A 143,442-nucleotide genomic window follows, 5' to 3' on the forward strand; every position below is an offset into this window, starting at 1 on the left:
TATTTTGGAAGCAGAATTAGAAAAGACCTGAATTTCAAAGAACATCGAAATTTGCTGTTTTGCTGAATTTCCTGTGGCATTTCAGCCCCATATGATGAAGGCCCCCTCTGCACCAAACATGATGCTTTTTAAGCAGCCATGGCTTCACCCCAAAATATCCTGGGAGTTGTAGTTTGTTAAGGGTGCTGAGAGTCGTTGGGCGACCCCTGGTCTTCTCCCGGAGCGCCAATTCCCAGATTTGGTTTAACAATCTATCCCTTTTCCGAGGGAACTCTGGGAATTGTAGTTCTCGGAGGGGAGCAGGGCTTGCCCAACAATTCTCAGCACCCTTAACAAACTCGAGTTCCCAGGATTTTCTGGGAGAAGCCGTGACTGCTTAAAGTGGGATAATACTGCTTTAAAAGAATAGTGCAGATGGGGCCTAAGATTAGATACAGGTCAGTGAAAATGGGCTGAGACGACTATGAGACAGGATCTCTCTCTCCCTTTTGCAGCGAAGGAAGGAAGATCCCTTCTGAACCCCAGAAGCTTTTATTTTTATTTTTATTTTTTTAAATAATTTTTATTAACTGGCCAATCACATCAAATTAAATCACATCACATAAATTCCAAATTACAAAGCCAAATTTTTAAATTTTGTTGGGGGAACCCATACTTCAAGATCCAAAGGGGGATTCAGATCATCTTCTTATTACTGCGTTAATGTCCAAATCAGTCCCAATCAGTCCAAACAAAATTCATAATTCTATCCAGTCTTATCTTGGTGTTTCCACATCATATCTTGTTCATATAATTTCTATTTTTCCTTTACGATCTCTTCTGTTAGTCTCCTTAAGCCGATAAGCAAAATAATAATCCTGTGTGGATTTCCCGTTCCTCCACTAAGTCCAGATGGTTTCCATATATCTCCTTCATAGATAACATTGCTCTTTCCATCATAAATTTGGCATTTGTCGCTCTTAAGTCCCACCGAGAAGTTGATCCACGATATGTAAACAACTCTATTTCTCTCTTTCTCCTCCCAGACCCAAGAGCTCCAACAATGCCTCCCAAAATGGCAACGGCATTTTTAACTGCGTCATTCCAAAACTCTTAGCTTTCCAGCTTCATCTTGAAACATTGCTTTGGTTCGAAAGTTTATCTCCACACAGCCTTAAATCCACAGCTTAAGTCCTTAGTTTCTGACTCATTAGGGGAGGGGATTCTTGTTAAATCACATAAGAAAAAGGAAGGCAGGTTTTTTTTCCCCTCCCCCCTCAGTCATACCGTATCTTGACGTATCTTCTCATATTTTATTCTTGTCTTGTTATCAGAGATCTCTTCTGTCAGCAGTCTTTACTCCCCTTTTTCCTTGAAGCATGTGCAATTTATCTTGTCCAAATTGTTTCTTTTGAAGATGCTTGCAACTAGCGGCGCGAATCAGGGACGGCGTCCAGGAGTGCCGGAATCCCACAGGAGGGCTTTGTGCCTAGTGCCCCCACCCCCACAAATTCAGGGGTGGTATAGGGCACAGCAGGCAAGGGCCGTCCCCCCCACAATCCTGGGGGGGTTAAGGAGGCTAATTACCCCCATCATAGCCTCCAAATTACCTCGTGTGGGTCGGAGAGATGTTATTGTCAGCCATCTTCCGATGCGCCACCTAGTGCCATCTTCCGATGCGCCCCCAGAAGCTTTTAACACATTGCTCTGCAGTTTACATGGCTTGACTCAAAGTACCTTAAAGTGAGCAGCACAAAAGTGCTCTGAAATGCGTTAGGTCTCTTTCTTTCTTTCTTTCTTTCTTTCTTTCTTTCTTTCTTTCTTTCCCTGCCAGATATTCTGTTAGCTCTTCCACAAGGAATTGTGGAACGAAAGGAATGGCAAGAGCGTCTAAGATTTGATGGCTTCAAGATCCCAGTGTAACTTTGGCTGGTGGGAACTAACGGCACAGTGCTGGTGCTTTTAACAGCTGCCAAGCCAAACCCTCAGTTTCTGAAGAAGTGTGCATGCCCACGAAAGCTTATACCCAGAACAAACTTAGTTGGTCTCTAAGGTGCTACTGGACAATGTTTTTATTTTATTTTTTTATTTCGACTGTGTCAGACCAACACGGCTACCTACCTGAAGCTCAGTTTCTCAGTTTCAGTCTTTGCAGGATTAAAGTCCTGGAAAGTTCTGCTTCTATTCCGACAGCCTTTTGTAGAAATCGCTCCTGCTACGCCAAAGGACTATCTCATCGGACTCTCAGTTCATCTGCCCCAGTATTGCCCAGTCTGGCTGTCCTTCCCATCAGCTGGTATCCTTTTTCTAACTGGAGATTGAATCAGAGAACTGAGCCAGGGACCCTCTGCACCCAAATTCAGGTGCTCTTGCCACTAGGCTAAAGACCCTGACCTCTTCGACCACGAAGGCTATATAGAATGATGACTTCTTCATTTTTGTAAAATGTTAACTCTAAGGCTTAGTTTTCATAGTGGTGGGAAGCGGGTCAGGGCTGTGCTGCTTCCAGTGATGGAATGTTCTTCCATATCCCTGCACATAGAAACAAAATCTGTCAAGGAGAAAGCCAGGCACAGCACTTTTCCTCCTGAGAAACTCGTTTTCTATGTACAGACGGCTTTTTCAAATGGTCCCGTCACCTGAGTCCATGCAATCCAAAAGGGCATATCATTTAATCTTCTGCCTATTAGAAGCAAGTTTAGCATTTTAGGACACTGTGGGAACCAATAGGCAATGTATTTATGACTGCATTCTGCAACTGACGCGGAACAGATTCTTAGCCCTTTGGCACCTTTTCCTGTGGTCATTCGTCACATTCAGGAGTCATCAAGGCAAACACTCCTGTTTCCATCGAAAGATGTGGAAACGGCTCAGCTGAAGATGTCATTTCAAAGTCTGCAACATCCAGACAAAAGTTGGCGATTCAGATTTCTGTGGCCTCCAAAAAACTAGCCTAAGCATTTGACTGTCTGGCCCTTGATTGTCCCTGCTGTGACATCACAGCAGCTAAGCCAATTGCAGCCAGAAAGGGAGGGGCAGATTTTTGTGTGTTTGTAGGAAATGAGAATGCAACTAGTCAATTACGATGGACCCTTTGCAGACTGGTATTCATGTAAATCTCCTGTCAGCTTCCTATTCGGTTTCCTTGCTACCAGTTTGTGTCAACGAACACTTAGGACCACAAGGGCAGACACTTCCAAGTGCCTCCAGAGAACTGTTTATCTCCCTCCCCCCTTGCCTTTTCAAGAATATCCATTAATTGTTCGCTTCATTACAAAACCCTTGCCTAAAAACACTGATTTATAAAAATAAGAATAGAAAGAAACAACCCTTGGGGCTTGGGCAAGTTTGGCCAAGGAAATAATACTCAAGACCACCATTTCCCATCAGGAGAAGGAGGAATCAGCACAGGGTCCACGTCTCCCAAGGGCGAACCGAAGGACGAGAGTCTGTTGGAAGGCTCCCCAAAATCCCTGGCGCCTCCAAATCCTCCTCCTTAAGGCACCTGTCTACCTGGAGGTTTCTGCCTCGACATCGCCCGGCTGATAGAGGTACCTCCAGATGGCGTAATAGTGGGTGCCAGCTCCCAGCGCCACGAAGAGGTGCCAGATGGCATGGGCGAAGGGGATGCGCCCGTCGCTCTTGAAGAAGACAGTGCCCAAGCAGTAGAAAAAGCCACCAGTCACCAGCTCTGAAAGGCCGTCCGTGTTGGGCTGCAACAGGCAAGTGTAAAGAAAGGCCAGCGGTCAGTGATCAGGTGGCAGAATCAGGGAGCACAGCCACGAGCCCCTCCTAAATAATTATTATTATTTAGGGAAGTTTTTAATGTCTGATGCTGTATTGTTTTTAATATTCAGTTGGAAGCCGCCCAGAGTGACTGGGGAAACCCAGCCAGAGGGGCAGGGTATAAATAATAAATTATTATTATTATTAAGCGTCCCTATTTTCCAGGGACTGTGCCAGATTCACAGAAACCGTCCCGGTTTCTGATTTGATCCCAGAATGTCCCACTTTTCCTTAGGACGTCCCTATTTTCATCGGAGGGTATGGAGTTATGTGACCCCCCCCCCCAAGCTGAGAAAATAAGTCACGGCCTTTAGAAGACATCTGAAGGCAGCTCTGTATAGGGAAGGTTTTTAAATGCTTCATGATTTATTATGTTTTTATATACAGTCGTACCTTGGTTTTCGAACTGCTTAGTTCTCAAAGGTTTTGGCTCCCGGACGCCGCAAACCCGGAAGTGACTGTTCCAGTTCGCGAACTGTTTTCGGAAGCTGAACATCCGATGGGGCTTCCGCGGCTTCTGATTGGCTGCAGGAGGTTCCTGCAGCCAATCAGAAGCCGCACTCTGCTTTCTGAATGTTTTGGAAGTCGAACGGACTTCTGGAACGGATTCCGTTCGACTTCCAAGGTACGACTGTATATTGGCAGCCTCCCAGACTCACTGGAACAACCCAGTCAGATGGGCGGGGTATAAATATTATTATTATTATTATTATTATTATTATTATTATTATGGAATAGGACGTCCCTATTTTCATCAGATAAATGTTGGAGGGTATGAAGAAATGAGAAGTGGCGGCTGCTTCCGGGTTCAGGCAAGATCCCGCGAGAACCCCATGAAATTTTGGGGAACTCTTATGAGATCTTGTCATGGGCTGGCACTTTCCCATTTTGCCTCAGGTGGCAAAACAGAACAGGCCACCCCTGGGCACGAGCTCCTCTGAGCACCTTCGCTGGGTGCTAGATGTTACGAGGAAAAACGCAGGACTCTCAGCCTCACGTAACGTGAATCTTATTCATTTAATGTGTTTATATCCCGCCATTCTCCCTACGTTTCCAAGCACAATTCAAAGTGTTGGTGCTGACCTTGAAAGCCCTAAGCGCCTCAGCCCAGTATATCTGAAGGAGCGTCTCCACCCCCATCGTTCAGCCCGAACACTGAGGTCCAGCTCCGAGGGCCTTCTGGCGGTTCCCTCCCTGTGAGAAGCCAAGTTACAGGAAAACAGGCAGAGGGCCTTCTCGGTGGTGGCGCCCTCCCTGTGGAACACCCTCCCACCAGATATCAAGGAGATAAACAACTATCTGATGTTTAGAAGACACCTGAAGTCAGCCCTGCTTAGAGAAGTTTTTTGTAATCTATTCTTAACTGCAATTGCTATCTCAGGCGTCCATTTTTTTCTGCACAATGCTGAATCATTTGCTTTATCTATTTCCTGTCTATGTAAGAGCGCTGAATTGAATTTTGGCCAGTAGTGGAGACAGTAGTGGAGAAAGAAATAAACAACTATCTGATGTTTAGAAGACACCTGAAAGCAGCCCTGTTTAGGGAAGTTTTTAATGACTGGTGTTTTAATGTATTTTTAATCTTTTGTTAGAAGCCGCCCAGAGTGGCTGGGGAAACCCAGCCAGGTGGGCGTGGTATAAATATAATTTTATTATTATTCTTATATTGTTATCCCCCCGCCCCAGCTTGAAATGCAAGGACAGGACCATAAGTGCTAAATCAGTGCACTGCACTCTATCCCAGGTAACGTACCATGGAGAGAATGACCACCGCAGGAAGGAACCCCATGATGACGTAGCACACCAGCTCCACCAACTTGTATCTGGAAAAAAGGAAAGCAACTTCTTTTGCGTTGCAAATGAAGTACCGGGCAGGCTGGATTCTTTTACGAGAAACCCGGGTTCAATTTTCCATCATTTTCCCCACAATTAAAAACAGGAGGCATACATAAGGGACAAAAATCTGGGCTTGTATTTCGTTCCACGAGGGGGTGCTGTAAGCCAACTTTGCGCCAGCTGTAGATCAACACATCGATTTACCCAGAGCTAAACTCTGCTTTTCAGCTAGTAATGTGAAAAGGTATTCCAAAACACGTTTGCTGTTTCACAATTTATTATTATTATTTACTTATATAATAACAGGCCCACCAAGTGTCCCTATTTTCCAGGGACGGTCCCAGATTTACAGAAGCCGTCCTGGTTTCTGATTTGATTCTGGAATGTCCCTATTTTCACCAGAGAAATGTTGGAGGGTATGCAACAGTTGCAGGAATTTATGTACAGGTTGGGGGGGGGGGCGGTTTGCCCCTCCATCAGATATCATGCACATGCAGCCCACTGCCAACATCAGCACAGTCACTTTTGTGACTTTTGTGATTTGTCCCCACAAAACATTTCATCACAGTTTCTTCCTGTCTAATCAAAGGGCCTTTGCTGCACGATACCAAATGTAAGAATTCACTGATAAATGTATCTATGTACTGGTTCACTGGGAAAACTTCAGAAATTCATATAGACATGTGAGCTCAGCTCCTCAGCAGCCCCTCTGCCTGAGGGATAATCCCTGGCATCCTGATACCTGAGTGCCAGACAGGTAGCCATTCCAGAAATCACAAACCCAGATGAAGACAAAAGGGTGGGATTAACTTGGCTGGGAAACAGGGAAATGCGAATATCTCTTTTGTTCCACTTGATGGGTGTTTGGTGGAGGGCAAGGGGAACCATGGGGCAGGGTCCAGGATGCTGAGATTCCTGCCAGCAGACCTCCCCTTGCATGATGTAACCGTGATGTATGAGTGATGTAGTTTGGGGGGGGGTGTAACATGGGGATTAGCAGCTAATAAAAGTTTGGGTTCTCTTTTGTTGGGGGCTTCCATCTTGTTCCACCTCGTGGCAGGTGGGAGTCCTGTCGCCACAGTCTTCAATCAAGACCAAGCCTCCTGGCTGCTGTTTTGCTCTGGTACTCCTGGCTGGCGTCCTTGTTTTTTTGTCCAAGGGAGCCCTCAGATTTCTCCGTTAACACTCCCGAGTAGGAGCGCCTGAGGCCGAGTTGGCCCTACTCCTTCAAGTAGCCAAGGGACCAGGGGCATAGAGCATGGAGAACTGTAGTCTAACAACATCTGGAGGTTTTCCTTTTCCTTTTTTGTAATATTTTTTATTAGGTTTCCATTTTACATAGTTAAAGCACAACCTTATTTTAACTCATGGGTCTTTGCTCCTATGAGCTAATCGACTTCCCTCCCTCCTGCCTCCTGGTTACCATAATTCCATTCTGTGTCATAGCATTTATACTTTTTCCTCTTTGCATTTCATTCATCTCCATTGTCACAATATTAAATGAATATATAAAAAGGTATCTGGTCTTATTTTGCTTTCAATCTGATTTTAAGCTGTATTTTATTCGATCATTGAATTTTATGTCTTAATATATTATATATTTTGATGTTAGCCACTCTGAGCTCGGTTCTGGCTGGGGAGGGTGAGATATAAATAAAAATTATTTATTATTATTATTATTATTATTATTATTATTATTATTATTATTTATTATTCAGAAGCATTGCTGCCTTGTTGGTAGCCATCAATAGCCTAATCCATGAATCTTCTTTTAAAGCCATCTAAAATGGTGGCCATCCTTGCCTCAAGTGGGAAGAGGTTCCGCAGACTAACTCTGTGCCGCGCTAAGAAACCTGGGACCTTCTGTGTGCAAAGGACTTCTGCCCTGTCCCTGTGCCTCCACCCTTCTTGTCGGCACTCAGCGCCCTCAGGGGCATATCGAGGTTTCGACTCACCGTTCATGGAAAAAGAAGACGTAGATGGTCCCGACAGAGGCCATGATCCAAATGATCCAGCGCATGTGGGAAGCCCAGGGTCCCAACTCCCGCAGATTCAGCCTGGGAGAAGAACAGAGACCATTGAGTGCTTGAGAGAAACAGGAGCCTGGAAAGGGGAAGAGAAAGAGACAAACACAGACGAGGAAACACACAATTCCAGAACAGCAAAGGAGGAGGGAGGTGGGACTGCAATGCTTACCTATGGACATTGTTGTTGTTGTTGTTATTATTATTATTATTATTATTATTATTATTATTATTATTAATATACTGCCCTATTCCCAGAGGTCTCAGGGCAGTTCACAGAATAAAATCAATATATAAAACCAAAAAATAGATAATCAAAATCAAAACAACAACTCAATAACACACACACACACCATTTTAAAAGGGCATAGGATGTCATACAGGTCAGCCAAGGGCCTGGTTGAAAAGGGACATTTTTGCCTGGCACCTAAAGGTGTATAACAAAGGCACCAGGCGAACTTCCCTGGGGAGAGCATTCCACAGACGGGGAGCCATTGCAGAGAAGGCCCCGTTCTTGTGTTGTCACGCTCCGGACCTCTCAAGGAGGAGGCACACGAAGGAGGGGCTCAGAAGATGATCTCAGGGTCTGGGGAGGTTCATATGGGAAGAGGCCGTCCTTGAGGTATTGCGGTCCTGAGCCGTTTAAGGCTTTAGAGGTCAAAAACTGCACTTTGAATTGAGCCCGAAAACTGATTGGTAGCCAGTGCAGTCGGACCACGATCGGTGTAAGATGCTCAAACCGTCTTGCTCTGGTGAGCAAATGGCTCTGAATTCTGCACTAGCTGAAGTTTCCGAACAATTTCCAGAGGCTTCAGATGGAGATCATGTGGGTGGCTTCATGAAATAATAACAAATATTATATCCTCCCCCTGAAGGAATCCCTCTATACTGCTTCACAATTTCTTCGGAGGCTAAGCGAAGGGCCTTTACTTGTGCCCGTCTCAACTGTTTTTCTACAGCAGTTCTGTCGGGTCGTTATTCCAGAGTCCCCATCGCAAACAGAACATGCACCTGTAATGACACGGCTCTGGAGACTATGGAACACGTAATGCTCTTCTGTCCTAACTGGTCAGATGAAAGATCTCGGTTTTTAACTCCTCTCATGAACAAGCTTCATCTCCCAATCCAGCCCTGGATAGTGTCCCTTTTTTTGCAGGATTCTGATTGTTGGATTACCGAGATGGCAGCTAACTTCCTGCTCAGTGTGATGAAGAGGAAAGCGGCACTAACTTCTTTTTTAACACCACAGCTGCAGTCGATACGCTGCACAATCGAACGAAGTTCCAAGTAGCTTTATTGCACAAGGACAATGGAGCTAGGACAAATCTGAGGAGCTGAAGGACCCCTTTAATGATCCTCCTCCAGCCTCAGCAGTTTTTTGTCTTTTTGTTTCTGTACTATTCGGTCACTCGATGTTTTAAATCCTCTGTTGCTTCTGTTATCTCTTTTTTTTTTCCTTTTTCCTTTTTTTCTCCCTTTAAGTATTTGCCCAGGACGATATCTACCTTTACCTCCCCATCCCCATTTATGTTGTTATTTCTATGTATATCATGCTATGGCCACACGGCTAATGCAATAAAATCTATTATTATATTATATCTATTATTATTACACATGTATAGGCCATTTATCCCCCAAGGAACTCAAGGTGGTGCTACATGGTTCTCCTCCCTCTCCATTTAACCCCCACAACAATCCTGTGAAGTAGGTTAGGCTGTGAAGGCAGTGACTCAACAAGCTTCAGGGTTTGAACCTTGGTCTCCTGGTCCAGTACTCTAACCATTACACCACACTGCCCCTCTTCAGGTTTCTGAAAGGCTGGGTACACAGCTTGCGAAAACTCACCAAGGGGCGTAGGAGGCAGCTATGAAGAAGTAGATGACCATTCTGTCAAACATGTGCAAGCAATGCTCCACAGTCCTGCAGAAGAGAGAGAGAGAGAAAGAACACTTTCATAAAGGTGTGGTGGGGTCAGTCTGGATGATACCTAGGGGTCCCTTCCAAACTTCTGATCCTGTGTAGGTGAGGCTATATTAAGAAGAAACCTGCCAGACAAGTTCCGTAGCCAGCCAGTCAAGTGCCACCATTTCCATGTCCAAATGAGTTGCCATGGAGACAAATGGGCTGGCCTTTCCCCACCTCACCTGTGTGGGATGTGATACATAAGTAACAGTCAAGTACAGCATTCCTTGTTTTCCTAGAGTGGACATGTGGGGCAATGTTTGGTCCAGCCAGTCGAAAACTTCCTGTTTCCTCCTGGCCTGGAGCATCCTTCCTCTTGCATGTGACCAGAGGTGGGCATGACCTTACCCGTCCAGGTAACAAAAGGACAAGGCACACAGCACACCCTCTCTCTTTGACTTCCTCCATTGTTGGAGCAGCCTCCAGCCAACAGAGGACACTGGGATTGTCGCCATATGGAACAGATCCACGTGTATATACTTTGTAACTAAGTCTGTCTTCAGGGATCCAGCTGTGAACTGATGATGTGAGTAAACTTATTTTATATACTTTGCACAAGATTGTGGCGTGTTCATTCTTTTAAAAGGGATATAAGGGGACTTTAAAAGGTAAAGTGACCCCTGACCATTAGGTCCAGTCGTGACCGACTCAGGTTGCGGCGCTCATCTCGCTTTATTGGCCGAGGGAGCTGGCATACAGCTTCCAGGTCATGTGGCCAGCATGACTAAGCCGCTTCTGGCGAACCAGAGCAGTGCATGGAAACACCATTTACCTTCCCGCCGGAGCAGTACCTATTTATCTACTTGCACTTTGACGTGCTTTCGAACTGCTAGGTTGGCAGGAGCAGGGACCGAGCAATGGGAGCTCACCCAGTCGCGGGGATTTGAACCGCCGACCTTCTGATCGGCAAGTCCTAGGCTCTGTGGTTTAACCCACAGCGCCACCCGCGTCCCATAAGAGGAACCTAATATTGAGAGGCTTACACAAGTCTGCAACCTGCTATCTGCTGTGTGTTTAAAAGGGGAATGTGAAACTCTACTAAGTAAAGGAACTTGCTAGCGCAAGTTAGGAAGGATGTTAATAAACAATATACCGTGGTACCTCGGGTTAAGTACTTAATTCGTTCCAGAGGTCCGTACTTAACCTGAAACTGTTCTTAAACTGAAGCACCACTTTAGCTAATGGGGCCTCCTGCTGCTGCCACGCCACCAGAGCACAATTTCTGTTCTCATCCTGAAGCAAAGTTCTTAACCTGAAGCACTATTTCTGGGTTAGCAGAGTCTGTAACCTGAAGTGTATGTAACCTGAAGCGTATGTAACCCGAGGTACCACTGTATCCTTTCCTGTCTCCCTGAACATTCCCACAACCTGGCCGGCTGCTACGCCATCCTAGGATGGAGACCAAGAGGTCAAGGTGGTCTCTCTGCTTGCTGCTGGAAGCTGGAGAGACAAGAGGCCTGCCTTGCTCAAAGAGCAAGCGAGCTCCATCGCCGCCATTGCGTAGCAGACGTCAGAGTTACCGCAAGTGGCTTTTCTTCCAGGAGATGGTGTGGAAGATGGTGGAGACGATGAACAAGCCAGACAGCCCAAAGCCGTAGATCCAGGCGGAGATGGTCTCCCAGGGGTTGTCCGAAAGGACGTGGAGGATGGAGCTGCCCAGGATGCTGGGAATGATCCAGAACTGAGAGGGAAGGAAAGGGAAGGAAAGGTCTTTATGTCCCCCTTGATCTGACCACAACTAGCAGATTTCTCTCTCCCTTTTTAAAAAATATTTTTATTAAACAATTTCAACATAACAATTTATCAATCCAAATATTCAATTACAGTATTTTTTTTGTTGGTATTTTGTTGTCTTTCCATTTTGGGGCTAGTAATATTCTAGCCACTGTTGTCACACACATGAATAACTTCTTTTGCTCTTTTGGCAAGTCTTGGCCTGTAATGCCTAGCAAGAAAGCTTCTGGCCTTTTAATAAATGTTATATTCAACATTTTTTTCATTTCATTATAAATCATTTCCCAAAAACTTTTGATTATTTTACAATTCCACCACATGTGAAAAATCGTGCCTTCTTTTTCTTTACACTTATTGTTAAGTTGTGGGTGAACATATCAGACGACACAGCGATTCTTCAAACAGCTCTTGTTTATTCAGAGGCCAGAACAGAACTGAACTGAGGGGCTCAGTCAGCCTGCTTATATAGAGCTCCAGTACAACGTTACTGCAGCAACTTTCTAAAACTATCCAATCACTGAACGTCACTTTCGATCCTTCATTTGCATAACTATCTACAGTATCCCCCTGCTGGCCCAGGGTGAGAACTTCAGTACATAACACTTATATTGTAATTTTATGCTTTGAACCGCCCTGAGATCTATGGATGAAGAGCGGTAAACAAATTTAATAATAATAATAATAATAGTAATAATAATAATAATAATAATAATAATAATAATAATAATAAAACTCACAGCATGTGTGGCGCAATTGGCTGCATGTTCATATTCTGTGGGCTGGTATCTCCGGTTGGGCGGCACTCTGTGGTTCATAAACCTTGAAGGAGGAGAGATGGAGAAGAGAGGCAGAAGTTCAGTGAACAGGTTGGTCTGCAAGTCACAGCCTGAATCTCACTAGAATGATGGATACAAAAACTATGCAGAAATGGCAAAACCTACAAGAAGAATAAGAAATCAAGATAAACTTTTTTAATAAAAGAGTGTAAATGGTTTATTGAATATGTACAAACAAATTGTAAACAGATAAAAAATGCTGGCAGGATTATTGTAATAACTTGCAGTTACATAAGAGTATATATTTAAAGGAGGTAAATAAATGAGTAAGTTAACTGAATTTGGATATGCAGAAGATATTAAAAATAAATTTAAGGAACCACAGAAAGAGGGGAAAGGAAGTCAAGTTTTGAAATGTCAAAATGAGTGTAAAGTCAGTGAAATGAATATATCTGAAAAGTATAAATGATTTTTTTTACAACCCCTCCCCACTAGAATGGATTCTTTGCCCACCCTCATGAGAAACGATCACTAATAATATTAATAGTAATAAAATACCAATTATATTTAAGTTAGTTCGTATAATTAATATTTATTTATTGCTAAATTCGCTGGTTGTAATTTAAGTATGTGTTGTTGTTTTTTGAAAGCTTCTCTAAATTTTTATTTTCTATATAAATATTACATACCGTATTTTTCGCTCTAAAGGACGCACTTTTTCCCCTCCAAAAATGAAGGGGAAATGTGTGTGCGTCCTATGGGGCGGATGCAGGCTTACGCTGAAGCCTGGAGAGTGAAAGAGGTCGGTGCGCACCGACCCCTCTCGCTCTCCAGGCTTCAAGAATCTCTCAGCAAGCCTTGGGAGCCTGCGGGAGTTCCCATCGGGTTCCCTAGGCTTGCGGATAGCAGCCTGCATCTCGAAGCCTGGGGTGCGCTGCACAGCGTGCCCCGGGCTTCAGTCCCCCGACCTGGTTTGGAGGCTGGTGGCGGGGAGAAGCACGCTTCTCCCCACCGCCAGCCCCACAAGCTTGGGGGACAGCGGGGAGGTGCAGCGCCGCCATCCCTCTGTCCCCTGACCTGGTTTGGGATTCAGGCAGATATCCGCAAGCCGTGGGAGCCCGGCGGGAAGTCGCGACGGTCTCCCAAGGCTTCCGAAGAGCTGCCTGTTCTGGGGGCTGGGGTCGGGGGAAGCTCGGGCTTCCCCCGCCCCAGCCCCGCGCCTGGGGGGGAAATAATTTTTTTTCTTTATTTCCCCCCCCCCCAAAAAAAAACTAGGTGCGTCCTATGGGCCGGTGCGCCCTATGGGGCGAAAAATACGGTACATGCCAAAAAAAGAGTACAGTTATACAAATACCGAATACCAAAAAGCTACTAATAAGAAAAAAATACAAAAAATAAGAAAGTGATACATATTGAAAAGAAAAAGAAATAAAGAAAGAAGAGATTTTTTTAAAAAAAAAGTCAAAAGGAAAATAGAAGTTGTTGACTTCCTTCGACCACTATACAGTTTATATGATATTATATCTTTAGTTGTCTGTAATCATTTTGCATTAATTAACTTACAATATTTTAAGCAAAGAAACCAAACACATGCATAAAAATTTATAATGTTTATTTATGTATGTGTTTGGTTTCTTTGCTTAAAATATTGTGAGTTGCTTTGCATTGCTGTGGTGAGGAGAGAGCAACTGATAGATTTAATAAATATAGACAAAGGACACTGGGTATACTGTAATAGACAATTTTCATCTTGGGAAAAGTTATGGAGGGAAGACTTAAAGTTTACACCGTGCTGTACGTTGAAAGAAAACTATAAGAAAATTATTTGCCGATCACTCATAGCCGAGTAAGATTGTCTTCCATAAACACGGTTTTAACAATGAGTCGATGTACCATTGGCACTTAACACCTACAAGGTTAGCAAAAATGTATCGAACTGGTACCAGTATATGTTGGAAATGTAAAGAAAGAGAAGGCACTTTCTACCACATGTGGTGGACATGCAAAATAACGAAAGCTTTCTGGGAAATGATATATAATGAGTTGAAAAAAAATGTTCAAGATAACCTTTGTGAAAAAACCAGAAGCTTTTCTATTAGGAATTAGAGGTGATGAAATACCAAAGGACTTGAAAAGACTATTTATGTACGTGACGACAGCTGCAAGGATGCTTTTTGCCCAGAGATGGAAGGAAGACAAAGTCCCAGCCAGAGAAGAATGGAAAATCAAGATGATGGACCATACCGAAATGGCAAAATTAAATAAACAAACCCTGTGTTGCAAAGAGTACGTCAGCAATGTCTATGCAACATGATGACATGTACATACGGAATAGACAATCTTTATAGATCTTTATAGAATTCCTTCAAACCATAACAAGTACAAAATGAAATCTTTAGCCTCAAAGTCTCTGAAAATCTTTAAATGAAGCGAAGTACCAGACTTAGTACGATGAAAGACAAGCTGTGTATTCTGAATATTGACTACTGTTTTGTAGAATTCTTCGTCAGCGTGGTGGCTACATTATTACATGAGCACTGTTCCACAGCATTTGATATTTTCATTTACATACATTCATTTGAAATAAGATAGGTTTATGAAGCAATTCTATATCCTCCCACCACGCTGACGAAGAATTCTACGAAACAGTAGTCAATATCCGGAATCACTGTTCAGTGTTGGACATCATATTTGCTGAATACACAAAGCTTCACAGCTGGGCACCACAATTTAAGTTGACAAGCTAGAAGGTGTGCAGAGGAAGGAGACCAAGATTATCAAGGTTCTGGAAGCCAAGCCTGATGAGGAGCGGTTGAAGGAGTAGCCTGGATGTTTAGCCTGGAGGAGACTGAGAGGAGATAGGATAGCCTTCTTCAAATATCTCAAGAGCTCCTACATGGAAGATGGAGCCAGTTTCTTTTCTCCTGCTCTGGAGGATAGGACCCAAACCCATGGCTTCAAGTTACGAGAAAGGAGATTCCAACAAAACATACGGGGGGAAAACGTTTTGCCAGCAAGAGCCACTCAACAATGGAACCGTCTCCCTTGGGAAGTTGTGGACTCTCCTTCCTTGGAGGTTGTTAGGCAGAGGTGGGATGGCCATCTGTCTCGGATTCTTTAGCTGAGATTCCCGCATTGCAGGGGTTGGACTGCATGACCCCTGGAGGTCCCTTTCAAGTCGACAATTCTGTGATCTGTCCCCTGTTTACCTGGGCAAGACCTTCCCCCGTGGCTTCATTCATTGCATCAATAAGCTGTGCTTATCCCACCCTAGGACTCCTTGGAAAAAGGGGAGCTAGTTGTTGTTGTTGAGTCGTTTAGTCGTGTCCGCCTCTTTGTGGCCCCCTGGACCAGAGCATGCCAGACACTCCTGTCTTCCACTGCCTCCCTCATGCTGATAGCTTCGAGAACACTGTCCAACCATCTTGTCCTCTGTCGTCCCCTTCTCCTTGTGCCCTCCATCAGGGTCTTTTCCAGGGAGTCTTCTCTTCTCATGAGGTGGCCAAAGTACTGGAGCCTCAGCTTCATGATCTGTCCTTCCAGTGAGCACTCAGGGCTGATTTCCTTCAGAATGGATAGGTTTGATCTTCTTGCAGTCCATGGGACTCTCAAGAGTCTCCTCCAGCACCATAATTCAAAAGCATCAATTCTTCGGCCATCAGCCTTCTTTATGGTCCAGCTCTCACTTCCATACATCGCTACTGGGAAAACCATAGCTTTTACTATACGGACCTTTGTTGGCAAGGTGATGTCTCTGCTTTTTAAGATGCTGTCTAGGTTTGTCATTGCTTTTCTCCCAAGAAGGGGAGCTTAAATGCATATAAATAAAAGAACAGTGTTTAGGGCTTTTTTTAATAAAAAAAATAACCTCCTGTATGTTTCTGTGGAAACTGTGACATCACTCTGAAGCCCTGGGTGCCCAGGAGACACAGAAAGGATTTCATTTCCCCCACATCACCCAAATGGGGGGTTCCAGTGAGGCGCCCAAGGTTGCCGGGCAACCGCAACAGGAGAATAATGCGCTGTTGTCTCAGAGCTATTTGCTGCACTGCGTGGAGGAGAAATGCTTTGAGGGGAGACAGCCTGGAGGTCTCTTTGTGAACCGGGAACCTGGATCTGAGGGAGATGTGGGGCGTGGAATGGGATACATAAAGAGGCTTTGAGTTCCATCAGTGTCAATCCGTTTCCCCAAGCCTGGGGAAGCCAGCCCCCAAGTTTATTAATGGATTCCTTGATGCAGACGGGACCCTCAGGGCGGTTTACCGATCAATCGTTTCAAACCCACGCTTAGAAAAAGAAATTAATGTGGTCTTTGGGGTGGCGCATAAAAACCCCATCAGCAAAATTCAACGTGGTTTGGCAGGGAGAGCGAGAAAAGCACACGAGACCAGGGGCAAGAGGGTCGACACACACACACACAGCAACTCTCAGTTGTGGAGGTCAAAGGGGCCTGTTTTCGTTCCCTTCATTTCTTTCCGTATAAGCAATCTGGTGGAAATGTCTCTACCTGGTAACGAAAGGGACATAGTGAGAGGCCAGCTGAATGTAGTGAGGCAAAGAATTAGGCAACTCTGGTGCCTCGGAGGGGACAAACCTGTTGCATTTCAGAAGAACACACGGAGAGGGGGATCCTGCCACCTGAATGAATTAAATTGAAATTGAAATACTTTATTGTCACTTGTACAACTTGTATAGGGACGCGGGTGGCGCTGTGGGTTAAACCACAGAGCCTAGGACTTGCCAATCAGAAGGTCGGTGGTTCGAATCCCCGTGACGGGGTGAGCTCCCATTGCTCGGTCCCTGCTCCTGCCAACCTAGCAGTTCGAAAGCATGTCAAAGTGCAAGTAGATAAATAGGTACTGCTCCGGCAGGAAGGTAAACAGCGTTTCCGTGCGCTACTCTGGTTCGCCAGAAGCGGCTTAGTCATGCTGGCCACATGACACGGAAACTGTACGCCGGCTGCCTCGGCCAATAAAGCGAGATGAGCGCTGCAACCCCAGAGTCGTCCACGACTGGACCTAATGGTCAAGGGTCCCTTTACCTTTACACGTACAAGGGTACCTTGGTTCTCAAGCTCCTTGGTACCCGAACAACCTGGAACCCGAACACTGCAAACCCAGAAGTAAGTGTTCCGGTTTGCAAACTTTTTTCGGAAGCTGAATGTGCTCTGTTTTGAGTGCCACACTTCTAATTTGAGTGTTACGCTGAGGTTTGTCTGTTTTTGCTATTTATTTTCTGTTTTTGTTTTTGTTTGATTGCATGACTGCAGCACATTGTTTATTGCTTTCATTTTATGGATCAATGGTCTCGTTAGATAGCAAAATCCATGTTGAATTGTTGTTTTAGGGGTTGTTTTTAAAAGTCCAGAATGGATCGGTCCATTATGCATTACTCTCTATGAGAAAGCGTGCCTTAGTTCTGGAACGGATTAAGTTTGAGAACCAAGGTATCACTGTAATTCAAAACCAAATTATTACTATGTATATAATTTGGCTTTGAATTACAAACTGCATCCCTTACCCCCGTACATACGAGTGCCACTAAAATCTTCTCATTGCTTAGGGCCTCTAAGGTATTGATTCAGCCCTGTAGACAGCACACTGGTTCACCAGCTCTTGTGCTTTCAAGCATTATCTTATTATTATTATTATTATTACAAGAAGAAGAAAAATGAAACCCGTTCAGAGTGTGGAGAGAAGCAAGGCCCTCTACTAATTGAGCTGATTTCAAAGCTGCACTAGCAGCAAGCAGCTGGACAGTTGGCAACCCTCCCCGACGTCAAAGATTGCTGAGAGACGGGCAAACATCTGAAATTAACATGGGAGGCTTGTTGAGGCGGCTGAAGGCTTCTCACAACCCCGTTCGCCCCCTTCTCTTCTCCTGCTTCCCCGAAAGAGAGGGAGAGAGAGAGATTTAAAAAGAATTACCTCGAGTTCCCAGTTTTCCGGGCTCATAAACAAAGGGCTGCTTGTCCCTCAAGATCAAAGACAAGTCCAACACCAGCCTCCCGCATTCCCTTCCTTTGTGTGTGTGTGTTTGCTCGCAAGGATTCGGGAGGAAATATCTTGTGCTGAATGCCAGACAGCCAGTGGATGGGGGTATTTCCTCCCCTTTTCTAGCTGTTGCATTCAAGGGGGCATGAATGGTCCCCTGGCAAGACTCCATTGCTTAGGAGCGGGACACCTGCTCTGCATGCAGAAGGCCCCAGCTTCCATCCCCAATGCCATCTCCACTTAGAGAAAGGATCTGTTCAGGGAAGTTTTTACCGTATATTTTGCTCCATAAGACGCACTTTTTTCCTCTTAAAATCTAAGGGGAAATGTCTGTGCGTCTTATGGAGCGAATGTGTGGTCCCTGGGGCTGGGGGGGGGGGAACCCGGGCTTCCCCCATCACCAGCCCCACAAGCTGCTCTTTGGGACTGGGGGGGGGACTCGGGCTTCCCCCGCCAGCCCCACAAGCTCCTGAGCAGCTCTGGGGTAGCCCGCGAAGCCTCCGCAGGGCAGCAGAGAGCCTTCATCCCGCTGCCCTGGGGAGGCTTCGGGTGGCTATCCCTGGCTTTTGCGGGAGGTGGGGGAAGGGACACAGCAAGGCTCTCTCACTTCCCCCACTTCCCGCAAAAGCCCCCAATAGCCGAGCTCCCTTTAAAGAGCTGCACGGAGTGTGTGTGTGATGGCCTGGGAATCCGATTCAGAGGCTGAACCGGAGGAATCCCAGCCTGCACAGGAGTCCCCGCCTCCAGGGCCGGCTGAACTGGGGCAGGGCCTTGATTCTGAAGCGCCTGCACCTGTGCCGGATCCTCAGGAGCAGGCACCAGGTGAATCCACTCTGGCTCCGGAGGTGGTTGAGGACTCAGTGCCTATAGGTGAGTCTCCCCCTGGGTCCAGTAACCCTTCAGCCTCTCCTGAACTGCAGAGGCTCAGGGCAGAGAGGCGAAGGGAACTGGTTTCTCCCAGGAGGAGTGCTTGCCTTAAGGCCAGGAGAGGCGGGTCTCCTAGGGGCCGGGACCGCCCCTGGCCTCAGAGAAGATAAAGGCCAGTCAGCCCGGTCCCAGGTTGCGGGAGCAACGTCGTTGTTGAGTACCTGTTCCTGCCCGGACCCAGACCTGACCCTCCTGTGTTCCTGTCCCCGCCCGGCTTCCTGCTTCGGACCTCGCCCCGCTCCTTGTGAACTGTTTCCAGGCTAGTGACCCAGGACCGGACTTTGACTACGCCAACGGTAACCTTCCCCCCGGGACCAGCACAGTGTGTGTGGCTCTTGGGGGCTTTTCCCCGAGGAGGGAGAAGGGCAGCCCGTCAGTGAGGGAGCCTGCAAGCGCCATACACACACTCCACTCAGCCCATGAAAGGGAGCGCTGAGCAGAGCCTAGGAGGCATACAGGCTCTGCTCAGCGCTCCCTTCAAATAATTTTTTTTTCTTGAATTCCCCCCTCAAAAAAGTAGGTGCGCCTTATGGTCAGGTGCACCTTATGGAGCGAAAAATACGGTAATGTGTGACATTTTAGTGTATTTTTGGTCTTTGTTGGAAGCTGCCCAGAGTGGCTGGGGAAAGCCAGCCAGATGGGCGGGGTACAAATAACAAATTATTATTATTATTATTATTATTATTATTATTATTATTATTATTATCTGGCCTCGGGACCTGTCTCCTGAGACCCCAGAGAGCAGAGATGGGGAACCTCTGGTACCCAAAACTGCTGGACCACATGCTCCCAGCATCCCTATCCTGCCTGGAGCTGATGGGAGCTGGTTTGCAGGACAACAAACCCTCTGTCCCCAGTAAATGGGTCTGGGTTCCAGTTGCTGGAAACCACAGCAGCGGAGAGTTGCTCTTGCGTTCGAATCCTGCTTGCAGTTTTCCCGCAGGTGTCTAGCTGGCCGCTGTGAGAACAGGATGCTGGACTAGACGGGACATTGGCCTGATCCAGCAGTCTCTACTTACCGTATTTTTCGCTCCATAAGACACACTTTTTTCTTCCTAAAAAGTAAGGGGAAATGTCTGTGCGTCTTATGGAGCGAATGCGTGGTCCCTGGAGCCGAATTGCCCAGGAGAGAAAAGCAGATCATGCTTGGTTTTTTTTCTGAAAGAGGGAAGTGGGTGTTGAAAGGAAGCAGCTGATCGGCAAGCAATCGGGGAGGGAGATAAGGGACACTAGAGATAAAGGAGGCTGCCTGGGAGGGGGGAGGTAAAAGCCCATGGATCCTCAGGATTTTTGCATTGGGTCACCCCAAATTCACCATCAGATCACATAGCATGTCCGTGGCTACAGCCTGCACCACAAAAATCATACATCCACTGTTTCGCTCAGAATTCCCCCCCCCCCTTGTTTTCCTCCTCAAAAACTAGGTGCGTCTTATAGTCAGGTGCACGAATAATACGGTATGTTCTTATGTTTCCTGTCTCAGTTTAATTCACGCAGGTGGCAGAATTCCACTGTTCCTTTCTGCAGAAAGAAGTTGGGTTACAGCAGCCAGTTTTACCTGCAGATTTTACCCTGTTTTGCCAGCAGAGCTCTACGACTGCTGTTATTTATTAAATTTGTATACCGCCCTCGATCCATAGATCTCAGGGTGGTTCATAGCATAAAAGCTACACTGGCTGCTCAACTTCCAGGATCAATTCAGAGTTCTCTAAATGGCCTGCGACCCAAAAATCTGGGACCCATATGTGCCAGCCCAGCCAAGGGCGTGTGGATTTGCTGGATACCCAGCTTTGAGGTAAGCGGGGGCCTCCTGGGGGTGAGGTTTTCTGTCCCAGCCTCCAGATTTTGGAATATTCTCCCCGGCCACTATTCATCAGGCTCCTCTGTTAAATAGGGCTTGCGTCCAACTAAACCATACTCAAGAGTAGACCCATTTAAATCATTACAAGGACAGTCCAGGTTGGAGGCATTAAATGGGTCTGGGTGCCAATAGCTGGAAACCACAGGAGGAGAGAGTTGTCCTTGTGCTTGGATCCTGCTCTCTGGTCTCCTATGATGGGCAGGATGCTGGCCTGATCCTGCAGGCTCTTCTTTCAACGATGGTAAGAATGAATGCCAAAATGTATAAAATAAGTAATAAATGTTGGAAATGTAAAGAAAATGAAGGATCTTTTTATCACATGTGGTGGGAATGTAAGAAAGTGAAAAGCTTCTGGGAAATGATATATAATGAGATGGAAAAGATCTTGAAATATACATTTATACATATAAAAAAGAAGCATTTTTTACTTGGCATTGTAGGGGAGGATATTAATAGACAGGATAGTAAATTGTTTTCATATGCAATAACGGCAGCAAGAATATTATTGGCACAGAAATGGAAACAAGAAGAATTACCGATGAAAGAAGAGTAGCAAATGAAATTAATGGACTATGCAGAATGAGATAAGATGACAGGAAGGATTCAAAACCTCCGGGACCAGAGATTCTTAGAGGACTGGAGTAAATATTTGAACTATTTGGAAAGCAATTGTAACAAACAGATTACGCTAGTAGGACTGCAAGAAGTTTTGTAAGGAGGATTATGCGAAATATTGCAAGGAAGACTACAAAGGGAATTATTAGTTAAGGACAATTAAAAGTAACAGAGAAATTAAGAAATGTAAATTAAGTGATAAAGAATGGAAAATCTTCAGATGCGGTTGATGGAAGTCCAAAACAGTATATAAGATAAGAAAGTATGGTATATGATTTTTGGAAATTATTTGTATGCATGTGTGTGTGTGTGTGTGTGTGTGTGTATATATATATATATATATATATATATGAATGAAAGGCAGGAAGGCATTAATTTTACTGCATGCAGTGCACTTAAAGAAAATGTTATGAAAATGATGTAGAGATGGTATTTAACACCAGCAAAACTGGCTAAAATGTTCAAGACAAGAACCAATGCGTGTTGGGAATGTAAGGAAAGGGAGGGTATCTTCTACTACCACATGTGGTGGACTGGTAAAAAGGTAAAGGATTTCTGGGAAATGATATATAATGAGCTAAAGAAAATGTTTAAACATACTTCTGTTAAAAAACCAGAAGCCTTTCTATTGGGGATAGTGGGTGAAGAGACACCAAGGGAAGATAAAAGACTGTTTACGTATGCAACAACTGCGGCAAGAATTCTTTTAGCCCCAAAATGGAAACAAGAAGAAGTACCAACGAAAGATGAGGGGCAGATGAAGATGATGGACTTTGCAGAACTGGCAAAGCTGACAGGAAAAATCCGAAACCAGCACGATCAAGGATTCCAAAAGGACCGGAATAAATTTATACAATATTTGAAATATTATTGCATCACTAGCAGGGTTGCCTGAAGACTTGTAATGAGAAATTTCCTACCTTTCTATATTTATTTAAATTTTGAGCCGTTTTGTAATGAGTGTAATTATAATTGGGAAACGTACAAAATGCAGTGAGATAAAGGTGAATTTCGATAGCCCTGAGGCGGCAGGGAAAGCAGTCGATTGGCTCTAAAGAGCCAGGGCGGTAAAGTGGATGATAATGATGATGAGAATGTATATAATTAAATGGAAAATAAATAAAAAGAATGAATGTATGACAGGATTTGGGGCAGGGGCAGCAGCGGCAGTGACTCAGAACAGTGCAGAATCCTGATTTTAAGATTTTAAGAAGCAGTATGCCAATTTGGGGTGTGATTTTCATGCCTTTGGGATGAAAGGAATGCCAGCAAGAAGAAAAAAACAGCTAGGAAAATCAGGGTGGGGGGTAATGCCAGAAGGAAGGGAAACAACAGCATGGATAGGCTCTGAGCATCTGTCGGTGGAAGGAGTTGTCAGGGAAACCAAGGACCGAGGAAGCTAAAACGAGGAAGGCTGTGCCGCAGAAGGAAACTGGGAGGCACAACAAATTGATAGATGTTCAGTACCAGGCTTGCACTACCACTAAGAGAGCAACCTTTGGAGCAGGGGTCCCCAAACTAAGGTCCGCGGGCTGGATAAGGCCTGAGGGACTCGTTTATCCGGCCCACGGCGCACCCTGCCATCTGCTGCCTGCTCTTACCGGCATTGCGTTGCGCGGCACTGTGCGGCACGGCTGTCCACTTCCGGATCAGAGGAGCACCGGAAAGAGAAGAGTTTGGATTTGATATCCCGCTTTATCACTACCCGAAGAAGTCTCAAAGTTGCTCACAATCTCCTTTCCCTTCCTCCCCCACAACAAACACTCTGTGAGGTGAGTGAGGCTGAGAGACTTCAGAGAAGTGTGACTGGCCCAAGGTCACCCAGCAGCTGCATGTGGAGGAGCAGGGATGCGAACCCGGTTCCCCAGATTACGAGTCTACCGCTCTTAACCACTACACCACACTGACTCTATTTCACACTGGAAATAGCTTGTGTGCATGCACAAGTGTTGTGCACATGCGCAAGCGTTATTTCCGGTGCACATCCGGGTTGGAGGAGGCCCATGCACACGCGCACAAGCTATTTCCGGTGCTCCTCCGACCCGGAAGTGCGCCGGAAATAGCATGTGCACACGCATATGGGCACGCACTCTCTGGCCCGCCGCGTGTTCGGTGCTGAAGACACTGGCCTGAGGCGCGGTAAGTTTGCTGACCCCTGCTTTGGAGCCTACTTTCCAGCATTGATGCTCAGTGGTAGATATCCATGCGGAAGGTCCCTCCCTCCATCTCTGACTGGCAATGTCCTCTCTCTGAGAGTTGTCAGTGCAGACAACTGACAGCTAGACAGACCGGGGGGCTCAGTATAAATCCGTTCCCTGAGCTCCTTTCCAAATGCCGAGGCTCATCCCTGCTGCGACATGTGTTCGTCGTGGTGAGCAAAGGCAAGGGTGCCTCTGAGGGTGTGCAGAGAACCTTCCCTTCACTGCTGAGTCACTGGGGACCAGAGACAAGGATAGCTTTCACGCTGTCCTGTTCTCTTTGTAATCTCCATTGGCTTCCGTCTGTCTCGGGAGACGATGGAGGAGGATGGAGTCAAACGGTTGGAGAGGCACAGCGCCAGCTGTGGCTGTAGAAACCAATAGGGGAAACAACATTTTATATATAGATTTTCTCTAATGTGTTTTTCAAAATACGAAAAGAGCCTGCTGGAAAAGACCAAGTCTCGTCTGCCATCTTGACCAGATGCCCCCATGGGAAACCTACAAGCAGGGGTTTGATTAAACACTTGCTAGGAAGAAAATAAGTTGACAGGTCAAGAAATAATAATATGGAATGTAATTGAGTGCAAGATGTAATTACGAAAGAAAATTTGGTATAAAAATGGCAAGAATTTAAGTGTATTGAGGTATAAGATCATAAAACAAGACAAAAATTAAGCAGAAGCAATAAATGTTTGAAGAACCAGAAGGGGAAGTTGAGGCAAGTCACGGGGAGGGGTTTTTTCCTTTTCTTTTTTGTTTATATGGCAAATTGTGTTATTTGGTTGAATATTAAATTGTAAAAATCCAATAAAATTTGTTTTTTTAAAAGAAGGAAAGGAAACCTGCAAGCAGGATTCGAACACAGGAGCCCTTTCCCCTCCTGCATGCATTTTAACAAACTCCAGTGGTGTTTAGGGAGCTTAGAGGAACTTTTACGCCCTCTTTTAAAATATTTTAAATTATCAGGGCATCAAGACAGGAAGGAAGATCGTCGTGGTGAGACAGAGAGCATCCTGTCCCCATCCCTCAGCTACTGAAGGAGCAGCTGCCCCAGTGTTTGCTTTCCTCATCCCTCCGCAATCCCTTTTCCTTTTGTATCATGTCTTTTAGATATCAAGCATGCAGGCAGAGACTTTTAACGGTGCTCAGAAAATCTGGCATGCTTTGTAAGTGCTAGATACCACAGCTGTTAATAATAATAGTCACAATAGCACTTGCTTGCTTAAAATCTGAAGCTGCCAGTTAGATTTGCACAACTGGCTAAGAAAATACACTAAGTGTTGCGCTCCAGGTAATGAAACCTTGATTTCAGCAAAGACCTCCTCGTACTTTTGTTCATCTGCTTGCAGCCAGCAGTCAGCCTTTTGCTAATTCCCCTCGGCTGGACTCTGGGTCTCTTTATCCTTTCGATCTGTAATCTGATAATGCTCTCGCTACAAGCTTTGAAAATAGGATTTTCTGTCTCCCTTCCCTCTTGCGCTTATAAACGGGCCACTTCTGGGTAGTGAATTACATTCTAAACCAGCAGAAAATGCATGCCACACCCAACTCAGAGGGCTGTAAATGAGCAGAGAAAAGATCTGCCCCATTCGTGGCAGCATGGAGGCCTTCGCCAGGAGAATGTGGCACAGCCTCTATTTTATATTTTAACTTTTTTGTTTTGTAAAACAGTAAAAAAGGAAACTGTAGATCCAAAAAGGGAGGGGAGAATCCCCAAATACGGGTGCTTTCATATTAAGAGGACCTTAAGGTCCATGAATAACCATAGTTTAGAGGTCCCGGGCCCTAAGGAAGTCAGACTATCCTCCACCAGGGCCAGGGCCTTCTCAGTGATGGCTCCGACCTGGTGGAATGCTCTGTCCCAGGAGACCAGGGCCCTGCAGGATGTAATCTCCTTCCCTTGGGCCTGTAAGACAGAGGTATTCTGCTTGGCCTTTAATTTGAATTCAGCCTGATCCTTTATTTCCCTTCTCTTCCCTACCCCTCCCCTTTTATGAAGATCACCCGCTCTGAGACACCACAGCTAATTCTCCCCTGGCCTCCTCACTGGCCCAAGTAGGACCAATTCAGCCAGCTAGCCCTGGGGATTATCTAATGCTTATTTCCCCTAAATTGATTTCTGAATTTTATTGTTATTCGTGTTTTTATACTGTATTTTATGCTGCTTTTACAATTAAGTGTTTTAAATTTGTTAGCCGCCCTGAGCCTGGTTTTTGAACCGGGAAGGGCAGGGTATAAATTAAAATTTACTATCATTATTATTATTAACCAACATAAATCAATGCAGTAGAGAAATAATAGAATCACAGAATTGTAGAGTTGGAATGGACCCCAAGGGTCATCTAGTCCAACCCCCTACAATGCAGGAATCACAGCTAAAGCATCCACGAGAAGCGCCCACCCAACCCCCGCTTAAAAACCTCCATGGAAGGAGAGTTCGCCGCCTCGCAAGGAGGTCTGTTGCAATGTCAGGCAGCTCTAACATCGAAACGTTCTTCCTAACATTTAGTAGGAATCTCCTTTCTTGCCATGTGAAGCCCTGGGTTCGAGTCCTGCCCTCCAGATCAGGAGAAAACAAGTCTGCTGCATCTTCCATGTAGGAGCCCTTCAGATAGAGGGCTCTCATATCACCTCTCTGCCTCCTCTTTTCCAGGTTGAACGCATCCCATCAATCGACAAAACGGAAAGGATTTCCAGCACCGAGGAGGAAGAGAGGGGTGGAAATAATCCCGTCTCTGCCAAAACACCTACGCATGTGCTCAAGCACGCATGTCCTGTCCCCTGTTTTTGAGCAACCGAATGCATCTCCTACGCACCCATCTGGAGCGCCAGGTGTTGAAAGGGCAGCTCCGCACAGATTCTGGCTTGCATGGGACTCCCTGCCTCCCTCGCCCCTCCGGAAGAAACACAATCTTTAAAATAAAGAACAACAACACAGTCGCCTCTGCTAAAGGGAGGTTCACTCGCAGACAGACAACTGCAGGAAGGTTCGTTCCATCTTCCCCGGACTGTGGTTGCCAGTTCATATGGCCCACAAGGCCTTTACGATTCCTGAAAAGGGGAGCTCAGGTAGAAGAGGCACGTGGTATGGCTAGGTTTTACCCCTACTCCCCAGGAGGGGCTGGGCTTGTGGGATGTGATACATATGTAGCAGACAAATACAACATTCCTTGTTTTCCTAGAGTGGACATGCAAGGGGATGTTTGGTCCAGGCAGTCGAAAACTTCCTGTTTCCTCCTGGACTGGGGTATCCTTCCTCTGGCATGTGACTAGAGGTGGGCGTGACCTTACCTGTCCAGGTAACAAAGCACAAGGCACACAGCCCTCCTCCCTCCTTCTCCATCTTCCTTTTGTCGTGTGAACTGCAGTGACTGCCAGTCTGCAGTCACTCCAATTAACCCCCCATATGTGGTAGATCCACATGTATATACTTTGTAACTAAGTCTGCCTTCAAGGATCCAACTGTGAACTGATGATGTGAGTAAACTACTTTTATATACTTTACACAAGATTGTGGCGTGTTTATTCTTTTAAGAGGGAAAGAAAGGATCTTACCAGGAATCTATATTGAGAAGCTTAAACAAGCCTGCAACCAGCTACCCGCTGTGCATTCAAAGGGGAATGTTAAAACTCTGCTAAGTTATAGAGCTTGCTAGCACAAGTTAGGAAGGATATTAATAAACAGTATATCCTCTCCTGCCTCCCTGAACATTCCCACATATATAATTGAATCTCTCTGCTTCTTTCGGTCAAAGAGAACAGGGCCTTTTTAGTGGTGGCTCCCCGTTTGTGGAATGCTCTCCCTGGAGAGGCTCACCTGGCACCATCATTGCATGTCCTCTTTAACCAGGAAGGATAAGAATGCAAGAGGAGCCTCCTGGATCAGGGCATTCACCCATCTTGTCCAGCATCCTGTTCTCACTGTGGCCAACCAAATGCCCCAGTGCGAAACCAGCAAGCAGGATCTGAGCACAAGAGCAACTCTCCCGTCCTGAGGTTTCCAGCAACTGGGATTCAGAAAAATCGCTGCCTCCGACTGTGGAAGCCAAGCAGAGCCATTCTGGCTAGCAGCCCTCAATAGCTCTCTCCTCCTCCATGAATTTGTCCAATCCTCTTTTCAAGCCATCCAAGTTGGTGCCATCTCTGGTCTCCTGCAACAGGGAGTTGCAAAGTTCAGCTATGTGGAAGATGGACTTTCTTTTCCATATCCTGAATCTTACAACATTCAACTTCATTGGATATCCACGATAACCTTTCTCCATGCAATGTCTAATTTTATAGTAGTACGACATGCAACACGTTGGCGACTAATATACACACAATAATTACCAAAATAATTATCCATTCTTTATCAATTTTCTGAGAAAAATACAAAACCTTGTGCAAAGCCACATAAACTTGCGAACTACCCAGTCTAAGATGAACTTATAATGTCTGATTTCAATAGATGTTTCAAATGCTTATTTCAGTCTTTTGTTTTCTTTATCGTCATGAAGATACCAACAAAAGGTAAGTTTGGTGTTGTTCACAATACCGAGAGATGCAAGTGAAGTTGCCTAATTTTATAAGCTCCTGTCATGGCACAGTTCGCGCACCCCTCGAAGAACACACCTTTGCTCTCCAGTGAAACACCCATTTAGAAGCCACCTCGAGGCCAAAGCAACAGACTACAACACAAACCCCGAATGTCTCCTTGAGGGCACAGAAGTTATCCAAATGACCAAACACCCACACTTTGAGTGACCTTGCAGAAAGCACAGCCACTGGCTAGAATTTTGTTTTGTGCAGGTCCCTTTCTTTTAAAAAAGAAGAGGTAGAGGAAGCAATCCTGCTTAATTGGTTAACAGGAGTCAGCTTAAAGTTCAAAGTTGGTTTCTAGTTCCAAAATCCTGAAAGCAAGGAGAAAGTTGATCAAATAATAATAACAATACAGTGGTACCTCGGGTTACATACGCTTCAGGTTACAGACTCCGCTAACCCAGAAATAGTGCTTCAGGTTGAGAACTTTGCTTCAGGATGAGAACAGAAATTGTGGTGTGGCGGCAGCGCAGCAGCAGCAGGAGGCCCCATTAGCGAAAGTGGTGCTTCAGGTTAAGAACAGTTTCAGGTTAAGAACAGACCTCCGGAATGAATTAAGTACTTAACCCGAGGTACCACTGTAAACCCCAATTCTGCTGCAAGGGAGATCTGAGCAGAGCTGCGCCAACGAGTCCACCCTCCCGTGACCCACTTACACTCAACAAGTGTTAAAGTGGCAAAGAAGTGTAATTCATACTCGGCTGGGCATCCTTGGGTCACGCAAAACAAATGTAACCCATACCTCCAAGGTGGCAAAGACCAGGAGGAGGAAACAAGCGGAAAAACGGCTGGTGAGAGGCAGTAAGATAATCCCCGGACGGGAACCTGATCACTTCATGCCGGTCGCATAACTGACACTGCCTGCCATTTACGTCACGGCTGAATTTGGGACCACGGTCCAGGAGGTAAATCCATAATCCCCCGTCAGAGAGGAATGTGGCAAACGTCACGGTTACAAACGTGGGAGCTTCAAGGCAGCTGAGCTGAGGCTGTTGGCTTCTTAAGTGCATGTTGGGGGGGGGCTGCATTCTTGCTGGCTTTGTCACCAACCCCCCCCCCCTTACCACTTCCACCCCCTAGTCAACCCCCTGCTATTGGGGCCAGTCAACCCATGAGCAGTGCCGGGTTTACGTATAAGCTAAACAAGCTCTAGCTTAGGGCCCCACTCTCTTGGGGGCCCCCAGAAAATTAAAAGGGGAAAAAGCTGGATGTACATTTCCAAAATATAAGATAAAAATACAAATAAAATAAAACCTACGTACAGCAACAGTGTTTTGTGTTGTGCAGGCTCCTATGATGTAAGTCATGGGCCCCGCCTGCTAGCCTGCTCCCTCAAACGGGACCGCCTCTCCTGGTATGTCCCACGGAGGACCTTACGGTCTTCAAACAAAAACATCTTGGAGGTCCTGGGCCACAGGGAGGTCAGGCTGGCCTCATCCAGAGGCAGGGCTTTTTCAGCCGTGGCCCCGATCTGGTGGAACGCTCTGTCACAAGAGACTAGGGCCCTGCAGGACTTGACATCTTTCCGCAGGGCCTGCAAGACAGAGCTGTTCCACCAGGCCTTTGGCCAGGGCACAGTCTGACCCCCTCTCTCCTTCTGTAATACTCATAGAACTCTAGCCCAATGGTTGCCATTAATTTGACTCTGAATTGATTTTAGAATGAATTGATTTTAGAATGTATTTCAATTAATTGATTGTGATTTTATGTAAACTGTGTTACTTTTACTGTTGTTAGCCGCTCTGAGCCCAGCTTCGGCTGGAGAGGGCGGGATATAAATAAAATTTTATTATTATTATTATTAACGTCACTGGTTTGCTCCTTTCTATATATAGGACACCTACACTCTGCATGGACTTGTTGCATGGCCACATGTGCAAATGGCTTGAGATACCTATGAGGTCCATAAATCACCATATAGCATATATTCAACACAAAAAACAGCGGCAATTTGTTGTTGGCAAAGGACAGCTGGACATAGAAAGGGCCCCATTACCTTCACTAACTTAAGGCCTCATCAAACCTATATCTGGCCCTGCCCATGAGACGTAGTGAGACAGTTGCCTCAGGTAGCAGTCTGGGGACAGCTGAAAGGGGTGGCCTCCTTTGCTTGTTGCCCTCCTCTTCCTCCTCTCTGGCCTCTTTTCCCCTCGCTGCCTTCAGTGCTCCTCTGGGCTGCCTCCAGTCGCCTCCATCGGTGGTGAGGGAAGTGTGGCAGAAGTGGTGGGGGCACCATTAACTGTTTTCCCTCAAGCAGCAAAATTTCCTGGCCCATCCCTACCTCCCATCAGACCTTACCTTACAGCTCACCTAAATCAGGCCCCCTGCTCCCCTCCGCACATCACCTGTGTCTCATCAATGCAAACATTTCGGCCTTAACTGCAGAGGTTGAGGAGAAGGGATGGAGCAGCAGTAGGGCAGGATAGTTGCTGGTGAGCTGGCCTGTCCTGTCCTGGCTGTTTCTCCGCAGCTCACCTGGGCTGCCCTCCCCCTAGACTGCTCACCTAGGCTGCCCACTTGCTTGTTCACTTGCCTGCCTGCCTGCCTGCTTGGGTCACCCACCTGCTCGTCTGCTCTTCTGGGCCCCCTGCCCTGCCTGCCTTCTGCCCCATCTCCATCTCATCACCCTGCACTGCTGCTGTTCTTGCTGTGGTTTGCAGCAGCACCTGTTGGCAGCAATGTGAATTGCAGTGTGATGACATCCTTACATTATTATTGTATAGTAAGATCTCTACAGTATTTTGTTCTGCAGTTTGTTTGAAAGTCGCACACAGCCAAACTGAATGTCAAAATAGAGGCAGTTACATTTGACACTCGTTCTTTATTATCACCTATGAGAATATTGCAAATTTTGGCAGGCCTTCATGCCTTTTGCTGCAAAAGCGCGAGGTGTGTACGGAAGATCGGTGAGGAAGCCCTACACCCCCCTAAGCTTGACTGCTGTTACCCAGAGGTGTGGTGCTCCAATCACACACCATGGCACCATCATTTTAGTCCTGGGAGGCCCGTACACAGCCTGGCACCACTTCAGCTTTCTCACTCTAGCGGCATTCGCCTGGTGACCTCGTTATAATCCACTTGGCTGCACCTTCACAGTAGGCATAGAACGAGTCTAGAGAATTGAGTCCAGAGACTCACAGGAAACCTGGTCGGGTCAAATTTTCAGGTCACTCATACCAATGCCAGCCAAGAATAACCTGACCCCATTTAACCCCAAAGCTCCCTCTGCCTTAATCGGGAGATAAGCTTCGTCAGAGGCCACCAAGTTACATGATCTGGACAAACAGACGCTTTTACTTGTTCCCCAACTGCCCCCATTTCCCAGGGACAGACAGACGCATTTCCTGCTCCCTCTCCCTGGAAAGCAGAGCTGCACTTTCCAAGTTGCAAGTAGTCACATTTCCATTTTATGCTGCCCTAGTCAGCTCTTGTGGGTCCAGTTCCGGACAGTGGATTTTGAGAAGGAGGTAGATGAAGGGGAACAGACTCAAGAAGTGAAATCAAATCATAAAAAGAGCCTGCTGGATCAAGCCAACAGTCCATCTAGTCCAGCACCCTCTTATGGCCAGACAGATGCCCTAGTGGGAAACACACAAGCAGGACTCGAGTTCAAGAGCACTGTCTCACCTCCCTCAGTCTCCAGCAACTGGTTGCTGAGGTGTATCCTGAACTGCTGCTAATATATTGTATCTATATATAGATTGATATTGAATAGAATGTTAACCAGCCCAAAGCCTGGTTGAAGAACCTCCCTGGAGAGAGTGTTCCACAAATGGGGAGCCACTGCAGAAAAGGCCCTGTTCTCGTATTGACACTCTCCGGACTTCCTGCGGAGGACACACACGAAGAAGGGCCTCAGATGGTGATCACAGAGTCAGCATACGGGGAGAGACAGCCCTTGAGGTGTTGTAGTCCTGAGCCATTTAAGGCTTTGACTTGGGCCCAGAAACTGATTGGCAGCCAGTGTGGTTGGGCCAGGATGGATGTAAACCATCTTGCCTCAGTTAGCAACCTGGCTGCCAAATTCTGAACCAGCTGATCCGTCTCCAGAAGCAGCCCCACATGTGTTGCAGTAATCTAACCTAGAGGTTAGCAGGACATAGACAACAGAAGTAAAACTATTTATCTCTGTCCAGAGAGGGGTGCAGCTGGGCCACCAGCCCAAGCTGATGGAAGGCACCTCTGAGGCCACCTGTGCCTCAGGTGGCAGCATAGAGGTACCCCAAGCTACGTAACCACTCCTTCAGAGGTAATTGCCTGAGCTCTGCTAGTGCGGCTTTCTCCCGTTTGAAGTGCAGAGTGTTTGAGGACCAGGACATTTGCAGGGGAAGCAAAATGCTTGTTTACAAAGCTATTGTACTACCAAACTTACTGTATGCTTGTGAAACATGGACCACTTATAAACGCCGTCTCCAGCTCCTTGGAAAATTCCATCAACGGTGTCTCAAAAATTTTTTACACATCACTTGGTGAACTAATATCAGTGTACTGGAAGAAGCAGAGATCACCAGTGTTGAAGCAATGATTGTTCGACATCAACTTCATTGGACTGGTCCTGTTGTGCAGATGCCTGATTATCGTCTTCCAAAGCAACTACTCTATTCCAAACTTAAAAATGGAAAGCGTAATGCTGGTGGTCAACAAAAGAGCCTTAAAGACTGTCTCAAGGCAAATCTTTTAAAATGTAGTATAAACACCAACAATTGGGAAATACTTGCCTGCGAGCGCTTCAGTTGGAGAACAGCCTTTACCAAAGGTGTCCTGGGCTTTCAAGACACTCAAACTCAGGACGCAAGGGAGAAATGTGCTAAGAAGACGGCACGCTTGGCAAATCCACACAGTGATCAACTCCTGCCTGGAAACCAATGTCCCCACTGTGGAAGGACGTGTGGATCCAGAACTGGCCTCCACAGTCACTTATGGGCTCATTGTTAAAACCGTGTTTATGGAAGACAATCTTACTCGGCTACGAGGGATCGCCAAAGAAGACCCCCCTCAAGAGCAGGCAACTTCCCGTCCATCTGATTTAGGGAACCGCCCACTAGAGTGTCTCAGTCTTATCTGGACTGAGCTACAGTTTGTTGGCTCCCATCCAGTCCATTGTCAGGCAAGACAACTGAAGAAGAAGAGGAGAAGAAGAGTTTGGATTTGATATCCCACTTTATCACTACCCTAAAGGTAAAGGTAAAGGTACCCCTGACTGTTAGGTCCAGTTGCAGACGACTCTGGGGTTGTGGTGCTCATCTCACTTTACTGGCCAAGGGAGCCGGCATTTATCCACAGACAGCTTCCGGGTCATGTGGCCAGCATGACTAAGCCACTTCTGGTGAACCAGAGCAGCGTGCGGAAACGCCGGTTACCTTCCGGCAGGAGCGGTACCTATTTATCTACTTGCACTTTGAAGTGCTTTTGAACTGCTAGGTGGGCAGGAGCAGGGACCGAGCAACGGGAGCTCACCCCGTCGCGGGGATTTGAACTGCCGACCTTCTGATTGGCAAGCCCAAGAGGCTCAGTGGTTTAGACCACAGCGCCACCTGCATCACTACCCGAAGGAGTCTCCAAGCGGCTCACATTCTCCTTTCCCTTCTTCCCCCACAAGAAACACTCTGTGAGGTGAGTGAGGCTGAGAGACTTCAGAGAAGTATGACTAGCCCAAGGGCACCCAGCAGCTGCATGTGGAGGACCAGAGATACGAATCCGGTTCACCAGATTACGAGTCCACCGCTCTTAACCACTACACCACACTAGCTCTGTGTGTGTGAGAGAGGGGGGGGGGAGAGAGAGGCAAATCTATGATTGCAAACTACTTCACTGGCTCCCCCATAATACATACATGTATTTCCTCCCCCAGCAATCACTTGAATACGGAGTCTTTTCCAGGCCGGGAAGTGCAGCGTAAAATGGGAATGTGACTACTTGCAACTCGGAAACTGCACTTCAAGGCTGGGAGGAACCAGCTAAATATTTCTTCCACTCCTGAAAGGGGATTACCCAGAAACCAGGGCAGCTGCCAAGGTTCATATTTCAGCACCTGTTCAGCTGCCCTCTTCAAGCAACAGAGGAGCGGCAAGGATGGTTGCCAGACCTTTGTGCCTGACCCAAAGTCTCCAAGTTTGCCTGATCCCTTACAGGGACGTCTTGAATCTCCGGGTGGGCAAGAGTGCCTTCCATCACCATCAAATAATTAAGAAGACTGTGCATGCAGCTTGCAAACTCCAGTCCAGCAGGATCTGGCTGCAAATTATAGCATAGGCGCTCAGGGGGGGGGGGGCTACCTGCCCTGCCGTGCTCCCAATTAACTTCCAGATCACCAGAGTCTGCCCCTAGGTCTCAGGTTTGGGCCCTGAAGTCTCAGAGTCTGGGATGCTCCCGAACTGGCAGCCCTGGCTGCAAGGGGCTGGAAAAGGAGCAGTGACGTTTTCCCACTCCTGCTGGGAGCAAACATGTCATGGGCCAAGAGTCAACCTGGCCTGAAGAGGAAGAGAGAGTGACTCCACCTGCAGCTCACCAGCCTTCAGTGACAGGGAGGAAATGGGAACCAACTGGCTTCAGTCTTCTGAAACAGAGCTCTCAGCAGCAGTCAGATGCTGGAAACAACATCTATGGTTCCCAGTCCCACCTTGCTCTTTCCTGTTCTCCATTTGGACCTTTGGCTTCATGACCATTGGATTCCCTGACCGCCTGACTACGTAGATTGCTGTTTGCCTGACCCTCAGAGCAGACTTGACTTCGGATACGGACTCTGCCAAGCCTGTCTCAGAGACTGTCATCTTCTGCTTGTTTGGCCTCACACTCCACCAAGCTCTGAACACTGCTGCTCAACAACGGGACTCCGACAAAACTGGGCAACTGACCAGGAAGGAGCAGGCAAATGGGCACTGCTGACCATGGCAAAGATGGAGGGTGGGGACCACCTTGCCTCAGCTCTGGAGCAGGCACTAGGATGACCAGCAACTGAGGACTAGGGCAGGGTGGTTAGCTGGCAGTTGCCTCATAATGATATTTTTTTAAAAAATGATTCCTTCATTGCAGAGGGTTGGACTAGATGGCCCTTGGGGTCCCTTCCAACTCATACACGCACGCACACACACACACACACACACATTCACTTTCACACACACACACATTCATTCACACACACACTCTCTCTCACACACACATATTCACACACACACACACATATTCACACACATTCATTCACACACACACACACACACATTCTCTCTCTCTCTCTCTCTCTCTCACACACACACAATTTATTTATTTATTATTTGTTTTCCATTTAATATTATGCATTCACATCATCATTCTTCACTTTACCGCCCTGACTCTTTAGAGCCTATCGACTTCCTTCCCTCCCGCCTCATGGCTTTTGAAATTAACCTTTATATCATTGCAAGTTATACGTTTTCCAATTCTAATTACACTCATTTCAGAATGGCTCAGAATTTAAATAAATATAGAAAGATAGAAAATTTCTCATTACAAGTCTTCAGACAACGCTACTAGTGATGTTAATTGCTTACAATAATCTTTCAAATATCGCATGAACTCTTAACGATTCTGTAAGTTCATGCAAAGTTACTTGCTGCAAGTCGTATGATGAAACAACTTCCAAGGGGTGTGTGGAAGACACCCCACCCCACAGGGAACCATCAGGGGGCTGCCTGGATAATCAATCACATTTCTGGCTATTGAATCACAGTCCGCCAGCTACAAAGCACCGTAGAGAAAATGCAATTTAGCTCCATGAGGTTCTCCCTGGAAGCAGCCTGTGCTCAGAAAAGGGAGATTTGGGGATTGAGCTGAACAAGCGGAAATGAAGAATCCTGGATCTTTTGTGGGGCAGGTGCAAGATTTCTGGGATCTGGGCTTCTGGGATCTACTTTGTTTTTCACCAGAAGTCTTGACATCCAGCAGCCGGAGTGCCAAACTTAAAATTATGTAATTCTGAGCCCAGGAATTTGTTGCAATGAATACCAGGACCAAACAGAGCTCAGAGTCCTTTCACATGTAAGCTCACACCTGGTGAAGCCCCGCCCTGCAGGTTTCTTCATTTCAGCCATATACTTGCAAGGGAGGGTGGGTATGTCATTGTTTGAAAACTGAGTCAGAAATCTGCGTGGGTCTATCTTGGGTGCCTCAAATCACTTTCTGTTCAAGTGCGGTGCAGGAGCCCAGGATGTGCAACAACTTCCTGCTCCATCAAAGCTACACTTACTTAACCGTAATTCTCTTTTCTCCTACGTGAGACCAAAACCTGCTGGATCAGCCTAAAGGACCCTTCTGTTTCTCAAGGTAGGGTGGGATCAGCAGGGCATCTCTTCTCTTCAGGGGTGGAGAGGGCAGTTTGCCCAGTGGGGCTTGTGGCCACTCTCCCAGCTTCTGTCCACACTTTCTGAGCCACGCAAGCCATCTCTGCTAGCCACAGAGATTGTGTCAGATCTGCATGCCCAAATCCCCAGCAGAAAATCTGGCAGACATGCCCCACTGTGCCCCTGAAGGACCAGGTGTGCAGCCTGGGAGTCATTTTGGACTCACAGCTGTCCATGGAGGCGCAGGTTAATTCCGTGTCCAGGGCAGCTGTTTACCAGCTCCATCTGGTGTGCAGGCTGAGACCCTCCCTGTTCGCGGACTGTCTCGCCAGAGTGGTGCATGCTCTAGGTATCTCCCGCTTGGACTACTGCAGTGCGCTTTATGTGGGGCTACCTTTGAAGGTGACCTGGAAACTACAACTAATCCAGAATGTGGCAGCTAGACTGGTGACTGGGAGCGGCTGCCAAGACTATATAACACCGGTCCTGAAAGATCTTCATTGACTCCCAGTATGTTTCCGAGCAAAATTCAAAGTGTTGGTGCTGACCTTTAAAGCCCTAAATGGCCTCAGTCCGGTATACCTGAAGGAGTGTCTCCACCCCCATTATCCAGCCCAGACACTGAGGTCCAGCGCCGAGGGCCTTCTGGCAGTTCCCTCCCTGCAAGAAGTGAGGTTACAGGGAACCAGGCAGAGGGCCTTCTCGGTAGTGGTGCTCGCCCTGTGGAATGCCCTCCCAGCAGATGTAAAGGCAATAAACAACTATTTTACTTTTAAAAGACAACTGAAGTTTAGGGCCCTGTTTAGGGAAGTTTTTAATGTCTGATGCTGTATTGTTTTTAATATTCAGTTGGAAGCCACCCAGAGTGGCTGGGGAAACCCAGCCAGATGGGTGGGGTATAAATAAATAATAATAATAATAATAATAATAATAATAATAATAATAATAATTATTATTATTATTATTATTATTATTGCATTCAGCCTCACCAGTCACGTGAATGATGGCTACTATGAGCCCAAGTGTTTCCCCCAACGAACATGCAAACAGCACCTGCAGGATCCGGCCAACGGCCCATCTACTGCAGCATCACTGGAGGTTTCTATGGAGAGGTTGGATGGTCTTGGGTGCTTTAGTTGAGATTCCTGCATGGCGGGGGGTGGGCTAGATGACTCACGGGATCCCGTCCAACTCTATGATTTTATGAACCTGTGGCCAATCAGATGGCCCAGTGAGAAACCCACAAGCAGGAGCTGAGAGCAACAGCCCTCTCCCCGCCTGTGGTTTCCACCAGCTGGTATTTGAAAACATTGCTCCTTCCAGGGCATAGTCATAGCTAGCAGTCATTGACAGATTCACCCTCCTCCATGTCTAACTCTCTTTTAAATCCATCCTAGTTCATCACTGCTTCCTGCAGCAAGGAGTTCCAAAGTTTAACACTGTGCTGCATGAAAAAGGGCTTTCTTTTTATCTGTCCTTCCAACTTTCGGCTTCATTGAATGCCTACGAGTTCCAGTGTTATGGGGGGGGGGAGCTTTTCTCTATCCACTTTTTCCATGCCAGGCAAATTTTTTAATATAAACTTTCAATATGCCACATCTGACTCACCTCTACAGATGTACATGGAGGATGAAGCAGGCTTTTTCTCTGTCACTTGAGTCTAGAGGACAGGCTGAGAGCCGAGAGGCAGAGATCGATGGGAAGCAGATTTTAGCTAAACACCGGGGTGGGGGGAACGCTTGCGAATGGCAAATACTGTTTAGGGAAGCCCTGTTTAGGGAAGTTTTTAATGTTTCATGTTTTATCACTTTATTATTATTATTATTATTATTATTATTATTATTATTACAGTGGTACCTTGGGTTACAGACGCTTCAGGTTACAGACTCCGCTAACCCAGAAATAGCACCTCGGGTTAAGAATTTTGCTTCAGGATGAGAACAAAAATCGCGTGGCGGCAGTGGGAGGCCCCATTAGCTAAAGTGGTACCTCAGGATAAGAACAGTTTCAGGTTAACAACGGACCTCCAGAACGAATTAAGTTCTTAACCCGAGGTATCACTGTATTAATATTAATATTCTGTTGGGAGCCGCCCAGAATGGTTGGGGAATCCCAGCCAGATGGGCGGGGTATAAATTATTATTATTATTATTATTATTATTATTATTATTACTGTTTGATGGTGGAAGGGCCTTGCCTTGAGAGGCGATCAACTCTCCTTTGCTGGCAGCTTTTAAGGAGATGTTGGGGGCCATGCCTAGCAACTCTCCCCGTTACAGAACAATTAAAAGTTGCAGAAGCTCTGCAACCCCCAGACACACACACACACACACACACACACACGTAGCCAGAGCCAGAGCTGCAGGGAAGGCTAGCTGGGTTTTTTGCTCCCAGCCTGTGTGTGTGTGTGTATGCAAATACAGGTGGAGGGGGTGTCAAACTGGGTCTTTGACCCGCTTGAAATAAAGCCCAGTAATGGTGAAAGATGATTGCCTTGAAAAATGGCAGAAGCTAATTTCAAAGTTTATCGGGGGGGGGGGGGGGCAAAAGGCCAAGGATAAAGCATAAGTTACAGTCAAACTGGGTCTTTGACCCGGTTGAAATAAAGCCTAGTTTCGCCCCTGACTTAGCATCATCTAGTCCCCCTACCAGGTAGCTTTATCCAAGCCCTTCTCAGCTCACCTGTGTCATCAAGGATACATGCTATAGCCTACCTTGCAAGGCTGTTCTGAAGAAAACAACTCCATCAATATAACCCGACGTTCCTCTAACGCTCTCTAAGGCAGCCATGCTAAGAGCATCTACCAGGAAGTCCTGCTGAGTTTATGTATTGTTTGATGTACTATCATTGTAAACCGCTGTGGTTGTTTTGGGGTTTAAAAATAAATAAATAGCGGTATATAAATGTTTTTATTATTAATAATAATACGTAAGAAATTGAGGAGAGGGTGACTTACTTCTGAGCAAAGATTCTTGGGATTGCAAGATAGACCTCACCGAGAAGTCAAAGCTAAGACAGCATTTCTCCCTTTACAGGGGAGCCAGCGCCTTGCACCTAGCAGGGCTTACTCCCGAGGAGACGTTTACCTGGCGTATCTGGTCTTCTGGAAATCCAGGAGGCTGGACACAAACATCTTTTTAATTCCATCAGAATCCAGCTTGGGCGGTGTTGAGGGAAGAGGAGGAGGATGGCGGCCCAGGGCAGGAGTGATGGAGGAGGCGATAGGGAGAGACCCCCGTCCTCGGATCCTCGGTGTCCCGCGAGGGGGTCCCGGGTGGTCCCAGCCACGAAGAGGCAGCCTCCCTCCGGAGCAGGCAGCCCAAGGAACTTCATCCGCTCCTCTGCCTGAGCTGGTCGGGAGCAAAAAATGAATGCCCCCCACAAATGAAATCTCACTTCTTCGCGTCTCCCAAAGCCAGGCAGGCGATCTTGGTTTTCAGAGGGGGTTTAATTTTTTATAATTAAAAAAAGAGGAGGAGGGGGGGCAGAAATCCTGGCCATTCTGGGTCGCTCTCTCCTGCAGCCCTGTTGCGCAGGGGGGAGAAGCAGCCGGCAGGCACCCCGTCTGGAGAGGCTCAGGAGCGAAAGAGCGCATCCAACAGGCAGAGTTGGAGCGAGGAGGAGGCGAGCGAAGGAGCCGCGCGCTGAGTCGTGATCGCGAAATAACAAGATGATTAGCGCTCTGGAGGAGGGAAGAGAGGGAGGAGGAGGAGGAGGAGGAGAGAGGGAGGAAGGATAGATGGATGGATGGAGGGGAGATGGAGGGGAGGGAGGGAAGGAGGGAAGGAAGGACGGACCCCCGGGGCTCCAAGTGGCCGGAGCAACCGGTCCCCAAGCCGCCTGTTGGATCCCAATCGGCATGAGCAAGGGAGCTATAAATAAAGGCAGCCCCGGTGATATAGTGCGCGCCCGCGGATCAAATAGCAGCGGATTTGGATTAATAAGGGCAGAGCCGAACTGCGCGCGCTGGCAGCTCGTCCGACTGTACAGCTGAAAGCGCAGGGCTTTGCCCCGCCTCGCCAAGAATCCTGGGAACCATGGTTTGTTAAGGGTGTTAGAAGTTCTAGTTTGGGGGGTCCTTACTCCCAATATCCTTAACAAGCCCCAGTTCCCAGGATTCTCTGGGGGGTTTCTCCCCCAGAACTACAACTCCCAGCATCCCCAACAAACTGCACTTCCCAGGATTCTCTGGGGAGAAGCCGTGTCTTTTGTTGTTGTTTAGTCGTTTAGTCGTGTCTGACCTTCTGACCCCCTGGAGCAGAGCACGCCAGGCCCTCCTGTCTTCCACTGCCTCCCGCAGTTTGGTCAAACTCATGCTGGTAGCTTCGAGAACACTGTCCAACCATCTCATCCTCTGTCGTCCCCTTCTCCTTGCGCCCTCCATCTTTCCCAACATCAGGGTCTTTTCCAGGGAGTCTTCTCTTCTCATGAGGTGGCCAAAGTCTTGGAGCCTCAGCTTCACGATCTGTCCTTCCAGTGAGCACTCAGGGCTGATTTCCTTCAGAATGGAGAGGTTTGATCTTCTTGCAGTCCATGGGACTCTCCAGAGTCTCCTCCAGCACCAGAATTCAAAAACATCAATTCTTTGGCGATCAGCTTTCTTTATGGTCCAGCTCTCACTTCCATACATCACTACTGGGAAAACCATAGCTTGAACTACCATATTTTTCGCTCTATAACACGCACCAGACCATAACACGCACATAGTTTTTAGAGGAGGAAAACAAGAAAAAAAATATTCTAAACGAAATAGTGGATATATGATTTTTGTGGTTCATGCTGTGGCCACAGACATGTGATCTGACAGTGAATTTGGAGTAGCCCAATGCAAAAATCCTGAGGATCCATGTGGATCCATGCTTTGTAACCATGGAGGAGGGAAGGAAGGGGAACCATAGATCCTCTGCTCACGACTGCAGCAGATCCCCCCGCCACCCGCAGGCATTCGCTCCATAACACACACAGACATTTCCCCTTACTTTCTAGGAGGAAAAAAGTGAGTGTTATGGAGCAAAAAGTACGGTATACAGGGCTTTGGCAAGGTGATGTCTCTGCTTTGGTGTGCCTTAAATGTAGAGTGAGTGTCTGCTTTTAAAGCACACGGTCCCCCCCCCCCAAAAATCTTGGAAACTGTGGCTTGTTGGGGATGTTGGGAGTTGTAGTTCTGTGGAAGCAACCTACAGTCCCTAACTCACTGGGGGTTTGAGACGCATCAACTACCCTCACCTGTCAAAACCAACCCAAATTGTTTATCTGGGTGTGGCAGCTATCACATGCTGACAGCTTCTAGGAGCCACAGGTGAGAGCTGAGCGCAGGTTGGGGACCAAAGGCGGACAGACTACCCCAGGAGGAGCATGATGTGTCCCCCACCAGAGGTGGCAACCCTCTTTCTGAACGCCAGTGGCTGGAAGCCACAGCAGGCGAGAGTTGCTCTCGTGCTCGAATTTTGCATGCTGGTTTCCCACAAGCAACTGTTTATATATATATATATATATATATATATATATATATATATATATACACAATTTAAATGTAACAAATTATCAAAGCAAATCATCTTCATTATTTCCCCCCATTATTCCCCCCCTTCCACCTCCTCCACAAACCCTCTCTCCCTCCCCCCTCTAAGACTTCCTTCAGCTCCTCTCTCTGATTTCTCAACCTATACACTGTATTAATTTCTGCATATTGTAAAATTGTACACATCCTTATATTATCTGTCTACTATGTTAACCCTCAATAAATTTGTGTATGTTTATTCAAAACCTGCCAAGGAGTCCAGTTCATTTTGTTGTCTTTTAAAATAATTTGTAAAAGGCTCCCGGTCTTCTTTCAAGTCACAGTTGTCCTTGTCTTGCAATTTGCATGTCAGTTTAGCCAGTTCTGCATAGTTCATCCATTTCTCTTGCCACTGTTCTTTCGTCGGGGTTTCCTCATTCCATCCTTGTGCAATCAAGACTCTTGCCGCTGCCCACAAGCAACTGTTCAGCCACTGTGAGAGCAGGATGCTGGACTAGATGGGCCATGGGCCTGATCCAGCAGGACCTTCTCGTGTTCTTACGGAGTGGATCATTTTGGCCTAATGATCTGGGCTGTCCAACGGGGGACCACAGACTGCTTTGGGAGGCAGCAATGGAAATATGGAAGCAGAAGCTGGATAGCTGTCTCTCGGGGGTGGAGGAGTTGCAAGGCCTCTTTGCAACCCTCTGAAATTCTGGCTGTTCTGGATTTGGCATGGCTTACAGCGATGTGGACAATGCATCAGAAAGCCTTAAAAGGCTTGTGCAGTATGCACTGATTGTTTATTTACCATCGTCAAATGTGCATCTTTTAAATGTTATTAGTATTAGAGCGGCTGGGGCAACCCAGCCAGGTTGGTGGGGTATAAATAATAAAATTATTACTGCTATTACTACTAGTAGTAGTACATTTACCGTATTTTTTGCTGTATAAGACGCACCAAACCATAAGAAGCACCTGTTTTTTGGAGGAGGAAAACAAGGAAAAAAATATTCTGAATCCCAGAAGCCAGAACAGCAAGAGGGATCGCTGCGCAGTGAAAGCAGTAATCCCTCTTGCTGTTCTGGCTTCTGGGATAGCTGCACAGCCTGCATTCACTCCATAAGACGCAAACACATTTCCTCTTACTTTTTAGGAGGGAAAAAGTGCGTCTTATAGAGCGAAAAATACGGTATATCCTGCCTTTCCTCCAAGGGAACATGGGGCCTAGTGTATGGTTACCAGGCGTCCCCATTTCCCGGGGACAGTCCCCAGATTCACAAATCTGTCCCCGGACAAAATCCGTCCCCAGAATGTCCCCAGATTTCATTTAATGTCCCCGGATTTATATTTTAAGTGTTGTAGATTTATCAGTAGGGAATGAAAGTTGTGTGATTGCTTCAACGGCACAAGACACATCATATGGGGACTTCCGGTGAGGCAGAATGGGGGGTGCCACTGCCGGGGGGGGGGAACTGGGGACGCCCGGCACATCAACTGGGGGAACTGCTGACACCCCCCCCCCACAACCCAAATCAAGCCGGGAGCGAGAGAACCCAGCCACCTGGCCGAGTGCCCAGCGGTGCTCCAGAGCCATGAAAACCCCGGAGCCAACGCAGGGAGGAGGAGGAGAGGAGAAGGAAGAGAGAGAAAGAGGAAGGAGAAAAAAGAGGGGAGCCCCGACCTTGCTGCTCCGCTGGCACTGAGGAGAGGTAGGAGAGCACCCGGAGGGCAAGGACACGTGGCCGAGCCCAGGCCCGACCCGAACTTACTCCACGGTGACTAGCGCTCCAAGAGAGAAGGCCAGGGCCCAGAGGAAGGCCGTGTGACAGAGGAGATCACAGAAGAGAAGATATTGCTTCTTTAAAAAAATTTAAATAACTTTTTTTTAAAAAACTCTTTTTTAAAAAAAGTGACCCCGGATTCTTTGAAAAAATCTGGTAACCTTAGCCTAATGAGGGCATTTGGACCCAGTTTTCCTGCATACTTCCAAAAAAACACCCCTCTGGCCTGAGCACCAGAGTGCAGAATGCTCATAGTTCTGCACTGAAGCCACATTTCCTCTATCCTGTCTTTCCCCGCCAGCTTATATTCTACCCTTACACAGCGGTGGATGCACTCCAATTGAATCCACTGGAGGTTTTGCACTCCAGCTTGCTCTCTCCTTTTGCTCCAGTACCCTTCCAAGGGGGGGGCTGTGAAGCAAAGCATTCAGGGTACGAAGCTCAGAAAGCTTCCCCCCTCCCATCTCCCCCCCTTTTTTTGGATCCATCACTTCTGGGAGCAACACGGCCTGGCTCTCTCAGCCTCCTTCCAGGCTGCTCAACAGTGCGTGAGCCATCCCGGAAAAAAACAGCACAATACAGAATGGCTGAGAACATAGTGGTGAGAGGAGAGGAGGAGAAAGCCGCTTCCATTCATTCAGCAAAACAAAAAAGCAACAAAAACAGGTCAGCTTTCTCTTGGCACATTCGGCAGCAACCGCTTTCCCAGGCAAGGGCTTCTGCTCTCACAGGAAAACAGGGTTGCAGATCACAGAGGCTCCAATAGTTGCTCTTGAGCGCAGACAGTCCCTCGTTTTTGATCCCTTGCAAATCATCCTGTGGACTGTGTCCCTACATTCCCCCCCCCCCAATTTTGTATTCATTTTGTAACAAAAATAAAAAACACAAACAGAAGAGACAAACAATACGAACAAATTCTTGTCATATCCTTATTTTTCTAAACATTGTTAAGCGGGCTTCCCCAAGCCCACCTATCTGATTTTCATTATACTTCATCTTTAGCAGTTTACATATATCATAATTTCTAACCATTTTTTAATCATGCTTACTTTTACCATAAAAATCTTCACATTTTATCACTTACAAATAATACTATTTTAAAATACACTTTCTTCTGCTTCTAACCCTACAGCCTATATTCACTTCCAAAGCTATTCTAAGATTAAATATTAACATATTTTTTTCAAATATTCCTTAAACTTCTTCCAATCTTCTTCCACCGTCTCTTCTCTCTGGTCTTGGAGTCTCCCAGTGTCTGAAAATCTTTAAGTGAAGCGAGGTACCAAACTTTGTACGATGAAAGACAAGCTGTGAAGCTTTGTGTATTCAGCAAATACAATGTCCAACACTGAACAGAGATTCCGGATATTGACTACCGTTTCGTATAATTCTTCATCAGCGTGGTGGGAGGATATAGAATTGCTTCATAAACCCATCTTATATCGAATGAATATATGTAAATGAAAATATTAAATGTTGTGGAACAGTGCTCCTGTAAGTCTGGTACCTCAGTTCATTTAAAGATTTTCAGAGACTTTGAGACTAAATATTTCATTTTGTACTTGTTATGGTTTGAAGGGATTTTATAAAGATTGTCTATTGCGTATGCACATGGTCAACCTTGGAGAGGTGCTTCTTGTCAGTACAGTGGTACCTCAGGTTACATACGCTTCAGGTTACATACGCTTCAGGTTACAGACTCTGCTAACCCAGAAATAGTGCTTCAGGTTAAGAACTTTGCTTCAGGATGAGAACAGAAATAGTGCTCCAGCGGCGCGGCGGTAGCAGGAGGCCCCATTAGCTAAAGTGGTGCTTCAGGTTAAGAACAGTTTCAGGTTAAGTACGGACCTCTGGAACGAATTAAGTACTTAACCCGAGGTATCAATATAGAGTTCAAAGGAGCAACAGCCCAAGTCTCAGTGCAAGGCAGCCAGCAGTTTTCTGATAAGACGCCCTGAGCAGAAACAGCAGCTTTCTTAATGTTGTGCTGGTTATTATTAAAGAATACACAAAACCCTGCTCCTTTGGCTACTCTTCTACCAACATGACCTCCTTCTTCCCTGCCGAGTTCCTTAATGACACTAAATCTTATGTTGGTTTTTGCGGTGCAGTTCTGCGCTGAGTGTTAAGCACACTGTTAAGACTTCCAAATTAATTTCACTCTTGGCGTCGGCAGGATTTAAGCCCCGGATTCCCCTGGCCTGCTAGCATGACTTGACTTGCTCCTTCGAGCAGGAATTTCCAGTGCCAAATGCCTCTCCGTTTTGATCAACACCACAGCAGAAATCTTGGCTGCAGCTCAGTGTAGCTGGGGCAGGTGGGGTGAGGACTCTTCAGGTTCCTGTTCCCTGAGATACCTTAAATACAGTCTCCTTGGTTTCCGGATGTGTCTTTAGGAATCAGTATTATTCAGCTGCTGCAGCAACCCGGGGCGGCAGGGCAGGTGGGGAACTCCTTTATGAGCTTCAGAGCAAGCAGAAAATAATCTCTCCTGGGTTTTCCTGCTATGGCAACCCCAGCCCTTAGAATTAAACCATGGAACTCGCTGCCACAGGAGGCAGCGGTGGCCACCGACTTGGATGGCTTTAAAAGAGGATTGGACAAATTCACAGTGTAATAATAATAATAATAATAATAATAATAATAATAATAATAATTTATTATTTTCACCCCGCCCATCTGGCTATCGATGGCTCCTGGCCACAGTGGCTATGCTCTGTCTCCATGGTCAGGGTCAGCAATGCTTCTGAATGCCAGTGTGGTGTTGTGGTTAAAAGTGGTGGACTCGTAATCTGGTGAACCGGGTTCGCTTCCCCGGTCCTCCACATGCAGCTGCTGGGTGACCTTGGGCCAGTCACACTTCTTTGAAGTCTCTCAGTCCCACTCACTTCACAGAGTGTTTGTTGTGGGGGAGGAAGGGAAAGGAGATTGTTAGCCGCTTTGAGACTCCTCCGGGTAGTGATAAAGCGGGAAATCAAATCCAAACTCTTCTTCTTCTGCCAGTTGCTGGGAATTGCAGGAGAGGAGAGGGCTCTCATGCTTTTCCCACTGGGGCACATTAGTGGCCACTGTGAGAACAGAATGGGCCGCTGGCTTGATCCAGCAGGTTCTTCTTATGTATTTAAAAAGGTAAAGGGACCCCTGACCATCAGGTCCAGTCGTGACCGACTCTGAGGTTGCGGCGCTCATCTCGCTTTATTGGCCGAGGGAGCCGGCGTACAGCTTCCGGGTCATGTGGCCAGCATGACTAAGCCACTCCTGGTGAACCAGAGCAGCACACGGAAATGCCGGTTACCTTCCCGCCAGAGGATCTACAAAGTGATCTACTTACACTTTGACGTGCTTTTGAACTGCTAGGTTGGCAGGAGCAGGGACCAAGCAATGGGAGCTCACCCCGTCGTGGGGATTTGAACCACCGACCTTCTGATCGGCAAGTCCTAGGCTCTGTGGTTTAACCCACAGCGCCACCCGCATCCCTTCTTATGTATTTACGATGGAATAAATAAAAGTGCTTCTGGCCTGGACAAACACGTGCAGTGGGACACTGTGCCCAGTTCTGTGGGCACTTGAGGTTCACAGGGAAAGTCTAGTGAAAGCTGTGATTAGTTGTAATTCCTCCATTGTAGGGGGTTGGACTAAATGACCAAATGACCCTTTGGGTCCCTTGCAACTCTACAGTTCTTTGACACTGTAAGTCAGGGAGAAGAACAGCACCTTGGACAGCGACAAGCATCTGCAGAAAGCTGAAGGATTCTCCTTCTAAGAAAGCTGTAGAGAGATGTTGTCTCAGCAAGGAGCTAGAGTGTCAGGAGTGAGTGCAGGAGCCAGGCCCTGTGACCAATAGGACTTCGCAGGACTGGGGCCTTCCTAAGTTTGCTCTGAAGAGGCAAGGCGCGGCCTCACAGGTGAGGCACATTGGTAACTCACAGCACCTGGTGGCAAGAGCCAGGAGGGGATATAAGGTCAGCATTTTCCCTTCGGCTCTTTGCCACAGCAACACGTTCCCTGCCTTGCTGCGTTTGACTCCTTGATCCTCGGACCCCTGACTTTGTGACTCCTTGCTTCTTGATCCTTGGACCCCTGACTTTGTGACTCCTTGCTTCTTGATCCTTGGACCCCTGACTTTGTGACTCCTTGCTTCTTGATCCTCGGACCCCTGACTTTGTGACTCTTTGCTTCTTGATCCTCGGACCCCTGACTTCGTGGCTTCTTGCTTCTTGATCCTTGGACCCTTGGCTTCTTGATCCTCGGACCCTTGGCTTCTTGACTCCCGGCTCTCTGACCCTCGGACTCTTGGCTTTCTGACTCCTGGCTTCTGGACTCCCGTTCCTGCTCCCACCCCGCCATCTTGCCCCTGGTCCCGGTATCTCCAGCCAGGACTTTGATCGCCCGTGAACCGGACCGTGACATAGAGGCAGCCAAAGCATAATATAGGCAGACCAGACCTGGAGCCTGGTAGTTACCACCTCCCTGGAGAAGCTGGTTGGCTGGTTAAAGGGCCCTCACCTTATTTTGCAGACATTCACAGCACTGAGGGGACAGAGGTGCTGCCATTGGTACTGCCACCTTAGTCAGTGGATGGTGGCAGGGCTGTGTCCTCCAGGTGAGAGGATCCTTAGAAAGATGCTGATTATTCTCCACCCAAGGAAGCAGCCTGGACCTTCTCCTCTTTCAGAGTCCCTCACCATGCAGATCGTGAGCCGTGACAATCCGTTTCTCAGCTAAGGAAATCATAGCTGACTATGAGTTGAAATCAGTTTCCTCCTAACCCTGAACTGTGCCTGCTGAGTCTCCCCTTCTCGATCAAATCTTCCAGCTGATAAGTCAGATCACCAAACAATCTGTCTCACCAGATCCTGGAATGGCTTTACTTTCCTACATTTTGCCAGGAGCTCCAGCATTGTCTAACAAAACTTTTCATAGCCCATTACTGGAGAATTTTCAATATGGATCTTTTTGAAACATTGACGTCACAGATATTTTTTTTTTTTAATGGACAAGCTAACAGCACCCCAAAGAGACCACTATATTAGAAGAAGCCCTCTCTTCCACACCTGCCCCCTCAATTTTCCTAATGACAAGTGTTTTGCTAATTAATAAGAATGGAGAACAACAGCTCTGCAACCACCCCATTTAGAGGCGGTGCTGATTAGGCTGTTCTGATTATTGTGTTCTTAATCACTTTTGCTGAGGTATGTGGCACTAATCTGCCTAGGAACCAGAAATAAGGCTGTGAGCCTGTAGTGCTAAACCCAGAAATACCTCTTGCATCCTGCTAAAACTGCTCCTGGGTAGCTGAGCAACACCCCATTTGGTAGCTGAACAACACCTTTGGTCCTTGCATAGCTTGCAGATTAAAAAAAAATTGATTATCCAAATGATTGTTTGTATATGATAGTGTATGTATGTCTGTACATATAATAGTTCTCTCTCTCTCTCTATATATATATCTATAGACCTCCACAGTTGGGCTGCAGGACAGAACAGTTGCTTGTGCATGGTTGTGTGTGTGTATGTGCATACATTTATAGGGCTACGGTTGGGCTACGGGAAAAGCCATAGCAAGGAGAATAGGAACAGGATCTGGCTGGCCAAGGGAGCTGGAATGGGAGCAAGCAGGGGGAAAGCCAGCAAGGCAAAAGTGGACCTGCCTCAGAAGCTGCGAAGTCAGGGACTGAGTCAGATCAGAAGCTGAGTAGTCCAAGGTAGAGCTGGATCAACTAGATCAGGAGCATCACAGAATTGTGGATCTTCTAGTCCAACCGTCTGCTGTGCAGGAATCACAACTGGCCACCCCTGGCAGGTGGCCATCCAACCTCTGCTTTATTTATTTATTTTTAAAATAAAATTTTAATTAACAATTTCAACATAACATATCAAAACGTCTCATATTCATTATTTCCCCCCATTCCCCCCACCTCCCCATCAAACCCTCTCTCCCTCTTCCCCAGACTTCCCTCGGCTCCTCTCTCTGATTTCTCAACTCATATTGTTCTTTGCATACTGTAAAATTGTATAACTCCTTACATTATCTATCTATTACATTAACAATCAATAGATTTGTGTATGTTTATTCAAAACCTGCCAAGGAGTCCAGTTCATTTTGTTGTCTTTTTAAGTAATATGTAAAAAATTCCCGTTCTTCTTTAAAGTCACAGTTGTCCTTATCTCTCAGTTTGTATGTCAGTTTCGCCAGTTCTGCATAGTTCATCAATTTCTCTTTTGTTCTTTTGTCGGGATTTCCTCCTTCTTCCATCCTTGTGCTATCAAGACTCTTGCCGCTGTTGCTGCATACATAAATAAATTCTTCGTTTTCCTTGGCAGGTCTTGTCCTACAATCCCTAACAAAAATGCTTCTGGTTTTTTTTTTACAAATGTCATTTTAAACATTTTCTTCAATTCATTATATATCATTTCCCTTTTTTAAAATTTCTCTACATTCCCACCACATATGATAAAAAGTCCCCTCCTTTTCTTTACATTTCCAACCTCTGCTTTAAAACCCCCAAGGAAGGAGAGTCCACAACCTTCCAAGGGACTCTGTTCCACTGCCAAAAAGCTCTTGCCACCAGAAAGTTCTTCCTAATGTTTCATTGGAATCTCCTTTCTTGTAACTTGAATCCATTGGTTCTGGTCCTCCCCTCTGGAGCAGTAGAGAACAATCTTGCTCCGTATTCCATGTGACCACTTCTTAGATATTTTAAATGACCAGCGTATCTTCTCTCGGTCTCCTCTTTTCTGGGCTAAACACACCCAACTCCCTCAGCCATTCCTCATATGGCTTGGTTTCCAGACCCTTGATCATCTTGGTCAAATCAGAAGTGGGGAAGTCAGGAACAGAATCTGGTCAGAAACCAGCAAGGTGCAGGTGGAGCTGGGTTAGGAACTAGGAGTCACATCACGGGCTGTGAAGTCAAGAGACAATATTGTATTGAATACCTGCAGTTCCTGGACGGAGCTAGGGTAAAAGCTTGCAAATCATAGAAGGAGGAGGACAGAACCTATGAAGGAAGGAAAGGAGGCAAACAGGAAGCCAGCAAGCAGGTGTGGAGTCAGAGCAGGATCTGTCCACTCAGGAAGGAGTGAAACCTGGAGCCATCTGGAGTTTACTGGTTTTTCAGATCTAAGTACTGGTTATCAAGCAGCAGAAAGTAAAAAACTGGTCAGCAATAAGTAACCAAACAATTAACCCCTGTGTTGCAAACAAATATCAGTAATATCAAAAGGCAACACGATGAGCAAGTCCAACAATGCGATGTCAATATAATCTTTATATAATCTATACAGAACATTGAACAATATGAAATATATGAAATATGCACTCTATGCAAAACCAAATAAACAGAAATCTTCTAAATCTCTGAAAGTCACAGAATATGCACTCTTGAAAACATAGAACCAAATAAACGTAAGTCTTATAGGTCTCTGAAAGTCATTGTGGGCTATGCAAGTCTCTGAAAGAAGCAATGGGTAAGATTCTTTTCTGGAGAAAACAAGCTGTAAAGCTTTGTTTTATGATGTCCAACGCTGCCGAAGTGGTCTGCAAACAGACGTAGTGAACAATGATTCTGGATATGCCCACTGTTTCATGTTATTCTTCTTCAGCACAGCAGAAGGATACAGAAATGCTTCAAAAACTGCAATTGAATTATTGAAACGATGACCTACATATACATGGTAACTTACAATAACTCAAAGTCTGAAAACTGGTCAGAGCAGTAAAACATTGGGGTTCCAGCTATTCCCATTGTGAGAACCCCCAGCAACCACCCAGCGTTCACGCAAACCTTGGCAGATGACACTGAAGAAACAGGTGGAAAAGATATTGGAGGGAAAACTGGGAAGAAGAGTGTGTCTGCCATCTTCACGTTGAAAGATTCTGCTGAATAATAGGATTGGAATTGCCCCCCAAAAGATGTTAGACTATTTTTGTATGCCACTACAGCGGCAAGACTGTTATTAGCTAAAAATTGGAAATCTCAAGAAATACCAACGGTAGAAGAATGGCAGGTGAAGATGTTGGAGATTTTGGAGCTGGCAGACCTGACTGGAAGAATCCGCAATCAGAAAGAAGAGGAGCAACAAGAAGATTGGAAGAAATTTAAAGATTATCTAGCTAAATATTGCAATATAAGATAATTAGAAGGAACTTGAAAGTATCAAATAGGCCTAGGATTAGAATAAGAATGTTGTATAGTAATATGGATTTAAGTCAATAAGAAAAGAGATGAAGATAGTAAATTGAAGGAGTAAATTGTAGTAGAAAGATGATTTTGGAAAACTGTTACAAGGTGATACAATGAAATTCAGTTAGGAGGGATTTGAGGAAGTCAGTTAATAATGGAATTTAAAATGAACTTCAGAAGGAATATGTGTTTTTATTTATGTTTTTTGTTTTCTTTTCTTCTTTTAGTATTGTAATGTTCTTTCTTTTGTATGTTTTATCTGTTAAAATCAATAATTTTTTTCTGGAAAAAAAGATTCTGCTGAGCAGCTCTGAGCATGTGCAGAGTTCAGAGCAGCACAAAGGGTCATAAAGGGCTACATCATAAGCAGATTTACTCAGAATAAGTCCCGTTGGATCCCATAGGTGCAAATATACACTGAGATGTGCAATCATTCTGGCTGGGTGGAAACCCTAGAAGAAGGAAATACACACACACTGTCCCTTTGTGAACCCAGCATGAGGTGGGGGCCCACAGAGTTCACTTGGGAAGAGAGAGAAGAGAGAGGGACACCTGAAATAAACCACCAGGACAAAAATAGACCTGGTCCTAAGGGCAGGAGACGAGCTGAATGAAAAATAAGTTACTATTTTTAAAGCCTGGATGTGGTTGTTATGGAAACGAGTGTCTGTTGAAGCCAGCAGCAGAACAACCACAGAACGGCGAGGATCTCACAGGCGTCCAACAGAGCAATCCTACTGAGTCACGGACTGTCTCTTGGGAGAAAAATTCTCAGGCAATTGATGGAGAATCTTAAGTCGCCAACCCACACAGACGTTCGCTATATGTTCATGGGCTTGAGCCCAGCTTCTTCCAGCTATTCACAAATGCAATTTTATGGGTGAAATGTGGAATTCCCGTGCTTTTAATATTCTGCTATAGGTTTGTTTTTTTTTGGGGGGGAAGGTCAGTCTGGATGATAACCCTAGGCTCCTTCCAAACCTGCAATCCCATATCTATCAGGGTAGAATGTGTAAGAGGGAACCTGGTGAACTTGGCCTTAGCTGGGCAGCTGAGCACAGCTATTTAAAGGTAAAAGGACCCCTGACCATTAGGTCCAGTCATGGCTGACTCTGGGGTTGCGGCGCTAATCTCACTTTATTGGCCGAGGGAGCCGGCGTACAGCTTCCGGGTCATGTGGCCAGCATGACTAAGCTGCTTCTGGCAAACCAAAGCAGCACACGGAAACGCCATTTACCTTCCCACCGGAGCAGTACCTATTTATCTACTTGCACTTTGACGTGCTTTTGAACTGCTAGGTTGGCAGGAGCAGGGACCAAGCAGCGAGAGCTCACCCCATTGCGGGGATTTGAACCGCCGACCTTCTGATTGGCAAGCCCTAGGCTCTGTGGTTTAACCCAAAGCAGAAATAAGGCTGCCATAGATGCAAGTTGATGGGCCCTTTCCCAACTCAACTGACCGGAAACAACAGGCTACATGGGGCTGAGCATGTGAGAGTTGCATGTGCAAGTTGGACTGTTGCTGGAAGCTGGAACCTGAGAGACATCTCTGGTCTGTGCTGGGCCCAAAGCTGTGTTTTGGGGCTTTCATGGAAACCTAAAGGGGACACAAGCTCTATGGGAGTATTAATGCTGTGAGCCCCTCTACCCTATGCTCAGATTGAATATACAGTGGTACCTCAGGTTACATACGCTTCAGGTTACAGACTCCACTAACCCAGAAATAGTGCTTCAGGTTAAGAACTTTGCTTCAGGATAAGAACAGAAATCGTGCTCCGGCGGCGCGACAGCAGCAGCAGGAGGCCCCATTAGCTAAAGTGGTGCTTCAGGTTATGAACAGTTTCAGGTTAAGAACGGACCTCCGGAATGAATTAAGTACTTAACCCGAGGTACCACTGTATGTATAAATAAAACCATATATCCTAAAGGCTACGGGGGAGTTGCGGTTAAGGAGATGTTGGTAATGTTCTTTCCAGCGCAGTGCAATAGCTTATTTATCTTTTAGAAGTGTGGTACCATCTGCTGAGCGTAGGGGGCATATGCCATGATTTATTGGCCCATAGATGGTCTTTGAGGCTTTAAAGAAACTCTGTGCATCATGAATGTTGGTTTAATGTTGGAAAATGTCAATCACTTCTCCTACCTGGGCAGTTATCTTTCCACAAGGGCCGACACTGATGCCGAAATCCAGCATTGCCTGAGCTCTGTGAGTGTGGCTTTCTCCCGATTGAAGTGCAGAGTGTTTGAGGACCACGACATTCGCAGGGAAACCAATATGCTTGTTTACAAAGCTATTGATGGAGACTACCATCCTTACTGTACTGGAGACTACATCCTTACTGATGGTACTACCAACCTTACTGTATGCTTGTGAAACATGGACCACTTATAAACGCCATCTCCAACTCCTTGAAAGATTCCATCAACGGTGTCTCCAAAAATTTTTTACACATCACTTGGGAAGACAGGCGAACTAATACCAGTGTACTGGAAGAAGCAAAGATCACCAGTGTTGAAGCAATGATTCTTCAACATCAACTTCACTGGACTGGTCATGTTGTGCGGATGCCTGATTATTGTCTTCCAAAGCAACTACTCTATTCCGAACTTAAAAATGAAAAGTGTAATGCTGGTGGTCAACAAAAGAGGTTTAAAGACTGTCTCAAGGCAAATCTAAAAAAATGTAGTATAAACACCAACAATTGGGAAACACTTGCCTGTGAGCGCTCCAATTGGAGAACAGCCTTTACCAAAGGTGTCCTGGACTTTGAAGACACTCGAACTCAGGACGCAAGGGAGAAACGTGCTAAGAGGAAGGCACGCTTGGCAAATCCACACTGTGATCAACTCCTGCCCGAAAACTGATGTTCCCACTGTAGAAGGACACGTGGATCCAGAATTGGCCTCCACAGTCACTTACGGACTCATTGTTAAAACCGTGTTTATGGAAGACAATCTTACTCAGCTACGAGTGATCACCAAAGAAGAAAGAAGAAGAAGATATCCTAAAGGCATCACAGTCTCCGTTGGCCTTCATTCGAAGGAAACCTGGCCCTTGGAAAGCACAGGCATCCCTGGAGTCTCTTGCTGCTCAGAGATTGGGGAACATGCAACAATTCTGATTCCTGCACCAGGAACTGTTTCCTAACCTCCCACCCACTTCCATATTTTAGGGTACCCTTGTACTTTGCCAATGACAATAGTCTATTTGAAGCATTCTCCAGTCTGCTGGCATCCTTCTGTCTCAAGAGACAATGGAATGCATCTCCGGGGACGACGCCAAACTGCTAGAGAATCACAGCGCCTGCTGCGGCTGCAGAGATTGGCAATTTGTAACTCCCGCTTTGTTTTTGCTGTGTTAGCAGCACACTGACGTGGCCTTTCCGGGGTGCAAGCCTAGGCAGTGCTTCTGGAGGTCCCGGGCTGCCCAGATGACAAGACCCCACTCTTGGTTTTGCTGATGTGGTCCAAAAGAAAGCAGAGTAATATGTTTCGCATCTTCATGGCTGCAGGAGTTGCCGGACGGAGGTGTACCAGAACCCATCCAAACATCTTAGGGACTCCACTCCAGATTTGTGAGCCTTTTCTTCTCCCAAAGGTGTCCTGCAAAGCATGTTTTTACATGAGTAGAATGTGTGCTTTTATTTAAAATGCATCTCTGGGTTATTTATGGGGTCTTCCTGGTGTTTTTACATGAGTCGAATGTGTGCTTTTATTAAAAATGCATCTCTGGGTTATTTGTGGGGCATAGGAATTCGTTCATTATTTTTTTCTTCAAAATATAGTCCAGCCCACGACATAGTCTGAGGGAAGGTGGACCGGCCCACGGCTGAAAAAGGTTGCTGACCCCTGGACTACGGTCTGAGAATATCTGCCCTAAGGCAGGTAAAGAGTCCGTCCATAAAGGATGGGCTTTGGGGCTGCTGGTTGAAACTTTTTATTTGTTATTTTTTTTGTTACATTTTAGTGCCCTCCAGTGGTGCCAATTGGAGTAGTACAAAATCCTAACATAGGGCAAGTATGAACAAATATGGGGAGGGTGCCTGCCTAAGAGCAAAGATGTCTGGAATTGTACCCAAGAATTGTGTGTTATATATGATGCATGACACCCATGGGCAGATACCTGATAGGGAGAGAGGCAGTTTCTTAGGTTTGTGGGGTCTAGGGTTGCCATATTTCAAAAAGTAAAAACCAGGACACCCCAAAAGTTGTTGAGCTTTTTAATTGTTGAGCTTTTTTTTTTTTAGACAAACTCCAAAGATCCAGGACAAAACGCTGCCTTTCGGAAATTCCCCCTGGGCGTTTATTCCGCCTTTGAAATCCCGTTAATGTCCGGGAAAATCCGGACGTATGGCAGCCCTAGTGGGGTGTCATGTCTTTAGATGTCAAAACAAGACCTAGAATTAGGCTTGGAAGCATAGAGGCAGCCAGTGCAAAAGGGATAGCAGCGCATCCTGTATACATCTGCTGAAAATGTGGGCAGCTGCGTTTTGCTCTGAGTTATGTTCAAGGGTAGTACGACATGAAGCACATTATGGTAGGCAAGCCTAGAAGTTAGAATATATCTTTTTAATTATAAAGCGGTGGAGAATGTTTCTTGATAAATAACAGCACAATCAGTCCTGTCCGAGAAGGGAATGGCCCGGATACTATTAGCCCAAAGACTAAATACTATTAGTCCCGACTAAAGAAGACTGGCGAACCAAGTTAATGGACTATGCTGAAATGGCGAAACTAACCGGAAAGCTCAGAAATCAAGATGACAAAAAAAATTAAAAAGAATGGGAAATGTTTATTATGTATTTACAAAAGTACTGTGAACAGGTTAATACACTGGCAGAATTTTAAGAACACTTGTAATCTTGAGAGATACTACAGGAAATTTGAGGTTAAAAATATTTTGGAGTAGAAATAATATGCAGTTGAAAAGAAAACTTAAGGAACCAGAGGTGGGGGTGGAGGGAAGTCACGGGATTCGGAAAATCCCATTTTATGGATTTGATATTGTTTTTGTGTATTTTTTCCTATGTTGTATTTGTTATTGTGTATTTATTTATTTATTTTTCTGGTTTTTTGCTACTTTTGTTGGAAAATTTAATTTTTTAAATAATAATAATAATTTATTATTTATACCCCGCCCATCTGGCTGGGCCTCCCCAGCCACTCTGGGCGGCTTCCATAGAAACCAAAAATACAGTAAAATATCACATGTTAAAAACTTCCCTGAACAGGGCTGCCTTAAGATGTCTTCTGAATGTCAGGTAGTTGTTTATCGCTTTGACATCTGCTGGAAGGGCGTTCCACAGGGCGGGCGCCACTACCGAGAAGGCCCTCTGCCTGGTTCCCTGTAGCTTTGCTTCTCGCAATGAGGGAACCGCCAGAAGGCCCTCGGCGCTGGACCTCAGCGTCCGGGTAGAACGATGGGGGTGGAGACGCTCCTTCAGGTATACTGGGCTGAGGCCGTTTAGGGCTTTAAAGGTCAGCACCAACACTTTGAATTGTGCTCGGAAACGTACTGGGAGCCAATGTAGGTCTTTCAAGACCGGTGTTATATGGTCTCAGCGGCCGCCCCCAGTCACCAGTCTAGCTGCCGCATTCTGGATTAGTTGTAGTTTCCCAGTCACCTTCAAAGGTAGCCCCACGTAGAGCGCATTGCAGTAGTCCAAGCGGGAGATAACCAGAGCATGCACCACTCTGGCGAGACAGTCTGCAGGCAGATAGGGTCTCAGCCTACGTACCAGATGGAGCTGGTAAACAGCTGCCCTGGACACAGATTTGACCTGTGCCTCCATGGACAGCTGTGAGTCCAAAATGACTCCCAGGCTGCGCACCTGGTCCTTCAGGGGCACAGTTACCCCATTCAGGACCAGGGAATCCTCCACACCTGCCCGCCTCCTGTCCCCCAAAAACAGTACTTCTGTCTTGTCAGGATTCAACCTCAATCTGTTAGCCGCCATCCATCCTCCAACCACCTCCAGACACTCACACAGGACCTTCACCGCCTTCACTGGTTCTGATTTAAAAGAGAGGTAGAGTTGGGTATCATCCGCATACTGATGAACACCCAGCCCAAACTTCCTGATGATCTCTCCCAGCAGCTGCATGTAAATGTTGAAAAGCATGGGGGAGAGGACAGAACCCTGAGGTACCCCACAAGTGAGAGCCCAGGGGTCTGAACACTCATCCCCCACCACCACTTTCTGAACACGGCCCAGGAGGAAGGAGCGGAACCACTGTATGACAGTGCCCCCAGCTCCCAGCCCCTCAAGACGGTCCAGAAGGATGTTATGGTCGATGGTATCAAACGCCGCTGAGAGATCCAGCAGAACTAGGAAACAGCTCTCACCTTTGTCCCTAGCCCGCCGGAGATCATCAACCAGTGCGACCAAGGCAGTTTCAGTCCCATGATGAGGCCTGAATCCCGACTGGAAGGGATCCAAATGGTCCGCTTCTTCCAGGCGTGCCTGGAGTTGTTCGGCAACCACTCGCTCAATCACCTTGCCCAAGAATGGAAGATTTGAGACTGGGCGATAGTTGGCCATCGTGGCCGCATCTAAAGATGGTTTTTTAAGAAGCGGTTTAATAACCGCCTCTTTCAGCGGGTCTGGGAAGGCTCCCTCACGGAGGGAAGCATTCACCACCCCACGAAGCCCATCGCCCAGTCCTTCCCGGCTAGCTTTTATAAGCCAGGATGGGCAAGGATCCAGGAGACAGGTGGTTGGTTTCACTCGTCCAAGCAGCCTGTCCACATCCTCGGAGGTAACAGATTGGAATTGATCCCACTCAACTTGACTGGACAAAACTCTAGCACTCTCCCGCTCCGGCCCTGCTCCCACGGTGGAGTCTACTTCTTCCCGAATCTGAGCGATTTTATCTGCAAAAAACTTTGCAAAATCATTGCAGAACATGTGGCCCGTACTGGGCCCCGATGTTGCAGGTGGTTCCGCTAAATTGTGAACCACCTGAAAAAGTCTCCTGCTGCTGTTTTCTGCAGATGCAATAGAGGCGGTGAAGAAATTCTTCTTCGCCGTCGCTATCGCCACTTGGTAGGCTCGACGTTGAGCTCTAACCTGTGTCCGGTCAGATTCGGAATGAGTTATCCGCCACCGGCGCTCTAGCCGTCTCAACGTTGTTTCATTGCCCTCAGATCCGTGGAAAACCACGGGGCTGTCCGGGCTCCATGCAATCGGAGAGGGCGCTTCGGAGCCAAACAGTCAATAGCCCTGGTTAACTCTACATTCCAGCGGGCCACCAGGGAATCAGCTGAAAGGCCATCAACATGGGATAAAGCATCCCCTACCACTCTCTGGAAACCATTTGGATCCATTAAGTGGCGGGGGCGGACCATCCGAATTGGTCCCACCTCCCTGCAGAGGGGATGGGTCACAGAGAAGTCCAGTTGCACCAGGAAGTGATCTGTCCATGGCACTTCTTTCGTTTTGCTTTTACTTAGTGTCAGATCACCAACATCCATAGAGGTAAACACCAGGTCCAAGGCTTGTCCACGGATATGGGTTGGGCGAGACTTATTCAGGGACAGCCCCATGGAGGCCATGCTTTTCACGAAGTCCCGAGCGGCCCCTTGTATGGTCGTGTCGGCATGGATGTTAAAATCCCCTAGGATGACCAAGCTAGGTGTCTCCAGGAGAACATCCGCCACGACCTGAAGCAGCTCGGGCAGGGAATCCTTGGTGCAGCGGGGAGGTCGGTACACCAAAAGGAATCCTGTACTGCCCCTATTGCCCAACTTTCAGAACATGCACTCGGAAAAAAGACAGAGAAAGGAATGGAGTCTGTACAACATGAAGCTGGTTAAAATGTTTTTCTTTTTTTACCAATGTCCTCCAATGGCTTCTCAAAAAGTAGTCCTAGCTCTTGTACTCATCTGATCAGAAAGGGACATAGTTACCTCATCATCTGTTGCAGGTCTATCACTCCCCTCCAAACATGCCATTAGTGTGGTTACTCCCCAAATATCTCACCCCTAAATGGTTTCTGTTTCAGTACCTGAGGACCTTTGAAGTAAGAAATTGCCTTATAACCAGTTCAGCCTATTTGACCAAGTACTCCAGTGTTGTTGTTTAGTCGTATAGTCGTGTCCGACTCTTCGTGAGCCCCTGGACCAGAGCACGCCAGGCCCTCCTGTCTTCCACTGCCTCCTGCAGTTTGGTCAAACTCATGCTGGTAGCTTCGAGAACACTGTCCCACCATCTGTCGTCCCCTTCTCCTTGTGCCCTCCATCTTTCCCAACATCAGGGTCTTTTCCAGGGAGTCTTCTCTTCTCATGAGGTGGCCAAAGTATTGGAGCCTCAGCTTCAGGATCTGTCCTTCCAGTGAGCACTCAGGGCTAATTTCCTTAAGAATGGATCCATTTAATCTTCTTGCAGTCCATGGGACTCTCAAGAGTCTCCTCCAGCACCATAATTCAAAAGCATCAATTCTTCGGCGATCAGCCTTCTTTATGGTCCAGCTCTCACTTCCATACATCACTACTGGGAAAACCATAGCTTTTACTATACGGACCTTTGTTGGCAAGGTGATGTCCAGTACCATCTGCTTTAATTGGCAGTAGCTCTCCATGGTCTCACACAGCTGACTTTTCCAATGCTACTTGATCCTGTTTAACTGGAGATGCCAGAATTAGAACCCAGGACCTTCTCCATGTGTTCTACCACTGAGCTGCCGTGTGTCTCCCTTACTCTTTAATCAGGGTGGTCTTGTTGCAAGAGTTGAGCATCAGTGCTGTTTGACTAGTGATATTCAGATTTACCTTTTTTTTTTTAGCACAGAAGTGCAGCTCATACTTAATGTGCACATTTACTGGGAAGCAAGTCCCATGGTGCTCAATGAGGCTTACTCAGGAGGAGTGTGTTTAGAGCCAGAGCTTTCAGACACAACTTTGGTCAACAGCGAAATCAAGCCCAGCCGCTGAAGTCCAACCAGGAGCTTGGGAAATTAAAAGGCCCTGAGCGACGCTCTTCCTCCAGCGAGGCTCTCAATTAAAATTTGCGGCTCTTTAATAGCCACTCTTCCCCACCACTGCCGTCTGTTGTTCTTCATGCAAACCGATCCTGGCATCCTCGGAAGAGGCTCTCGGGCCAGCAGACCGCTCTCCTTAGCAGCTAATGAAGAAGTCCATGGAGGCCACCCTTCCCAAGGCCGAGATGAGAGGCTGTTTTCCGTCACTCCGCCTTCCCCTTGCCTCATCCTCTCCTTCTCTGTCTCCTGGATAATCCAATTTGCCTCAACAATTGATGAAGTCAGAAATAGCCCCAAGGAACAAAATAGCTTCCTCCTACCATTTGTGGGGTTTTTTTGGGGGGGGGAGTTACATGAACATTTAATCTTGTCCAAAGGGCCATCTTTACCCAAGGGTGCAAGGGGTGCGGGGCACCCAGGTGCCGAATTCTGGGGGGGCGCCAGGCGCCTGCCGCTGAAGCTGCCTAAGCTCTTAACTGTCTACCTGTTGTGAAATTATAAATAATTTTGATCAAGCTAGAAAAACAAAATACAGTCATACCTCGGGTTGAATGTGCTTCAGGCTGAGCACTTCCGGGTTACGCTCCGCGGCAACCTGGAAGTAACAGAGCATGTTACTTCTGGGTTTCGCCACTTGTGCATGCGCAGATGCTCAAAATGACGTCACACGCATGCACAGAAGCAGCAAAGCGTGACCCATGCATGCGCAGTCGCGTCTTCCTTTCTATTCAGTATGAGAACGGGGCTCCGGAACAGATTCTGGACGCATCCCAAGGTACCACTGTACACATATACCTTGTTGTTCTTGTTTAGTCATTTAGTCGTGTCCAACTCTTCGTGACCCCATGGACCAAAGCACGCCAGGCACTCCTGTCTTCCACTGCCTCCCGCAGTTTGGTCAAACACATATACCTAGGTATTACCAAAATGTATACCTACTGTTTCACTAAAGGACTTTCGACTTTGTGCGTTCATTTACCAAAGACGCACCGCACCAGCGGCGGCGCTTGTCATTCACAACGGTGGCGCTTGTCAGACTCAGCGACAGTGCTTGTCATTCACAACGGCGCCATGCAAATTACAAAGCCAAATTTTTAAATTTTGTTGGGGGAACCCATACTTCAAGATCCAAAGGGGGATTCAGATCATCTTCTTATTACTGCGTTAATGTCCAAATCAGTCCCAATCAGTCCAAACAAAATTCATAATTCTATCCAGTCTTATCTTGGTGTTTCCACATCATATCTTGTTCATATAATTTCTATTTTTCCTTTATGATCTCTTCTGTTAGTCTCCTTAAGCCGATAAGCAAAATAATAATCCTGTGTGGATTTCCCGTTCCTCCACTAAGTCCAGATGGTTTCCAAATATCTCCTTCGTAGATAACATCGCTCTTTCCATCATAAATTTGGCATTTGTCGCTCTTAAGTCCCACCGAGAAGTTGATCCACGATATGTAAACAACTCTATTTCTCTCTTTCTCCTCCCAGACCCAAGAGCTCCAACAATGCCTCCCAAAATGGTGACGGCATTTTTAACTGCGTCATTCCAAAACTCTTAGCTTTCCAGCTTCATCTTGAAACATTGCTTTGGTTCGAAAGTTTATCTCCACACAGCCTTAAATCCACAGCTTAAGTCCTTAGTTTCTGACTCATTAGGGGAGGGGATTCTTGTTAAATCACATAAGAAAAAGGAAGGCAGGTTTTTTCCCCCCTCCCCCCTCAGTCATACCGTATCTTGACGTATCTTCTCATATTTTATTCTTGTCTTGTTATCAGAGATCTCTTCTGTCAGCAGTCTTTACTCCCCTTTTTCCTTGAAGCATGTGCAATTTATCTCATCCAAATTGTTTCTTTTGAAGATGCTTGCAACTAGCGGCGCGAATCAGGGATGGCGTCCAGGAGTGCCGGAATCCCACAGGAGGGCTTTGTGCCTAGTGCCCCCACCCCCACAAATTCGGGGGTGGTATAGGGCACAGCAGGCAAGGGCCGTCCCCCCCACAATCCTGGGGGGGTTAAGGAGGCTAATTACCCCCATCATAGCCTCCAAATTACCTCGTGTGGGTCGGAGAGATGTTATTGTCAGCCATCTTCCGATGCGCCACCTAGTGTATTCTTTCAAATACACATTGAAAGAAATCTTATCTTGAACTATGTCAAAATATGGTGCCTATTTATGAAATAAATAAAAGGAATACCCTGTTGGTTCAATGAAATGTTTGTGGTTACCTATATATTCCTCGCTGGCCCAAATAGGACTAATTTAGCCAGCTAGCCCTGGTGATAATCTAATGTTTATTGGATGGATTTCCCCCTGAATTGATTTTTGAATTCTGAATTTATTGTTATTCACATTTCATATTGTATTTTATGCTGTTGTTTGTTGCATCAATTAAGTGTCTTAAATTTGTTGTTAGCTGCCCTGAGCCCGGTTTTCTGAACCGGGAAGGGCGGGGTATAAATAAAAAAAATATTATTATTATTACGTTTGTCGCTTTTTTATAAAAAAAGCAGTGCTTTTTAAAGAAATACTGAGTAATGAATAGTTGCTGATTTGAAATGTCCTTATTTCATTATGTGGGGCTCCCTAAGCTGACTTCTTTCTCAAACTTCTGTCTTTTTTGCCTCGTTTTGTGTGTTTCTAAAAATTCCCCTCAGGCGCCTCGAGAGAGACCCTTTCGCGCCAAAACCCAACCGTCTCGGGAAGCTGTACTGCGCGCGCGCAGAAAGACCTCCCGCACCATACGGCGCACGCGCGAGCCCTCGTCCCGCTCCGCCCCCCGCCTCTCTCCGGAAACCGCGCAGGCGCACGGGCGCTACGGTGGCCGGCCGGGAAGCGCCGCCAATGGCGGCCCGCTTTCGCCGCGGCGAGGAGGGAAGTAGGCGGGTTGGCGCAGGCGCGCTGAAGGCTCCGGCCACTACCGGAGCGTAAACAAGGCGCCGCTGAGAGGGATGAGGAGGCGGCCGGAGCCGAGCGGGGCCGGGAGCCGTCGAGGCTGACAGGCCTCTTTCCGCTGCCCTCCCGCCGGCCGGGGACGGGGGGCGCCGCCGCCAGGGAGAGCCATGAACTTGGCCAGCCAGAGCGGCGAGGCCGGCGCCGGCCAACTGCTCTTCGCCAACTTCAACCAGGACAACACGTAAGGCCAGAGGGGGAGGGGGCGTGGCCGAGAGAGAACGCGGGGGGGGGGAGGAAGGGGGGAGGCGAAGGTTCGAAAACGGGGGGGGCGGGGAGGATCCCCCACCTGGAGCCCCGGTACTGCGCCTGCGCGTTCCTGAGTGGCTATACCTGAGATCCTGCACGCATTATTATTATTTTTATTGCTATTATTATTGTTGTTGTTTGAATTTATATACCGCCCTATACCTATAGGTTTCTGGGCGGTTCACAAAAAAGATCGCAATACAGTATATAAAATCAAAATAAAAACAATAACCCAATAACACCCCCTCCGCCCAGAAAGAGCCGCATTTTAAAAAGGTATAGGATGTCGGTCAGGTCAACCAAAGGCCTGGTTAAAAAGGAACGTTTTTGCCCGGCGCCTAAAGGTGCATGATGACGGCGCCAGGCGGACTTCCCTGGGGAGAGCATTCCACAGACGTGGGTTGGCTGTGACAGCAGATATGTCCTATGCTTATGGTAATATGTTATATCTTGTTAATTATGCTGTTTTAAATGTGCAGTGTATATTCCTTTGAAAGAGGGAGAGTTTGGAGAAGAAATGTCCCTAAATGAGGCGGGGGTGGGAGGAAGAGAAGGCACACACACCCAGGATTTATTCGTTTCTTCGTTTATTTTTATTGCTTTCTTCCTTTTTTAAAAAATCCAAGGAGATCGAGCCAGGTGTATTATGGTTCCCACTGCCTCTCCTTTTTGTCCTCACAACACCCCTGGGAAGTAGAATTGTAGGGACGCTGAGGATCATCTAGTTTAACCCGCTGCAATGCAGGTATTCGCAGGGGCCTTGTGGGGATTGAACCTGCGACCCTGGTGTTATCAGCACCAGGCTCTAACCAACTGAGCTATCTAGTTGTGAGTAGGTTAGACAAAGAAGGGGGGGGCATTGGCTGGCTTCCAAGTTTGCTCCCAGTGAGCTTCATGGCTGAATGAGGATTCAAATCCACTCTTTCCCAGGTTCTGGTCTGATCCTGTATTATTTTTTATTATTATTATTATTATTATTATTATTATTATTATTTATTCATTTAATCTATATCCCACCATTTTCTCCATGGAGCTCAAGGTGGCAACATTCGTAGTTCTCCCTCTCCTCATTTAATCCCCATAACAGCCCTGTGAGGTAGTTCAGGCTGAGAGGCAGTTGACTGGCTTCCATGGTCACATCCCGCCAGCTTCATGACTGGGGATTCGAGCCCCGGTTTCTCCCATGTCCTGGACCAGTGCTCAACCATTGCACCAGTGTTCCTATGCAGTGTTCATATTTTGAGTGAAGTAAGAATTCACATGGTATATTGGATTTTGTAATCATTGCCTTCAAAGTTGGCTGCTGCTGGTGCCATATTTACCAGCTAGCTTCCCCTACTTGATTCTCTCCAGATGTTTCGGACTGCAAGTCCCATCGGCCAACATCTGGAGAGCACCAGGTAGAGGGGAAGGCTGATCTAGCATAATGAAGAGTTCTGGATAACTCCTTTCTTTTCTTTTAAGGGAGGTTGCTGTGTCTTGCCTGGAAGATTCAGATTATCTTTTTTAATGTGTGTTAAAGTCCTAGCCTTACAGATAAATGTTGTGGTTTGCCATGGAGGTTAATAATTTTAATGTTCAAATGGTATGTTGTTAGGTTTGTGTCTCTTTCTCTGTCATTTTAATTTTTTTATACATGTTGCTGTGTTACTTTCATACAAGTATATTGCTCCCTTTGTTAACTTTTGCTTAGTAACATTCTGATGGCTGAACGCAAATAAATCTGAATCTGGCCAATTCTATGAGCGACTGGGAGTTTGCCAAGTTATTCAGATGGCCACTGTTTTATTTAGGGATCTCAGGTGGGTGAGAGATAACCACTGCCAAGCTGTTCATGCTGTTGCCAAACCTGCCTTGTTAATTGGTCACTGTAGCTATGTTGTAATTGTCCCTGTAAGTCCTTTTTTCATTTCATTTCCCTCTGAACTTACTTAACTACCTTTCCCAACCATGTGTTGGGGGATGGGGGGTGCGCACACACACAGTTGTGTGTACTTGCCAGTTCAGGATTTGCAATTCATCCATCTGACAAGATGAACAAAAGTAAAAAAAGGTAAAGGACCCCTGACAGTTTACGGTATATATTGGTTAGCATTGTAAGATACTGCAAATCTCGTTTTTGTTTTTTGCTGCAACAGACTTAACACGCTACCCTTCTGGAAGGTGTATGTGCTGCAAGATGCTTGTGTTTTTAAAACAGGTTCTTGGCAGGGAAATATTTAACTTGCAATTCTTTCTCCATTGTGGAGGTGCTTTGATGAGGGTTAGAACCTCGAATCATCACACACACCCTTCTTGAGCTTAGAGCACCTTGAGGGTTGGGAAAAGTGGGACTTACTGCTGAGTAAGCATGCACCATATCTGCAGTTCTAGGCACGCTTGCTTAGAAGCAAGTTGCTGGGGATCATAAGAGGGAGACTGCTAAATCTCCAGTGTGTCTCACTGAAGAAGGCTTCGGGAAGGCGTTGGTGGAGAAAAGATCACGACTGATGGCCTGGGCAGGTGGAGAACGAGGGATTGGTGGTGGTGAAGTGGAACTCTTTTCTTGATGCCTGCAGTGAGAGCAAATTCCATAGAACCCAATGGGTTCTAGCACTTCAGAAAGAATGAAAGGATGGGTCTGTGCCTCGAGCTTACAATATAGAGGATAACACAAGGGCCACTGTGGTGTAGTGGTTAAAGTTTTGGGCTGGGAGGAACTGGGGAGAGCCAAGTTTAAAGCCCCACTTGGCTATAGAGCTTACCAGGTGGCATCAAGTCAGTCACTACCTCTTAATCTTATCTCACAGGATTGTTGTAAGGATAAAAGTATGCGGGGGGGGGCGGGAGAGCAAACTGTGTATGTTGCCTTGTGCTCCTTGGAGAAAAGCTGGGTTGTAAACTAATAATTCTCAGAGGAAGGGTAGGCAGAATATACCATGTTGCACTTACGCATACCTAGGTTCAGTTTAATTGCAGTATGAAAACTTCACTGGGAAGGCTTTGAGGAGGGGTTTGAAGTCCTTGGCAAGCACTTCAGGCACAGTTCTGAGTAATCCCAATTTGGATTCAGCTGCAATCCCCAAAGCACCCTTCCTTGGGGATATGAAACTGCTTTTTATACCAAGTCAGAGGTTTGATCCATTTAGCCCTGACTTGTCTACTCTTGGCAGTCTTGTGTTAGGGCCTGGCCAGGGGTGGGGTCCCAGGCTTGTTGGACTTCCCCACAAGTCCCATGAGTGTGTGGCCTAGAATATGCCCTGCGCTCTCCTGCTGCTGCACCAGGTAAGGGATGTGGGGATGGGTGTCGCAGGGGGCAAGTCTTTTCTGTTTCAGAGCAGCCTCTCTGATCCACTCACTGAGAAACTTGCATTAAACTTCCCAGGAATGTCAGGGTTTCCTGGAACATAGTATGAAGGCCTTTGGTATGAACAGTGTAAAAGATGCTCTGTCCCTTTCAAGGCAACCTTTGCCAACCTGGGGCTGTCCAGATGTTTTTGGACTGCAGTAGAGTTATCACTCTCTTGTGTGGACAGTGCTCAAACATTAGGTGCATTGAAGTCAGTGGACACCCAATAGTTTTTCCTGGAAGACACCCACTGCCCTGATGCAATTAGCCTTCAGGGGGGAGAGAGGGCCCTAATGTTTACTCAGAAGTAAGCCCTGCTTTGTTAATGAACCTTACCCTGTAATTCTAAGCAACTGACTTTGGAGTAAGTCAGGAATGGGACATAATAATAATAATAATAATAATAAATTTTATTTATATCCCGCCCTCCCCAGCCAAAGCCGGGCTCAGGGCGGCTAACAACAATAAAACAGTACAAAAGTACACCACAAACAACACTCTAAAATAATTCATTATAAAATTAGTTAAATTCAAGCCACTGGCCACCATTGGGCCAGAGCTCCGCGAAGATTGCCGAGGGAGGGAGTCAGGCTGTGCCCTGGCCAAAGGCCTGGCGGAACAGCTCTGTCTTGCAGGCCCTGCGGAAAGATGTCAAGTCCCGCAGGGCCCTAGTCTCTTGTGACAGAGTGTTCCACCAGGTCGGAGCCACAGCCGAAAAAGCCCTGGCTCTAGTTGAGGCCAGCCTAACTTCTCTGTGGCCTGGGACCTTCAAGATGTTTTTATTTGAAGACCGTAAGTTTCTCTGTGGGGCATACCAGGAGAGGCGGTCCCGTAGGTACGAGGGTCCTAGGCCATATAGGGCTTTAAAGGTGTGGCTTTAAATCTGTGGCTTTCCAGGTGTTGCTGGTCCACAGCTCCCATTGGCCATGCTACCTAGGGCTGATGGGAGTCTGAATGCAGCAACATCTGGAGGGCCACATCCCTGCTGCAATCAAGCTCTTATTCTTTGCATATATAAATTTGGTATAACCATCCCCAAATCAAAGTGTGTGTGTGTGTGTCCGGGTCTCCCCTTGCCCTCTCCTTGTCCCCAAATTTGTGGCTTTCTGGGCCAGATGGCCTGGTGTTGGTGTGGGGGTGTGGGACTTCCTATAATGGGAGCAGAAGCAAGCTGAAACACTGCAGAGTTCTTGCCTCTTGAATTCAAAGTAGGGCTCACACTGAAGTGCATGGGAAAGAAGTCGGAGTATGTAGTCAGAGTGCGAGGGTTTTGAAATGCTTAAGAGGCAATTGATGGGGCAGTGATAAATAGGCCATTTTGCAGGGAGGAGCATCACCCGTGGGAAGTGAATAAGAGGAAATGATCAGGAGAGCTGTGCCGTTGGGCTGTTTTTGGAATGACTGCTTCCTTTGTGTACAAGGGAAGCCACACAAAATTCCTTTCCTTGATGCTGGGTGACTCGCTGAGATCGAAGGGCCCAAAGGTCTAGTAGCCTGATCCTTTCCTCAAAAGCTTGGCTCTCTTGACTCCTTCCCACCGCAACCCTTCCACAAATAGGCTTGCATAGTCTGGCCAGTGTATGAAATTCTTTAGTCAGTGTGTGTAATAGAAAACTGCTCTCCCTGTGAAAGAAAATGATCCGAGTTCATATCCCTAGAGAGAAGTAAATTCTGCGGCCCAGTACAATGATATTAAATATAGTATGATCGCACCTTGCACGCAATTAACTTGTGTGATTTCAACCTTGCGTGACTGAAAGCCAGCTGGTTGAGATCTTGCAGATAAATTGCACACATGGGTTCTGGTATATGTGTTTTTGCATAGTTGCACCATCTTAACCCCTGCACAACACACACTAGTACTGTAGATAAGATTAAATTACAGAAAGTGTAAGTGACAAAACTTGGGAATTTTAGCACTATGGTGTGGACTTATTTAAATAAAGGCACTGAATTTATGATTAGGCAGAGCTCTACCCCCCCTTTCATTGCAGGAATGTGAAACTAGACCTTCCTGTTGTGGTACAGAGGTTTGTGGATATCATTTGCTGTAGGTTCACACTGAAATAGAAGTGTGTGGAGTGAAAGAATTGATTTCTGTGATTATTGTTGATAAATTCCCCAGCAGTGAGTACATCTTGAGGAACAATAAAAAGAAGGGTTTTGATATGAAGAACAGTGTTCTGTTTCAGGTGGATATAGGGGTTATCTTGAAAGAAATGTTGTGGTCTCTTGTTCTTACGTTGTACTCTGGTCTTGTATGCAGAATGCCACAGTTCCACTTATCACATTAATAATAATAATAATATATTTGAGGCTTAGTGGGACGCAGGTGATGCTGTGGGTTAAACCACAGAGCCTAGGACTTGCTGATCAGAAGGTCGGCGGTTCGAATCCCCGCAACAGGGTGAGCTCCCGTTGCTCAGTCCCTGCTCCAGCCAACCTAACAGTTCGAAAGCACGTCAAAGTGCAAGTAGATAAATAGGTACTGCTCCGTCGGGAAGGTAAACGGCATTTCCGTGCGCTGCTCTGGTTCGCCAGAAGCAGCTTAGTCCTGCTGGCCACATGACCTGGAAGCTGTACGCCAGCTCCCTCGGCCAATAAAGCGAGATGAACGCCGCAACCCCAGAGTCAATCATAACTGGACCTAATGATCAGGGGTCCCTTTACCTTTACCTTTATTTGAGGCTTGTCAGATATGCTTAGTGTATGTTTTTTAAAATGAGAACCTCAATATTTACCAACCAGAGCTAGGTGCAAAGGATGTTTAGTTAGAACAGGATACTTCTGAGCACTTTCTGAGCCCAGGAATTTGTATTTAGTACCAGAACTGAACTGGACCAAACTCAGTCCTTTCACCTATATTAGGTGAGGAAAGTTGCTGAAAGTAAGAGCTGTTCGACAGTGGAATTTGCTGCCAAGGAGTGTGGTGGAGTCTCCTTCTTTGGAGGTCTTTAAGCAGAGGCTTGACAACCATATGTCAGGAGTGCTCTGATGGTGTTTCCTGCTTGGCAGGGGGTTGGACTCGATGGCCCTTGTGGTCTCTTCCAACTCTATGATTCTATGATTCTATTCTATTCCCACCTGCGACAAATTACCCAGAGATCTGCCAGCAGATCCTGAGCCTCCTCCTCATGCACAGAGTACCTGCTGTTGAGAGACTTGTGGAAGATGTTCAAAGGAAGTGTTTTGCAACCACAGTGTGTGTTTTGTCTTCTGACAAGTGTAGTCTTAATTATTTACAACCACATATCACAGCATGTTAGTAATCGATCTTTGGTGCTGTTTGGAAGGATAATGGCACAGGAAGAGGCTGTTTATCTTTCAAGCCAGTTCTTCCAATCAGACCTCAAAATGGGGGCTGAGTGTTGCATGAACAATTTTCCCCTCCCCCTGTTTCATATTCTCTTCGTAGCTGCTGTTCTCGCAGGCAGCACGATGGCATTGCCAGCTCAGAGATCCTAAGGAGGGGCGGGGAGAGATGGAAAGTGGGCAGAATTAAACCATGAACACCAGAATCCCTAGTCCTTTAGGACAGGATGTCCTACCGGTCGATCGCGATCTACTGGTCGATTGTGGGGTGTCCCTGGCCGATCGAAGCTCAACAACTGGTCAATCCAACGGGTAGATCACTGCCAGTTTTTTATAGTGGGAGTAGATTGTAGTCTCTTGGAAGTTGGACGTTCCTGCTTTAGGAGAATGCCATAGCAAGATGTTTGCCTCGATCCCCCTAGGCACATACTTGTAGAGGGAAGTTCACATCCCTAACAGGACAGGAAACAGGGCGTGCCAATGTGAGCTACAGACTGGGTTGAATGTGCATCCTCTTGGTCAAATAGGGAAGGGCCACAGCTGAATGGCAGAACATCTGCTTTGCATGCAGAAGGTCCCTCGCTCAATCCCAGTGGCATCTCCTGGGAGGCATCCCTGCCAGAAACCCTGCAGACTCACTGCCAGTCAGTGGAGACAGTACTGAGTGAGATGGACCCGAAGGTCTGACATAGTGTGAAGCAGCTTTCAGTGATAGGTTCAGCCTTCTGTTGGGGAGCAGGGGCAAGGCCAGGGTTCTGTCCTCCCCGCCCCCGAAAAAGAATCCCCTCAACAGTTTGCCGTGTCAACACGAGGGCTATATATGGATTGAGGCAGTTGTGCTTTTGTCACATTGTGTACACAACACCTTCTGGATTCCACCTTCCAGTCCCCCTTTTTTTTGCCACAGAAAACACTTACATTGTAATGTCTATTTGAATTACCTGTCAAAACAACATGCAGCTGTTTTGTGTGACTTCCAGTGCAAGAAAATGCACAGGCACGCCAAGTTGAAGTGAGTGATTTCCCCGGCAGGTAATAAAAATGACACAGTGCTTCTCTGCTTGCTATCCCCAGCTTCTAAATGACAGGATTATCGCTGATCCACTTGGCTCTCCAAAAATCAGGCCTTTTTGCTAGGTCATCAGCACAACAGCTTGTTGTGGGGTTTGGTCATTTGATTTAGCATCTGATACAATTGACAATGGGCAGTGCAAGTTGCACAAACCTCAGAACAACAAATGCCTTAAAAATAAAGGCTTTCGCTACATGGCGCACATTACAACTAAGCATTTCAGCTTCCCCAAAGAGTTGTGTCTCTTAAGGGGAAATGAATTGTCATGTGATTTGTGTTTGTATGTCAGTTATTTGGTCTGGTCAATATCTGACTCTCTTGAGGACATGCCTTAGCAATAACTTTGGAAAAAGCAAGCACTTAAGTTTCTCCCCCTCCCCAGGCCACTCAAGTCGGGAATGCAGTATGCAAAGAAAGCACTATCTTACGGGTGCAAACAAATCACACAGCCATTATCAATATGCACATAGTTCTGTGTTCAGCTCTTACTGCTCCTTGCAGCATGCTCTTTTTGAACCTTCGTCTGCATTTATTTCTGCAGTAAGGCAAATAAAGAAAAGAATGGGGCTGCTATTTTGGTTTTGCAAGCAGCCACGTACTTGGATGATGAAATTGGTGAGCACGTGATGATCCAGGACAAACTGTGAAGTTGAACGCGCTTGTGAGAGAGCTTGGGGTGCTCTGTTGCAATCTTTGCCAACCTGGTGCCCTCTGGATAATTTGGGCATGACTCTCACCAGCCCCAGTGAGCACAGCCACTTTCACTGGGGCTGATATAGTCCAATACTTCCGGGAGGGCATCAGGTTGGTGGAGGTTGCTGCTTGGTTTTCTGTGTGAAACAGCGAGTTTGTTCCGTTCCCATGCTTCATTGACCTCCTGTCTTGCTTTGCAGGTCCTTAGCTGTTGGCAGCAAATCAGGTTACAAATTCTTCTCCCTTTCTTCTGTGGATAAACTGGAGCAGATCTATGAATGCAGTAAGTGTATATTTTAATTCCCCTTCTACCCCACCCCATGCGCCCTTCCATCTTTATGTTGTGGTCACATTTTGGACTGAGCAGATAGTTTCTGGGAAAGAATCCATCTTCTCCTCCAACTGACGGCCCCCTGATCTAGTAGCCTTACTTACCTAATTGACTTGATCCCTGGGCTTGCCCTCCTAGCTGCAAGGACAGCGGCCAGTTCCTTGACCCCAAACATCCGAGCTTGTATGTTTGGTATTTTGCTGGAGCTTCTTTCTAAAAAGTTCTTTTTGCATCTCTTATTCCAGAAGCCTCCAAAGCAAAAGAGGGAAAGAGAGATGTTTGGGCCACCTAAAATGGTAGTCTCTAGCCCCAGCACATGCAAGATCTTCAGCAGTGTGTTGCTGACTGCAGGCAGAAATCCAGTTGGTGCCGGCTGCTGGGGGCAGCTGCTGTTGCACTGCTGGCAAGCAGCGAACCTGTCCTACGGGGTTGTGGTTCATGACTTCAGTGAGAGATAATAAACCACAAGTGGTATATTGGGGTCCCTGTGGTAGCTCTGCTACTTCCAAGAAGACGATGCAGCTGTGATTAATGGGGGTCAACGGTGGCTTGCTTCTGCCCCACTCTGCACCTTCATTAAAAAAAAAAATTGACTTGGCCTCAACATGGGTTCAGCAGATTCTTCATTCTGCATTCCCATGATCTGCAGTTGGTCCATTTACATGTTGCCCTAGCCCCATGTGAACAGCTCAGCATCCCTGGGTCCTAACTCCCCCTTTCCTGGCACAAATGTGTTCCTAGCTTGTGTCCATATTGCTCAGCCACCAGACCCAGCCTTTCTCTAACTGGGAGGTCTCATTGGCCTTTTCACAACTCACGTCATCCTTTGCATCAAACCAGAAGAAATGTGACTCTCTTGAGTTATTTGCGATGTGTGTCTTGAGTTCTTCCTGACTTGAAAACTTTGATTCTGAACAGAGGGTGGAGGGGAGTATCTGTTCCCCTCTGTCCCCTCTTGCCACCTTTTGGGTGTCTTATGCTGTTTGCTCCCCCAATGTGTTTTTGACATTACCCCACCCGTTTTCAGCACAAAGAGGATATCTGGCTGCATGGTGCGGCCTTGGCTGGAGCATTGGTATCTTCTCACATTACCAAGCATTTTATGTAGTTGTGCAGGAATACGAGATGAATCACGCTCAGATCTTTGAACATTGGTGCAAAGGTACCCAAGTTCAAGGATGGCTTTGTAATTTACATGGGGAAACACGTTTGCCGTTTGTACACAAATGTTTTCCCAGAGCAAGCGCAAACCGTGACAACATACAGGCATATACATGTACCTAAGAGACATGGTTGTATCACAGCCTGCAACGTGTGTGTTGTGCAGAAAACAAACTTGTCACACAAAAGTGTGGTACTGTCCTAAAGGACAAAATCCCTGCGTGGTGCCGTTGTTTGTGTTTCACTCTGCTGGGTAAATTGGGTGTGTTTCGCCTCATTCAATGGGCAGGCATTGATTAGGAATTGATGAACCACCGCCCCCCAGACTCACACCTCTGCTTAGTGTGGGGAAATCCACCCACTAAATCACACAAGTACAGTTTGTCTTCTTTTTTTCATTTTCGCTCAGCTTTTGGAGCAGATAGTCTAAAAGGAGTGCATTGCCCTTGGTAACGGAAATGGCGCCGCTTGCTTGATAGACCCAGTAGATGAACCAGAACCCCTTCAGGCTTTAACTTCTGGCAGTTTTCCTAGTTGGCAAATGTCAACCGTTGCACTGCTTGATACAGTTAAGATTTATACTAATGGTTCTGGCCAGGAAGCCTCCGTAGCTGCTTGAAATCTGTTCCATGGCACATGCTTTTAGCAGGCTCTTTATTTACAGCTTGCTCATCTTCAGCAAGCAGAAGGTTGGGCTCCCTCCCGTTCTGTTGTCTTCCCCCACTTAGCAGCTTTGCTCTCCCTGCTATAATATTAAGGTCTCTTTACAGCCAGCCTAGCCTTGGATGTGTCAATCTATTGATCCTCAGGGAAGAGCGAAGCTCTAGCCAGCTGTAGTTTAGTCAAGCACCTGCATGTTCTCACTCAGTTCAGTCTCTCTCCCTCAAACCCTGTGCCTCTTTAAATAGAAAAATAAGGTAATTGTGACCATACGTGCCTAAAGTTTTGGATGGGAGACCTTTAGGAGCAATCTTAACACCTTGATCCTAAGCACACTTTCTTGAGAGTATGTCCCATTTGATTTCAATGGAGTTTCTTTGTAAGTGTACACACTCGCAATCTGATATGAGCATTTTAGGGTTAGCCCTCTTGTCAGCAAATGGTTTTCAGATTTTCCTTCCCTCAGGGAATCCTTTGCATATAGACTTGCCATCTGATCAGCCACTGTCCATGCCACAGAGGAGTCTAATGGGTTTAAGTGACAGGCGGGTGGATTTCGGTTGAATATTAGGAGAATCTTCTTCATGGTGAGAGTAGCTGAACAGTGGAACCAATTTCTTAAAGCAGGGGGTAGGCTCCTCTTTCCTGGAGAGCCATATTCCTGGGATGCTCAAGCTTTGGAGTTCTGCATCAGGATGAGATGCCTTACAGGCCACCTGACATTTTTTTACGGGGAGAGGGGATGACTCTGGAGGATGTAGGGCCACAGCCAGGCTTACTGGGCGTCTCCATTGCGAATGGGTAGGGTGACACGGAACATGCTCTACTCCCCAGCAACTGCAAATTGCAAAGTTCTTTCAGCAAAGCTTGTCAAAAATGACTACAGTGGTACCTCAGGTTAAGTACTTAATTCGTTCTGGAGGTCGGTTCTTAACCTGAAACTGTTCTTAACCTGAAGCACCACTTTAGCTAATGGGGCCTCCCGCTGCTGCCGCGCCACCAGAGCACGATTTCTTTTCTCATCCTGAAGCAAAGTTCATAACCCGAGGTACTATTTCTGGTTTAGCAGAGTCTGTAACCTGAAGCGTATATAACCTGAAGCGTATGTAACCTGAGGTACCACTGTAAACCCTTAAAGGGTTCCAGGGAACCCTAAGGTTCACCTGAATACAGTTTTGAAACCGCATTGTCTCCAGACACATTAAGAAGGGGGTATGACTCTTAATTACTGTATTTTGAGTCGTGTTGCACCTTTGCTTTTGCTGGCTCTGGGGTGGGAGGTGCAGGCAGATGAGGCAGGAGAACAGGGCAGGTCAGCAGCAAGAGGAGTGACTTGAAATTCTGATTTGCTGTGTGAACAGCTCCTTTGTACACCTTCATCCTTCATTTTGTCAACTTTTTCCTACATCTCTCCTTTCTACCCCTGCAGCTGACACAGAAGATGTGTGCATCGTGGAGAGGCTCTTTTCCAGTAGCTTGGTGGCCATAGTGAGCCTCAAAGCCCCCCGCAAGCTGAAAGTTTGCCACTTCAAGAAGGGGACAGAGATTTGCAACTACAGCTATTCCAATACAATCCTGGCTGTCAAGCTTAACAGGCAGGTGAGTTGTGATGCTTTTGTGTCATCTCAGGCTTCTTTTGATTTTCATTCATATTTAGTATTTTATTGATTTGGTTAACCAGAGTTCAGATCCCCACTTGGTCATGAAGCTCACTGGGTGACCTTGGGCCAGTCACTTGCTCTCACTCTACCCTACCTCGCAGGGTTGTTGTATAGATAAAATAGGGAGGAGAACTATGTCAGGCACCTTGAACTCCTTGGAGGAAAGGCGGGATACAAACCACAGCAACAACAGAAAATAGCAACCGTAACAAAAAGAAAGAAAACAAAGAATCAGAAATGTAAAGCATAAAGGACAAAAGGCCTCTTTATTTGTGGTCAGTCCAGTGTCTAGGAATAAGTTTGAAACTGTGGTCACAAGTGGGTGGGTTTTGTGGCACTGGTTCTTTCTAACAGTAGAAGGGACAGTAAAACTTCTTTTTCTGGACACACCTATGCTGCTGACAGGGGCCTCTTGTGACTTGAACACTTCTCCTTGCACCAAACAAACAAAAAACTATATATCTATCTATATATATACCTATAATAGCAATATTATATGCTAGTTTTCTATGTACAGTGAAGACAGCAAAATAGCAGTTGACCCTGTTTCTGGACTCTGCAGGTAGAGGCTCATGCAGATGAATTTCCTCCTGTCCCTGTGACATGCTCATACCGGCCATGCATAGTTTCGTTAAGTGATTTTTGTGGCATCAGAGACATTGGAAGCGGGGGGGATACTTTGGTAAAATTTCCCTGGAGGCAGGTTTTGCTTGCTGATAGCAACCAGGCAAGCGCCTGTTTTCCAGGCCTCCATTCTTAGACTAGAACATAGCACCACTAGCTCTAGCTTAACAGGGTGACTGGTGAGTAGTCAGTCACTTGATCCAATCCAATAAATAATTATCATGGATTTTTTGTTGGAATCTTGCTTAGTATTTTGTCCCTTGATGGACTGCAAGAAATTCTAATCAACCCTTATTTATTTTGAGCACAGGTATTTTTGTTGTGCAGGGTGAGGTGATAATTGCACTTCCTTCTGACCCAGAACACAAACACACATTGCCTGTAGGGCGAAGAACAGTCAGGATCTTTCTTGAATTGAGGTCAGGATCAGGTGAGGCCTCCTAATAACAGGTGATCACAGTTGCCTCGCCTAAGTTGTGGGAAAGGAGGCTTTGCCTTGCGCTTCTAAATCAACATAATCCAGGCTGGCAGATTTTAAAACTGCCTTCACTAGTCACTAACTTCCTTCTCTTGGAAGCTTCACTCTGAAGGTTTTACGCTGCTTCAGGATTTTCTCTTCATTCTCTTCCCTCTCCTTTTTTATTTCCCTCCTCAGCGATTGATCGTGTGCTTAGAAGAGTCTCTGTACATACATAACATCCGGGACATGAAGGTGTTGCATACCATCAGGGAGACGCCCCCCAACCCCGCAGGTAAGGGAGACCATTCTCCATTTCCCACACATAATCATTGACACAGTGAAAGCACCACCCAGCTGTAATTCTGCTAGGAGGGTAGCTCAGTCAAGAATTAAATTTGTGTTTGTATAGTCGACCCTCCTGGTTGCATATTCTTCAAGGGGCAGCAGCATATGACTACAGACATAAATGCGCTGGTTCTCTCCCTGTTGTCCTTTTGCTGGGAGTTGTTTGCTCCAACAGGCTGTGTGGTTTTTAGCTTTTTGTATTTTACCTGTGCTGTTCATGCGAACCGCCTTGAATCCCAACCACAAGGCCACCTTAAAATGCTCCCTGTCACCCACAGGAACTCCAAACCCTGTCCTGTAAGCCTCGGTGATGGCTGCTTTCCCTTCCCGATCCTCCTTGACGTGTTTGTAGCCTGAGGCAATGCCCCCCTTTTCTCTCTGTCCCTAGGCTTGTGTGCGCTGTCCATAAACAACGACAACTGCTACCTGGCCTACCCAGGCAGTGCCACTATTGGGGAAGTCCAGGTCTTCGACACCATCAATCTGGTGAGGTTCCGCAAGCATCTTTCCTGCTTCTGTGCCCAAGGAGATCTTCCCTGTCTGGTGCTGGCTGCGCCTGTGCTAAGCTCTTGTGCCCCTTTTTTCTTTTCTGCAGAGAGCTGCTAACATGATCCCTGCTCATGACAGTCCTTTGGCTGCGCTAGCTTTCGATGCGAGCGGCACAAAACTGGCCACGGCGTCAGAAAAGGTGAGGGCCTGATACACTGACTTCCGTTTTGAACGGGAACAAAGGCAGCATTTCCGTGTGGGTTTTTTGAAAGAGTGAGTTGAAGTGCCCAGAAGCCTCCTGCAGTGTTTCTGCTTGGGAATAATCCAAAACGTCAGCACAAACCTCTCACCCTCTAACTTAGGACTTGAGCCGCTGTTTCACCTATGAACACCCTGTCATGCTAAGCTGTGCGTTGGTTCTTTTCATCAGGTGGGGTTCTGTCCGCCTTTTAAAGTATAGCTGTATTGTCAGGGCTTTTCCTGCAGTGGCACCATGTTATTCCTGATGAGCATTCTCACAGATCCTGGCAGGAACTCTCTCCTGTTTGCCCTGTTCCACCCCACAGCAGGTACAGTGCTGTATCTTGGAATTAAACTCTGTGATGCGGTAGTGACGTTGATGACAGTCCTACACTTTCCAAGCTTGCTCATCCTCTTAAATTAAGGTTACCAAATTTACAAATCCTTCCCCTGACAAAACCCACTGAATTCAGCTGAAGTTGAAAAGTGTTCCCGGATTCATTGAAAAAAATCTGGTAACCTTATCTCAAATCACACCTTGAAATGTGTTTGATTCAGCCTTCCAGGATACGTCATTTCTGTGATTCCAATTCAGTTTATTGTCCTGAGTCCAAAAGTGCTCCATAACCAGTCCTGCACATTCAAGGTTTGTGTGTCTTGGGCAGGGAGCCCCACCTTCCATTGCCACAGAGCAAACTCTTACGGAACAAACAAGTCTTCCTCAAAGCAAGCAGCTTGTGATCTGGTGTGGGGACAGGGGCTTCTAGGGTAAAACTCATTTATCATCCCAAGTCTTTGCTGGCAATACCAGTCTGTTCTTAATCTGTTTGCTTTTAATCTACTGGGTTTTTTTTAAAATTCCATTGGTGTTGGTTTTATGGCAGTCCTTACGTTGCGCTGTGCACAGCTTTAGTCTTATAAATAAAAGACGGTGTGAATGTGTTCTGCATGAAGGTTTTAAACCCCAGTGGACACAGCCAAGGATCTAAAAATTGCTCTTTCGACCCCAGCCATTTTGGTTCCTCCCAGTATAACCGGGGTGGGGAACCTCTGGGCTGTGAGTCAAAGGTGGCATACCAGACTTCCCCATTTTGCTTCACTGGCCGTTGTGGAGAAGCCACACACCCCCTGCACCTGATGTCAAAGGTGATGGTGCAGGAGGGGCGAGGCTGGGACTTCAGGGGAACACTCAGGAGCTGGAAGTGGGCTCCGGATTGTTCCTTCTGTTGGAACACGGCAGAAGCAGGCCTTGCTCAAGGAGGAGGAAACTGTTCCCATTAAATCAAAACTGCTGTTTGAATCCTTCCCAGCCGCTTCTCCCATTTCCCTCTCCAACATTGGGGACGAAAAGGAAAAGCCTAGGGAAGCCTCCAAAGCCCAGGGCTCATACCACCCCTTGCCACTGCAATTTCCATGCTTGGGAACCCCACACAAGAGAATTTTGACAGGCAGGCAGGTTGACCTGCCTGTCAGAGTTGGCCCACAGGGTGGAGACAGCCAAAGATCTCTCCCCCAGAGCTATATAGGTTCAGCCCCTCTGCTCTCGAACTATATTGAGACTCTGCAGCAGCTATTTTAAATTGAACATTGAAGTCTTTGTTTCTCACCTCCTTTTTCCCAACAGGGGACGGTGATCCGGGTATTTTCCATTCCAGAGGGACAGAAACTCTTTGAATTCCGAAGGGGTGTGAAGAGGTGAAGTAAAATGCTCAGTCTCAGAAGCTTGCTCTTTGCAGGAGGCCCCCCCATGTGTCATAGGTAGCTGTGTTTCTTCATGGTGGGGGGAATCCAAAATTTGCAGAAGGGCAAAACCTTTGTTTTGCAGTAGGAAGCAGTGAGCAAGTTTTCGGGTGCCTCAGAATTCCCCAGCAGTTAAATGGGTGGGACCCTACCTAGGCCACTGTAGAATGTGGAGCAGTTGCCTCTGTCTAGCTGCTGCTGCCGCCTCTTCTTCCTCCAGTTGGGATATGGGAACCGACCGGCCGTTTTCTTTTCTGCTTATTCCCTCCAGGTGTGTGAGCATCTCCTCTTTGGCCTTCAGCATGGACGGCATGTTTCTGTCCGCATCCAGTAACACGGAGACAGTGCACATTTTCAAATTAGAAACTGTGAAAGAGAAGTAAGGAAACCTTTCTTTCCACAACTGCCCACTTAGATCCAGGGTGGCCATAGGGTGGGCTGCAACCCAGCTCTGATCTCTCAGGCTAAGGGCTTTCAGTGTGGCTTGAAGGGGGGGGGGGGATTTGCCGCGTTCCTCTCTTGTTTCAGAATATTCTCCCCAACCACTATTCATCAGGCCCCTAAGTTAAATAGGGCTTGTGTCCAACTAATCTAGGCATGTTCAAAGTCCTTTTCAGGGTGGTGCTGTGGGTTAAACCACAGAGCCTAGGGCTTGCCGATCAGAAGGTCGGCGGTTCGAATCCCGGCGACGGGGTGAGCTCCCATTGCTCGGTCCCTACTCCTGCCAACCTAACAGTTCGAAAGCACATCAAAGTGCAAGTAGATAAATAGGTACTGCTCCAGCGGGAAGGTAAACGGCATTTCCATGCGCTGCTCTGGTTTGCCAGAAGTGGCTTAGTCATGCTGGCCACATGACCTGGAAGCTGTACGCTGGCTCCCTCAGCCAATAAAGCGAGATGAGTGCTGCAATTCCAGAGTCGTCTGAGACTGGACCTAATGGTCAGGGGTCCCTTTACCTTTACCAATCCGGCCCGCCGGTCAATTTAATCTGGCCCCCGTGGCAAGGATTGAAGCTCAACAACTTCAGTCCTAAAAAAAAGCTGAACAGCTTTGTGGGAAATTTGTAAAAAAGGTTCAACAACTTCAATCATAAAAAAAGCTCAACAACTTTGGTTAGCCCTCACTTCATCAAATCTGGCCCTCTTTGAAAAAAGTTTGGGCACCCCTGAACTAATCCATACTGAGAGTAGACCCATTTAAATCAGTTGTCTTAGGTTTGTCACATTCATTGATTTCACTGTGTCTGTTCTGAACATGACTGAGTGGTAAGTAGGTCATAACAGTGGTAGTTTTTTAGGAGCCAGTTTAAAGCTAAAAAATTCCCAAACCTTTGACATGTTGACTCTAGAGTAACTTGCTTTTTGCTTATATATTATCCTGGATAGATGAACTTTTCTTCCTTATTCAGAATCGTTACTAGCTGTTGTGAGCATCTGCAGAGCTCTATATTTGTTAGCAAAGCAGGATATAATAAACACTTTTGATAAATATTTGTCTTGGTGTAGAATTGGGGTGGAACTGGGCTGTTAAGGCAGTGTGCACACACAACAACCAATGATACTGTTTCTTTAAAATTTGTGCTGCTTGTTGACGTAAATATAGGATAATTTTTAAGGCCACATTGTTTCGAAGCAAAAACCCAATGCAAGCAGTGCTCTAGTAAACCATATAGTGGAGAGAGAACATGAAAGAAAAGGTTTTAAAAATAAATAAATAAATCTGCCTTTGGAAATAAAGTAAAGCTAGATCCATCTGCATCTCCGGAGGCAGAACGGGGAAAGTCCCATCTCTTCCGTAGAGGCCAGTCTATTTCCCAAATGCAATGGAAGACTTGTGCGAATGTCTTGAAAGAGCAGCTGAAGCTTAGAGGAAGTTATGCTTCTGCCTGTGGCTGTAAGCCAAGACATACTCAAATATGGCAGAGTTGTTCTTGTGATATTTGAAGTGGTGCAAGTGTAATTTCCACTCTCCTTCCTTTCTTGCAGACCTCAGGAAGAGCCAACGACTTGGACGGGTTACTTTGGGAAAGTCCTGATGGTCTCCACAAACTACCTGCCTGCCCAGGTGACAGAAATGTTCAACCAAGGCCGAGCTTTTGCCACCGTCCGCCTCCCTTTCTGTGGGCACAAAAACATCTGTGCATTGGCCACGTAAGTACGGGAACGCTGGGTGGGGAGGGGACTTCTCCCCACATCTTTCACAAGCACCTACAGGTAGAGATGGAAAGGGAGGCAACGTGAACCTCTGAACGTATCTGTGTTTGTTTGTTTTTAACAATCATACTGCATTTGGATAATGCACAAAACCCAGGTTCCTTTGTGCACAATAGTGAGGCTTGTGAGGCTTAGTTGATCAGCTGACAACAAAGTCCTGTGCATGCTTACTCTGAAGTAACTCTCATTCGGTGCAGTTGGACTTACACTGATCTTTGTAAACTGAACTTAGCTGCTGGGAGGAAAGCAGCAACTTTAAAAGCCACACACACATAGTTAAATCTTACATAGTAAGGTTTTTAAACTTGACTAGGATTTACTTGCAGAATCCAGAAGATCCCTCGGCTGCTGGTAGGAGCTGCAGATGGGTACCTGTACATGTACAACCTGGATCCCCAAGAGGGAGGCGAATGCACCCTGATGAAACAGCACAAGTAAGTCTCCTGTCCTGCTTCCTCCTTGTGAGATGCTCCCATTGTTTTGAGATGTTCCGTTTCGGAGCTAGGGTGAAGCATTGCCTTCATACAGGTGGCTGTGGTAGCTGTAGTGAGTTCTAAGGCACAGTTTGCTATCATAGTAGTTTTAATTCTGTCACGTATTTTTACACCACCCTTCATCAAAGAAAGGTGTCAGGGCAGTGTACAGCACAAACCGTAATGCAGAACAATAGGCCCAATGCCCTACAACAATTTTAAAAAGCTAGCGCAAGGCTGCGCAAAATATACTGTCATGAGTTGGGAGGGGTCAGCCTGGATGATGCCCTGAGTCCTTTCCAGTTTTTGGGATCCTGTATCTGTGGCGGTAGAAGGCATGAGAGCAAGGTTGCCAAACCAGTCCCTTTGTCTAAGCCAGTGGTGTCCAAACTTTTTTCAAAGAGGGCCAGATTTGATGAAGTGAAGGGTAGTGAGGGCCGACCAAAGGGCCAACCAAAGTTGTTGGCCTTTTTAAGGATTTTACCCCTGGAAATAGACTGCCACAGGGGGTGGATTAAAACGACTGGCGGGCCGGATTAGCCCCTCGAAACAGACTTTGGACATGCCTGTTCTAAGCAACGGCTTTGGCTGACCCGTTAAACATAATTTGCATAACCACATAACCAAAGAATGTGCCATAGAGCAAATGGGTGGGCTTTTCACCTGCCCTCCTTTAACTGCTAGGTAGGAGAGCCATAGCCAGAGTAGTGTGTGTGAGCTGAGCCAGAAGCAGGCTGGAAGCTGGACACACAGAAATCCGCTTGCTCTGTGCTGGATCCAAAGCTGTGACTGATGAAGGAGACAGATCTGTTGGGGCCTTAGTGCAGTGAGCCCCTCCACCTTAGGCTCAGGTTGTACAGGTTGTTAATAACTGGCAAGTATTAACCACTTTCAGTTTTAACCTGAGGATTGTCATTTGTCCAGTTTCAACTTTAATTTTAATTTATATGAATTAATTTTGGGTTGCATTTGAATCGATTGATTGCTTGTTTTTATGCATATTGTATTATTTATATGATGTTAGCCACTCTGAGTCTGGGGAGGGCGGGGTACAAATAAAAATTTATTATTATACATGTAGATGAAACCATAAAGACAACACAGTATTTCTTTCTAAGGATTGCATTGGTCACCGTTCGCTCTCTGGTTCTTCCCATAGGCTGGATGGCAGCATGGAGCCAGGCAATGAAATCCTAGAATCTGCATCGCACGACCGGCCGCTAGTAGCACAGACGTACAGCACTGCTGTGACTAAAGGTACTTACGTGCCTTCTTCGCCTACAAGGCACGGTAAGGATGGGACTGGGGTGGCTGAGTGAGGAGCCTGCAAAGGGGGTGCCCACAAGAGGCAAGTTCCACATGGTCTTCACCATAGGGCATGACTCCCCTGCCTCGCCCCTTGGGAGAGGAAGACCACCCTGGTCAAGAAGGCTGCTTGAGCCACTCGGCCTGGTCCTTTCGTTGCTCTGTTCCTTGTCAGAGGCAGGAAGTCAGACATCACATCTCCCTTTATTATGAATAAAGCGTTGACAAAGCTTGAATGTTATGTATAAATGGTAATCCAGTCTTTGGGGGATGGGCTGTAATTTAGCGGTAGGACAGCTGCTTTGCATGTAGAAGGTCCCCCTGCCTGGAACCTCGGAGAGCAGCTGCCAGTCTGTGTGGACTACACTGGGCTAGATGGACAAACCGTCTGACTTCGTATAAGGCAGCTTCCTTCCTGCCTGCCTGTCTTCCTGCCTTGTATTGTTATGGTAATAAATGTATTAAAATGAAATGAAATGGGGCACAGGGATACCCAAGCCAACTGACCATTTTAAAGAGCATTCATTTCCCCCACCTGCACTCCAGAGTGCTGCTGTGTCAGGGTGGCTTGGCCCAAAAGGCTGAGCAGTTCAAATGCCACTTTCGGGAACTTGGGGTTGCGCTGCACCAAGGGTACTTCAGTCCCTTTGGGTCTCTGGGTAGGGAGGGGAAGAGGCTGTTGACCCCTGAAGCCACCTCTGCCCCACCCTGTGTTCTGCCTTCAGCCTCCGTCTTGGCCATACCCACCCCTAGCCAGTAAGGGGCACCTACTTTGGCCAAACTGCCTGGGTGTCACCGTGGACAGCCAAGCCTTTTGGATTACCTGGGTCTCCCGAGATAGCACTTGAGGCTGCCATCCTAAGCATATTTGCTAGGAATTAAATTGAATTTCCCTCTTTGCAAGCATGCTTAGGCCTGCATGGCAAGAGATCTTCAAGTATCTGTCTTTGGGTTGATGCTGTGGTATGTGATGCGTAATTTCCTAGTGTAGCCTTTGCCAACCTACTGCCTGCCTGGTTGGCGTGGGCTGTCTGTGTGTGTATCTGTGCCTGTCTCCGTGTCTGCCTTCTGAAACCTTGCGCTTTTCATTCGTCTTCCAGCCTATACCGAGGACCTGGGTGCGGTTGGTGGTGCTTGCCTGGAAGAGGACACCAGCACCCTGAGGCTGGACGAAGACAGCGAGCACCCCCCGATGATCCTTCGGACGGACTGAACTTTGACCTGTGAGCTCCACTCCTGAAGCCGAGGATGCAGGCCTGACCCCTCTGGAGGATTATTGTGTCTGTGCTGCTACGAACCTTGACCCGGGCTGAGAGCAAGAGGGAGGACGGCGGACGACTCTGAAGTCATTTTAAAACAAACACACACACAAACCATTGTAGCCGTAATGCTGATTTGATGCCATGGAGGTGGGGGGGTAGGGTGGGGGGGAATATATGGTTTCACTTCAGTGGCTTTTAAATCCCGCTTTACCTTTTAGCTGTGAGGATATATGCATATATATTTTTCGTCGTTGTTCCTGTTGCCAAAACCTGCTCTCTCTGTGCAGCCTTCGGCACCTCCTAGCTTTGCATGCTGCCTTGTGCCAAGCAAGCAGATCACTTCATAACGAAGAAGTTTGCCGAGTTTTGGGGTTCTCTCTCTCTTTTTTTAGAAGACAAATACATGTACATAAATAACACTTGGCATCCATGAAGGGAGGAGCAGCAAAGTTTGCTTCTGGGTGCTTTGACTTCTTCCAGTGCTCTTCAGCCTTACCATCCCCAGATGTGGGTGGACTACCTCTTCCATCGTGCACAGTCAGCTTGGCCCGATGGTCATGGATGATGGGGCTTGTAGTCCCTCCACATCTGGGTGCCCAAGGATTTGAAGGACATTGGCCTATTCTACTCGGACAAAGGTTCCAGGTAGTTTCTTGCGCATGGGCTTTCGGTTGCAACTCCTGGAAACGCACAGCGATCTCTCTATTTTTCTTTTCTTGGGTTCTTCCCATCACACAACCTCCCCCCTCCTGTCCAGCTTCACAGTTTATTCCCTCCTTTCTTCCCCGCCTCCTCCTCGCCTCCTTTTTCCCTGGACCATTTTGTTAATTAAAAACTCCTTCTAAATGCTGCCTTGCTTGTGGGACTGTTGTGTTCTCTTCCGCAGAGGTGATGGTATGCCTCTGCTCTGGATCTTGCTTCTTTCTCTCTCTTTGGGGACGTGAAATGGAGAGAGTGACCAATTCAGGCTGGACATTCTTTGGGAGCAGGGGAATCTTCTCCCTTCTGTTCTGTCTTTGTCCAAAAGTAGGGTCGGATTGTTCCAGTTTCAGAGGTGTTGGCCAGTTAACTCAGAAAGCATCTTCATCTTTCAGTCCTTCACGTCCATCTGCTCATCTTGCTTCAATCCTTGCAAAGCCTTGCATCCTCCTTCCCTAATAACCAGCTGGAGCTCCCTTCACAATCTGTCAGCCCTGCTCTCATGACTTCTCCCTCTCCCGCACCACCTTCAGCTGGCCACTATTTGAGCTTTCCCCGAGTTCCTCCAGGGCGAAGTGACATGCAGAGCCGCTGTCGAAATCCGCCACCCTGTTCCTGGTACTCTCCATCTGTCTTCAGACCCTGCACAGTGGTACCACTTCAGTCAGTCATGGCTTCCCCCCACAGAATCCAGGGAGCTATAGTTTGTTAAGGGTGCTGAGAATTGTTAGGAAACCCCCTTAGAGAGGTACAATTCACCAATGGTTGCACCCCTCTGAGAATTGCAGGTCTGCAAGGGGAGGGGGTGGTCTCCTCCCAGCTCCCAGAGTGCTTTGAGGGAAGCCATGCCTGTTCCAAGTGGTATTGTAGCGCTTTAAATGCATGGTGTGAATGTGGCCTCACTCCGTAGCCCATAATGGGGCTTGGGAGATGGATAGCATGGGGTACCGAAACATGGGGCAACTTCTACCATGCTTGTTTCTGCTTCCAGGGTTGGCCCTGTGATCCAGCATGTAGTTGTGATTCCAGTCAAGGACCCCAAACCTCCCTCCGCAGTCCGTGGCTGCACACCTGAGCTACAGCTCATGCACCTGTTTCTCAGTCTTCATCCCAGACCTCTCAACCTCCAATTCTTTATGTAATCTCCCACCTCCCGGCCGCTGGAATAGCAGTTCCGGCATCAGGAGGAGGGGCAGGTTTTCGTGGAACTGCAGGGACTCGCGAGGAAGTGACCAAAGCTGGGCAAAACTGCCGCCCTCTTTTACAGAGCTGTAATGTGCCTTTTTTGGTTCTTAACCTTCCAGTTTGTTTTCAGTGAGCAGCAATGTGTGTGTGTGGGTGGGTGTGTGCCTCTTGTTTTCCTTAGATGTCAGCCAGCTTTCTTTTTTCTTTTTTGATTAAATTATTACTCACTCTCCCTTTTTTGTGGCGTTCTCTTCCAGGCAACAAAAGAATTGTGAAACCCAATACGATGGCACTCTCAAGGAAGGGAAAATGGGTTTACCTCAAGGGGGGGAGGGAAAACATGCCTGTGGGTTTCTCCCTCCAACGGGGGCTCACTTCCCTCCCAAACTGCATTCCAGGTTCAGTTCAGGCAAGAAAGAATGCTCTTTGTAAAACCGAGAGAGCACCCAGGGCATTTTGCTGCCCAGGTCTTTATCCCACCCAGCAATACTTAAGCAGAAACTAATATGAAACAATGCTTTGTAATGACCTTTTTAAATATATATATATTGTGGCTTGATTAATGGGGGGTGGGGAATGCTTCAAATCTAGCAGCATTTAGTAGTGTGCTTTTGTACCTCCCAGCATCTAGCAGTTTCTCGTTGTGCCACTAGATGGTAAACCTCTCCTGGTTTTTTTTGGGGGGGGGGCGGCAGAATGCAGCTATAGACATCATGCGAAGTCATGACTGCACCACAGATTATTGGGAGGAAAACCTTGTTGCTCATACAGCAGCCATGGAAAGACAGGTAGCGAGTTATTCTGCAGAAGGATGTTTGCCAAGATCAGGGAGGTAGGCAATGCTTGTGTGAGCAGCAGATGCAGGGTGTGGTCAAGGCCTGGGGGCTGTAAGCTCCCTCTTCTGACCTCTCCATGTGACCCTTGGAGCACTTCCCAGGCCAGATGCCCCACAGGCTTTGCCTCTCAGGTGTCTTGTCTACTTTGAAAGCAGTGGCAAAGCGTGGGTTGCCAGCATCCGGGCAAAGCAAGTATCCTTGGCACTGCTCGCTGATAGGCTGGAATAGGGGTCAGCAACCTAAGGCCCATGGGCCAGAAGCGGCCCATGGAGGCCATTTAACCAGCCCACAAGCTGCCCCTGAACCGATCCGCCCACTCAGTGATTCCCTGCACACTACGCTAATCCGGCACAGCGTGGCGCGGGCACCCATGGGCACCAAGCACAACAGAGAGTGGGACGTGGCATTGGTTGGGGGTGGGTGTGTTTCTAAAAAGCCTGTGCAGAGTGCGCCCTAGCAACCGGTTGTCGCCCAAATCCACTCTGCAGTCTTCCCACACAAACACTGGGAGATTTTCCGTGAGGGAGAGGGTGTGCTCTTTTTTATTTATCATTGCTATCTCTTTTGAAATTTTGCACCCCTAAGAATTTTGCATCCAGCGCAAGCATCCCTGTAGCCCTGCCCATGCTACCCCACTGCTGAGAAATATCCTTCGACATACAGTGTGAGACTCTTAATCTCAGAGTCTTGGGTTTGAGCCCCACGTTGGGTCAAAGTTTTCTGCCTTGCAGCAGGTTGGACCTAGATGGTTCTCCTGGTCCCTTCCAGCTTTACGGTTCTATGGTCCTAACTGATGATGCCTCTTGCTTGTCTGGGGGAGAATACACAGAAGGGAGGAGAATAGCCTCCTATAGTATAAAAGTAATATTACTGTATTTTTCGCTCTATAAGACGCACTTTTCCCCTCCTAAAAAGTAAGGGGAACTGTGTGTGCGTCTTATGGAACGAATGCAGGCTGCGCAGCTTTCGCTGAAGCCACGAGAGCAAGAGGGATCGGTGCACACCAATCCCTCTTGCTCTCCTGGCTTCAGGGATAGCTGCCTGAAGCCTCCTGAACACAGCTCAGGAGGCTTTGCGTTGCTTCCGCTCCGTTTCTCCTGCCGTTTCACTGAAGGGGCGCTGCGCAGAGAGGGAGAGCTGCGCAGCGCCCCTTCAGCGAAGCAGGAGGAGAAATGGAAGGGGCTCTTTCTCCTCCCGCTTTGCTGGAGAGGCGCTGAGCAGAGAGGGAGAGAATATTTTTTTTCTTGTTCTCCTCTAAAACTAGGTGCGTCTTATGGTCAGGTGCGTCTTTTGGAGCGAAAAATACGGTAGTTTTCATTGCTCCGCTCGCTTTCCCTTCTGGCTCTGCCCATGCAGCGCCCTGCAGAGTTGCTCAGAAGGAAATGTGCCCCGCAGGATGAAAATAGTTCCCTACTCATGTTAAAGGGAGCTACCTTTCAGACCCAGGGTCAGCGCTAGGGAATATTTTTTGGGGAGGGAGGGTTTAACAGCCAGTCACTTTCCCCAGGGAATTCAAAGAACAGTCACTCTGCAAGGGGAATAGTGGTCTACTAACTTTATGCACCTGTAGAATTGTAGAATTGTAGGGTCCAAGGGAACCCCAGAGGCATCTAGCCCAACCTCCTGCAATGCAGGAATCGCAGCAAACTACAGTTCCCAGGATGCTTTAGCCACCCAGAGCGACTGGGGAAACCCAGCCAGATGGGAGGGGTATAAATATTATAATTATTTAGGAGGGGAAGCTACAGTTGCTTGAAATGTCTGGGGTGGATTTGGACAAAGAAAATGGCTAAACGTAAGCCATCGAGACGTTGGCTGTGTTGAGCATCTTGGAGCAGGATAGTTCCATTTGAATCCAACCCCCTTAAAAACAAAACTCTTGTTCAGTCTGAAAGAAAACTTGCCCAAAGCAGTTGAAATGCGGAAGAAAGCTGAAAAGCAAGGGCCTTTTCCTCCCTCCCTCCGCCACTACCCCAGTTCTCATTTGATGTCCTCGTTGAACTCCTTGCAATCTTAATTAGGAGTAATTGAACATCAAACGTATTAACATGGGATTCAGGCAACGGAAGGGCCCCTTTTTGTAGATGACGAGATTGTAGGTCCCCCCCCCCCCCCACACACAGTAAGAGCTGACATGATTTTGAAACAAGTTAATGAACATGATGCTTTTTGTGGAAGGCAGGGAATAAATTAGACCGGGGCTGGGGAAAGCAGGCAAGAATCTGCAGCATTTATTTCTGTTGACTCAATATCCATGCCGGAAAATAAACACCGTTTGCTTCAAGTCACTGCTGCTGGCGTTAAATATCCAAGAGATCAGGATGACCTTTAAATGAAGAAAATGAGAATGTTTTCAGCGGCCAAACCTTTGGCTGGATCTTTTTCAAGCCAGCGTTTGAACGCCCACCTTCTCCCCCCCCCCCGCCCCACTGCAGCTCCTTGCCATATTTATACATTAATTATCAGTTATTACGTTTATGTTCCTTTTGTGCAAGGAGCTAAGACGGATTACATAGTCCCCACCCCTTGGGTTGCCTGCATCCCACCAACGCAGAAGGATTTAACTCTCTGATCATCAGCTGATGAGCGTGGTTCATTGCTGGGGGAAATTAAGTGAAGTATTTTATTGGGGGGGGGTAGTTGGATGGTGCCCTGAGCAGTGAAGATTAGAATCTAATAGAAGAGCCTATTGCTGAACATGTCGAACAAGATTCTTTGTAGGACCTTAACTGGCCATGTGAGTGTCCTCACCAGCAACCCCAAAGAATGATCCAGGTTGCAACAGCTGCAATTGAGAGATGGGACCCTCAAAGCTAAGGGGTGGGCCTTTCCTTCCCCCTCTCACCTAGCTGCTAGGTAAGAGAATAATACCTGGTGTGAAAGCAGCCTGGAAGCTGGAGACACGGAGACCTACTTGCTCTGCGCTGGATCCAAAGCTGAGACAAATGGAGAAGCAAGATCTGTCAGAGTGTCAATACTGCGACCCCCTCCATCGTATGCTCAGGTTGTAAGGTAAAGGTAAAGGGACCCCTGACCATTAGGTTCAGTCGCAGACGACTCTGGGTTGCGGCGTTCATCTCACTTTATTGGCCGAGGGAGCCGACGTACAGCTTCCGGGTCATGTGGCCAGCATGACTAAGCCGCTTCTGGCGAACCAGAGCAGCGCACGGAAACGCCGTTTACCTTCCCGCCGGAGCGGTAGCTATTTATCTATTTGCACTTTGACCGGCTTTCGAACTGCTAGGTTGGCAGGAGAAGAAGAAGAAGAGTTTGGATTTGATATCCCACCTTTCACTCCCCTTCAGGAGTCTCAAAGCGGCTAACATTCTCCTTTCCCTTCCTCCCCCACAACAAACACTCTGTGAGGTGAGTGGGGCTGAGAGACTTCAGAGAAGTGTGACTGGCCCAAGGTCACCCAGCGGCTGCAGGTGGAGGAGCGGAGACGCGAACCCGGTTCCCCAGATTACGAGACTACCGCTCTTAACCCCTACACCACACTGGCTCTCCGGGACTGAGCAATGGGAGCTCACCCCGTTGCAGGGATTCGAACCGCCGACCTTCTGATGGGAAAGTCCTAGGCTCTGTGGTGTAACCCACAGCACCACCCACGTCCCTTTGCTCAGGTTGTATGGATATGTAAATAAAACCATATATCCTGAAGACACCGCAGTCTCCGCTGACCGATGTTCAAAGTAAACCGAAATGAATGAATGAATCTTCATTTGCGTCAGCCATCGGCCATAGCGATAAAACAACAATACGATGTACAAAGAATATAAAATAAAAAGTCAATTATATAAAATACATTCTGGGGTTTTGAATCAATAGTCAAATAGTGGGTCTTCTAATTGCCCCAGCTAAAAACCTTGCAACCTTTGCTGTCACCTGCTCATCTGCCAAGAGAAAGGACACGTTGGCAGTGCTGGACAACCCGGAATGGACAATGAAAAGAGGGGTGATAATCTCTTTCCTCAAGTCTTTGTAAAGAGTGCAGGCCAGAAGGACATGTGCCACTGATTTGGTACTGCCATCTCCACAGGGACAAAAGCGTTTTTCGTGTGGAATCTCTTGAAATTGTCCCTCAAGTACAAGTGAAACCCGGGGTGAGTGCTTGCAACCCCTGGGGTTTCTTCACTGTTGAGAGATTGGGGTGGCAGGTAACAATACAGTGGTTAAGAACTTAATTTGTTCTGGAGGTCCGTTCTTAACCTGAAACTTTTTTTAACCTGAGGTACCACTTTAGCTTAGGGACACGGGTAGCGCTGTGGGTTAAACCACAGAGCCTAGGACTTGCCGATCAGAAGGTCAGCGATTCGAATCCCCACAACGGGGTGAGCTCCCGTTGCTCGGTCCCTGCTCCTGCCAACCTAGCAGCTCGGAAGCACGTCAAAGTGCAAGTAGATTAATAGGTACCGCTCTGGCGGGAAGGTAAACAGCGTTTCCGTGCGCTGCTCTGGTTCACCAGAAGCGGCTTAGTCATGCTGGCCACATGACCTGGAAGCTGTATGCCGGCTCCCTTGGCCAATAAAGCGAGATGAGCGCCGCAACCCCAGAGTTGGTCACAACTGGACCTAATGGTCAGGGGTCCCTTTACCTTTACCTTACCACTTTAGCTAATGGGGCCTCCCGCTGCAGCCATGCCGCTGGAGCACAATTTTTGTTCTCATACTGAAGCAAAGTTCTTAACCCGAGGTACTATTTCTGGGTTAGCGGAGTCTGTAACCTGAAGCGTATGTAACCCGAGGTACCACTGTATCTTTCTCCCTCTGCCCCCCCCATCCCACACTATCTTGCTTCTGTTAATTACCAGTGCGCTCTGAAAGAACCAAGTTGCTCCAGGAACAGCAGAGATTCTTTTGCAAAAAGAAGTCCAGCCCTCTTGCCAGCTAATTAAGGTAAGCTTTGGATGAGGTCAGCTTTGAGCCAGGGAAAGATTAAAATTCAAATCACAAACGGGGCTGAACAAAAGTTTAAAAGCTACAGCTCAAAAAAAGAAAGAAAAGGTGATACCAAGGGCACTGGCGATTTCATTCCCATTATGCACCTATCTGTTTATTTTAGGCCACAACCCTATTAAGGACTATTGAAGACTTTTCAGCCCCATTGATCTTGGTAGAGATTTACAGAGCGATCCTACTACATGCCTGCTCAGAAGTAAATATAAGACGCAGTCTTTAAGACACACTTAATTCTGCTGATTGCAGTCACTAGGGGGCTTTCAGACCCAGCATTATTTATGTATTAAAAATATATACTTCCCTTAAAAAATAAAAGCCCAGGGTGCAAGAAAATATAAGGGGAAAAATACCTTAAACGGTAGCCACTATGCTGCCATTGGCTCACAATTCTGTGGGTCAGTTCAGAATCTTTTCTGCACACCTGTAGAATAGTTAACCTATGGAACTCCCTCCCCCAGGAGGAAGTGATGCCTGTCAATCTGGATGGCTTCAAAAGAGGATTGGACAAATTCCTGCAGGAAAAGGCGTTAAGTGGCTACTAGCTGTAATGGTTATGCTCATTTAACGGTTGGAGGCCGCAAGGCTTCTGAAAACCAGTTCCTGGAAGCCGCAAGACTGGAAAGTGCTGATCTTGTATTCGAATCCTGCTGGCCACTGTGAGAACAGGATGCTGGGCTAGACAGGCCACTGGACTGATTTGGCAGGCTGTCCTTAACGTCCTTATGAATCTCCCTTTCTGTATCCATCTTGGTGTTCTCTGCAGTGCCACTCAAGGTGCCAAACTCTTTGGTTTTGCCTCAAGTGATAGACACTGCCAATGTCATGGGGTGAAAGGGGACCCAGAGCCCTGGGTGAGAAGCTGGCCTGGTACATATAACAAGTACCTATGGGACCGCCTCTCCTGGCACGCCCCACAGAGGACCTTAAGGTCCACAAATTACAACACTTTGGCGGTCCCAAGTCACAAGGTGGTTAGATTGGTCTCCACTAGGGCCAGGGCCTTTTCAGTACTGGCCCCAACATGGTGGAACGCACTGTCACAAGTGACTAGGGCCCTGCGGGACTTGACATCTTTCCACAGGGCCTGCAAGACAGAGCTGTTCTGCCTGGCCTTTGGCTTGGACTCAGTCTGACCCTTATGTTTCCCTCCCCTTATGGTTCTGATCTACGGGCTACTTTTAAAATGAGGCTGCATTTTAAATTGCATTTTAACCTGCATTTTAAATTGGTTTTTTCCCTATTATGTTTTTACTGTAATTTTACTCGTGTTAGCCGCCCTGAGCCCGGCTCTGGCCAGGGAGGGCGGGGTATAAATAAAATTTATTATTATTATTATTATTATTATTATTATTATTAGTCTTTGCACACACAAACTTGGCAAGGCCCCCCCCCCCACCATGACAGACAAACAAAGACCGCAAGGGCTGGACAAGCAACAAAGGGGAGCAGCCCTGAGCTCTTGCCTCCCATTATTTTCTGAGAAAAACTCTTTAAAATAAAAGAGGAGAAGGGGAGAGAGAGATGAAGACTTTTAAAAATGTCATATTAGAAGCACTCTTTCATGTGCCCCGGCTGAACAGTCATTTGCATATCAAGAGGTCCACATGGAACGCTTGCTTTCATATACACGCCTAAATTAAAATAACTTTTGAAGCCATTAAAATATGCAAAGGGAAACGATCGCCCCCCCCCCACCTCCTGTCATGTGTTCTTTATCTGTTCCATGTTGTTGTTGTTTTAATTGGGAAATTACTCGGGGTTTATTCTTTATTCATTTTAAGGAAAATTAAAACTTTTGTCTCATCCTACGGCACTAGTGTGTGGTTTTCCCCCCTTTCCAATTTAGAAAAAAGTCACCCTCCAATGCGGCTTGCAGAAACAAACGTTGGTATCTTATTTCAAACCACAACGCAGTCATTTAGAGCAGCAGCTATGTTGGACAAGCACCCGCTTACACAGAAGTATTAGAAAATAAAGAAAACAGTTAGTTTAGTAGCATCCATTTTTAAAAATCACAAATGGAGCCCAGCATCTGCATTAAAAACAACTCAGAATAAATGGAGTTTCAAGGGCTGTTTCAGGGCAGGACCAATGGAGCCATAGGGAAGCGAGTCTTGCCAATCTGGGGCTACCACAGAAAAGGCCCTGTGTCAGCTACTGATCCTAAAGGTGGTACTTAATACCCACCAAACTAGCAAAGATGTACAAAATGAAAAATAAGAACTGTTGGAAATGCACTGTAAAAAAGGGAAATTTTCCCCACATGTGGTGGTTGTGTGACAAGGTGAAGACTTTTTGGGATAGTGTGTATAATGAGTTAAAAAAGATATTTAGGTACACCTTGTTGCCGGAAATATCCGAGGGCTCCCTTGGACAAAAAGTAAAGACACCAACCAGGATAACTTGGAGCAAAACAGCAGCCTGTAGGCTTGGCCTTTATTGAACTGTTGCAACAGGGTGTTCCCCTCACTTGCAAGAGAGAGGAAAGACCCAGAAAAATAGTGTGCAAGGTCTTATAAAACTTTTTGAAATTCCCCTCCTCTAGGTCAAGCCCACCCCCAGAAACATCATGCATACATTACAGAAAGGAGGGGTTGAGGGAGGAGTTGGTGGTAACCTGAGTGTCTTGTCACCTGGCTAGTTCCTCCTTTCCCCCCTCCCCATGAGTCACTTCCAGGAGACAAAGGGGAGTTTGCAGTTTCCTGCCCCCAGAGGGAAGATCTGATCATTGTCCTTTGTTTCAGTCCATGCTGAATCCACTCCCATATGCAACTTCTTTGTGATCTTGATTGTCTTCTGTCTGGGATCATCAGGGTTGGCATAGCAACTGGGCAGGGCTCCTGTGGATGTGCTGAGACGGTGAAGGGATTATGGCTGACCAGGACCAAGGCACCCCCCTTTGATAGTTCTTGTCATATGGAGTAAAATAAAATGGAACAGTGCAAATCCGATGTATGGTTGATTTTCTATGAATTTATAACAGAAATGTGGCGAATGTAGTGTGTGAGGGTGTGTGTGTGTGTGAAGTTTGTACAAACAGAATGATTGGGGTGGGGGGGTTCCTGCTACAGTTCCCCCCTTCGGAGATAAGATTGCAAAGGTGGCTACTTTGCAATCCTTTTCTCCGCACAATTTAACGTGGTAAATATTAACCTGCTATTCTCCGTCCCAGATGCGTGTCTCCATGTGTACCTGAAAGGGACTCAGATGTCATGCTTCTTAAGGATATTTGCATAGAAATATAATGGTGTAACAGTGCACATAGTTAGACTTAGGATGACACGTAAAATTAATATTTTGTTGTTCAGTTACTTGTGGCATTCTAGTACCTTGGAAGAAATATTTTCTCAATAGTGGCGTATGCTTTACATTTAGCAGGAAGGTCCACTAATGACTGAAAAATGCAGTTTGCTTTGTCCCCCGCCATTTTTGTGTTCTCAGGTGTCAAGGTAGCTCTTCTGTGGTCTCACACCGGCCTGGTGTCACAGTAGTGGCAATCCCTGGTGAATCCACTTAGGGCTTTCATATTAACCATGTTGCCTGGCACTCACCCCAGCTGGCACAGGTTTGGGCACGTCATGAGGGAAATGTCCTTGCCTTGGCCATTCTATGGGATTTTATTATTATAGGCTCTGGTCTTGCAGTCATGGGAAGTTGCTCACTTGCACTTTAAGGACCAAAAAGCTAATTGCAGCCTGGATACACTTGCCCAATTCAAAATGAGTCCAATTTGAATTTATCTTGCCCCATGGTTCCCAACTTCTCAAACCAATCTGTTTAAAGCAAAACCATACTTAGAGGGCATTTGTCTAAATAAGTCAATTTAACTCTATAAGGGATTATTCCTGCTAAACCAAAGCATATGCACTTTCATGTATCTTATCAGCTTCTCTTTGGTTAAGCAAGTTTTTAGCACATTTTAAAATGGGTAGGGAAGTTGGCAGAGTGCCAGGTGAAACAACTAAATGTGGTTATAAATTTATCTAGTTCTAAACATTGGACTACATAATAGCCTGGTCTGTTAAAAAGCATAAAATGTATGAGAATCCTCCACTGGGTTGTAAGGAATAAGACATTAAACATAAAAACAATTACACACAAAAATAGCCACAAAAATAGCCCCCCCCCATTTGTGGAAATAACACACTGTCAGACACATTTCAACATTCCTACATAATAACACATAATACAAAACAAACTAATTAAGTATATCTTGAGACAATTGTGATATTTTATGTATGTATCTTTTGAATCCTGGAGCACAGTCTTGAGGTTCAAAAGTGAGAAGATGTCCTTAGAATTCTACTCCACCCCCCTTTGTCAGCCCCACTTCCCCTTTGAAAGGAATTGCTGTGGCCACTTTGAAAACTTTGGTGTCTGTTGTTGTTGCTGCAGGTAATAGTCTTGTGGTGGCGAAGCTTTTCATTGGATCTGTAGTAACACATCTGTAGAAGTGATATCCTGTAAGGGGCAGGACTTAAAGACAGAGTTAGAAGGGGCAAAAGGCAAAAAGGATGTCCTTCAATTTACGTGGGAAGCTGCAAATAATAAAAATCTTAGCGGATTAAGCATTTCATTCATTCCAATATTATTATCACATTTCCAGATAATTACTGTTATTATCTGCCAAGTTTGTTTGCTTTCCTTCACTTAGTTTGGCTGTGGAAGAAACGAAGGGACAAAACCTTTGTTAATTTGAACACAATTGGCAAGTTATTAAACTTTTTGCTTATGTGGGTCCGAGTTCACGTATCCTGTTTTAAAGGGGGAAACAAAATTTTTTTCTTTCTTTCTTTGAAAATCTGTCAGGAATGCTGTTCCTATAATGCACACAAAGCCTGTTGTAAAAGTTAAATCCCGTGGGGGGGGGGGGGACTAGTCAAGAGTGGAACTCACAGTGGGAGCGTTTGGATGTTTACCTGTGAAAAGAATTTGGCATGTTAAGATTTGGAACCTGGAAAGCTCTTGACTTTTGATGGGCTAGGTTTTTGTTTTTGTTTTTTTGTTTTTTTTTAAACCCTTTTGTCTTCCGTAGCCCCTGGAGCAAAAGACACATTAAGGGTAATTTCCCTCAATGGTTCCAAGTTTTACATAAGGAAATTTGGATAAGTTTCTCCCTGCAGCCCAAGCTCTCGAAACCTCCTCTTCCCCCTTACAGTTCCCCCCTTCTTCCTCTCTCTCTCTCTCTCTCTTTTGTGTGTGTGTTGTTGTTGTTGTTGTTGTTGTTGTTTTTAAGCTGATCTAGCCTCTGTGCATGTACAGAGTTCATGTCTCAGTAAACCTTTTATACTATTGAAAATGTTGAATCTTTTGGCTAAATTACCATTTGAATAAGGGAAGGTGAGGGTAAGGAGTAGATTTTAAAATAGGGTTAGATTTTAAAACAAAAAAGAGAAACTCAGCAATTCAAGTATTCACCAAAGCTAGCAATTGTAGCCCAAGCAAAGGGACTGCTTCCTTTATGTACAGGAAAGGGCTAATATCCCTCTGGCCATTCGCGGAACAATGCCACGCCCTTATATATGGGGGAAAATGGCCAGAGAGTCAAAATTCATAGGATTTATTTATTTTTTATTTTTTTTAATATTCTGTCATTTCAGCCTTACCATTTGCAGACAATATATATATATATATATATATATATATATATATATATATACATATTTCTGCCCTTTATTTACAGGATTGGTCAAGGCGCATATGTATTTTTATGTGCTTAAACTTTGAATTGACTTTGAAGTCTGATTTTAAACACTTTAATCACTCAAATGCTTGATATTACCAGTTGTGCTTCAAAACCATCAAGGCTTCACCTCTCACCTTTTAAAACTAAAGAGCAAAGCTAGGCTGAATTTCAACTACATCACCACACCAGAATTTAAGAATTACCCTCCAATGCTTGCAGACACATGTCCCTTCCACACAGCCACAAATTGGGAGAGTTGAAAGAGACCCTGGGGTCATCTAGTCCAACCCTCCAAAATATAGGGTTCACAGCAAGATTTGTACTATCAAAGAGACATACCCATTTAAGTACAGATTTACAACTGAGAAAGGAAACATCTATGCTCCTATCATGTACTAATGAAGAGGAAAATAAAAGTACCCAACTTTACACAGAACCCTTTTAGCAGATCTTGAGATAGTTTGAGGGAGTTTACTTCCTTAGACTAAAGAATGCAAGTTCCTAGTGAAATGATATTTAAAGGAAGATTGAAGTGAACAGTTTTTTTTGTGTTTTTTTTTTTATGATAGGGAGAGGATCTTTTATTAAGCATAGTTAAAACAGCCATAGATTTGATTTAAAGGGAATACAAAAGTGAACAATTTTTTTTTTCTGAACTTGCAGAGGAATAGTAAGCCTAATTTTATTTTATTTTTATTTTTTTTTAATAACCACACATAGGAAAGTGAGATGCAGGGTACCTTAGGAAAGATTGCTCCCCCCCTCTTTGCAGTTTCCTTTAAAGGAAGCTTACTCGGGAGTAAATTTACCTGGCACAGAAGTAAGAAGGGAGAAAAAAAGAGACAGAATGAAACAAGGGGGGGCATTTTCTGAGAAAAGAGGCCAGGAAGTCTTATAGAGACTGATATCAGGAGCCTTACAATAACTCTTCTGTCCAACCAAATCAAAGTTAAAACTGGACTCACATATTTTTCTTAGAAGGAACACCATACTTTCATAGGCATATGCTTGATGAAATATATACACTGCATTTTAGCTTGAGAGAGCAATTGTGCTCAACTAGGCTTTTGCAGCAGAAACATTAGGTTAACTTCACATTCCAAAATAGACTGGAACACAGGTGTACTCACAAACTCAAAAGTTACAACAAAACATCATTTACCATTAGACTTAAAATCACCCTCCTCACTTAAACTAGAGGAAGGAGGTGGGGTAATCCTCCTTCCAGAACACAAGTAGCACGTATACAGGATTTTACCACTTGGGAGGAAAACTCTCTTTTAGAGCTTCTCTCAAAGAACAAACATTTGCACACTTCATTCTCCATTTTGTCTTGTTTCAGGTTGACAAGGCCCAACATGGCTTCCTTAGATTTAAAATTTTGAAGCAAGCTTGCAATTTTTAAAAACTATGTGCATTTAAGAACAGTCTGTGGATGCCGAAGCCAATGTAAACACAAACCCTTTAAATATTTCTAAATCTTGGAGTACATCTCTTATTCATTTTTTTTTTTTAAAGAAACTAAGTTCTCTAATGTGTGGGCTCTCAGGCTGGGCTGTTATTATATCTACTGCCTTCTGAGCACCATTAAGTTTACGGTTTCATGTTTAGTTTTAGGTTATAGTTTAACAACACAAATTTGATATGTTCAGCTCTCCCTAAGGGTTCACACCCTGATTGTGTTGAAGGATCCCTGAGGTGGCCCAGGTGGTGGGCCTAAGCTACCCACTAAAAGTTGCAACGGTCTCGTACTTTGTACTTGAAAGACCATTTTGCCCCTTTATTTTATTTTATTTTTCCAACTGGAGATGACAAGCTGGAGGGGCGTATTAGAATCCTCTCTGGGGCAAAAAGGCTTCATGGAAGCTTTGTTGCCAGGAGGAGTCCAGCTAGGGTGTTTAGTGAGTTCCCATTTCCCTCTAGTATAAAGGACAGAAAAGGACAGAAAGAATGGACACACAAGGGGGAAGACAAAGAGGGGGGAAAGGGTGGAAAGAAGAAAATAGTATTCTTTCAGTATTTAAGGTACCTTTGATTATCTCTTTAACTCAATTCCTGCCTATCAACGAACCGCAAATAACTTATCATCTATAAAACCTCAAACATCAGCCTTAAAACCACGGGTCTCTCTCTCTACCCGCTACACAACCACGGATCCTGAAATTCTGCCTCAGTACTGCTTACACAACTAGTCCTAGTGTGGGGCCCCAATTCCCCCTCTACCACCCACGACAGCCTCCTGCCTAGCCTTTGAGACTAAGTTCGGACCCCTACTGAACGCCTGCGCAATGCCGTGCCAGATCGGGGTCCGAGAAAACACCCAAGGTTTGAAAGGAAGCAAATGACCTTGCGTTAAATACTTTTGAAAAGACGCCTCTGGACGACTCCGAGAGAGGGACGTCAGGGAAAACAGTAAAGAGCCACGCTTTCCCGGACTCGATTCCAAGACGGAAAACGGGGGAGAAAAGGAGAGAGTGAGATCGGAAGGACGCCTCTGGACGACTCCGAGAGAGGGACGTCAGAGAAACAGTAAAGAGCCACGCTTTCCCGGACTCAATTCCAAGACGGAAAACGGGGGAGAACAGGAGAGAGTGAGAGAATTAGCGTTCCCGGGCGACTCCCGAGGGGTAACGCTGGAAACAAAGTACCACAATTTCCCCGGCCACGCTCCGAAAAGGAAATTGGGGAAGAGAAAGGAAAAGTGATAGGCGTACCCGGACGACTCCGAGGGGTAACGCCGGAAAACAGTAAAGGGGTCACAATTTCCCCGGCCACACTCCGAAAGGGAAATTGGGAGAAAAGGGAAAGTTTTAGACGTACCCGGACGACTCCGAGGGGTAATCGTCTGACAGTAAAGTTCCGCGATCTCCCTGGCCACACTCCGAGGGGGAGAATCGGGGGAGAAAAGGAGAGTATCTTAGGCGTACCCGGACGACTCCGAGGGGTAACGCTAGAAATGAAAGAAGGAAAGTCTGGCTGTCGTGGGGACGCTGCTTCTTCCACCCCCCTCCCAATGTATTTACTTCAAACCATACTCACGTTCGAAGATGTCCCCCGCAGATCCCGGGATCCTTTCCCTTTAGCCGGCTTGACCTTGCCTTTGCTCCCCCTGGCTGGGCTTTTGGTGACGATTGATTACCGCCCACAAAGAGGAGGCAGGGAGAGGAAGAAGGATCCCTGGGCTAAGGTTGCCCAGTGGCGCCCGATCCCCCCTATCTCCCTCCTCACCTTCGCAGGAGAACCAAGTGTCCCTGAGCATGGTCGCCAAACTGTTGCCGGAAATATCCGAGGGCTCCCTTGGACAAAAAGTAAAGACACCAACCAGGATAACTTGGAGCAAAACAGCAGCCTGTAGGCTTGGCCTTTATTGAACTGTTGCAACAGGGTGTATAAAAAAACCCGGAGGTATTTTTCCTAGGAATGGTTGGAGAGGACATTAAAAAGGAAGATCAGAAATTCTTCCAGTATGACACAACAGCAGAAAGACTACTCCTCGCACAGAGATGGAAACAACAGGATATTCCGACAACTGAAGAATGGCAACAGAAAGTATAATAGCAAGGCTAACTGGAAGAATCCGACAGCAGGACAATGAGAAATTCCAAAAAGAATGGTCCAAATTTATGGTATACTTAGAGAAAACTGTACAAAAATAAAGACACTCACAGGACTGAAATAAAACTCATAACGTTTATTGTAAACATTTGCTTAGACCACAAGATTTAATGCTGTAATATAATAAGGAATGTATGTCTAAAGTATAATACAAAAATTTATTAAGGAATTCTAGACATTTATAGAATGTATATATGGTAATCATGCTTGAGTAAGAGCAAGGTAGAGAAGCCAGAAGAGGGGTGGAGGGAAGTTAATTAGGATAAGATATAAACTGAAAGAAGAATAAAGCTGTATTGTGTTTAAGATATTTGGGGAAAAATTAATAAAAATTGTTGGGGGCGCGGAGGTGGTCCCACAAGGAGACCCTCTGAGGCTGATCTTGTGGGATGCATCGCCACTGAACCAGTCAAATACAATATTTCCTGTTTCCTAGAGTGGACACACAGGGGAATGTTGCTCCAGACTGGGAGGACTTCCTGTCATACCTGCTCTGGCGCATCCTCCCTCTGTGTGTGACCAGGTAGATGGGTGTCACCCTAGCAGACCCTACAAAAGGGCTAGTCACGCAGCCATCTTCCTCTTTGGCTCTTTTTTGTTCTTCTGCCATCTTCCTACATTCCTACAAGACCTACATTGGCTCCCAGTATGTTTCCGAGCACAATTCAAAGCCCTAAACGGCCTCGGCCCAGTAGACCTGAAGGAGCGTCTCCACCCCCATCGTTCAGCCCGGACACTGAGGTCCAGCTCCAAGGGCCTTCTGGCGGTTCCCTCCCTGGGAGAAGCAAAGCTACAGGGAACCAGGTAGACGGCCTTCTAGGTGGTGGCACCTGCCCTGTGGAATGCCATCCCACCAGATGTCAAAGGAAAAAACTACCAAACTTTTAGAAGACATCTGAAGGCAGCCCTGTTTAGGGAAGCTTTTAATGTTTAACAGACCACTGTGTTTTAATATTTTGTTGGAAGTGGCCCAGAGTGGCTGGGGAAACCCAGCCAGATGGGCGGGGTATAAATAATAAATTATAATTATAATTATAATTATAATTATAATTATTATTATTATTATTATTATTATTAATATTATTATTATCATTCCTCTCTTCCGGCTGTTAGCCAAAAGCACATGGCTCATCCTTACAGAGGATGGAAGTCACAGGGTAGAAACTCCGAGACCTAGCTCAGACTTCTTTTCTGTGCAAATGTAACTTTAACCGCAAGACAAAGCCTACCTTCAGAGCAGGGCCAGATTTAGGTTTGGTGAGATTTAGGTTTGATGAGGCCCTAAGCCAGGCTTCCTTGGCCCTCCAGATGTTTTTGGCCTACAACTCCCATGATCCCTAGCTAGCAGGACCAGTGGTCAAGGATGATGGGAATTGTGGTCTCAAAACATCTGGAGGGCCGAGGTTGAGGAAGCCTGCCCTAAGCTACTGAAGGTAATGGGGCCCTTTGTATGTCCAGCTGTCCTTTGTCAACAACAAATTGGGTGAGCTTTGCTGGGTGGAGCAAGTTGTCTTGCTTGGAGCTCTCCGAGGTCCTGAAAGGTCTTCTCTGCTGTCTCCCTGTTCGTTGTCATGGTTGCAATAGATATAGGACATAATATAGATTTGAATCTGGGGGGGGGGGGCTTCGGAAGAACGATTTGAAGTTCACTGCCTGTTATTCTTTGAAGGAGAATTACATGAAAATGATTTATAGATGGTATTTAACTCCAAGCAGACTTGCAAAAATGTTTAAGTCCAAATCAGGTAAGTGCTGGAGATGGAATGAGGTTGAGGGTATGTTTCATCATATGTGTTTGACTTGTAAAAGGGTAAAAGAGTACAGTGGTACCTCGGGTTAAGAACTTAATTCGTTCCAGAGGTCCGTTCTTAACCTGAAACTGTTCTTAACTCTGAAGCGTGCTTTTGCTAATGGGGCCTCCTGCTGCCGCTGCGCTGCTGGCGCCTGATTTCCGTTCTTATCCTGGGGCAAAGTTCTTAACCTGGAGCAACCACTTCCTGGTTAGCGAGTTTGTAACCTGAAGTGTCTGTAACCCGAGGTACCACTGTATTGGGAAATTATATATTTGTTGTTGTTTAGTCGTTTAGTCACGTCCGACTCTTCGTGACCCCCTGGACCAGAGCACGCCAGGCCCTCCTCTCTTCCACTGCCTCCCGCAGCTTGGTCAAACTCATGCTGGTGGCTTCGAAAACACTGTCCAACCATCTCGTCCTCTGTCGTTCCCTTCTCCTTGCGCCCTCCATCTTTCCCAACATCAGGGTCTTTTCCAGGGAGTCTTCTCTTCTCCTGAGGTGGCCAAAGTATTGGAGCCTCAGCTTCAGGATCTGTCCTTCCAGTGAGCACTCAGGGCTAATTTCCTTAAGAATGGAGAGGTTTGATCTTCTTGCAGTCCATGGGACTCTCAAGAGTCTCCTCCAGCACCATAATTCAAAAGCATCAATTCTTCGGCGATCGGCCTTCTTTATGGTCCAGCTCTCACTTCCATACATCACTACTGGGAAAACCATAGCTTTAACTATGCGGACCTTTGTTGGCAAGTTGATGTCTCTGCTTTTTAAGATGCTGTCTAGGTTTGTCATTGCTTTTCTCCCAAGAAGCAGGTGTCTTTTAATTTTGTGACCGCTGTCACCATCTGCAGTGATCATGGAGCCCAAGAAAGTAAAATCTCTCACTGCCTCCATTTCTTCCCCTTCTATTTGCCAGGAGGTGATGGGACTAGTGGCCATGATCTTAGTTTTTTTTATGTTGAGCTTCAGACCATATTTTGCACTCTCCTCTTGAATTGAAAAAAAATGTTTAAAAGTACCTTTCCAAAAAAACCAGTCCTTTTTGTAAATTAGAAAATTGTATGTATGTGTGTTTGTGTGTGTGTGTGCTTATAAACCTCCAGGAGTCCTACAGCAGGGTCCCCAAAATTGAGGAGATAGACCCACTCTCCATGCCCTTCCGATTTGGGTCTACTGGCACTGAAGCCTTATTAATTAACAGATTGATTATATTTATCCCTCTGAACCCCAGGGAGGCAATCCTACCACCGGACTCAGATCACTGGACTACAGACTCCTCAGAGGATCTGGAAAGAGATGGGGAACTTTGTTCAAAGGGTCCCTTGAAACCCCAGGACAAGGGACAAGACAGAAAAGGCGCTGGCCAAATGTAGCACTCAGTGAACGAATCTCTCATCTTAACGATGTGGCTCAGATTATCAAACTATTCTTGTTGCTCTGCGACACTGCTAGGGAAACTTGCTTTTTCTGCCTCAACTGCAGGACTGCAGACTCTGCTCCTGACCCAGCTGACACGTTTTAAATTTACTAATGACTTCAAGTAATCCTGAAATGACTTGCAAATATGTGGTTTGCCTAGCCAGGAGCGTCTTTTGCTCAGTTAGTTCACGCCATTTGGCTCCCAAAGTAACAAGTGGCGTCGTTTGTGCTCTTAAATGAATTCTTTTCTCTTTCATTTTTTGGAGAGAATACACGCTGCACAAAAGTGAAAAGTCAAATTTGTAATCTTATTTTATATGCATGAAGTAATTTCTGATCTTATTTTGAACCGGGCGACATGTGTTTGGATCTGCCGTTTGTGTATGCATGATGGCAAAAGCTAGCAAATAAATTGGATTTGGATGCAATTTATATTTGACTGTCTGTGGTCTTTCATTTGCTGGCAGCGAGATGAAGCATGGCATTGTTTTTCTTCTGAATTAAAATGAGAGGCATACTTTGTGTCTACAAGAATAAGCATCCACTGGCCTTAGGGAAGACCACCTCCTAGTGGCCAGCACCCAAAGCAACATCCACCTACCCCACTAAGTCGCGAAGCAGTTTTACAAATAGTGTTTAAGTGCTTGTGTGGCTGGGCATGTGGCCATCCTTCACGATGGCTCAGTGCAAAAGATGCTATATTGTGAGGTCACCCCCCCCCCGTCCCTCTTGGGACTTTGACATCCTGCCACCCTGTTGGCTGCAGTTCCAAGGAAGCAGCAAAGCATATTTTTATGAGGGGTTTTTTTGGGGGGTGGGTCCGTCTAGATGATACTGTGGGTCCCTTCCAGGGCCTGCTTCAGATCTAACAGAAGAGGCTGCTGAACCATCTAAGCCAGTTCCTTTGGCTGGCCAGTTCAAAGAAACAATTTTTATGATATTTTTTAAATAAAAAATGTACCCATAAACTCTCAATCTACCTTCCATGCTCCAGGCCCTCCATCTCTTCACAACTGTGCACATACTTTACCTATAACGTGTGGGAATGTTCAGGGATGCAGGAGAGGATATATTGTTTGATTATAGCCTTTCCAACTTGTGCTAACAAGTTCACAATTTAGCAGAGTAACATTCCCCCTTTTAAACTCATAGTGGATGTGTTTGCTCAGGCTCGCTAAAGCCTCCATAATAACTGTTCTGTTATTTCCCCCTTATTCCCTCATAAAAGAAAAGACATGACGCAGTCTTCTATAAAAGTATAAAAAGAGTTTACTCACATTCTGTTCACAACTGGATCCCAGAAGGCAGACTTAGCTTAGAAAAGTAACATACACCTGGAAACTATCTCATAAGGAGACAGCCCCTTTGTCCTCTCTTGGCTGGAGGCCAGGAGAGCATCTTTGGCTAAGCAGATGTTGCTTCTTTGATACATGTGGTGAAAGAGAGAGAGAGATGGCTGCCCTGCCCTGTGCTTTTCTAGTTACCTGCACAGGTGAAGCCACGCCCACCTCTAGTCACATGCAGAGGAAGTCTGTCCCAGCCCAGAAGGAAACAGGAAGTTTACTTGCTGGCTGGACAAACACTCCTCCTCATGTGTAAACATGTTCACTCTAGGAATGTTGTACTTGACTGCTCCTGTGTTTCACATCCCACATAATGCTGCTACAAATTGCATAAAATTCCTGCTGGGTCTGTTCCTATTGAATAGGTTATATACCCCTCAGTTCCTACATTCCAGTCACGGGTTTCATCCCACGAGGTTTCAGGAATGCCTATTTGATTGTTATTTTGTATGTATTGCCTAAACACCAGCTTCCAGGTTGGGTATTTCATCACTTATCTGTAGGACGGTGTTATATTTTGAAAGAATTTATCAACTTGGAGAACAGACCCTTCAAATATTGGGGTGGGGCTAAGGGACTTCGGCCCCTAGGTGTTGGCTTGTGAGTGCATGTGTTTGTAGTCTGCCAAGTCGTCTTCCTGTTCTAGGTTGGGGGCAGGAGGAAGAACGAAAAGCGAAATGTCTTTGGATCAATTTTGGCTCAGATCTCAGAGCATCAGCCGATGTGGCTGCAGCTGCTTCCTTGCGCCTGCTGTGCACTGTGGAAATGCAATGTGAGGGCTCTGCTGCAAACATGGAAGGGGTTGGATTTGCTTTTTCTTGAGGGGGGGCTGGTGGCGGGAGATAAGTGTCCCCCTGCAGTGCTATGTGGCTGAGAAGGAAGGAAAGATGGGGTCTGACCTCATCCGAATCGTCACAAACATGTTATCTTCAGAGAAGGGGTGTTTGGAGGAAAAAACCTGGCTATTTTTAGCTCTTTGCGTTTGTTCGGAGAGGGCTTTGCTCGCCTGCTGATCGCTTTCGGGTGAGATGTGGCATTTACAGCCAAGAGATGAGCTTAGGAGGATGGCACACAGGCAGTGATGGAGACCACAAGCCAGTGGAGTGTGTAATCCTCTCTTTTTTTGGGTTTTTTTAATGTAAATTCTGCACCCAGAAAGTGTGACTTCCCTGCCACCTGTATGCATTAGGCAAATTGAGCAGATTTGCATCTGTTTTGCTTATGTTGCACATATTTTCCCCTCTGCACCTGCCATTCATGGGACGGGGCAGAAACAGGATTCCTGCACTCCATTATCCTCCAATTCAGTTTAGAGAGAGGGACAAGGCTTATTAGGCTTCAGTTTGGAACCACCAGCTTGCTGTATTGGACAGAGCAGGGAGATTTATGCTTTTGAGAAGGTGGGATTTCAACTATCTCTGTATGCAGATAGCTTGCTACTGTTTATTAGCGGACTTGAAACGGGCACACTGGAATTAATCAGATTAATGAATGGATTTGTTAGAGTTTCAGGGCGTATGATTAATAGGTCAAATTCTGAATTAATGCCAGTGGACAAGTGTACAGCACCTGTTTTGCATACGAACTGGGAATGTCATTTGTGCCCAGAAGTCATAGCCCATCTAGGGATTTTGGATCCTACAGAAATCACTCAAATGATTAAAAAAATTTTTTTATCAGGTTGTGAAAGAGAATCTCCAGCGATTTGGAAAGGTGGGTGCTACTCAGGCTTAGTATTTGGGGTTAAGATTAAGAAGAGCTTTAAAAATGTAGTATAATCACAAACAATCGAGAAACACTAGCCTGCAAGCACTCCAATTGGAGAACAGCCTTTACCAAAGGTGTCATGGGCTTTGAAGACACTCGAACTCAGGACGCAAGGGAGAAATGTGCTAAGAGGAAGGCACGCTTGGCAAATCCACACCAGGTTCGACTCCCACCCGGAAACTGGTGCCCCCACTGTGGAAGGATGTGTGGATCCAGAACTGGCCTCCACAGTCACCTACGAACTTATTGTTAAAACCGTGTTTATCAAAGACAATTTTACTCAGCTACGAGGGATCGCAGAAGAAGAAGAAGAACTTTTTTTTTGCCCACTTGGCAGAAATACAAGATGGGTGACACCTGGCTTGAGAGCACTACATGTGAAAAGGATCTAGGAGTCTTGGTTGACCACAAACTTGACATGAGGCAACAGTGTGACACGGCAGCTCAAAAAGCCAATGCAATTCTGGGCTGCATCAATAGGAGTATAGCATCTAGATCAAGGGAAGTAATAGTGCCACTGTATTCTGCTCTGGTCAGACCTCACCTGGAGTACTGTGTCCAGTTCTGGGCACCACAGTTCAAGAAGGACACTGACAAACTGGAACGTGTCCAGAGGAGGGCAACCAAAATGGTCAAAGGCCTGGAAACGATGCCTTATGAGGAACGGCTAAGGGAGCTGGGCATGTTTAGCCTGGAGAAGAGGAGCTTAAGGGGTGATATGATAGCCATGTTCAAATATATAAAAGGATGTCACATAGAGGAGGGAGAAAGGTTGTTTTTTGCTGCTCCAGAGAAGCGGACACGGAGCAATGGATCCAAACTACAAGAAAGAAGATTCCACCTAAACATTAGGAAGAACTTCCTGACAGTAAGAGCTGTTTGACAGTGGAATTTGCTGCCAAGGAGTGTGGTGGAGTCTCCTTCTTTAGAGGTCTTTAAGCAGAGGCTTGACAACCATATGTCAGGAGTGCTCTGATGGTGTTTCCTGCTTGGCAGGGGGTTGGACTCGATGGTCTCTTCCAACTCTATGAGAAGAAGAAGAAGAAGAAGAAGAAGAAGAAGAAGAAGAAGGAGGAGGAGGAGGAGGAGGAGGAGGAGGAGGAGGAGGAGGAGGAGGAGGAGGAGGAGGAGGAGAAGAAGGAGGAGGAGAAGAAGAAGGGAAAAGTATTCAACTGCATAGGCCTGGCAGAATAGAAAAGTTTTCACAGGCATTCAAAAGTCAAAGCAGAAGGCACCTGCTGACTCTCCAGTGGCAGGGAGTTCTGCAGGACCTGGCCAATGACAGTAAAGTCCCTGTTTCTCACTGTTGTCAAATGAGCCTCACCAGTTTGGGGAAAGGTCATTGACACCCCTGCGAGTGACCTCACCTGTGCACTAAAAGGGGAGGGAAGAGGAGGGAACACATCCACATTGGAGCAAAGTTATTCTGTATCATCCAGTACGCCAGCCTTCCCCTGAACCTAATCCCCAAGTGGCTCCTTGTAGCTCTTTGCTGAGCTCTCTGCGTGCAACATTTGTACATGACAGAGATTGGGGATAAAAAAGGAAGCGTGCGGGGAGAGGAAAAACAGTTTCTCTGTTTTAAATGGCAAAATAATTACAAAGGCTCTCAAACACAGCGGAACCACACTGGGCCTTTTTGACTTCGTGAATAATATTAGCATTTTCTCAGCCCTTTGATGAATCGTCAAGTTCATTTGTTGCCTCCCTGCTTCTGAGGGCGGCTGCCTGATTGGTTTTTGTCCCACTTGTGTTAATTAATTTCCTTACTAGCCGTGATGGGGTGGCATGTGCCCTCATCATGGGACAGGACACCATTGTGCCCCTCCACGCGAGAGAACAGTGGCCGTTTTGGATGCTGTGATATCTTGCGTGATTTCTCCCCCATGGTACTCAAAAGCACACATTTTGGGGCACCATGTGAGATCGTAGCCCCCTTAAAACCCATTTTTTGGGGGGAAATTACAGCATCCCAAATGACCACTGTTCTCTTGTGAGAAGAAATGGGATGCCCTGTTTTTTCCAGGACAGTTGCGGGGGCTGATGTTGTCACCTGCCCTGGAACCTTAGGGTGAGTCATTAATTATAGCAAGGATGATAAATAATAACTTTCCCCTTGCAGGGCTGTTTGGTCAAAGTCTGATTTAATTACAGAGAACCTGCAGGAAGGAAGTGGGCAGAGGAGGCCTTGAAGTTACCTTGAAGTCAGCAGGTGGTACCTGGGCAGCAGAATAAGCAGGACAAACAGCTGGTTGTCACCTTCTCAGTCGTCCCCCCCCCTTATCCTTAAGATATCAGTGACTTCCCTTCTTCTCTTTCCATGGTTCATTTTGCATATCATAAATCCCTGCACATTTTACAGAAACTATACCATTCAGTATTGCATTATTACATCCATCATAACCTACTTACACTGTTGAATTTATCTGCTGAAGGTACATTTTTTCACCTTTGGTGGACATGCCCAAGGATCAAGGCTTTCTGGGAAATGATTTATAATGAAATGAAAAAGGTATTTAAATATACCTTCCTGAAGAAACCAGAGGCCTTTCTCCTGGGCATTGTCGGCCAATTGGTGCCAAAGAAGGACAGAACATTTTTTATGTATGCTACAACAGCAGCAAGAATACTCATCGCAAAGTATTGGAAGACACAAGATCTACCCACCGTGGAAAAATGGCAGATGAAAGTGATAGACTATATGGGACTGGCAGAAATGACCGGCAGAATTCGAGACCAGGGAAAAGAGACGGCGGAAGAAGATTGGAAGAAATTTAAGGACTATCTTAAGAAACATTGTAAAATTATTGAAGGCTAGAACGATGTTGATTTAGAAATTAAGTGGTTAAAAGCTGTAATGATTATGCGATTAAGAAAAGAAAGGTTAAAAATTATATAGAAATTAGGGAAAGGATTTGCTGAATTGACTTAATTAGAGAATGGAATACAGAAAGGGGAGGTATGAGGAGGTCGGGAAAGTAAGTTTCATGAATATAAGGGATGGAAATTATACTTGTTTTGTATGTGTTCTGTTTGGATTGTATGTATTTTTATTGTTTTTGTTTTTTATTGTTCTGTTTTTTCTGTTTTATATAAATTCCTAAACCTTAATAAATATATTATATAAAAAAAGAATTTATCTGAATGCCCCCAGTGTTTTCAGCTGTACACAGTTGTTTCCCACATATTCAATAAGTGTTTTCCAATCTTCTCTAAACGTATGTTATTCTTGTTCTCTTATTCTATATGTTAAGTCTGCAAGCTGCGCATATTCTGTGATTCTCTGTTTCTATATCCAAAGAGGGGGCTCCATTAATGTAGAAGCAATTGAGTGGGGCCTGTCGCCACCTCACCTGGCTGGAGGCCACGTTGCCCTAGGACTCGGAGCAGGTCCTACTTCGAACTTATATGAAAACCATTTAGAAACCTTTAAGCGTTAAATCATGCGTAGGCAAACCAAGGCCCGGGGGCCGGATCTGGCCCAATCGCCTTCTCAATCCGGCCTGTGGACGGTCCGGGAATCAGTGTGTTTTTACGTGAGTCGAATGTGTGCTTTTATTTAAAATGCATCTCTGGGTTATTTGTGGGGCATAGGAATTCGTTCATTTTTTCTCTCTTCCAAAATATAGTCCGGCCCCCCCACAAGGTCTGAGGGACGGTGGACCAGCCCCCTGCTGAAGAAATTTGCTGACCCCTGCGTTAAATAAACACACTCCAGTGAGAGGACAGAGATGCAGGGGAATGTGGCAAATGAAATATGTTTTCGGTACAGAGAACTGGGGGCACAGAAGTGGTTGTTTAGATTGGAGAGGGAGGGGCGTATGAAGGGGGCAGGGCGGAGGGAGTGGGCCGCCCCGGGTACCACTTGGGGGGAGTGTGACAAGATGGCCTGCTGCCTCCCCCCAGCTGTAGAGCAGCCAAGGGCGCGCATGCACAGATATCTGGATTGGAGGGGGCGCCTGTGCCCACACCCGTCAAGTGCTCGCCTCTCGCCTATAGTAGCAGCAGTCTGCTGGCAAATGAGGCCCAGCTTTCAAGGTATAATGTATCACCATGGCAGCCCTTATTGCTGTTCGAGATGAGAAGACTGATGCTCTGTTCCCCAGCGCCTCTTATCAGCAGTAGTCAGCGCCGAGTCTTCTCCCTGGGAACACCTGCCCCTTTGTAGGTTGGCACCTGTGCTTTTAAGCTTGAGCACCTGTCTGATTCAGATCTCCTGCTACTCAGCAGACGAGTCCGTGCTTTGTTTCTGCTAAATAGAGGGTGGGTACTTTTTGCAGGCAGCCGTTTCGTTTGCATTCATGGCACAAGGCGGGAGCTGCTCAGTTACAGCAGGGAAAGCTAGGCAGCGGCGGCAGCAGAACACACTGTTATATCCCCCGCATCTTTCTTCGCTCACAACACCCCTGCGAGGTAGGTACATTAGCCTGGGAGAGACTGGCTGTCCCAAGGTCACTCGGCAAACTTCAGAGCTGAGTATATTTTTCATCTTGGTCTTCCTGGCCCTAATCCAACATGCGAACATCTGTATTATTCAACAGAATGTTTTAGCTCGAGCAGGTTTAGTTGCACTTACTGTCAGATTGTTGCAAATCAAATAAATTCCACATATTTTGGGGGTAGCACAGGGTTGCTGCTGTGCAAGAGAGATCAGAAGAGGACACCAACTTGCACGAAATCTGCAGTTGCTAATTCATATGTATAGATGCAAATGTAGAAATAATTCCTGTAGCCAAGCTATCCACTGGACTTCATGGGGCAATGCTGGTCCCCAAGCTTCTCTCTCTCTCTCTCCTTCAGTTATTTGGAATGGATTTGTAGGAATGATTGCTGGGTGTGGAGCACACTCCCCTTCACAGATAAAGCCACAACTGTCTGAACATCTTGCCCTCTGTCTAACCTTTTGCCATCTCAGTACAGTGGTACCTCGGGTTAAGTACTTAATTCGTTCCGGAGGTCCATTCTTAACCTGAAACTGTTCTTAACCTGAAGCACCACTTTAGCTAATGGGGCCTCCTGCTGCCACCGCACCGCCAGGGCATGATTTCTGTTCTCATCCTGAAGCAAAGTTCTTAACCTGAAGCACTATTTCTGGGTTAGTGGAGTCTGTAACCTGAAGCGTATGTAACCTGAGGTATCACTGTAGTCTGCGGTGTCCTGTCTGTGACCTTTGTCTCTGAGACCTTTGTCTCCTTCGTCATATACTGTTCAAGGGGAAAATGACGCGATGGAAACAGACGCCACAATAACTTTGTACCACCCTACGATCTCGGGACTGGAAGATGTGTAAAAGTCACAGCCCAAAATGTATATGCCTGGGTTTGCATATTGTGTCAATAAAAGGAGCCTCCACAGAGCTGGCTGGCAGCTCGCTTGCAGCTCACCTGTGCGCAGCTCACCTGCATTACCAACTCCTGCCTCGTGTCCTTCACTTCATGGATTGCTTAACAAATATGTGGTTTTATTAGCGATTCATTGCATCATTCAAGAATACAGAGGAAAATTGTAGAGGTATGTTTAGCCTGGAGAAGAGGAGCCTGAGAGTTGAGATGAGAACTATCTTCAACAATCTGAAGATGGAGCAAACTTGTTTCCTCCTGCTCCAGCGGGTTGGCCCTGAACCAGTTAAATCCAGTGGAATTTCAGTGGAATCAAATGCAAAGAAAGGAGATTCGAAATAAACATTGGGGAGAAGTTTCTGTCGGTAAGACCTTTTTGTCAGTGGAACGGACTTTCTTGGAAGGTATCAGCCTCTCCTCCACCGGAAGTTTTTAAGTAGAGATTGGATGGCCATCTGCCATGGATTCCTTAGCTGTAATTCCTGCATGGCAGGGGGTTAGATTAGATTATTCTTTGGGGTCCCTTCCAACTCTACAATTCTATGATTCTCTATCTGGAAGTGGTTTTTTAAAAATGCCTTACACATTAAGTATACACAGTCATACGGAGGGGGGGGGAGAGCCAACTTTTGCAAACAATACAGGCGAAAGAGAAGTTTTAAACTAAGATGAATGACCAAAATTATATATTTAAAGGTAACTGTTTTTTGGTCCTGCAGATAACTGAGAAATGCCGAGAAGACTGAGAAGTTTTGTTTTGTTTTGATTTGATTTTACATATACATACACATCAAATAATCAGAATATTAAAAAAGAAAAAGAAAGAAAAAGCATATCAGCAATGAAAAAGGAAAATAAATGAAAAACAGCCTCAAAAACAAGCATTTTCAAATGCAAATCTTCGTAGAGTGTGCAAGCCGTCTTTTTGCAACTTCTGGCTTGACTCCTTGATTCCTAACATAACTTCCCGCTACCCATGAACGTTACTTGATAATTCCTTTTCCTAAATATCTGTACTCAGTTGGGAAGTCTGTGGAGAAACGTTCTGGTTGCCAGTGGGGTTTTAATCTACGCTAAGCCAAGTGATGGTCTGGGAACCTCCATTTTTCATATATTTTATAAAAACATCCCATTCTCTCCTTATTCTCTCCTTTGAATGATTTCTTATTGAGCCTGTAATTTAGCCAATTCTAGGTATTCACTGTTTTTTAACAGCCATTCTTCCTTTGCTGGTATTATAGACTGAGAAGTTTTGAACTCTTTTTGTTTACCCTGTGACGGTCCAGGCCGGCGAAGCCAGGATCCCAAAGACCCTCATATATTCCGCAAGCTGCTACTTCTGCATCTCCTCCACCTAAATCTTTGTTTGTGTGTTTGTGTGTGTGCACACCCACACTGCTGTGTACATTCTCAATGAATGTGTTATTCAATTAGGAATTTGAACACGCGATCAGATGATGACTTAAGAGGATTTTTCCTAAGTTGGGGTTTTAATAGACTGGTGCATTCAGGCACACATTCTCTTAACGGGTTTATTCCTTTTATCAGATTGCGTCTCCCTACTTCTCAGCTAAGCTCCTTTTAATGCATTTGGGGTCCCCCCCTTCTTCTTTATATTGTCAATGCCTTCGTTCCTCCAGGCCTCTTCCCTCCCTCACTTGAGATTATGCAAATCCTCGGTAATGCAGTTTAACGGGGCTGAGTTTGTCATGGAGGGCTGAGTCCTGAACGCTTCCACAGACGTCTTCCCTGATTAGCAATGGCAGAGAAAAGGGCGGCCTTGTGAGACGGAGAAGGAGAGAGACCTCTGGCTCGGACCTGACAGCTTTTGCTAGAAATCCCATTGAGATGGAGTTCCTGAGGATGAGATATCGGTGCGTGCCCTCCCTCCCAAAAAATCTCCACCGCCTCCACTCCTACCAGCTTGTCACCGGCTCTCTTTTTGACATAACGACATAATGCCAGCAAAGTTCTCCGACACCGTAATCTTACAGATTTATCAAGGAATTTGAATGGAGGGTTTGGAGCCAGCCTTGTCCAAGTCGATTTCTTGGTTGATCAGTCAGCTGTCAGGGCAGGAGAAAAGCTCCACGCTGAGTGTGCCTTGACGGCCTGAAAGGATGTCTTCGGAGGCAGGGCCCTCTCTCCCCCCAAGGGAAAACGGTGAGCCCCAAAGAGGGGCCTGGGCAAAATGGAGGTATTTATTTAATCCCTACGATTTCTACACCACTTCATCGCAAAACCTCAAACAAAAAACTCCAAAGGATAAAACAAAGACATGGAGAAAAACTTACAAGACTTTTTAAAATATACAAAAAGTTAAAATATTAAAATGGGTTAAAACTTGCACCGGCTTTCTAAGCACCTTGGTGAGGCTTACCTAATCAAGAATGCTTTTATTATTGTTTATTATTTATTCAATTATATCCCGACCTTTATCAAAAGTTCCCAGGGAGATATGCAATGTTAAGAACACACCTTATGGAGCATAATAACAAAAACATAATAATATCTAGAGAGAAAAAGAGAGAGATTGCACATTCTTTTGTAATCTTTAATAAAAACTATTTCAAAAATAAAAATTAAATAACCATAGCAGTCCCACCCCCCAGCTTTAACAGGCCATAGATTGGGCAGGTAAAAGGGATACAGTGAAGGGCCGTGCTTGATATCAACAGGCAGGGAGTTCCGGAGTGTTGGTGCTGCCACACTAGACAATCAAATGCTTACAAACATGGGATGGGGATCACGTGGTGCCTTGCAATCAAGGAGAACACTCTCTTTGTGGTCTGTTCACGAAGCACAGTCCCACAGCTAAACCCGGCCTTCCTCATGATCAGCTGGATAGCTCAGTTGGTTAGCGTGTGGTGCTGATAACGCCAAGGTTGCAGGTTCGATCCCCATAAGGGATAGCTGAATATTCCTGCATTGCAGGGGGCATGGACTAAATGATGCTCAGTGTTCCTTCCAGCTCTACATTTCTATGATGTATGTTTTGACTTATTACAAAACAGGCATCCCAGAATATAAAAAAGCCGCAGGAATTATGAAGGCGTGGAAACCTTATGGTCAAAACTCTCAGATCCGCAGTGTGGATGAATAATTTGTGAATTTCTCTCTCCGCAGACTATTATAACGTGCTGCTGAGATTGAATTGGTCTGTGGGCAGCAGTTTTCTTTGGCCCAGTTTTACGAAACGTGGAGATCCTGCCTTCCTGTTAGGCTTCAGCTCTGCCAGAGAGATCTGAGAGTGGGATCAGTCGGTGGCTATCCCATATGCAGATCTGATACAGGCAGGGAGTTTGGGAAACCTGGTTTGTGTGGTGGAACAGCAGCATCTGTGCCTGTTGTTCCCCGAAGCTAAATGAATGCATAATGGTTATGAATAGCGAAACAGAGCAAGACACAGTCAGAGAGAGAGATGGAAATTACCAGCAATAAGACAAGAGGACAAAAATATCTGGGTTTTTAAAGACAAAGTTATAAATGAGCTGAGCAACCAGTGAAGTAAGGAAAGAAACATAAAAGCTCCTTCAGAGAATCATGCATTTGGACTCTTGTATCTCCACCTAAAAAGCTCTTCTCTGCACACAGCAATTAAACGGGGAGGTGTAATATACCACAGTTTCCCAGTTTTCCCAAACTGGGAAACTGTGGTTAGCAGCTTCCGAACAAGCCAGAATCTTAGACCAACTTCAAGCCTTTAAGGTTTAAGATCTTAGCCTTGTTCCAAAGCTGAGAACCATAGTTTTCTGGTTTTGATGGAACGGGGAAACTATGGTTCATTCAAGATTGCCCAGTTTGATTGTAGCTTGTGGAAAGGTAAGTGTGAAGGGTCTGCATGCGTTAGCAAAGGCTCAGACATATAATGCCATATTATTATCCGTTTGGGGACAAATGTGGCTACGTGCTTGGAGCTGTCAGTATTACATTTGTTTAGGTTTATTTATTTCATAAGAATGATACACAGCTTGACGGTTAAAAAACAACAGCTCAATGCAGTTTACAAAGAGGAAAAAACAATAAAATTATCAGTAAAAGCAGCTCTTTAAAACATCTGAAAAATACAATCAGCAATAATCGAAAGAACAGATTTAAACATACGTCAACTTCTACAGATCTGGGTAGGTAAGGATGTTTTTAGCAGGCCCCAAAAACAGTACCGTGAAGGCTGATATCAAGAGGCAGGGAGTTTCAGAGTGTAAATGCTGCCACACGAAAAGATCGATTTCTGACAAATGTGAAATGGGTATCATGTGACACTTGTAACAGCAGCAGTTTGTCTGATTGAAGTGGTCAAGAGGTCATATACAGATGCCTTAGTTGTGATTCCTGCATTGCAAGGGGTTGGACTTGACCTTTGAGGATCTCTCCCAGCCCTACAATTCTGTGATACCTGGAGGCATGGCCAAAGTCAGTTTCAGGGGCCTAAACCGGCCCACCAGTCGGTTTAATCCAGCCCCTGTGGCAGTTTATTTCCTGGGGTAAAATCCTAAAGCCCGGCTTTGGCTGGGGAGGGTGGGATATAAATAAAATTTTATTATTATTATTTTTAAAAATCCTCAACAACTTCAATCCTCTAAAAAAAAGGTTGGCCCTTTGGTTGGCCCTCAAGGCCCTCCACTTCATCAAATCTGGCCCTCTTTGAAAAAAGTTTGGACACCACTGCATGGGGTCAGGCGATATTGCAGGTTACATTCTCACGTGCGGCAGATCTGTATGAAGGTTCAGACACACACAAGGGAGACCACGGCTTCTTCCTGGCACACAGGTGCCAATGTTAAGAGCGGGTCCCAGGCGACCCTCAGGGATTTCAGTGGGCACCGGGGGGGGGGCAGGAAGAGCTGGTTATGGGTTTTGATGTGCGTTGGGCCCAAACTACTGAGCAAGAGAGGCTTTGTCAGACCTGGTTTTCAGACTCTTCCGAACTGGAAGCGAGCGAGCTGCGTTTTGTCAAATCCTGCGGCTCGTTTGTGTTCCTTGCAAGCCTCGGTGGTTCATGAATAACAGAGCACCGCTGCGCACGAGCTGCTTCTTCGCCGTCTTAGGCTCCGCTCTCGAAAAGGGGCTTTGTTGCAAAACCTCTTTCCCTTTTTTTCTGCCTTCCTGCTCTCGCTTGCTCTCCTGAGCTGCCCTGGAGGAAGCTGCCCCCCTGGAGATGCATCTGAAGGCGCGGGGTGTTTATTTAAAGAAGCAGAATCTTCCGAGGCAGGATGGCTGGGCTGTAGCTGGGGGAGCCCATTACAGGAGGTGAACCCATGTGGAAGATGAAGCAAAGGTGAGGCTTTCCGTGGGGAGAGCGCTGGCCTTCCCCCCCCCCCCCCGTTTGAGAGAGCCGTGCCAGGCTGTCAGTTTAAAAAGAGAGAGAGAAAAGCAGGAAGGAGAAAGATTTTTGTTTTGTTTGCAGTTTTGCATTGCTTAATTGAGAAATACATATTCTGCAAGGCCTGAGCCGCCCCATGGTGCTAGAGGGAAGCTGGATGCTTCCAGCGATAGCACATTTTAAAATGGTGTCCCCCATCCTTGGCCAATTGTCCTGAGGGTGGAATCTTCTTCTTGTTGTTGTTGTTGTTGTTGTTGTTGAGTCGTTTAGTCATGTCCGACTCTTCGTGACCCCCTGGACCAGAGCATGCCAGGCACTCCTGTCTTCCACTGCCTCCCGCAGTTTGGCCAAACTCATGCTGGTAGCTTCGAGAACACTGTCCCACCATCTCGTCCTCTGTCGTCCCCTTCTCCTTGTGCCCTCCATCTTTCCCAGCATCAGGGTCTTTTCCAGGGAGTCTTCTCTTCTCATGAGGTGGCCAAAGTATTGGAGCCTCAGCTTCAGGATCTGACCTTCCAGTGAGCACTCAGGGCTGATTTCCTTCAGAATGGAGAGGTTTGATGTTCTTGCAGTCCATGGGACTCTCAAGAGTCTCCTCCAGCACCAGAATTCAAAAGCATCAATTCTTCGGTGATCAGCCTTCTTTATGGTCCAGCTCTCACTTCCATACATCACTACTGGGGAAACCAGAGCTTTCCAGTGAAAATAGGGACATCCTATTAAACAGAATTAGGGGTCCCCAGATTCCCAGACTACCCCCGGTACCTCTTGAGCTGACCTCCCTAACTCTTTGGTGTCAGACCAAAGGTCCTCAGGTTGCACATTTTCCTCCTCCTCCCACTTCTCTCTTCGACCCCAAGATGAGAGGCCACCTTGGAGAGATCTCCTGAGAGAGCAAAGGACCAAGTATGGCTGCCTCCTTCTTCTCCAAACTAGTTGGTTACACTAGAACTACCAACTTTTCTACCCAAGTTATGCACTTCCTACAATAAATTACTTTGCTGTTTGTCTCACACCACAAGCATCTCTTTCTCTGTGCAATTGCAACAAGTCTGCTCTCTAACCAAGATTCACCTGCCGAACGCTGCTCATTTTGCATGTGAAGGGTTTCCAATAGGTAATAGACCCAGTTGCGGTGCAAACGTAGGGCCCATCCAAACTTGCCCCCAAAATCCATATTTTCTGTATTTGATTTGAGCCCTGGAGATCCATACCTGAGTGGCTTATATTTGGATGTGATTTTAATCCAGAGCTTTGCTGTCCATCCTCTACATTTCCCAGTATTTGCTGTTTCAAGCAACCTTTGCCTCTGCTCCACATTAAAAAAATAGCCACACTACCAAAGAGAGAGAGAGAGAGAGAGAGAGAGAGAGAGAGAGAGAGAGAGAGAGAAAGAAAGAGCTTTTCCAGGGTCTTTTCCAGGGTCTTTTCCAGGGAGTCTTATCTTCTCATGAGGTTGCCAAAGTATTGGAGCCTCAGCTTCAGGATCTGACCTTCCAGTGAGCACTCAGGGCTGATTTCCTTCAGAATGGAGAGGTTTGATCTTCTTGCAGTCCATGGGACTCTCAAGAGTCTCCTCCAGCACCACAGTTCAAAAGCATCAATTCTTCGGCGATCAGCTTTCTTTATGGTCCAGCTCTCACTTCCATACATCACTTCTGGGAAAACCAGAGCTTTAACCATTGGAATAGGCACTCCCATTTGTCTCTATGGTGACAGAGCAACATCTTTGGATGTGGCAAATAGCAGCACTGAACCCGCCAGCCAAAGCTGTTGCCTTAACAAAATTCTAGATTGCAAACATCACTGGATACCAGGTCACAGGCGTGGAAGGGACCCAGGGGGTCATCCAAACTGACCCCCTCTCCAAAAAAAACCTATAACAATAGGAAGCAGAATGGAACCTAAAGATTTCCCGATATAGGCTTGTGCAGCTGGAAAAGCAGGGAACCCCCTGTTTACGGATTCATCAACACACCAGTTTCCAGTTCCTCTCTTTCTGGATATCAGAGACCTTTGAAAAACATGTGAAAAATGAAATAATGTGTTAACGGAATTGCAACGAGTTGTTACATCCTTTCTGCCAGGGCTTTAGTGTGAGTATGAATTGAGGGGAGTAGGGGAACTCGTTGTAAAATGCACCCACTTATGTGTACAAACAGCACAGACAGTAGTGGCTGGTTTAGAGAAGATTATGGCACAAAGGTGTGTACAATTGCGAAGTGCTTTGTTTTTCTTATTTAATGCATTTATTGTCATGGGATTCTACTCAGTATTGATCCAGGGTAGATTCTTCCAATGTATAGTTAGCAGAGTAACAACTTAAACACGTTGCAGAGTTTACAAAAAAATAGACCAGAGGCAATTGTATCTCATCCAGCAGAGCTTTACTGATACTGAAAGCGAATGAGCATCATGGTCACACATCCAATACTTTCAGGACTGGCACCGTCCATAAGAAATCCAGTTGCAGCAGACTTAACTTAAACTTACAATAACTTATAATAAGACGAAACCTTAACACTATATATAGAACACCACAACCGAAGGAAGAGATATAGAGAAAGTGAAACCCAGGCTCCTTCTGGCCCTACTTTTATAGTCAGCATGACCTTGACAGAAGAGATAACAGGACCAGTTTAAGCCAGCTGTCCTCAGCTTCTCTGAAGGAATAACCCAAACATCAGGAACCTTCTGCTCGTCTCTTTCACACAGAGAAGCTTCCAGAACCCTCTTGAATTAATTAGAATAGGAAAGATCTCTCCACATCAGATCAATACTTTCTGCACCAAGAAATGCAAACTGACATTTATATCCCTCCTTTTTTTCCAATGAGCACATAGTTGGGGTAGATAGTTCTTCACCACCACCCCTCTATTCTTTCCCACAACAACCCTGCGAGGTAGGTTAGACCGAGAGGCAGCGACTGGTCCCTAAGGTCACCCAGGAAACACCATCATGGCTGTGGGTGGAGCTGAACCGAGGTCCTAGTCCAATACTCTGCGCTACATAACTCTGTACAAAAACTCTGCAAGAAAACAGCACCTCTCTTCCAGACTGTGTCTGTGTGTACACAGCGTCATTCTTGCCTTTTAAAGTACTCTTAAAGATGGCAGGGACATGTCTGTGAATTCTGATGGGGATTGACCTGATCTGAACTTCCCAGGCTCATATATTGATTGATTGAGTGGTTTGACTTCACTTATATGTCGCTTTTCCACACCAACCTGTGACCAAAACATTCAAAACATCAAAAACAAACACATGAAATACAGAGAATGTCAGTGTATTCAAACATGGCAAAAATCAACAATTTAACGAGCACAAAATAAAATGAATATTGCAAAACAAAGGTAATAATCTAGGTTTAAGTAACATAAAAACAAAGCAAAACAAGAGCTAACTCACAATTATGTTTTTGTACTGTATGGATCAGAACTTAAGTATCCAGATTTTGCACCTCTCTTAATTTTGCAGTACACTCATCTCAGAAAACATACCAAAAATCAATATATTTAGGAACAAAATACATTTAGAAATGAATACATTGAGATTAAAATAAAAGCTGTATTAAAATATGCAATTGCAAATGTTTGTGAGGTTTTTTTTTTAAAAAAAAATGTGCTGATCAATGTGGCAATGGGACAGAGCGGACCTATGAATACAAGCAACATTCACACGGACAGGGAATTGGCTGATTCCATCTTTAACACCCAGAAATCAAGGTGAAAAGCGAGGTGTGTGTCGTCAGGCTCTCACAGCATAACTGTTCCTCTTAATCATTAAATCCAAATGACGAACCTTTAAGGTTCATTGTTAACATGACTGCACCCCAATCTGACATTTGTGGGGAATCAAACCTTTCCGCTCTGCTCTGCAACCCATTAAAGGCCAAGGCACATAATTTGAGTTGCACATCTCTGCACACCCCCCACCCCCCAATGATATCTCCCACCTCGCTTATCGCCAGCCAGGGCGAGAAGCTCCCCCCTTCTGCTCCGAAATCATTCGCTGACATCATCTCAGCTCCGAGATCCTGTGAAATGAACAAACATTTGGTCTGAAGGGGAGCAGAACATGTTGCTATAAATGGGAAGCAGCTTCTGCGAAGGGAGGCGGAGGAGGCCAAACAGTTGCTATTTCATGTTCAGGGAAAGTCAGATGGTGCCACGAAGAGAAAGTTTGCCAAAAGCGCCAAGAGAACGGAATGGATCGTTGGGAACATAGAAAGCTGGCTTATCCCAAGTTGGACCATTGGTCCATCTCAGGGGCGTAGGAAGGGGTGGGGGGTGAGGGCTGCCCCAGGTGGAAGGGGGTGACAAAATAGCACACCGTGGGGGGGCTGCACTGTCAGTGTCTGAAGAAGAAAAGGTTCTGACCTCCTTTTTACTCCTTTGCCTAGTCCTCAGACCTTAGCTGGCACAAAAGAGTCTTTGAGAAAGAGTATTCTTGCAGAGTATTGCTGCTTTTAGTCTTAAAAAGTCTTATTCTCCAACCACGGCCAACAGCTTTTACACACACCAGACGTAACCAGCTTTCTACCACCCAACCAACCCACACCCAACACTAACATTGACCACTCTATATATACAGGTAAAGGTAAAGGTAAAGGGACCCCTGACCACTAGGTCCAGTCATGGCCGACTCTGGGGTTGCGGCGCTCATCTCGCTTTACTGGCCAAGGGAGCCGGCGGACAGCTTCTGGGTCATGTGGTCAGCATGACTAAGCTGCTTCTGGCGAACCAGAGCAGCGCACGGAAATGCCGTTTACCTTCCCACTGGAGCAGTACCTATTTATCTACTTGCACTTTGAAATGCTTTCGAACTGCTAGGTTGGCAGGAGCAGGGACCGAGCAACGGGAGCTCACCCCATCACGGGGATTCGAACCGCCAACCTTCTGATCAGCAAGTCCTAGGCTCTGTGGTTTAACCCACAGCACCACCCGCGTCCCTCATATATACAGGTACAATTTGATGAAAGGTTGCATGAGTCATTGTAAGCCGCTGACTCATGCTGACTTAGTTCTTTTGGCATTGAAGAAACAGCGGCCAATTTTTAGCCATGACAGGCACTTACTGCGGGGCCTGGCCTGCAGAGCGCCCGAGCCACGCGTCTCTCCTGGGAGTGACACAGTGGCTCAGGGTCCTGTGCTGTTCGAAATGACAGCTTGGGGCTTGCGTCCACCAGGCGGACTCCACACGGATCACCCCACTGCCCCCCATGGCTAGATCACCCCACCCCCGCCACTCCGGGTGCCAGAGCAGCTACACCCCTGGTCCATCTGACTCAATATTGTCTGCACTGGCTGCCAGTGGCCCTCTAAGATTTCAAGCACAGAGTCTCTATCAACCCTTCCTAGAGATGCCATGGGTAATTGCAAGGTGGGTGCTCTACCATTGAGCTATGGCCCTTCCCTAATGGAGGTGGGATGGGAGCGCAATGCCACCCCACCATCTTCCAGTAGAGTTAAAAATGTTTAGGAGATCAATGGGCTGGCATCAGGACCATCAAGAAGTCAGGTATATATGGGCTAAGTTCCTGTTTGCTCTGCCCACCAACCCCTCTGCCTTCCTCCCCACACATTAACCCCCCTAGAGCTTCCCCTTCCTGCCCGATGCAACTACACTAAGCTCGCTTTCTACCCTCCCGACCTCATTCCTTCATGCAAATCCAGGAGTGTGGTGCAGCACCAGAGGTCCTCCAATACTGCCAGTGTGATGACAGCATTACGTTTCTATGTATATAGGCAGAGATGATGATAGATAGATAGATGATAGATAGATGATAGATAGATGATAGATATAGATAGATAGATAGATAGATAGATAGATAGATAGTGTCAGGGAACTGACATCGGAGCCAGGAGTGGAGGCAAGGCTCCCAAGCGATGCCGGAGAAGGGCCCAGCAGGGAGAGAGGGGACTCATCGGCTGGGGAAGGAAATCAGCGTAACACCAGGGATAAAGGGGGGCAGATGGGGGAATCGGAGAGGGGGCTCCAGGACTCTTCGGCGGAGACCAGCGGGGAGAGCACAGGTCCTCCACTACCCACACCCACCCTGCGCAGAAGACTTCCGCGCAGGGAAAGTAGGCGTAGACTTGGCGTCAAAGAACTTCTTTGCTGGAAGAAGTTCAAGAAACACCCACTGACGGATTCTGCTAGCGACTGAAACAGCCACGAAGTGAAGGGCTGTCCAGCCAGGAAAAGGTTTAACCAGGCAACCTCGCCAAGAGTGGCGGCAACTTACGCACGAGCAACCCCATATAACCATTACAGATAGATAGATAACGTGTACAAAATGTGTACTGAAATGTGTTGATGAGGGGAAAGTGTGGATGAAAATGCATCTATTCATGAAAATAGCATTCAGAAGACTTGATGTTAGGGGAAATTGCACATTAAAATGTGTCTATCAGGATAAACGCACAGTGAAGTGCTGATGAAGTTTTGCGAGGACTACATAAATAAATAAACTGAAGTGGAAATTTGGGAAACTGAGTTTAAGGCTGGGGGGGATAGAAATGGATAGAAAACAAAGTTGGCAGGTTTGTCCATCTCTCCTTACAGAAGTCTCAGGGGCCAATCTGCACCTCAGCTTAATGTGGAATAAGCACCCCTTGTGCTTCCTTTAGCTCCCCCTCATCCGTACAGTGTTCACAGAAACAGCTGCTGTCCCAGACCTTCGCTTTGCTAAATCCAGAGTTTCTCTATCCTTGGAAAATCCAAAAAGGATGTTTGCTCCAATTCAAAAGTGCTTATACCAGCTTTCTATGGATTTCTTTCTTTCTTTCTTTCTTTCTTTCTTTCTTTCTTTCTTTCTTTCTTTCTTTCTTTCTTTCTTTCTCTCTCTCTCACTCTCTCTCTCTCTTTGGTAGTGTGACTATTTTTTAAATGTGGAGCAGAGGCAAAGGTTGCTTGAAACAGCGAATACTGGGAAATGTAGAGGATGGACAGCAAAACTCTGGATTAAAATCACATCCAAATATAAGCCACTCAGGTATGGATCTCCAGGGCTCAAATCAAATACGGAAAATATGGATTTTGGTGGCAAGTTTGGATGGGCCCTACGTTTGCACCGCAACTGGGTCTATTACCTATTGGAAACCCTTCACATGCAAAATGAGCAGCGTTCGGCAGGTGAATCTTGGTTAGAGAGCAGACTTGTTGCAATTGCACAGAGAAAGAGATGCTTGTGGTGTGAGACAAACAGCAAAGTAATTTATTGTAGGAAGTGCATAACTTGGGTAGAAAAGTTGGTAGTTCTAGTGTAACCAACTAGTTTGGAGAAGAAGGAGGCAGCCATACTTGGTCCTTTGCTCTCTCAGATCTCTCCAAGGTGGCCTCTCATCTTGGGGTCGAAGAGAGAAGTGGGAGGAGGAGGAAAATGTGCAGCCTGAGGACCTTTGGTCTGACACCAAAGAGTTAGGGAGGTCAGCTCAAGAGGTACCGGGGGTAGTCTGGGAATCTGGGGACCCCTAATTCTGTTTAATAGGATGTCCCTATTTTCACTGGAAAGCTCTGGTTTCCCCAGTAGTGATGTATGGAAGTGAGAGCTGGACCATAAAGAAGGCTGATCGCCGAAGAATTGATGCTTTTGAATTATGGCGCTGGAGGAGACTCTTGAGAGTCCCATGGACTGCAAGAACATCAAACCTCTCCATTCTTCAGGAAAACAGCCCTGAGTGCTCCCTGGAAGGACAGATCCTGAAGCTGAGGCTCCAAGACTTTGGCCACCTCCTGAGAAGAGAAGACTCCCTGGAAAAGACCCTGATGCTGGGAAAGATGGAGGGCACAAGGAGAAGGGGACGACAGAGGACGAGATGGTGGGACAGTGTTCTCGAAGCTACCAGCATGAGTTTGGCCAAATTGTGGGAGGCAGCGGAAGACAGGAGTACCTGGCATGCTCTGGTCCAGGGGGTCACGAAAAGTTGGACATGACTAAACAAAAACAACAATTTTCACTGGAGAAAATTGACTCGTGCAAACTCCTCTTCTGCAAGCTGAGCAGTGGCGTAGCGTGGGTTGTCAGCACCCGGGGCAAGGCAAGTAATTTGCGCCCCCTAACCCGTGGATTTGCGCCCCCTAACCCGTGGATTTGCGCCCCCAACCCATGGATTTGCCCTAACCCCAGATGTTGCGCCCGGTGCGGCCGGCCCCCCCTGCACCCCCCACGCTACGCCACTGAAGCTGAGTTTCACCCAGACTTCTAGCGCATCATGTTACCTGACACAACAGCAGCAGGGCTATCCCTGGGTTAAGCCACTCTCAGAGGCCACGCGGGGTTATTGCTTGCCCAGCTGCACAAGCCGTCCGTTGAGGAACGCTGCAATAAATAAAGTTGCTCTTTTGCACAGGCTTATTGTGTGCTTGTGGGGGTTGTGTGCACACACTGATCTCTCGCAGACACACGCTACTCAGAATTTCCTCCACACCATAATTGGGTTGCTCCAGATTGCAAACCGATCTGTCAAAACCCTGTTCCCTGAGATGTTGCCGAGAGGAGTTGGGTTGGACTTCAGAAAGGTGCACTTGACAGAGAAAAGCAGGCAGGAGCACCAAATGAGGGTGCTCGCTACAGCTCCCGTAGCTGATGCATGCGGCGGTGGGAAGAACGGCTTTCGGAATAATAAGGAAGTTGTCATGGTATCACCAGGGCTGCAAATTCCTCGTAGTTCAGAAGCAGCTTTTTGATCCCAGTGGATATAAGATGGAAAGAACAGAAAGTGACGGGGATTATTTTAACAAACCTGTCTGTGCTGCATGTCAGCGAGGGATGAGACTTTAAACCAGAAACCTCGATGGAGCGCAGAGAGAACAAAAACGTATGGTAACATCAGTGCTGTTGTGCCAAGGGAAGAGACAGCAATGTCTAGGCTTCTGTAAAAAGGGTCATCTTAATGGGCTACATTAAAAGATGCTTGTTTAAGTTAGCACCAGTGACTGGTGGCTACTGACTGGTGAAGGGATGCGGGTGGCGCTGTGGTCTAAACCACTGAGCCTCTTGGACAGGGGTCAGCAAACTTTTACAGCAGGTCCACCGTCCCTCAGACCTTGTGGGGGGGACTATTTTTTGGGGGGGGGGATGAACGAATTCCTATGCCCCACAAATAACCCAGAGATGCATTTTAAATAAAAGCACACATTCTACTCATGTAAAAACACATTGATTCCCGGACCATCCGCGGGCTGGATTGAGAAGGCGATTGGGCCGCATCCAGCCCCCGGGCCTTAGTTTGCCTACTCATGCTCTTGGGCATGCCGATCAGAAGGTTGGCGGTTCGAATCCCCGTGACGGGGTGAGCTCCCGTTGCTCTGTCCCAGCTCCTGCCAACCTAGCAGTTTGAAAGCATACCAGTGCAAGTAGATAAATAGGTACCACTGTGGCAGAAAGGTAAATGCCGTTTCTGTGTGCTCTGGCTTCCGTCACGGTGTCCCGTTGCGCCAGAAGTGGTTTAGTTCTGCTGGCCATATGACCTGGAAAGCTGTCTGTGGACAAACACTGGCTCCCTTGACCTGAAAGCGAGATGAGCACTGCACCCCATAGTTGCCTTTGACTGGACTTAACTGTCCAGTCCAGTTTTTACTGATTGGTGAAGACCCCCTTACCTCTTAGCATAAGAATGTGAGAAGAGGCTGCTGGGCCAGGTTAATGGCCCAGCAAGTGCAGCATCCTGTTATCCCAGTGGCCACTCAAATGCCTGAGTGTATTATATGTAAATAAAGTAGATTAGCCAAAATGCTGAGCTACTGAGTTCTGTTACGCAAACTGCAAATACTCTGCAGGATCATAAGTGTGCTGGTGCCTTTTGGTATCAGCTGCTGTGATGTTCAGGCTGAAGAAAGCTTTTGAAGCTCCCGAACGACTGACCAGGAGGGAGAGAACATGCCAGTCGGGCATATGTCTCTACCAGGGTCCTACACGAGAGTAGGACGATCCTAACAGTCTCCACCCCCATCGTTCAGCCCAGACACTGAGGTCCTGCACTGAGGGCCTTCTGGCAGTTCCCTCACTGTGAGAAGCAAAGTTACAGGGAACCAGGCAGAGGGTCTTTTCGGTGTTGGCGCCCGCTCTGTGGAACACCCTCCTATCGTATGTCAAGGAAATAAACAACTATCTGACTTTTAGAAGACATCTGAAGGCAGCCCTGTTTAGGGAAGCTTTTAATATCTGAAGGACTATTGTATTTGAATATTTTGTTGGAAGCCACCCAGAGTGGCTGTGGAAACCTAGCCAGATGGGCGGGGTATAAATAAATTATTATTATTATTATTATTATTATTATTATTATTATTATTATTAGCCTGAGGCTGACTCAGATTATTGGTCTCTGCAGCTGCAGGTGGCTAAGTTGTGGGGCTCCAGGGGTTGCTGGACTGCAGCTGGGTAACTTTGCCATGCAGAGGTAGGCTGGGACAGAGAATGATGGACATTCATTTGTGGGAGGCAAAGCCCACTGCAGTACCACCAGGATCCCTGCAACAATGGCACCCTCAGACATTTGCACAGAGCCTCCTGGCCTCTGGCCTGGGTGTCGACCATCACGAAACAGAGCTCTCGCCTAACCCTGTAGGCTTTGCCTTTGCAGAATAACCCTCCCAGCGATGAGCCCGGCGTTGCCAGCAGCTGAAGCGCTTGCCCCGGTTGACCCCATCAATATTTACAAGGCTCTAGAAATGACAGCCTCGGCTGGGCTGTTAATGGAATGTGCCTTCAGCCAGACCAATTTATTTAAAAGCAAAAAGGAGGATGCTGCCAACTTAAAAAAAAAAAAAAGGCAGAGGGGAAAATGGAAGAAGACTGATAAGGACTCGGTTTCTGTCCCTGTGAAGTGTGCTGGAGTGGAGGTCAGGATTTCTTTTCCTCCAGGCTTAGGGGGCGCATGAGCCCACACTAGACATTGACCGAAGTCTAGTGTCCTGATCAAGGGAAGTCAGAGCACCACTCGAATCTGCCCTGGTCAAACCACACCTGGGATACTGTGTCCACTTCTGGGTACCACAATTTCAGGATGATGTTAAGAAGCAGGTGTGCAGAAGAGGGCAACCAAGATGATCAAGGGTTTGGAAACCAAGCCTGATGAGGAATGGTTGAAGGAGCTGGGGATGTTTAGCCTGAGAAGAGGAGACTGAGAGGAGATATGAGAGCGATCTTCAAATATCAGTATGATTCAGGGTCTGGAAACCAAGCCTGATGAGGAATGGTTGAAGGAGCTGGGGATGTTTAGCCTGAGAAGAGGAGACTGAGAGGAGATATGAGAGGGATCTTCAAATATCAGTATGATCCAGGGTCTGGAAACCAAGCCTGATGAGGAATGGTTGAAGGAGCTGGGGATGTTTAGCCTGAGAAGAGGAGACTGAGAGGAGATATGAGAGTCATCTTCAAATATCAAGATGATCAAGGGTCTGGAAACCAAGCCTGATGAGGAATGGTTGAAGGAGTAGCCTGGATGTTTAGCCTGGATAAGAGGAGACCGAGAGGAGATATGAGAGCCAGCTTCAAATATCTCAAGGGCTGTCCCAAGGAAGAGGGAGTAAGCTTGTTTTCTGCTCCTCTGGAGTGTAGAGCTTGAACCCATGGCTTCAAGTTATGAGAAAGAAGATTGCAACCAAGCATCAGGAAGAACTTTCCAGCAGTGAAGACTGTTCAACAGTCATAGAATCATAGAATCATAGAGTTGGAAGAGACCACAAGGGCCATCGAGTCCAACCCCCTGCCAAGCAGGAAACACCATCAGAGCACTCCTGACATATGGTTGTCAAGCCTCTGCTTAAAGACCTCCAAAGAAGGAGACTCCACCACACTCCTTGGCAGCAAATTCCACTGTCAAACAGCTCTTACTGTCAGGAAGTTCTTCCTAATGTTTAGGTGGAATCTTCTTTCTTGTAGTTTGGATCCATTGCTCCGTGTCCGCTTCTCTGGAGCAGCAGAAAACAACCTTTCTCCCTCCTCTGTGTGACATCCTTTTATATATTTGAACATGGCTATCATATCACCCCTTAACCTCCTCTTCAGGCTAAACATGCCCAGCTCCCTTAGCCGTTCCTCATAAGGCATCGTTTCCAGGCCTTTGACCATTTTGGTTGCCCTCCTCTGGACACATTCCAGCTTGTCAGTGTCCTTCTTGAACTGTGGTGCCTTCTTGAACAGTGGAACAGATGACTTTGAAAGGTGGTGGTCTCTCCTTCCCTGGAGGTTTTAAAGGTTGGGTGGCCATCTGCTTTACTTTAGATTCCTGCTTTGCAGAGGGTTGGACTAGATGACCCTTGGGGTTCCCTTCCAACTCTAGGGTTGCCATATTTCTAAAAGTAAAAATCCGGAGCAAAAATAATAATAATAATGTTTTTGAGCTATTTTTAAGGGAAATCGCAAAAAATGACACTGCCGACACATCCAGATTTCCGCCCGGACACTGCTTCTGACTGCAGTATTCTAGATACGGTATGTCTGGGAAATTCCGGATCTATGGCAAGACTTTCCAACTCTACAATTCCACAAGTCTATGATTTTTTGTGCCTGGCTGCTTTCTTGCTCACATTGGTTAAAAAAAGAAGAAGAAAAAGTACAGTGGTACCTCAGGTTACAGACGCTTCAGGTTACAGACTCCGCTAACCCAGAAATAGTACCTTGGGTTAAGAACTTTGCTTCAGGATGAGAACAGAAATCGCGCTGCGGCAGCAGGAGGCCCCATTAGCTAAAGTGGCGCCTCAGGTTAAGAACAGTTTCAGGTTAAGAATGGACCTCCGGAATGAATTAAGTTCTTAACCTGAGGTACCACTGTACTTGAAGGCTATGGGAATTCTGCCTCTGTTTCAATTTGGACTAAATGCGGCAATGAGTGTTATGTTTTCATTTAACTTCTCTCGTTTGTATAGTTGTGTTGACTCTCCTGTTCTTAATATAATTGTTCCAAAAGTAAAGAGGAAGAAGAAGAAGAAGAAGAAGAAGAAGAAGAAGAAGAAGAAGAAGAAGAAGAAGAAGAAGAAATCTGAGAGCCTTACACCAAGCTAGCACTCGGTGTAAGCCAAAGTACTTTTGTCTGTCTACATTTTTGCCGAACACCAAGCGAACGAGCGCAGACCCTCAGCGCATTGGAGGGGAGCACATAAGGACCCCCCTCTGTTGCTGGCGGCCTAGGCCTCCCCTAGCAACCGCTCCCCCTAGCAACGGCCTGGGCCTCCTCGCCACCTCGGACCTGGCAGCGTCATCTGTGTCTCTGCCGTCCCCGTGACCTTGCGCGGGAGAAGGGCCATCGCCAAGGCAGGAAGCATCTGGGTTATGCAACCAGGCCCTCCTCACATGTCCCTGACGGAGACATGTGCCAAGATAGTGGCGAAGGCATCACCATGGCAACTGCATCTTGCCCCTCCGAACCATCTCCTCTCTGCTTTTTCAGGGGGGGGGGGTGTTGCAGGTCTTTGTCCTGGGCAGAGGCCGATGTAAACGAGGCTAATAGATCTTAACTTAATAAGCGTAGGGATAAATCAGGTTTTATCGCCGCACAGCAACCCAGATGGCACAGTGGCGCTGGGGTGGGAGGCTGCGCAGTCCGTCAGAGCCGGGCATGACTTATTTACAAGGGAATTCGCAAACTACAGTGTGCCATCCTCCAGGGAGCGAAATGAATGTTTTGTACCATCTCCCATCATTTGCATTTGAAGAAGAAATCTGAGGTTGTGTATTGCGGTTCAGGATACAACCGGTTCTGGCTTGGCCAGAAAGATGCAGCACAGACACTCATAGCACGCTATTTGTTCGCTTGCTTGCTTGGAAGCATGGAAGGAGGGCAGCCCAGATAGAAAATGCAATCACTTTCCAAGCAATTAGCTAAAATATGGCAGAGAGATTGGGGGGGGGGGGACACACCACTCTAAGCAGTAGAGGCCCGCAGTGAAACCTTGTGTTTTACTTAAATGATAGTGAGAACAACTTGCGAGGCACTAAGTGAATCTCATGAGGCGGGGAGTTCCGCAGTCGCAACAGAGTCAGCACCCAGAGTTTTATTGCAGGATATTTGGGAACATATTCTTGATGCGTTGATGGTGGATTTAGTTACAGGATTTCATCAAAACAAAAAAAAATTTTCCTTCCAGTAGCACCTTAAAGACCAACTAAGTTAGCTCTTGGTGTGAGCTTTCGTGTGCATGCACACTTCTTCAGATACACTGAAACAGAAGTTGCCAGATCCTTCTATATAGTGAGAAGGTGGGGAGGGGTATTACTCAGAAGGGTGGTGGGAATGGGTGGTTGGCAGATAGCTGAGCAATTCAGCAGCTTCTCTTTCCAGTCTATTTCTGAAATTCCTTTGTAGTAATACAGCTACTTTGAGATCTTGTATAGAATGTCCTGGGAGATTGAAGTGTTCTCCTACTGGTTTCTCTGTCTTGTGATTCTTGATGTCCGATTTATGTCCGTTTATTCTTTGGCGTAAGGTTTGGCCTGTTTGTCCAATATAGAGAGCTGAGGGACACTGTTGGCATTTGATGGCATATACAATGTTAGACGATGAGCAATTAAATAGTCCCGAGATGGTATGTGTGATGTTGTTGGGGCCAGTAATGGTGTTGTCCGGGTGTATGTGGCAGCAAAGTTGGCATCTGGGTTTATTGCAGGCTCTGGTGCCAGTGTCCGTGTTACGTCTGGTTGTAGTATTATTGTGGGTTAGGAGTTGTTTAAGATTGGGTGGCTGTCTGTAGGCAATGAAAGGTCTTCCTCCCAGAGCTTGAGAAAGAGAACTGTCATTGTCCAGGAGAGGTTGTAGATCTCTGTTGATGCGTTGTACTGTTTTAACTTGGGAGCTGTATGTGATGACTAGAGGTGTTCTGTTATTTTCTTTTTTGGGTCTGTCTTGCAGCAAGTTCTCTCTGGGTATCTGTCTGGCTCTGTTGATCTGTTGTCTAACTTCATCTGCTGGGTATTTTAGTTCTAAAAAGGTTTGCTGTAGATCTCTTAGGTGAGAGTCTCTGTCTGTAGAATTTCAGAAATAGACTGGAAAGAGAAGCTGCTGAATTGCAACTCATTACCAAACTTAAAACCATGGAGAGACCTGGTCTGAACAAAGACATTGGATTCTTATCTCATTATACATGACAAAGCCATTTTTCACCTTCTCACCCCTTGCTTTTTCCTGTAAGACCTATTGCAGTCGTTAAGAGTCGTCAACAGGCTCATCTCAGCTATCTGCCAACCACCCATTCCCACCACCCTTCTGAGTAATACCCCTCCCCACCTTCTCACTATATAGAAGGATCTGGCAACTTCTGTTTCAGTGTATCTGAAGAAGTGTGCATGCACACGAAAGCTCACACCAAGAACTAACTTAGTTGGTCTTTAAGGTGCTACTGGAAGGAAAAAAAATTTTTGTTTTGACTATGGCAGACCAACACGGCTACCTATCTGTAACAGGATTTCATCAGGGAGTTATGGGACGTGCCCTGGTTGAAAATGAACCAACGTGGGCCCTGCAAACATCCTTTTCATGGCACATTCCTGGCTGTTTGTGCTCATTGAAATAAATAAATTAAGGTCTTATATATATAATAAATGTTCATAAATGTACCAAGCAAACACGTGCATAAATATGTGTACCACATGTCTGAAGCAGTGCAGGAGGGCAGTCCTGGAGCCATTTTGGCTCCCAAACTGACCAAATGTTTTCTCTGCAAGGTCAAAGGAAAATGGAAAAGCCTCCCCATTGTCTTTTCATTCACAAAACCTGTCTTGAGGGTATCTCTGTGTATGAATAGGGTGAGCCTGTGACCTGGCTCAGGAACTATTTGTCACTACAAAAGACTGGCCAGGGTAAGCATTAACAGGTAACCTGCCAGACAGGAGATAAACAACGACAGGAGATAAGGCACTCAGATTTCTGCTGTAGACCGCCCTTTCTGTGATGTATGTATGATATTTCTGGGGGTGGTCTTGTACTCCAGGGCAGGGAATTTAAACTGTCTATATAAGGGCAGGCACATCTGGGTTCGGGGTCCTCCTCCTTTCCTGCGTGTGAAGGGGGCACCCTGTTGCAACAGTTCAATAAAGATCAGGCTTACAAGCTGCTTTGCTTCTCAATGTTCTCTGGTTGGCCTCTGTTCTTTTCTCCGACCGATGGAGAACTTATAAAGGACTCTATAAGGGCTCTTGTGTCCCCCATAAGGGAATAAGGGCAGATTTTCGTTTATTACATCATGATGATGGCGGGACAGTGACTGTTTCAACTCTGTTTGTACCCGCAAACGTTTTGGGGAGGTCACGTTGCTCCATTTCCAACCCGCGCTGAGAGGTGTGAGGAGACACCTGTTCCCCTCACAGAGCTACAATTGCCAGAGTTGCCTGCGAAGAGGACTTGGCTGTTAAACTACACTGGAATTGAGAGGGAAATAGGGGTCTCCGAACAACTCTTGGCACCCTTGACAAACTACGGTTCCCAGGAATCCATGGCTGTTTAAAGTGACATGATGCTGTTTTAAATGTACAGTGGTACCTCAGGTTAAGTACTTAATTCGTTCCAGAGGTCCGTACTTAACCTGAAACTGTTCTTAACCTGAAGCATCACTTTAGCTAATGGGGTCTCCTGCTGCTGCCGCGCCGCCGGAGCACGATTTCTGTTCTCATCCTGAAGCAAAGTTCTTAACCTGAAGCACTATTTCTGGGTTAGCCGAGTCTGTAACCTGAAGCGTATGTAACCTGAAGCGTATGTAACCTGAGGTACCACTGTATAGTGTGGACGGAGCCTCGGTGTGATTTAACAGACAGGATATTGCGCTACAACTGTGGGGAACCAGGGTTTGAATCGCCTCTCAGCCATGACCTTGGGGGCCACTCGCTGCCTCTTAGGCTAACCTACCTCACAGGGCTGATATAATTATTTATTTATACATACATACATACATGGGACGCGGGTGGCGCTGTGGGTAAAACCTCAGTGCCTAGGACTTGCTGATCGTATGGTCAGCAGTTCGAATCCCCGCGGCGGGGTGAGCTCTCGTCGTTCGGTCCCAGCTCCTGCCCACCTAGCAGTTTGAAAGCACCCCTAAGTGCAAGTAGATAAATAGGTACCGCTTTATAGCGGGAAGGTAAACGGCGTTTCCGTGCGCGGCACTGGTGCTGGCTCGCCAGTTGCAGCTTCGTCATGCTGGCCACGTGACCCGGAAGTGTCTTCGGACGGCGCCGGCTCCCGGCCTCTTGAGCAAGATGAGCACACGACCCTAGAGTCGGTCACGACTGGCCCGTACGGGCAGGGGTACCTTTACATGCATACATACATACATACATACATACATACATACATACCCCACCCATCTGGCTGGGCTTCTCCAGCCACTCTGGGCGGCTTCCAGCAGAATATTAAAATACAGCAATTCATCAAAAGCTTCCCTAAACATGAGGATAGGGTGGGGAGGGGAAGAGCTAGGTGCACCAGCCTGAGCTCCTTTGGGAGAAAGGTGAGACAGAAACGTGAGAAAATAATAACAACATTGAAAAGGCCAGCTATCCCCTGCCTGCCCCCTAAATTGCAGTACCTTGTGTCACCCTCGCTGGCACAGGAAGGCAGCTGCGCTGATCAGTTCCATAATTAATTTCCCGGCCTGCTATTTTGCAGCCTCAACAGCTTCTGTTTGTTACACCACAGCTGTGCCTGTTGCCCAACTGGCCCCGTGCCACAGGGGCAGGGGAAATGCCAGCAGAGCCAGGAGTAGGATAAATGGCTGGCACTCTTGCTCACAAGCCGGGCAACTGCTGGTTGGCCTGTGCAGTCTGCTAGTCCCTAATTGGCTTAATTTTTTATCCTGGCAGGCAGCATTTCTCTCCGCCTCTCTCTCGTGGATGTGAGTGGGTGTGTGGTTAATGGGAAGAAGGAGAGAGCTGCGTCTGAAACCCACTGGGGCCATCACTTAGGAGAGGGCAATCTTCCAGCGGTCTGGCTTTTGGCAAAAGTCACTAAGCAGCCTCTGCTCTGGCTTTAGGTCTCTCTGCTCTTTCCCAACCAGAAATCATAGAATCATAGGCTGGTAGTCAGAAGGGACCCCAAGGGATTCGGTCAGCCAACCAGCTACAAATCCACCTAACCGTTTCCATGTCCAGCCCGCATTTGACCAGCTTCTTTGCAAGGATTTCATGGGGGAATTGGTCAAAGCCTTCCTGAAATAAAGATACACTATGTCCGCAGCATTCCCCTGATCCACCAAGCTTGTCATTCCATCCAAAGAAGAAATGAGACTTGTTTTTCAGAAACCCATGCTGAGTCTGAGTTATCACAGCACCCTTTTCTAAGTGCTTTCAGACAGACCATTCAATTATCTGTTTGAGGACTTTTCCTGGTATTGATGTCATGGTGGCCGGTCGGTAGAATAGAGATCATGTATTCTGGGCAAATATAGCCAACTCTATTCCTCTAGATATAGGGGACATTACGATGGGCCCCCAAACTGGAATCAGCATGGCTCCAGGATCCGGGGGGGGGGAGTCCACAGACAAGTAGAGTGGGCACTGCTGGCATTTACTATTTTAAGGCCCTGAAAAGGTTTGGGCTCAGGTTATTTGACTAACCACCAGCAGCAGCTGTATGAGGTTGGCAAATGCTGGTGGCAAGCAGAGCCTTCTCGGTGGTGACCCCATATTTGTGGAATTCCTTCCTGAAAGATATTCATTTGACCTGCTCAGCACTGATTTCAAAACCTATTTATTTCAAGCTGCATTTAGTTGAGATGATGGACTGAATTTGTGTCTGTTCAGCCGTTTACACTGATGCTGGGTTTTTTTTTTTAATAGTTTTTATTGAAAATTTAAACAAAACTTATTATCTAAAAACATACCATCCTTAATTCCCCCCCCCCATTTTTCCTCCCCCCCCCCACCCTCCCACACAAACCCCCTCCCCACCCCCCCGACTTCCCTCAGTTCCAGTCTTTGGTTTCTCTGTAAATGCTGTTCTCTGCATGTTACAAAGTTGTGTAGATCCTTAAATTGTTTAACTGATTTTTGTCAATAAAAAGTTTGTGAATGTTTATTCAAATACATTGATGCTGGTTTTGAACTGTCTCTCCTTAGTTGCAGCCAGGCTAAAATTAAGAAGGCCTTCCAGGTCTAAGGAGGCAGCTGTACTTTAAGGGCAATTTCAAAACTGCCCTGCTCCTTCTCCCTTATAGGATTCTTTAGCTGAGGTAAAAGGTAAAGGTAACTGACCCCTGGATGGTTAGGTCCAGTCAAAGGCGACTCCGGGGTGCAGGGCTCATCTCGCTTTCAGGCCGAGGGAGCTGGCATTTGTTCACAGACAGCTTTCCAAGTCATGTGGCCCGCAGGACTAAACCGCTTCTGGTGCACGGAGGACCGTGACGAGTGCCAGAGTGCACGGAAACACTGTTTACCTTCTCACCACAGCAGTACCTATTTATCTACTTGCACTGGCATGCTTTTGAACTGCTATGGGACCGCCTCTCCCAGTATGCTCCGCGGAGGACCTTGAGGTCCAGAAATAGCAACACCCTAGAGGTCCCGGGCCCTAAGGAAGTCAGACTAGCCTCAGCCAGAGACAGGGCCTTTTCAACACTGGCTCCGGCCTGGTGGAACGCTCTGTCTCCTGAGACCAGGGCCCTGCGGGATCTGATTTTTTTCCGCAGGGCCTGTAAGACAGAGTTGTTCCGCCTGGCCTTTGGCTTGACTTGATCCCCTTCCCCTCTTTCCTTTTTCCTTTCTGCTTCTGTGATGGAACTCCTATTTGGGGACTTCCCTGGCTTTTTTTCTGGCCCACATAGGACCAGTCTGGATAGTTTGCCTTGGTGACGTTTTCATCCCGAAAAAGTTTTTGATTTGAGTTTCTACTGAAATGAGGCTGCATTTTAATGTTGTATTTAATCTTGTTTTTGTTGTATTTTAATCAGTTGTTTTTATACCTGGTGTTAGCTGCCCTGAGCCTGGTCTTGGCTGGGGAGGGTGGGGTATAAATAAAATTTATTATTATTATAGGTTGGCAGGAGCTGGGACAGAGCAACGGGAGCTCACCCCATTGCGGGATTTGAACCACCGACCTTCCGATCTGCAAGCTCAAGAGGCTCAGTGCTTTAGACCAGATCCAGACCAGACATCAAATAGAGGACTGTCCTCTGCAACGTAGGTTCCCTGGCTACCCTGGTTAGAGAAGAAGGAAGCAAACATAGTGTTACATTTGCAGACAGAAAAGCTCTGTTCTGAGTCTGTTTTGTATTGTACGGAGCCTTGTTCACTTCCATTTAGGGTCCAACAAAGATTAACATAATGCAATGAAATTGCGGCCCGTTGCACGTTCTCCCCCCCCCTTGCCCCCCCAAATAAACAAACAAAGGTGCTCCTTGGACATATAAAGCGGAATAGCTTGCTGCCCAGGTTTCTCTGCAAAAGGGGAAAGCAGGTGCTCTGTTTCCCTAATTTCTTTTGGCACCAAAGCCAATACTGCGCCCCCACAGGACCGGCAAGCTGATAGATGGAGGGCGGCATTTATTGACTGCCAGAAGATTGCAATTCATAAACCAGCCCCTCATGTTTGCAGCCAGCGCGTGCAAGAAGGAGACGAGGGGGGGCCTGCTCTTTGCGTCGTTCACCCACATTGCTCTTCTGCTTTCACCTCGGGGCCCCTCCTCACCCCATCCCCGGCAAAGGCAGCCATTTTCTCCATAAGACCACCTTCGCCTCCTAAATACAGGCCCAGCTCAATGCACAAAGGGATGCCTTTTCTCTCCACTTCTGTAAGCTGTTGGGGAGCTTTGCTCCAGGTGCTTGAATTCATGAGGTAAAATCTAGAGGAGTTTAGGATGGGGCCTTGTCTGTCATAGAGCCTTCCTGGAGATGAACCAAGTCCATTTTTCAAGTGATGAAGATGAGCATCTTAAAGATACTTGAGGATTAGTAGTAGTACTAGTAGTAATAGTAGTGAAGTGAGAGCTGGACCATAAAGAAGACTGATCGCCAAAGAATTGATGCTTTTGAATTCTGGTGCTGGAGGAGACGCTTGAGAGTCCCAAGTACTGCAGGAAGATCAAACCTATGCATTCTGAAGGAAATCAGCCCTGAGTGCTCGCTGGAAGGACAGATCCTGAAGCTGAGGCTCCAATACTTTGGCCACCTCATGAGAAGAGAAGACTCCCTGGAAAAGACCCTGATGTTGGGAAAGATGGAGGGCACAAGGAGAAGGGAACGATAGAGGATGAGATGGTTGGACAGTGTTCTCAAAGCTACCAGCATGAGTTTGACCAAACTGCGGGAGGCAGTGGAAGACAGGAGTGCCTGGCGTGCTCTGGTCCAGGGGGTCACGAAGGGTCGAACACGACTAAATGACTAAACAAGTAGTAGTAGTAGTAGTAGGGTTAGGTGGGATCGTGCTTATCTTTAAGATAAGCATCTTAAAGATCCTTGAGGATTATCATCATCATCATCATCATTATTAGGGTTAGGTGGGATTATGTTTTCCTGGTACACTCATTTAGACATTTCTAATGGAAAGGTGGATGTCAAATGGAAGGAGCTGCCTGTCTCCTGCCCCAGATTATGACCCCTCTTTTTACTTCTATGTGGCTGCAAACAAAGGTAGTGGGTGGGTTTGGACAAGATTTGTTTTTTTAAAAATAATTTTTTATTAATTTTCCAACATATATTAAAACACAATACAACTGACAACACATAAACAAACAAACAAACATATAAACACGTATAATTTCATAACCTCTTTTTCTTAAACCTTATTTCAACGACTTCCCCATACCTCCCTTTTCTGCATCCCTGTTTTAAACTTTTCCAGCAACCCCTAATTTCAATTACTTATAATTCACTTTCTTTTTTTCTTTAAAAAAAAAAGGGTTTGGACAAGATTTGACAGAAGCTAGGTGGGTCTTCAGCCAACTGGGTCCTCAGCTAAGGCTCCCTGTAGGAGTGTCTCCACCCCCATCGTTCTACCCGGACACTGAGGTCCAGCGCCGAAGGCCTTCTGATGGTTCCCTCCCTGCAAGAAGTGAAGTTACAGGGAACCAGGCAGAGGGCCTTCTTGGTGGTGGCACCCGCCCAGTGGAATGCCTTCCCATCAGATGTCAAGGAAATAAACAACTACCAGACTTTTAGAAGACATCTGAAGGCAGCCCTGTTTAGGGAAGCTTTTAATGTTTAATAGACTATTGTATTTTAATATTCTGTTGGAAGCTGCCCAGAGTGGCTGGGGGAACCCAGCCAGATGGGTGTGGTATAAATAAATTATTATTATTATTATTATTATTATTATTATTATTATTATTATTATCATCATCATCATCATCATCATCATCATCCCTGGACCAAAGGAACAGGATATGTCATGTCTGAGCTAGGATGCTTTCTTCCAACAACACTCATTCCCCAATTTCCATGAGTGCTGCAATGTGGCAGGAGACTTTTTCAATAAGACGCATATTTCTGATCAATCATGTTGCCTGTTTTCGTATGGCTCTGCTTGCAGGGAGGTATGTGTGATGTGTACGTCAGATATGTAGGGTATGTATTATACGTAATGTATTGTATTTGTTAAGTGCTATGTAAATTGATGTATAATAACAATAAAGATCTTTTTTTATTAAAAAAAGAAGCATCCTTCTGTCTTAGCAGACAATGGAGGAGGACATATTTAGGAGTGAGGTCAAACCGTTGGAGAGTCGCAGTGCCTGCTGTGGCTATAGAGACCGATAAGGGAGAGATATGTTTTGTTGCAGCCAGGGCAGATAAAGGCGCTCGGTTTTGCTTCCACAGATGCAGCAGGGCTTTCCTTCTCTCTGTGCTCCTCCCAGTGGTCATTCCTCTTCTGGTCACTGCTATGGATACATGACCTGACTGTTTCCAAATGCTGTGGTCCCACAGGGAGCCGCCCCAGCCCCAACCCTTTTCTTCCTTGCTGTGTCGGCTTGTGTAGGAATTGTTATTTATTTACTGTGTTTTCCAGACAACTGTTGTCTCCCAAAGTGGCTCACATCTCTAAGGTGGCTCTGCCCCCAGCCTTACTAGCCTCAGGTCATCTGGCTAATAATAATAACAATGAAGTGATGCAGGAGGGGACGCCCTGTAACACAGGAATCACAGCCTCGGGCATCCCTGACAGATGGCCATCCTTGAAGGGAAGGCAGGATAAACAGGTAGATGATAAAATGAAATTATTAAATTTATAGCCCTTTCCTCCAGCAAGCTCAAGGTGGGACACATAGTTCTCCCCCCGCCACACACAACCCTGCGAGGTAGTTTAGGCTGAGAGTGAGTGCCTGCCCGCCCCCAGGAACTTCATGGCCAAATGGGATGGTGGTGAAACAGCGGTTAGAGCGTGGGGCTGAGAACGCCAAGGCTGAGGGTTCGATCCCCGCATGGGACAGCTGCATTTTCCTGCCTTGCAGGGGGTTGGACTAGATGATCCTCAGGGTCCCTTCCAACTCTATGAGTCTATGAACTTGCTTCCAGCTGGCTACCTACCAATTTGACAACAGGGGTGGTGGGGCAAACCTTTAATTTGACTGTCAATCTTTGCAGTGTGATGGGGGGGAGTGAAATTTGCCAGGTAATCTGCTTGGCTTTCTGCTGGTGGTGGGGAGGATGCATGCAGCAGGTTGGTGGGAGGGAGGGGTCGACAAAAGGGGGAGAGGAGGGGAGGGCAGGGGGACAAGAGGGGAGGGGTAGAAGGGGAGGGGAGGGGAAAGAGGGGAGGGGTGGGAAAGGGAGGAGAAGGGGAGGGGGAGGGGGAGAAGAAGGGAGGGGAGAGGAAGCCAGGGAAGGGGGTGAGAAGGGGAGGAGAGGGGGACAAGAGGGGAGGGGAGGGCAGGGGAAAAGAAAGGAGGGGAGGAGGGGAGGGGAGAAGAAGGGAGGGGAGGGGAGGGGTAAAGGAAGGGGGAGAGGAGGGGGAGAGGGG

The 143,442-nt window shown here is 46.5% G+C and overlaps 2 protein-coding genes and 1 long non-coding RNA gene across 5 annotated transcripts; 1 reads left to right on the forward strand and 2 right to left on the reverse strand.

Annotated features, from left to right (window-relative positions):
- Nucleotides 1-2,207: 2,207 nt before the first annotated feature.
- Nucleotides 2,208-40,561, reverse strand: MMD2 (monocyte to macrophage differentiation associated 2). 2 transcript variants are annotated; one of them, XM_083585894.1, is made up of 7 exons: nt 39,675-40,561; nt 12,059-12,140; nt 11,108-11,268; nt 9,471-9,545; nt 7,557-7,658; nt 5,519-5,588; nt 2,208-3,692 (listed from the first exon to the last, which is right to left on the reverse strand). In XM_083585894.1, exons 1-7 carry the CDS (start codon nt 39,719-39,721, stop codon nt 3,489-3,491), a joined length of 741 nt encoding a protein of 246 aa, XP_083442020.1. In that variant the 5' UTR covers nt 39,722-40,561; the 3' UTR covers nt 2,208-3,488. The 2 variants fall into 2 exon arrangements, with proteins under 2 accessions (XP_083442020.1, XP_083442019.1); XM_083585893.1 differs by lacking the exon at nt 39,675-40,561 and adding an exon at nt 37,641-37,785.
- Nucleotides 40,562-63,844: 23,283 nt separating this feature from the next.
- WIPI2 (WD repeat domain, phosphoinositide interacting 2) lies at nt 63,845-87,722 on the forward strand. 2 transcript variants are annotated; one of them, XM_083585801.1, is made up of 12 exons: nt 63,845-64,172; nt 72,843-72,925; nt 76,224-76,393; nt 77,735-77,831; nt 78,273-78,370; nt 78,480-78,572; nt 80,238-80,308; nt 80,625-80,732; nt 82,339-82,503; nt 82,893-83,000; nt 84,199-84,329; nt 85,445-87,722. In XM_083585801.1, the coding sequence occupies exons 1-12, from the start codon at nt 64,099-64,101 to the stop codon at nt 85,555-85,557; spliced, it is 1,311 nt and encodes a 436-aa protein (XP_083441927.1). In that variant the 5' UTR covers nt 63,845-64,098; the 3' UTR covers nt 85,558-87,722. The 2 variants fall into 2 exon arrangements, with proteins under 2 accessions (XP_083441927.1, XP_083441928.1); XM_083585802.1 differs by having other exon boundaries at nt 63,859-64,172; nt 84,199-84,296.
- Nucleotides 86,884-90,979, reverse strand: LOC310749322. The gene is made up of 2 exons (XR_014541568.1): nt 89,329-90,979; nt 86,884-89,281 (listed from the first exon to the last, which is right to left on the reverse strand). It is a non-coding gene; the product is annotated as an uncharacterized lncRNA (long non-coding RNA).
- Between the last annotated feature and the right edge of the window lie 52,463 nt (nt 90,980-143,442).

The sequence above is a fragment of the Podarcis filfolensis genome (assembly GCF_964270895.1).
Source record: "Podarcis filfolensis genome assembly, chromosome: 14".
Taxonomy (NCBI): Eukaryota; Metazoa; Chordata; class Lepidosauria; order Squamata; family Lacertidae; genus Podarcis; species Podarcis filfolensis.

Coding starts and splice junctions, on each gene's coding strand:
- MMD2 (XM_083585893.1), bottom strand. CDS start 37,738: ATGCAGGAATCTCAACTAAAGCACCCAAGACCATCCAACCTCTCCATA. Junction 11,269..12,058: donor CCAATTGCGCCACACATGCT/GTGAGTTTTATT, acceptor CTTCCCTCTCAG/TTCTGGATCATTCCCAGCAT. Junction 3,693..5,518: donor CGGTGGTCATTCTCTCCATG/GTACGTTACCTG, acceptor TGCCTGTTGCAG/CCCAACACGGACGGCCTTTC.
- WIPI2 (XM_083585801.1), top strand. CDS start 64,099: ATGAACTTGGCCAGCCAGAGCGGCGAGGCCGGCGCCGGCCAACTGCTC. Junction 77,832..78,272: donor GACGCCCCCCAACCCCGCAG/GTAAGGGAGACC, acceptor CTCTGTCCCTAG/GCTTGTGTGCGCTGTCCATA. Junction 83,001..84,198: donor ACCCTGATGAAACAGCACAA/GTAAGTCTCCTG, acceptor TTCTTCCCATAG/GCTGGATGGCAGCATGGAGC.